Below are 112,155 nucleotides of genomic sequence, written 5' to 3'. Positions count from 1 at the left end.
ACTGTAAGATTTCAGCTGCCTTATTACTGTAATAATTCATCATATAACTAGTGGGTAGGGAAAATGTGCCTTCTTTTTGGGGCACAGCTTTCATTCATTCGTCTCCCTCCCCTTGTGAAACCCACCGAGAGCTGGCTAGCGACTCTACAAATTTGTTACGATCTCAGCTTTCATCTCCTATAAATGTTATATATCTGTGATGAAGACAAAGTTGTTTTGTTTCACATATAAAAATATTGTTTCTTTTAAATCAAATTCGATATAAAACCATTTGTGTTTGTCATAGAACGATAAGACTATTTCCCATCAATGCGGGAGACTCTCAGCTTCCCAATGCTATGCAGCATATGAGGCCACGCCTGTGACGTACCCTTCCACCACAGATTGACGGACAGTCGGACCAGTTAATGAAAGTTTAGGCGGGACTTCCCAGCCTCCAATGGCTGTGGATATGTAACCCGATACCTTGAGTCTTCAGAGGTGAACTCAATTGAAGCTGGGAAGCGGGGCTATCAGCCAAAACTGTCACTGAGCGAATTGGCATTTAGGCTAAGTCCTCAAGGCCTGTTACCTCCTAGGTGGCCCTTCATATACAGTAAATGTGTTCAATTAGCTACCAAAATAAGACTTGAGGAAAAACTGCTACCTCATTCTATAAGTATTATAGTCAAAGTCTATAGAATAGAGTAAGTCACTGAGGAACATAAAGAAACTGCATTAAATATGCACTAAACCATATGTACATGGTGGCATACGAGGAGACACCAGCTGAAAACCAGATCAACTGATTGATATGCAATGAGAACAATATCACTATTTGAAGGCCTAGTTATACAGAAGCAACAATATTGCTATTTATGGCCCTAGCATGTTATAATTTTTTCTGACAGTCTGACAGCTGCTGAATTACATGACCTTAGTGCTAATATTTTTTGGGCATCACAAATTCTAATCATAGGTATTAGGAATCCTGTCAAAGACTATGCCAACTTTACTTCCTGGTGCGAGAGTGACAGAGACCAATAATACATGCTTAAATGAGTGCGCTAACCTGGAAGCCTGCCATCCATCTAAATGTAGCCTGTGGTGCCCTTGTGGGACACCAAGGTTTAGGGTAGCTCTGCCTTGAGCTGATGGAGGTGACTTGTAGTAAGCAGGAATTTCCCTGTGTTCATTCAGGCTGCTTGTATACATCTAGGCCTACATCACTGGAGCCAGGGCAGGCCCTCAGTCAACCTCCACTCCAATGCACAGTTAAACACAACACAATTATGTCTCCATCTAATATTCATCAGGACATCTGAGCAGCGCTCCCGTGTTGCCCCCATTGAGTCGGCACTTGTATAATTTGATCGCTCAGCCTGAGTCCCAGACTTATCGAGCGGACCTGGGTGTTCCTGCCGGAGAGATTACAACTAATCCTGGGGCAGCATTTACACAGATCAATGTGAGGCGCTTCAGAGTCTCATACATAATTTGCCACTGAAGTGATCAAGTGAAGTGATCCGAGACATTATCTGGGTTTTTAAAGTCCCGTCGAATGAAATTTGAAATCGATCCCCTGTATAGGACACACACAAGTAGGTGTGTGGGCGGGTGTGAACGCACACATACACACACACACACACACACACACACACACACACACACACACACACACACACACACACACATCAATACAAATGCATAGAGTTGTGTACACACCCTAACATAGTTTACTTCATGAGGACATAATGGCGTATGAAGTGTTAAATTGCCATCAAATATCAACAGGGAAAGATTAGGCCGATAGGTCAAACATTAAAATGGACATTACCACATGACTCTTACATTAGACGGTCCATTACAACAATGATATTGCATGTATTCCACATACTGTACTGTGCGATAAGCGTAAACAACCAATGCCATCTTTTCCCTCTAAAGCAATCAATAATATTATTGTCTTGCCTTGTGCTCCTTTGTTTTCATTATTCTCAAGTAATGAGACAAGCATATTCTTTGAGACAAGCATATTCTTTGAGACAAGCATATTCTTTGAGACAAGCATATTCTTTGAGACATTACATTTACATTTACATTTTAGTCATTTAGCAGACGCTCTTATCCAGAGCGACTTACAGGAGCAATTAGGGTTAAGTGCCTTGCTCAAGGGCACATTAACGTCATTTAGCAGACGCTCTTAGCCAGAGCGACTCACAAATTGGTGCGTTCACCCCTATAGCCAGTGGGATAACCACTTTACAATTTGGGGGGTTAGAAGGAATACTTTATCCTATCCCAGGTATTCCTTAAAGAGGTGGGGGTTTCAAATGTCTCCGGAAGGTGGTGAGTGACTCGCTGTCCTGGCGTCGTGAGGGAGCTTGTTCCACCATTGGGGTGCCAGAGCAGCGAACAGTTTTGACTGGGCTGAGCGGGAGCTATGCTTCCGCAGAGGAAGGGAGCCAGCAGGCCAGAGGTGGATGAACGCAATGCCCTCGTTTGGGTGTAGGGACTGATCAGAGCCTGAAGATACGGAGTGCCGTTCCCCTCACAGCTCCGTAGGCAAGCACCATGGTCTTGTAGCGGATGCGAGCTTCAACTGGAAGCCAGTGGAGTGTGCGGAGGAGGGGGTGACGTGAGAGAACTTGGGAAGGTTGAACACCAGACGGGCTGCGGCATTCTGGATGAGTTGTAGGGGTTTAATGGCACAGGCAGGGAGGCCAGCCAACAGCGAGTTGCAGTAGTCCAGACGGGAGATGACAAGTGCCTGGACCAGGACCTGCGCCGCTTCCTGTGTAAGGCAGGGTCGCACTCTCCGAATGTTGTAGAGCATGAACCTGCAGGAGCGGGTCACCGCCTTGATGTTGGCGGAGAACGACAGGGGTGTTGTCCAGGGTCACGCCTAGGCTCTTCGCACTCTGGGAGGAGGACACAGCGGAGTTGTCAACCGTGATGGCGAGATCATGGAACGGGCAGTCCTTCCCGGGAGGAAGAGCAGCTCCGTCTTGCCAGGGTTCAGCTTGAGGTGGTGATCCGTCATCCATACTGATATGTCTGCCAGACATGCAGAGATGCGATTCGCCACCTGGTTATCAGAAGGGGGAAAGGAGAAGATTGGTTGTGTATCGTCAGCGTAGCAATGATAGGAAAGGCCATGTGAGGATATGACAGAGCCAAGTGACTTGGTGTATAGGGAGAAAAGGAGAGGGCCTAGAACCGAGCCCTGGGGGACACCAGTGGTGAGAGCACGTAGTGCGGAGACAGCTTCCCGCCACGCCACTTGGTAGGAAGCGACCGGTCAGGTAGGACGCAATCCAGGAGTGAGCCGCGCCGGAGATGCCCAGCTCGGAGAGGGTGGAGAGGAGGATCTGATGGTTCACAGTATCAAAGGCAGCAGACAGGTCTAGAAGGACAAGAGCAGAGGAGAGAGAGTTAGCTTTAGCAGTGCGGAGAGTCTCCGTGACACAGAGAAGAGCAGTCTCAGTTGAATGACCAGTCCTGAAACCTGATTGGTTTGGATCAAGAAGGTCATTCTGAGAGAGATAGCAAGAGAGTTGGCTAAAGGCGTGCACGCTCAATAGTTTTGGAAAGAAAAGAAAGAAGGGATACTGGTCTGTAGTTGTTGACATCAGTGGGGGTCGAGTGTTGGTTTTTTGAGAAGGGAGCAACTCTCGCTCTCTTGAAGACGGAAGGGACATGGCCAGCGGTCAAGGATGAGTTGATCAGCGAGGTGAGGTAGGGGAGAAGGTCACCGGAGATGGTCTGGAGAAGGGAGGAGGGGATGGGGTCAAGCGGGCAGGTTGTTGGGCGGCCTGCAGTCACAAGTCGCAGGATTTTATCTGGAGAGAGAGGGAGAAAGAAGTCAAAGCATAGGGTAGGGCAGTGTGAGCAGGACCAGCAGTGTCATTAGACTTAACAACGAGGATCAGATGTCGTCAACCTTCTTTTCAAAGTGGTTGACGAAGTCATCCACAGAGAGAGAGGAGGGGGGGGGATTCAGGAGGGAGGAAAATGTGGCAAAGAGCTTCCTAGGGTTAGAGGCAGATGCTTGGAATTTAGAGTGGTAGAAGGTGGCCTTAGCAGCAGAAACAGATGAAGAAAATGTAGAGAGGAGGGAGTGAAAAGATGCCAGGTCGGCAGGGAGTTTAGTTTTCTTCCATTTCCGCTCCGCTGCCCGGAGCTCTGTTCTGTGAGCTCGCAATGAGTCATCAAGCCACGGAGCTGGAGGGGAGGACCGAGCCGGCCGGGAGGATAGGGGACACAGAGAGTCAAAGGATGCAGAAAGGGAGGAGAGGAGGGTTGAGGAGGCAGAATCAGGAGATTGGAGGGAGAAGGATTGAGCAGAGGGAAGAGATGATAGGATGGAAGAGGAGAGAGTAGTGGGAGAGAGAGAGCCGAAGGTTGCGGCGGCGCATTACCATCTGTGTAGGGGCAGAGTGAGTAGTGTGGGAGGAGAGTGAGAGAGAAAGGGAAACAAAGTAGTGGTCGGAGACATGGAGGGGAGTTGCAGTGAGATTAGTAGAGGAGCAGCATCTAGTGAAGATGAGGTCAAGCGTATTGCCTGCCTTGTGAGTAGGGGGGACGGTGAGAGGTGAGGTCAAAAGAGGAGAGAAGTGGAAAGAAGGAGGCAGAGAGAAATGAGTCAAATGTGGACATAGGGAGGTTGAAATCCCCCAAAACTGTGAGGGGGTGAGCCATCCTCAGGGAAGGAACTTATCAAGGCGTCAAGCTCATTGATGAACTCTCCAAGGGAACCTGGAGGGCGATAGATGACAAGGATATTAAGCTTAAATGGGCTAGTGACTGTGACAGCATGGAATTCAAATGAGGAGATAGACAGATGGGTTAGGGGAAAAATTGAGAATGTCCACTTGGGAGAGATGAGGATTCCTGTACCACCACCCCCTCTGACCAGATGCTCTCCGGGGTATGCGAGAACACATGGTCAGACGAGGAGAGAGCAGTAGGAGTAGCAGTGTTTTCAGTGGTGATCCATGTTTCCGTCAGCGCCAGGAAGTCGAGGGACTGGAGGTTGGCATAGGCTGGGATGAAGTCAGCTTTGTTGGCAGCAGAACGGCAGTTCCAGAGGCTGCCTGCGACCTGGAACTCCACGTGGGTGGTGCGTGCAGGGACCACCAGGTTAGAGAGGCAGCAGCCACGCGGTGTGGTGCGTTTGTGTAGCCTGTGCAGAGAGGAGAGAACAGGGATAGGCAGAGGCATAGTTGACAGGCTGTAGCAAATGGCTACAAAAATGCAGAGGAGATCGGAATGAAATGGGCTAAGCATCTGGGAGCGGAGAGAGCAGGGCCTCCCTCACCAAAAACTTCTACCTCAGAAACTAAAATTGTTTCACTGAACCACCCGAACAAACCCGAGACAAACATATTCTTTGAGACAAGCATATTCTCCCCTGCACGGCACCAAGAGTACACACCATTAATCAACAACTCAAACCATATGCTTTAATCGTGCGGTTGCCGCCTGGGCTCGTGTGTTACTGTGATAGAGGCTGTCACAATGGAACAATGTGCATGGGTGCCTTTCCATCAACCCAGACCTCAAACCACACAAGGCATGGGGAAGGACCCCCTCCTACTACAGTATCTTCAATCAGCTTGTCGATGTGGTCAATACAGTAGGCTGCTGAGTAACCCACTGACTGAGAGTCACGCATTATGAAGGTAGAACGAGGTCAGCGCTTCCCTGAACTCTGTGAGAATAAAGTGGCGCTTAAAAGTCTTAATTGACTACAGTGCTCTGTGTCTACCCACATGCCCTTGCTTCTGAAGCCGCTGCAGGAAGCCGGTTAGGTTGAGCGCGGCAGGGCCACGGGGGACCCAGTCACAGCTGAATGGTATGCACATGTACAGTATGTTCCCTCCGTTCTTTATTGTCCTTCACGGAGAGTTGCCGTGGCACAATAAAGTGAGACTACATTAATATGCTATTTATTATCCGTCCTCCGACAGGCAACAGAGGAGGGAGAGACACAAACCTGATATTACCATATCGTAATCCAACCGAATGGGCTTAGAGTAATTTAATAACGTATTACATCGTGTGTACGCTGGGTTGACTTGGACGCTTGGAAAAAATCCCTGTAACACTTTGGAAAAATGTCAATGCATTCAATGCGGGCAGATTGGTGACCCATTGGATGCTACTGGATAAGGTGAAATAGGTGAAATAGTTTAATTATTTTATGAACTGCAGTCAAGCGCTATAGAGACAAGATTTCAGTAACTCCTCCTAGATGTTTATTATACATTAAATCAATAAGAGCAAATATTTGCCATTTCCTGACTGTGTGACGTGCCTGGCGTTGTCACTTAACCTTTTTGTGGTCACTTCCTCTTGCATAAGAAATACAGTGCCGTCAATCAAAGAATGTGTTGTATTAAAAGCCTGAAAGTGAAGACCAAAGGATTTTTTATCAGTCCGGGAACATGCTGTCGTTTTCCCATTTTATTCAGCCAAAGCAGCACTATTGATGTAAAACCAGTAACTCTGGGCTGTAATTACTCTGTGCATTCTTATCGCCGGAAACTAGGAGGGAGGAAAGGAAGGGCGAGAATGAGAAAAAAGGCTTTGGCTGAGGAACTTTTCATCTGGCCTGTCAATCAGGTGGACTGATGCTTCCGGAACACTGTAGTAAACACATGCTGGGCTTTACTTCAATTAGATTTTTTTTTACAAGATTAGCTTAAAGAAAAACATATCTCTCTGTTTCTTTTCTCTTTCATGAGTTACAGACATTTGCTATGCATCATCTCTTGTTAAGTTGCTTCTCTTTTTTGTTTGTTTTAAAATCATCTTAATTCCATATTTAAAAGTCTACGTATATATTATTATTATCATTATATATTATTATATACCACCCAGCCACCATCAGAAACAACGTTGGCGGGTTTTGACTAGATGGTATACAGCTTTTGTCAGATTTGACTTATCGTAGCAGGTTAGAACTTATGCAGCAGGTTAGGAGAATTAGGTTAAGGTTAGGAAAAGGGTTAGAATTAGGGAGAATTAGAGGGAGCATACTTAGGTTCACACAGGACACCAGATACGACAGGAGAACTTCACCAGATAGGACAGACTGACCCTAGCCTCCCGGCACAAGTTCTCCTGCAACAAGGTGATCAAATTACGATCCTGCATCTGCAGCCATTTACTCATTCTGAATTTACATCTACAGACCGTCTTGTATGAGGGCAGAGGGGGATATGGAGAGTGAGTAGACAGAGAGGGAGTTCAGATAAGACCTGAGGTTGACTCATCATTTTCTTCACATTCTTATTTTAAGCTACCTGTTGTCTCTCGATCTCGCTCCTGTTACAGATAGACCTGGTGTGAGCCAAACCAAGTATTCCCCAGCCATTACCTAAGCATTCCACGGAAAGAGATCCATAAGAAATGAAGTCTCCAGACTAACTGCGTTAATCAGGTAATTGCTCAGAGACTTAAGGTAGGATAATTGATCAAGTCACAGTTTTTCACCAGATAAGATGTTTATCTTATCAGAGAAGAGCAGGCTGGGTATTCTCTGCTGTAGCTACATCAACTACCCAGAGTCAACGTGAGTGGTGAAAAAACTCTGTGTTCTGTTCAGAGGCCAGAGGGGTATACTACAAAGCAGGATAGCGGAGTTAGCGAGCTAACTTTGGTCAATTCTGAGTTCAACTAGGGATAACCGTTGACACGTAGGTGGCTCTAGTTTTAGCCATGTACAGTCAATTTCTATGGCAATGAATCCTAAACTCTAACCTGCTTCAGGGAAGGCTAACGCCGCTTTATCCTGAATGAAGTGTCTGAGGTGCAAGTTGAGGACCAATGAAATCATATTCACTCCCTCTCGCAAAGACTGAGTCATCATCCCCTTCATTTGATTAAATATTTTATTATTCAAATGTTCTATGTGTTAAAATATAATATTAAAATACCTATCACACTACACACATTTAGTGATGACGGGATACATTTGCAACTTCACACGCAGTAACAATGATTTTATCGATAGGAGTGAAAAAAAAAGGGGATCTCTTTCATTGATAAAGCACACCAAAGCACACCAAAGCACACCAAATACGGCATTAACGATACGTCTAATAAAAAAAAGGCGGCACTTCTAGTAGCATATCTCCCACCATAGCTTGAATTGCAGGATTACTTCTCTTTCATTTATTTCAGCAAAAATGTAAACGTGGCACTGACTTGCCCATGGATAGCTGTTTCAACAGTGTCTCAATGAAGAGTTCGGCTTTTGACTCGTTGGGCTATCCACGTGTGACATGCACGTTCATTTACAAACCTGGCTTGAGTTGGCAGCAGGTGCTGGATCAATATCCACCTTCGTAACATGGATGAAGCCTGAGTAAGAACTGAGACTGGCTAGCTTTAGAAAATCCTGAATAGATCTAGCTAGCGTCGTAGTATACTGAGAGGGTATTTTCCCATAGTAAGCCCATTGACCAACTTGCTCATGACCTTTTAATAACACCCGACACTCAAGTGGGAGTACTGAGGGCTAACTGAAGTGATGTTATTTAAGAGGCTGAATTAAAATGGAAGGCAGCATAATTCAACACACTGTGACTGCTGCCGTGAAATATTGGGCACTCAATGAGTCGGATAGAGAGGGTAAAATATGGAGGTGGGAGGCGCGGCGCAATGAGACATTATTTATTCTAACACAAACAGGGACACACACAATACACACACACACAATTGCACATCCATACACACACGCATGCACACACAGAGTCATGGTGGGCCATTATTTCTAGGGAGAAATGAAATAGTGTAGACTTAACAACAAAGGTGAATATGGAAATCCATTCATATGATTTATGACAATCCCACCTTCTCAAGTCCCATTTTTCATCTTCTTTCTCTGTTTTTCTCTACATCCTTTTACAGCATGATGTATACAGTAGGTTTTTCATAGGAGTCAACAAACAGTGGTCTAAGGTGAAATCTGGGTCTGCAGTATACCACAAAAATACCAATATCTCTTGCACAAACTGGTTGATATTCAGCATTGCATAGGGCAGAAATAGTGACCTAAACTGAAGTGCTTCCAGTATCCAACAATTCACTGCAAAACACAATTTGTCAGACTCAAATTGTAGTTCAAATTGTAGACACTTGAATTGCACCTTCTTCTCACCAAGCATGAAATTGATGGACTCATGATAGTTGTTCAACTTCTCAAAGAATCTCACTTTTTATTATTTTTTTAACTTTAGTTTATTTAGACAATATTTTCTTAACTCTATTTCTTGAATTGCATTGTTGGTTAAGGGCTTGTAAGTAAGCATTTCATGGTAAGGTCTACACCTGTTGTGTTCGGCACATGTGACAAATAACATTTGATTTGATTTGATTTGACATTTCTTTTCCTAAAGTTTTCTATAAAAAACATTTCCTGGAGTAGGTGGGTTTATTCAAGGCTCTGTCTTGTTTTCTGCTCAGGGCCGAGAGAAAGCACAAGCCCAGTATAACGTTTACGGCCATCTTAAACATTGATGTTAGGGGCCTCCTCATGCCAGTGACTGTCACTATACAAGGACAGTACAAGGCACTGTTGCTGTTTGCGTTAGTGATTGTTTTCCTCCATCTATAGCCTGCATCGCTTCCCTACTCCTTTCTCTGTACTGTCGTTTCACACATCTACAAGTTATTCTCAAAGTCCCACAGTGAGGTTATACCGCTGTGCCAATCTGAAGGGATCCCCTTCACTCTCGAGCACTCTGTCTGAATGTCCTGAGTGCTGGCCAAACCAGTGTGGTAGAGAGGATTCCTAAATATGTTGGATGGGGGGGAACAGTGGTGCAGAGCAGTGTTGAGGCTCCATCTGATCCTGATGGAGGTGAGTCTCTCCCTGGTCACTGCAGGACTCCCTCAAGACAGCCCAGAGATCCACCCAACAAGCTGCCACTCTGGGAGTGGCGCCGGAGAAGATGGCTGCCGTTTTACAGCCCTCTATTATGTGTGTTTTTTCGCGTTATTTGCAATTGATTCTGTACATAATGTTTCTGCCATCGTCTCTTATAACCAAAAAAAAGCTTCTGGATATCAGGACAGCAATTACTCACCTCGTATTGGACGAAGATTTTTTCTTCAACGAGTCAGATGCGAAGGATATCCTACAGACACCCGACAAGGCCCAAATCCCCGTCATTCGCAGGAGAAAGAGACGAAGATATCGTGGACGTAGGTCGGGGTGCCTCGTAAGGATCCGATGGCGAGCGAGTAAACTGCCTCTTCCATCAATCCTATTAGCCAATCTTCAATCATTGGAAAATAAATTAGATGACCTAAGAGTACGGTTATCCTACCAACGGGACATTAAAAACTGTAATTTCTTATGTTTCACGAGTCGTGGCTGAATGACGACATGGACAACATACAGCTAGCGGGCTATACGCTACATCGGCAGGATAGAACGGCTGACTCCTGTAAGACAAGGGGTGGTGGTCTGTGTATATTTGTAAACAACAGCTGGTGCACAAAATCAAATACTAAGGAAGTCTCGAGGTTTTGCTCGCCTGAGGTAGAGTATCTTATGATAAGCTGTACACACTATTTACCAAGAGAGTTTTCATCTATATTTTTCATAGCTGTCTATTTACCACCACAAACCAATGCTGGCATTAAGATTGCACTCAATGAGCTGTATAAAGCCATAGCTAAACAGGAAAACGCTCATCCAGAGGCAGCGCTCCTAGTGGCCGGGGACTTTAATGCAGGGAAACTCAAATCCGTTCAACCTAATTTCTACCAGCATGTTAAATGTGCATCCAGAGGAAAAAAACTCTAGACCACCTTTACTCCACAAACAGAGACGCAAACAAAGCTCTCCCTCGCCCTCCATTTTGAAAATCTGACCATAACTCTATCCTCCTGATTCCTGCTTATAAGCAAAAACTAAAGCAGGAAGCACCAGTGACTCAGTTAATAAAAAAGTGGTCAGATGACGCAGATGCTAAGCTACAGGACTGTTTTGCTAGCACAGACTGGAACATGTTCCGGGATTCTTCAGATAGTATTGAGGAGTACACCACATCAGTCACTGGCTTCATCAATAAGTGCATCGATGACGTCGTCCCCACAGTGACCGTACGTACATACCCCAACCAGAAGCCATGGATTACAGGCAACATCCACACTGAGCTAAAGGGTAGAGCTGCCGCTTTCAAGGAGCGGGACTCTAACCCGGACGCTTATAAGAAATCCCGCTATGCCCTCCGACGAACCGTCAAACAGGCAAAGAGTCAATACAGGACTAAGATTGAATCATACTACACCGGCTCTGACACTCGTCGGATGTGGCAGGGCTTGAAAACTATTACAGACTACAAAGGGAAGCACAGCCGCGAGCTGCCCAGTGACACAAGCCTACCAGATGAGCTAAACCACTTCTATGCTCGCTTCGAGGCAAGCAACACTGAAGCATGCATGAGAGCACCAGCTGTTCCGGATGACTATGTGATCACGCTCTCCGTAGCCGATGTGAGTAAGACTTTTAAGCAGGTCAACATTCACAAGGCCGCAGGACCAGACGGATTACCAGGACGTGTACTCCGAGCATATGCTGTCTTCACCGACATTTTCAACATGTCCCTGACTGAGTCTGTAATACCAACATGTTTCAAGCAGACCACCATAGTCCCCGTGCCCAAGGACACTAAGATAACCTGCCTAAATGACTACCGACCCATAGCACTGACGTCTGTAGCCATGAAGTGCTTTGAAAGGCTGGTCATGGCTCACATCAACACCATTATCTCAGAAACCCTAGACCCACTCCAATTTGCATACCGCCCCAACAGATCCACAGATGATGCAATCTCTATTGCACTCCACACTGCCCTTTCCCACCTGGACAAGAGGAACACATATGTGAGAATGCTAGTCATTGACTACAGCTCAGTGTTCAACAACATAGTGCCCTCAAAGCTCATCACTAAGCTAAGGTACTTTCTGCTGCACAAACATACGCTAATTTATACCCAAATGTGGCTGTTCTCTGGCTTTGATTTGGAGAAAACAGACCAGGCACAGATCTAACTGCTCCTAACTGCCAAATCAGATACAGTCCAGACTACAGGAGGCGGTGGCACCTTAATTGGGGAGGAAGGGCTCGTGGTAATGGCTGGAGCGGTATAGGTGGAATGGTATCAAATACATCAAACACATGGTTTGATGCCATTCCATTCGCTCCGTTCCAGCCATTATTATGAGCGGTCCTCCCCTCAGCAGCCTCCGCTGGTCCAGACAGGTAAATACTACTCGGAGCAGCTCAGAGGAGCAGCGCCGATGCCCCAGTCACACTAAATTCACACTAAATAACTGCAATTAGCCACAGCATTCAGGGCCAAGACACTCAGGGGTTTCATATAAAGGAAGATAAATATGTGAGGTTTCTCATTAGATCTCCATTCCTCCTCACCCTTGAGATAGCCTGGCCTAGGGCTTGTCAGGACTGCTACTACCGTACAGCTAGGAAACTCCTCTGTTCTCCAAGAAGAGGAGAATGGACTGTTAACCTCCATGACCGTTAAACCAAGGGGGTAATCAACGGATACGAAGGCCGGAGCTAAAAACCTGCCCATAAATAAAAAATGGCGAGCTCGACCAACTCCCTGATTCCCAATTAATTGTGATGCATAATTTCCCTTTAGATTGTCTCAACGATGCTTAATGTTACCACCACTCACATTTACAGCGTAATTAGTGCACTATAAAAGGGCCTGCCATCTCTCTTCCCTTCTCCAGTGGTTTCTTATGGCCCTCATCACGCCAAGTGATTTAGACTCATGGCCAAGCACCATCTCTTTTACACCTCCACTGTCCATATTGCTAAACTTTAACAATGGCCGTAAAAATTCAACACTCTTCCCTGTGCACGAGCAGTGACGCATATCATAAAAGGAAATCCATTTTTTTTCATTGGTGTTGATGTGGTGGTGACAGAAAAAGCATATTACAACAATTATTTTGTTTTTCCTTAATTGATCATGGAACAATGACAAACCACATCATAAATGGAACACATCACGATATAATTTGTTCTTTCTAAATTGAGAACTGATCTGTATTGAGTTAGTAAGTATAGATTACAGCAATCCATATTGTTTGTGATGGGAAGCCTCTTCCAGTTCTGACAGAGAGAGAGGCTGGTTTTGTATTTCAAGCCATAGAAAGGCTGATAACAATTGGTTCCTCAGGAGATAGTTTTATGGCTCCTGTTCAGTTATGCCTACTGCCGAGGCCAGAGCTGGCTGATGAATGTGTCTCTCCCTGTCTGGGAACGACTTCTACATGCACCGGGAATAATTTTCAATTCCCTTACACCTGTCTTGCTCCACTTGGCACGATCGATTGCTACTTCTCATTTAGTTTGAGACAAAAAGACCCCAGGTTGGGCTGAAACTATTTGATCTATCCCTGCCCGCTTCAGCAATCAAATCAAATTCTATTTGTCACATGCACCGAATACAACAGGTGTGGACTTATATAACGATATATACAAGGAGTTCTGGTACCGAGTCAATGTGCATGGGTACGAGGTAGTCGAGGTAATTGAGGTAATATGTACACTACCAGTCAAAAGTTTGGACACACCTACTCATTCAAGGGTTTTTCTTTATTTTTACTTTTGTTTTACATTGTAGAGTAATAGTGAAGATATCAAAACTATGAAATAACACATACAGAATCATGTAGTAACCAAAAAAGTGTTAAACAAATCAAAATATATGTTATATTTGAGATTCTTTGCCTTGATGACAGCTTTGCACACTCTTGGCATTCTCTCAACCAGCTTCATGGGGTAGTCACCTGGAATGCATTTCAATTAACAGGTGTGCCTTCTTAAAAGTTAATTTGTGGAATTTCTTTCCTTCTTAATGCGTTTGAGCCAGTCAGTTGTGTTGTGACAAGGTAGGGGGGTATACAGAAGATAGCCCTATTTGGTAAAAGACCAAGTCCATATTATGGCAAGAACAACTGAAATAAGCAAAGAGAAACGACAGTCCATCATTACTTTAAGACATTAATGTCAGTCAATACGGAACATTTCAAGAACCTTTCAAGTTTCATCAAGTGCAGTAGCAAAAACCATCAAGCGCTATAATGAAACTGGCTCTCATGAGGAACGCCACAGGAATGGAAGACCCATTCCATGCAGAGGATAAGTTCATTAGAGTTACCAGCCTCAGAAATTGCAGCCCAAATAAATGCTTCAGAGGGGACTGTGTGAATCAGGCCTTCATGGTTGAATTGCTGCAAATAAACCACTACTAAAGGACACCAATAAGAAGAAGAGACCTGCTTGGGCCAAGAAACATGAGCAATGGACATTAGACCGGTGGAAATTTGTCCTTTGGTCTGGAGTCCAAATTGGAGATTTTTGATTCCAACCGCTGTCTTTGTGAGACGCGGTGTGGGTGAACAGATGATCTCCGCATGTGTAGTTCCCACCGTAAAGCATGGAGGAGGAGGTGTGATGATGTGGGGGTGCTTTGCTGGTGACACTGTCTGTGATTTATTTAGAATTCAAGGCACACTTAACCAGCATGGCTACCACAGCATTCTGCAGCGATACGCCATCCCATCTGCTTTGGGCGTAGTGGGACTATCATTTGTTTTCGACAGGACAATAACCCCAACACACCTCCAGGATGTGTAAGGGCTATTTTACCAAGAAGGAGAGTGATGGAGTGCTGCATCAGATGACCTGGCCTCCACAATCCCCCGACCTCAACCCAATTGAGATGGTTTGGGGTGAGTCAGACAGCAGAGTGAATGAAAAGCAGCCAACAAGTGCTCAGCATATGTGGGAACTCCTTCAAAACTGTTGGAAAAGCATTCCAGGTGAAGCTGGTTGAGAGAATGCCAAGAGTGTGCAAAGCTGTCATCAAGGCAAAGTAACATAAATCTTGATTTGTTTAACACTTTTTTGGTTACTACATGATTCCATATGTGTTATTTCATAGTTTTGATGTCTTCACTATTATTCTCCAATGTAGAAAATAGTAAAAATTAAGAAAAACCCTTGAATGAGTAGGTGTGTCCAAACTTTTGACTGGTACTGTACATGTAGGTAGGGGTAAAAGTGACTATCCAATCAGGATAGATAATAAACAGAGTAGCTGCAGTGTATGGGAAGAGTGTGACATTGTGTCTGTGTGTGTGGCGTCAATATGCATATGTGTGTGTGTGTTTTGTGTGTGTGAGCGTATGTAGTGTGTGAGTGTGTGTGTGTGTGTGTGTTGGACTGTCAGTGTAATATGTGTGAGTATGTGGGTAGAGTCTAGTGTGTGCATAGAGCCAGTGCAAGAATGTCAGTGCAAAAAAAAGGGGGTCAATGCAGCCGGTGACTGATATGTTAAATTCTTCAATGCCATTGGACGAATCCCGGAACATATTCCAGTCTGTGCTAGAGAAACAGTCCTGTAGCTTAGCATCCGCTTCATCGGACCACTTCCGTATTGAGCGCGTTACTGGTACTTCCTGGTTGAGTTTTGCTTGTCAATGAGATCTAGAGTTTTTTTGCCTCTAGTTGCACAGGTGACATGCTGGTAGAAATTAGGCAAAACTGATTTCAGTTTTCCTGAATTAAAATCACCGGCCACTAGGAGCGCCACCTCTGGGTGAGCATTTTCTTGTTTGTTTAGGGCCCTATACAGCTTGATGAGTTCTTGGTAAATAGAATGGTCTACAGCTTATCGTAAGGTATTCTAACTCAGGCGAGCAGAACCTTGAGCCTTCCTTAATATTAGAGAGCGCGAAACAGCTGTTGTTATCAAAGAGACACACACCCCCTCCCCTGAGCTTCCCCGACGCTACCATTCTGTCCTGCCGATGTATAGAAAAACCAGCTAGATTTATATTTTCCACGTCCTTGTTCAGCCACGACTGTGAGTAACATAGGATATTACAGTTCTTCAGATCACGTTGATAGGATAGTCTCGAACTGAGCTTGTCCAGTTTATTCTCCAGTGATTGCATGTTCGCCAATAGAACGGAGGGTAGAGGCTGTTTATCCACTCTTCAACGTAGTCTCGTCAAGTATCCCACACGTCGGCCTCTATAGGCCCGCCTCCTCCTTCTCTGAGTGTTGGGGATTTGGCCCTGCTCCGGGATAATCAATGTGTCCTTCACCTCCGACTCATTGAAGTAGAAGTCTTCATCCAAGGTTAGTGAAGCTGTTCTAATGTCCAGAAGCTCTTTTCGGTCATAGGAAACGATGGCGGAATCATTATGGACCAAAAAAAGTTAAGATCAACAACAACAAAAAAGAAATTGCACAATAGCATGTAAAATGGCTGCTATCCCCTCAAGTGCCATTTTTATGCAATCTTCAGCCCTTGTTTGTGGCACACATCTTGCACTCGTATTTAACTGTGACTGTTGGTTGACTTCTCCTTTCTCTCTCGTTCTCCAATCCAAATGATTCATATCAAGTGTGGTTGCCAGGCCTGCCAGAGCTCCCTATAGGTTTGATTACAACAACCTGAACCTTGGTCGTAAATTAAATCTAATTTTCCTAACACTGATCACAATTTGGCTTAATGGGATCGTGCCCATTCCCATTGTCCAAGTGACAATATGAGCGGATGCAGGAAAGCATTTCTCATAAAGGACATTTGCATTTTTATGAGTCAGTTATGTGTGTCTGCCATTTCCTATGAAGTCGGTCTAAGAGAATATCATCACTGAATGATACATAATCTGTAGCGAGAAACACATGTTTATGAATGCACTGTCCTTTTGCTGACAAGTACGATTGGCAGATAGTTGTTAACCCTAGTCCAGTTCTTATATTTAGCCACACAATTATTTTCAGGACAACCAGGGCTACAAGCAGAACACAATTTGACATAAACAGTTGCATTCATGAGTTTTATCTGCCAAAGCAAAAACCTGATAAAAATGAATTTAGATGAATGTTTGCTTAACCAAAATTGTTTGCTTAGTGGGAAATTAACATCCAACTAGTCAGTGACAACTGTGTGGAGTTTGGAGTTTGTGACAGTAACTAGGTGAGCTTATTACAGTATTATATATACTATGTCCTGGGATTTCCTATGATCTTCTATGTAGAAGAACCCCTTACCTTCTAATGACTCTTGTGTAGCTTGTGAGCATCATAGAGCAAAACAGCTTTTTCATAGATAGCTTTTAATAGATTGTAGCTCAAACCATTCTGACTCTACAGACGTTTTTGTAAAAAAAAAAAAGAAGACCTGGTCCCGGGCCCCTTCTGGATCCCCCCTTGTCCCACAAAAACTGCTCTAGCTCAGCCCCTGTTTACCACCCAATGATTGGTGCCAACGGATGCAGAATGAATAGAAAATCCAATGGTACAACCCAGAAGTCTGTAGCGCAAACACACAATGTTTAAAAGTGGTAGACGACCTAAATCATGCTGGCACGACGGTGGGACTCATTGGGTGAAATAAAGTTTATTTTAAAACTTTTTAATAAGGATATGCTGTCTTTGGAGTGCATGACCTACAGATAGGGTTTTGTATCAATGGACACAATTTATTTCAAAGATTTTTATTCAAGTCAGCGTGCCATTACGATTCTCACAGCTATGCAACTATGCCGCAGAGTGTTTTTAAACTCCTGCTCTAAATAGTAATTAGGGCAGTGTCCTTGTCATGGTTAAGTACACCACAAAGAGATATTCTAGAAAAAGGCTCTCTCACCTCCTGAATTATTCACAGATTCTGGGCTTGTAGTAATTTCTGGCCATCTCCGCAGGCTGCAGTGAAATGGCAGAGCCTTTGGTTGCGGTTGATTTTAAAAGTCAAAGTAAAGAAGACAGGAAGTTCTTACTTTTAAATATCCCCCCGTCTGCATGCATGGACACACTTTTCATTGTGCACACAAGATGTTATACCACTGCAGCGAATGTTATATATTGTTCAGATAATAGGTTAGTCTAAGACAGGTAAGCCGCGGCAGATGCATCACTAAGCTCGGAGGGGAGCAAAGGCCAAATTGGCCCGTATGTGCAGTTTATCTCGGCAACTGTCTCGGTAAGTCACCTCTGAGAGTTTACAGATCATACACATAAGGTGTATTTACCAGGCTCAGACTAAATGACCTCAACAATAACACCACGATACAGACTTAAACTTCTCGTCTGTACAGTGCCTTGTAAAAGTATTCATCCCCTTTGGCGCTTTTCGTATATTGTTGCATTACAACCTGTAATTTAAATGGATTTTTATTTGGATTTCATGTAATGGACATACACAAAATAGTCCAAATTGGTGAAGTGAAATGAAAAAAATGACTTGTTTCAAAAAATTTCACAAAATAAATAACGGAAAAGTGGTGCATGCATATGTATTCACCCCCTTTGCTATGAAGCCTCTAAACAAGATCTAGTGCAACTAATTACCTTCAGAAGTCACATAATTAGTTAAATAAAGTCCACCTGTGTGCAATCTAAGTGTCACATGATCTGCCATATGATCTCAGTATATATAGACCTGTTCTGAAAGGCCCTAGAGTCTGCAACACCACTAAGCAAGGGGCACCACCAAGCAAGCGGCACCATGAAGACCAAGGAGCTCTCCAAACAGGTCAGGGACAAAGTTGTGGAGAAGTACAGATCAGGGTTGGGTTATAAAAAAAATATCAGAAACTTTGAACATCCCACGGAGCACCATTAAATCCATTATTAAAAAATTGAAAGAATATGGCACCACAACAAACCTGCCAAGAGGGCCGCCCACCAAAACTCACGGACCAGGCAAGGAGGGCATTAATCAGACAGGCAACAAAGAGACCAAAGATAACCCTGAAGGAGCTGCAAAACTCCACAGCGGATATTGGAGTATCTGTCCATAGGACCACTTTAAGCCGTACACTCCACAGAGCTGGGCTTTACGGAAGAGTGGCCAGAAAAAAGCCATTGCTTAAAGAAAAAAATAAGCAAACACATTTGGTGTTCGCAAAAAGGCATGTGGGGACTCCCCAAACATATGGAAGAAGGTACTCTGGTCAGATGAGACTAAAATTGAGCTTTTTGGCCATCAAGGAAAATGTCTGGCGTAAACCCAACACCTCTCATCACCCCGAGAACACCATGTTTTTCATCGGCAGGGACTGGGAAACTGGTCAGAATTGAAGGAATGATGGATGGCGCTAAATACAGGGAAATTCTTGAGGGAAACCTGTTTCAGTCTTCCAAAGATTTGAGACTGGAACGAAGGTTCACCTTCCAGCAGGACAATGACCCTAAGCATACTGCTAAAGCAACACTAGAGATTTAAGGGGAAACATTTAAATGTCTTGGAATGGCCTAGTCAAAGCCCAGACCTCAATCCAATTGAGAATCTGTGGTATGACTTAAAGATTGCTGTACACCAGCGGAACCCATCCAACTTGAAGGAGCTGGAGCAGTTTTGCCTTGAAGAATGGGCAAAAATCCCAGTGGCTAGATGTGCCAAGCTTATAGAGACATACCCCAAGAGACTTGCAGCTATAATTTCTGAAAAGGTGGCTCTACAAAGTATTGACTTTGGGGGGGTGAATAGTTATGCACGCTCAAGTTTTCAGTTTTTTGTCTTATTTCTTGTTTGTTTCACAATAAAACACATTTTTCATCTTCAAAGTAGTAGGCATGTTGTGTAAATCAAATGATACAAACCCCCCAAAATGTATTTTAATTCCAGGTTGTAAGGCAACAAAATAGGAAAAATGCCAAGGGGGGTGAATACTTTCGCAAGCCACTGTACCGTAGGATGAAAGCTGTAGAAAATATGATGATAAGAATATTTACTGTATTATTACTATACAACAGGGATCATCAACTAGATTCAGCCGCGGGCCAATTTTTTTCTTGAGCGGATGGTCGGGTGGCCAGTAAAGGCAGGGTCGGCATGTAGCCTAGCGGTTTAGAGCTTTTTGCCAGTAATCAAAAGGTCACTGGTTCGAATCCCCATGCCAGCATTTGACCCTGCTGGTCATCTATGAACATTTGAACATCTTGGAGAAAAATCTGGCCTTAATGGCCATGTACTGTTATAATCTCCACCCGGCACAGCCAGAAGGGGACTGGCCACCCCTCAGAGCCTGGTTCCTCTCTAAGTTTCTTCCTAGATTTCTGCCTTTCTGGGGAGGTTTTCCTAGCCACCGTGCTTCTACATCTGCATTGCTTGCTGTTTGGGGTTTTAGGCTTGGTTTTCTGTATAGCACTTTGTGACATCTGCTGATGTAGAAAGGGCTTTATAAATAAATTGGATTAATTGATATATGTGCCCTTGAGCAAGGGCCCTAATTGCTCATGTAATTCGCTCTGGATAAGAGCATTGACTAAAATGTAAACATAATTCAAAATAATTTGTTGACTGCAAGAAGCCCAAACAGATATAATGTTTGACTAAAACATAATCATTTCAAACCTTGCTTACATTTGTATACCTTTGAAAAAAAGGTTGACGATATCTGCTACTCATTCACTCAGCCTATTGAGTCCATTGGTCTCACTCACACAGAACTACCCTACGCCCTGACCTCTTCCTCCCCTCTCTCTCTAGATGACATCCTGCGACTAGTGAGGTCTGGCCGCCCGACAACCTGCCCGCTCGACCCCATCCCCTCCTCCCTTCTCCAGACCATCTCTGGAGACCTTCTCCCATTCCTCACTTCCCTCATCAACTAATCCCTGACCACTGGCTGCATCCCCTCTGACTTCAAAATGGCCCGAGTTGCTCCATCCCTCGACTCCACTGACGTCAAAACTACAGACCTGAATCCCTTCTTTCTTTTCTTTCCAAAACACTTGAGCGTGCTGTCTCTGATCAACTTTCTCATTATCTTTCTCAGAACGATCTTATTGACCCTAACCAGTCAGGCTTCAAGATGGGTTACTCAACCGAGACAGCTCTTCTCTGTGTCACGGAGGCTCTCCGCACTGCCAAAGCTGACTCTCTCTCCTCTGTTCTCATCCTCCTAGATCAGTCCGCTGCCTTTGACAACGTGAACCATCAGATCCTCCTCTCCACCCTCTTAGGGCTGGGCGTCTCAGGCTATGCACACTCTTGGATTGCATCCTACCTGGCAGGCCGCTCCTACCAGGTGACGTGGAGAAGATCTGTGTCTGCACCACATACTCTCACTACTGATGTCCCCAGGGCTCAGTTCTAGTTCCTCTCCTCTTCTCTATATACACCAAGTCACTTGGCTCCGTCATATCCTGACATGGTCTCTCCTATCATTGCTATGTGTATGACACTGAACTACACCCAGGTGGCGACACGCGTCTCTGTGCACCTGGAAGATATCTCAACTTGGATGTCGGCCCACCACCTCAAGCTCAACCTCGACAAGACGGAACTGCTCTTCCTCCCGGGGAAGGCCTACCCGCTCAAAGACCTCTCCATCACGGTTGACAACTCCACAGTGTCGCCCTCCCAGAGTGCAAATAATCTTGGCGTGACCCTGGTCAACACCCTGTTGTTCTCTGCAAACGTCAAAGCAGTGACTCACTCCTGCAGGTTCGTGCTCTACAACATCCGAAGAGTACGACCCTACCTCACACAGCAAGCGGCGCAGGTCCTAATCCAGAAACTTGTCCTCTCCTGTCTGGACTACTGCAACTCGCTGTTGGCTGGGCTCCCCGCTTGTGCCATCATACCCCTGCAACTTATCCAGAAGGCAAAGCCCGCCTGGTTTTCAACCTTCCCGAGTTCTCTCATGTCACCCCACTCCTCCGCACACTCCACTGGCTTCAAGTTGAAGCTTGCATCCACTACAAGACCATGGTGTTTACCTACGGAACAGCAAGTGGAACTGCCCCTCCCTAACTTCATGCTATGCTCAAACCCTACACAACAAACCAAGCACTCCATTCTGCCACCTCAGGTCTCTTGGCCCCCACCTCTACAGTCCAAGCTCTTCTCTGTCCTGGCACCCCAACTGTGGAACCAGCTTCCCCTGAAGCTAGGACAGTAATGAGGGTATGTAATGTGGAGTCCCTGCCCATCTTCCGAAAACATCTGAAACCCTACCTTTTCAAACAGTATCTTAAATAATCCTCCTCCTCACCTCAACCAGCACTTGCACAAAAAGTTAATCCACTTTGGGGCCAAATAAAAACACCCGCAGGCCAAATTTGCTATACAAGACACTATAGGGATGTTATAGTGCTGAAGCTGAGAGCATGTTAATGGGGCCATGGGCCCTGGATGTGGACCCCAGCCATGGGAACACAAAGGCCCACAACTGCTCCTTGCACAGCTCAGACAAACACAGTGCACAGAGTGGCTACCAGGTCACCCGACTCACTCCAAACACACCTATAATGCGCTGATGCTAACGAAACATGACATACACTCATTACTCTAACACACTAGTCAGAAATCTGAGTGAGACTATTAGAGAATGCTAGAACTAAAGAACATTGCACATTATTTCTGAAGAAAGCAATGTTCCTCCATGTTTCAACAGCAATATACGTTCATGCTAATATGTATTGTAATTGCATGATAGTCAGGCCCCATGTGTCAACAAGCGCTGTTCAGCAGAGTGCTTATTAGCTGGCGCGAGACTTCAGAAAATGTGATTGGTCATGCTTCAAGCAGCAAGAGCTGTATAACCAATGGAATTTAGTGAATAATCATCCCCTTCGCATTATGTGATATTTTGCACTTAACAATGTTGTGTTACATGTTTGATTTGGTTATAAACCAAACAAATGTCCTTCCTTTTCACTGATGGGTAAAAGCAATGAATAACCTAACGGAACAAATTGTGTCAGTTGCTTAACCCTGCCTTCCTTGTAAATGTCTTCCACCTGCCTCTTTATTGATTTGTGCATATTTGTGAGATGTAGTGTTTCACTCGCTCTCTCTTTCTCCCTTCGTCCCTCTCGTCGCCAAGGTCCCTGGTGTATTGAGAGCAGCCCAATTTGTCATTGACTTGTCAGGCTTGAATAAGACAGACTGCTCCATGCTCATTTATCTGTTATAACACCATACCCTGAGGATTCTGGGTCAGGGGCTCACATTAACCTCTCACATTACAACGTATTGTTGATGTGAGAGGTTCATGTAAAAATACATGATAGTGCCATAATATAATGTGTACTCCCTAGGATGCACTTCCCAACAGTAGGGTAGTGCTCGTCACCCCTGCTCCCGATGGGCCACAGTGTGTGTAGGGTTTTGTCCCGGCCTAGCACTATAACACCTGCTTTAGCTGGTCAAGGTCCGGATGATCCGTTGAAAAGTAGAAATAGGTATTTTAGCACTAGGCTGGGTCAAATGGCTGCATAAACTGCAGCCCTCCAGGATATGTATTGATGCTGGAGCAATGAAAAGGGAAAACATATGTTACTATCCTTCCCCAAAGGGATACGGGACTGTCACTCTGACTGAACAGCCCAAGGGCATGGTGTCCAGCGGCCCAAAGAGTTCTACCTGACATCCACGTTACAATGCTGTTAAGCAATTGAACTGATCTGTATTGCCTCTCATCTCCTTGAGAGAGCATTGCTTTGGGGTCTCCTGTAAGTGCAACTCCCTCCACTCTCTCTGGGGGCATTTATTGACAGCTACAGATACAGGTTCTTAATTTGATCACTCTTTTGTTGCTGAGAACTTTCCTGCACCACAATGCAGATGAGCTTCCTGATTAACATAAATTAGCTAACACACGATTATATTAACAGTAATGCACTTTTCACTTAGCCTACTTTTGGCCAGCTAATAGCCTAACCGCCGATCAAGCAACATTATAGACTAAAAGTTACAATCCTGTTGCTGCAGGATTATTTTGCTATGACAATTTAGGTCAAATTAAGATCCTACACCTGTACCCCCTGATAGCCCCAGGATTAATGAGTGTCCAGTAATCTCCAACACACTGTGTCAACCAGGGGAGCACTTGAGCATGAGCGTTTGAAGAGGGCCATAATTATATCCTGATGTCAATCATGACACGGCTGCAGACAGGGCTGTAGGGTTCCATTGGGACTCCCCACTGTACTCCACCTTCCCAAGGCCTGCTCTTGGGAGAGAAGAGCATTACTGGGTTATTGCACTGGACTGGATTGATAGAAGAAAGTTTTCACTCACATGTTCCTCTGTTTTTCGTAAAACACCTTGCTTGAGAACGTATGGCTCTGAATACATACATAATCGAAGAACAGCCCATTAATACATCTTTTGGTTCACGTGCGTGTCTTTAACACGTCTTAATTCAATGAAAGACAGTCCATTAACACAATACACTTTCTCTCCATCTGCCCCCTAATTGAGGCCAACCTTTCAGCTGTCCCTAGAGAGCCACTTCAATATGCTGCTCTTGATCATCCTCTTCTCTGTAAATCTGTGCACCTGTTTGTGGAGACACTCTTTAAACACGCGTGTAAGACACTTTGTGTGGAGGGAGCATGCATCTGACTGTGTGTGTGTCACTTTTCTCTGTGTGTGTACTTGTGTGTGTGCACGCGCATGTGTCTGCGTATGTGTGTGTGTAATCGTGTGTGTGTATGTGTGTGTTGCATTAGTAAGGCATGTGTATGCAGTATGCATCAGACTGTTGCCCTATGTTTCCTGGTTCTTGTCAGACTCCATTAATAACACATCTCCCATTAACAAGAGCATTCACACCAGCTTTTCTCTTGTCTTCCTAATTCACAGTGTTGGGAGATGCTTAATGCTGACAGTTGCAATTATGATTAAAATATAAATTGTCACTTCACATCTACAGAAAACAACTGTTTTATCTGGTTCATGTTTCTTTTCCTCACAGACCCCTCTACTTTATGTAAAGTATATTATATGCAGGCATTCCATCCACTTACCGCTAGCCAATTTAATAACCGCTACTTTGCTACGCAGTAAGACAGCGTTCTTATTTAATGCAGGCGTATATTTTGCGAAAGCCAAAGCACCCATTACAGTCAACTGTCTTAATTGACAGCTACAGTTAGAACTTATTCTATCCATACAGTGTCTACTAACCCCTTTCCCAATTTGGCAACTAACAATAGTCTAACAATAATGGCTTAGAATCTGAAAATGGCTTTTCTTGGAGTAATGGCTTTGTCAAGTTGAGGAGAAAGGAGATATCAAAAGAGACACTGGGCTGGTTTTCAAATTCCCTGTTTGTCTGTCAATCTTTTACAGGACTTTAAGACAGTCGATGTCTACATTGTGTCGCTTGCATTAAAATGTCTCCATAGTGTTATGGTATGGTATACTCCTATATACAATGTTCTCTATCATATATAACATAGCTGATGTGGAGATGTTGTGTGTAGGGAGGAGCAAACCCAGCAGGACTCAGAGAGACTTCCCCAGTAGATGTCAGTGTAACATTCCTAGCCCAAATGTTTCAACTCCGCTGTTTGCTTAGGAATGAACCCAGAATAACCCATGCAAAGCCTTGTGAAAGGAGGTGAATGGGAATAATATTAGCATGAACAATATCATGTGGGGAACAAACAGACAAACACACTGAGAGCTTGTGAACGATAACATCTCAGTTATACAAGATCTAATTGTAGAAAGTAATTGTTTTCAGACGTTGCTTAGATCATTGTCTCATAATAAAAAGATCCCATCAGCTTGAATTGGAACAACTATTTTGTTGCATTACAACCTGTAATTTAAATGGATTTTTATTTGGATTTCATGTAATGGACATACACAAAATATTTCAAATTGGTGAAGTGAAATGAAAAAAATAACTTGTTTAATAAAATTCTAAAAAATAAATTACGGAAAAGTGGTGCGTGCAAATGTATTCACCCCCTTTGCTATGAAGTCCCGAAATAAGATCTGGTGCAACTAATTACCTTCAGAAGTCACTTAATTAGTTAAATAAAGTCCAGCTGTGTGCAATCTAAGTGTCACATGATCTGTCACATGATCTCAGTATATATACACCTGTTCTGAAAGGCCCCAGAGTCTGCAACACCACTAAGCAAGGGGCACCACCAAGCAAGCAGCACCATTAAGACCAAGGAGCTCTCCAAACAGGTCAGGGACAAAGTTGTGGAGAAGTACAGAGCAGGGTTGGGTTCTAAAAAAATATCTGAACCTCTTTAAGCCGTACACTCCACAGAGCTGGGCTTTACGGAAGAGTGGTCAGAAAAAAAGCCATTGCTTAAAGAAGAAAATAAGCAAACACGTTTGGTGTTCGCCAAAAGGCATGTGGGAGACTCCCCAAACATATTGAAGAAGGTATTCTGGTCAGATGAGACAAAAATTGAGCTTTTTGGCCATCAAGGAAAACACTATGTCTGGCGCAAACCCAACACCTCTCATCACCCCGAGAACACCATCCCCACAGTGAAGCATGGTGGTGGCAGCATCATACTGTGGGAATGTTTTTCATCGGCAGGGACTGGGAACCTGGTCAGAATTGAAGGAATGATGGATGACGCTAAATACAGGGAAATTCTTGAGGGAAACCTGTTTCAGTCTTTCAGAGAATTGATACTGGAATGGAGGTTCACCTTCCAGTAGGACAATGACCCTAAGCATACTGCTAAAGCAACACTTGAGTGGTTTAAGGGGAAACATTTACATGTCTTGAAATGGCCTAGTCAAAGCCCAGACCTCAATCCAATTGAGAATCTGTGGTATGACTTAAAGATTGCTGTACACCAGCGGAACCCATTAAACTTGAAGGAGCTGGAGCAGTTTTGCCTTGAAGAATGGGCAAAAATCCCAGTGGCTAGATGTGCCAAGCTTATAGAGATTTGCAGCTGTAATTTCTGCAAAAGGTGTCTCTACAAAGTATTGACTTTGGGGGGGTGAATAGTTATGCACGCTCAAGTTTTCAGTTTTTTGTCTTATTTCTTGATGTTTCGCTCTAACACATATTGTTCATCTTCAAAGTTGTAGGCATGTTGTGTAAATCAAATGATACAAACCCCCCAAAAATTCATTTTAACTCCAGGTTGTAAGGCAACAAAATAGGAAAAATGCCAAGGGGGGTGAATACTTTCGCAAGCCACTGTAGGAGATAATAATGTAAAGTCTGTGTCTGTGTGATGGGCTATACATGTAAACAAAGCCTGGCTGCTGCTCAATAGCAGTTAGCAGTCAGGGTTGTTTGTCATGCATCCCAAAAATCTGAGGGGGCACAAAGTACTTGAGGATGGCTGGGAGGTGGTTGGAGAATTTAGCATTTTTCAAACACCTGAAACAGATTTATTTCCTGCAATCTAGAGCCATAATCATGATGCTTAATTCTATGTAAAAAATATGTATATTTGTCTGCATATCTAAGCTTACCTCTTGAGCTGTCTGTATCCTCCTGACTGTTGGTTCTTTTTTTAAAGAAACTAAATATGCTTATCTGCATCTCTGCTAAAATGTGGGTAAAAGATTGAAAGGAATGTGAGTCTTATTCAGTACATTTAGTAATTGCTTGCTTTTCTAAAGTCTACCAACCTTGCCAGAAGGCATGCCAGCAAAGATAGACAGGCTATCTACTCTAACTTGATTGATAGCCTGTAAGCCAACTTCATAAAATTGCTAGGTGGCTAGCAGTATGACAGAGAAACAACAACAAAACAATTAAAATTAAACAGGACAAATCTGAGGGGGCCCCTGTGCTCCCTATGGGCTTGACGCCTCTGTGTGCAGTCAATGCTGCGCGCATTGAGCATGAAGAGGCATTGTTCTGGGGTAGGTTAAGTCGTTTTAACCAGCAGCAAAACAAATGGCATATCACTGAGAGTGCTGTGCAGTTCAGCACGTACGGTCAAATGGCTAAACTCCTTTTAATCCTCCTCTGCAGAGGTGTGTTTTGAAGATGATCAACCGGCAGCTTTACCTTCTTATGGACTTTCTCCCACAGCTTTCTTGCTCAGGCGTCGTGTGTGCTCTCCATGGTGCTGAAAGGCATCCACGCAATCCGCTCAAACAAACAGCCTTGGCTACCCAGACGACATTTCACAAGTAATGCAAATCAATTTTAGGCACATTCAGAGCACAAACAATGCAACCATGATAGGAAATATATAATTTGTGTAGCATACAATATAATTATCACGCAGTTTCCAACTCTGCATACAATCAGTGTTTAACATCACCGTCGGTTTTGTTCGTCAAAAAGTAAGACAGGTATGGAGGGGATTTCACCGGCAACAAATATTCTAAGAAATTATGCACTGTGCACCGCCCCCCTCTAACTCTCTCTCTCTCTCTCTCTCTCTCTCTCTCTCTCTCTCTCTCTCTCTCTCTCTCTCTCTCTCTCTCTCTGTCTCTCGCATACACACTCTCCTCCCTCGCCACTTTCTCCAGCCAAGAAGCTAGCTTTGCCTTCCCAGCTTTACTCTACAAGCATGTCCTCAGACGTGCAGCCGTGTGATGAAGCGGACCAACTAACTACCAGAGAGCTCCGGACGAAGGAAACCCGCGGCACGAGTAGCAGAAAAGTCTGAGAGCAGGTAATTAACTCAACAAAATATGTCGCGCAAAGCTTAATGATGTTTGGTTAGAGAATGGAGAGAATTGCTAAGTTACGCAATATAAAAATTCGTTCAGTCAGTGTACCGGCGCGTAAAACTCCTGTGTAATGTAATCGTGCAATTTTAAAAGTAGCCTATACATTTGGTTGTTTTGATATACATTTACTTGGGATACATGTATAATGTAACAACATCAGTCGTGGCAGGATACTGACAGAACTTTGTGCGCAACAAGCAAGATTTGCCTTGACCTATGGTATATGAGGGTCTTTCTTGGGCATTCACTAACATTATACTGAATCAACCGATGCTATAAAATAGAACATGTCTTATAGATGACATATTTCATATCGGAAGATGTAATAAACGTGTTTATCGGTGACATGGGAGTGGAGATGGTTTGCGCTTTAGCCATAGTCATCTGTACATTGTGCCATCGCATGACGCGGAATGGAATTGTCACATTGCGCAAAGAAATTCAGCTTAGCAAATAAATCCATGATCATAGTGCTATGGAGAGTGCTTTCTATTACCTGCTGTTGTCGTCGATATTGGAATGATTCTCATTTATTTTTTAAAAAGGAAAACATATATATTTCTCATACGATCCATATCTTATTTTCAGTGGATTGTTTCTGCATCCAACATAAATGAAACGATATATACAAGGGTGGTATACAATGTTGCGATAATAATATTTAATTTGTTGTCTTAGTCATTACAATGATAATAAGGGGAATATTACATTTTCCACCATTTGCTTGTCTGTTGACGATCCATCCATGGCACGGTTCCTTTCTCTATGGGAATAGTATTGCGCATCCCCGTGCCAAGCACCTCTCCAGCATAACAGCAAGCATTTCGTGAGAGTTGGCAAGGTGTTTTTCAAAGCAAGTTCAACAGCATCGAATTTTACGCTTGGGCTAGTACAACTTTATTGCGTTAGATGATATTCTATTGTGCGACACGAAGAGGGTAGATCGTTTAAATATGCCATTGAGTTGTATTTTTAATGTGTTTAAATATTTAAAATAATAAAATAGATTAATTGTAGTCATTTTGCAGTGAAGTATGAAGCATCCGGAAGTTGACGCATGATTGGGACTCGATGTCCTTGATTTGGAGACCTTCACACCCCGTGCAAATACGACTCTGTCCATCCAGTCGGGACAGAATGGTATTGCTCTGTCCCCTACCCCACAAAGGAAGAAAGGAAATGGTTTGTCGATTCGTCTTCAGCCTCCATTAATTTATGCACCCCACCATAAAACGATACATTGGCAGCACGCTGCATGAACATAGGTGCTGGAATATTTTAATAGAGGGACTTCAATTCTTTCACCCAATGCACAATGAATTTACTCGTGGTTTTTTTGCAATGGTGGTGAGAGAAAGGGGTCGATTTAGTGACAAACAACAGGGTTTGTTCGACTATGCTGAAGTCGCATGGCTCACTGAATGTGCGCGTAAAAGCGCGCTTGGCACTGCGCGGAACCCCGAAGGATGAGTTTGGAATATGGCTGGTGAATGTTGACACAGATTAGTAGATTGTATGATTGTATAACTGACAGCAGTAACAAGATTGAAATCAGTGAGCGATTCCAGATTTCTCAACAGATCAAATAAGGGGGCTTGCCTCATTCTCTAGGTTGCATGACGTGTTCCGAAAGTGCGTCAAAATCAAGTTTTGAAATGAGCCACTGCTTTTGTGTTTTGAGGTTGCTGGAAGATGGTGCAATTCCTCACAATAACCTCACAGTCCTGTCAAGCCTTTTGAGGTTGGAAAATAAAAATATGCTTTGCATCGATTATCATCCCAATGTGATGTATGTGATCTTCAATCAAACCCTGGTCACACTGCGGGAAAATAAATGTGCCTGGCTATTCATACTGTAAATAGCCCCATAGACTCACATAAGGATAATGATATACATTTATCAGACTGTGTTAAAGACACACTGTCTTGACTGTCCAATCTGTAACCTGTGAAGTATTTTTTGTTGTTGTTGATAGAGTTGATAGATGATTAGAAAAAAATATTATTTATTTTACAGATGAAGAATCTGTGCTTGCATTACTGATTGGTTTCCCAAGTCTAAGTGACATTGGCCATTTAACAGACTAAAGAGGGGGCGAACCCTTTGAAGATGGATGCAAATGTCTTCTTGCTAATGTGTCTGGTGTGTTTGAAAGATTAATTGGTGCACTTGATGCATTTGAGGTCCAGGTGCAGGTTGAAAAACGTGGTCATCATTTATGACATAAAGGCACGGACTCTGCACGCTCTCTTTTACGTGCGTAAGTGCACTGGTAATTATTAGGAACAATGTGACCCTGAATTCACTGTTGAAATTAATGGTTTTTGTGAGAGAAAGACTGGGCAGACTCAACACTAGACCAATTGAATACTGAATAATTGTTGGTTGTGGTTTGGTTCTTGCGCAGTGTATTTGGTACTGGTATAGCTTGGTTGATAGGGTGCATTCAGGTGCTCACAATTAATAGCCTATAACAGAATGGTTATTGGTATTGCCTTTGCGCAATCTCAGCAAAATGACATGCACGAGTAGCCTAGTTGCATTTCCAGAGGGAAATATTCTTGTTTTTTGTGCAGCACTGCCATGTACAGTACAGACCCGGAATACATTTAGTGTATTTCGTTTTTCAATTTGACGTGGTTGCCATCAGCTATGGTGCATATCAGACACACACCATTGCATCAGATTATTTGTATCCTACATTATTATGTGAGCGAGATTTTGAGAGGGTGCGCATTTTCTACCTCGTATTCCCAGTCACAAACATCACATTTCTGAAAAAATACAAAGGCCCTTATATAATTTCTGAAAAGCTTACTCGACTGCTTTTTCCTGATTCCCTCCTCTCCCTTAGGTGGGATGAGTATCAGTAAAATGTTATAATCTTTTACAGTTTAAGATGTATTAGGCTGCATGGTAAAGGGTTCAGGAAGTGCAGTCCTAGCCATTTCTGCGAAAAAGTTGCACAATTCTTTAAACTGTCAGTGAATGCCATACAATGCGTTATCCAGGTTGTTTTAGAAAGGACCCGTTTTTTTGGGCCATTTATGGTAACATTTGCTGGTATTTGCATGTACTGCTTCAGTAAAGATTTACTGAGGTTACACATCGAGGAAACAGTCAGTACAGTCCTGTCAATACATTCCCATCATTATACATTATCGATATCACATTAGAGACTCAACCATTTAAGAGTAAGCATAATTTCCCCATGTGGTTGTGGTTTATGACGATGATTATCGCATACTGTAGTGTATAGGCATATACTAACCCTTAGGGTATAAGATGTATAGGGCTCACACCCTATATTCTATAGACTTGGAGATCTGTATCGATTTGAATTTCTTATGCTGCATATTGGCTGCTGTGCATGACATGCTGGCTTACTAGCCATGTGAGTAAAGAGGAAGAATGGGATTTGAGTTTGTGTGTAGGGATAAGCTATGGATTTATTCATTTTTACCTATAAGGCTGTTTTTTTATCAGTGTTAATGTTTGTTTTCCACTCATTCTCCAACGTATCTACACCAACCATGAGATGTTGAGTTTGTTCAAAGTCATGCCACTAAAGGTGGGACATGTTGACGGGCTATATTGATTTGGCAGAGAGAGTTACCATTCAGTGAGATGCTATTTGTGTGTTTTCTCTATAGGGGCATCCCAAGTTGTTTGACAGTGGAAGTGGCGGTTTACTGTACAGTAGCTCAGGCGGACTTCCTCACCCCTTCATTACATGCAGTGAGCCCATGCCACTAACAGGTATGGTGGACAGTTGTAGTTAAGATGAATGACCTATTGTGATTTTTAAGTTGTTGCTGCTCCAGAACATATTAGGTACTTTTCCTAGATGGATTTAATGTTTTGCATATTAGCTATCTATAGAGTTATGGTCTGCTTAGGAGAGCAGCACATGTCTGCTTGAGATGGGCCACTTGTGAACAGTTCTACAAGTCACACAGGTTCCCTGCCTCACTTGAAAGAGCAGCTGTTTAGGAGCAGAGTAACCTATCGTAGCAGGCGTAAAATAAACACCTGAGTGGGGTCCCAAAATCCAGTTTTCAGGAGGAAAGGAAGCTTGATTGAAGATACTGTATCCCTGAAAACAGGATGTTTCCCCGCTGAGGGTGGGAGCAGAGCAGACGTGATGATTACTCACTTGTTTAATACCATTGCAAAGTTAACACTTAACACATAATGCACTCCTGACTTTGCCTATACATTCCCACCATGCGCACATCATGTATGCTTACTTTTAAATAAACCCAGGCTCTAATGGAAAGTTAGAGAGTCATGCACCAGGGGTGCATTTGATATAGCAGTGAGGAGCAAAGGTGTCTTTTTAAAAGTTTACATTTAGTACGTTATGGCAAATAAAATCCAGCTGATTTGTGCTGTCATAACAGCAGTCATTACACCTGGAGGAGCTGATGGTTTATTTAACTGATGTTGAAGGAGTCATAGCTTATACAGGATGTACCGTAGTAACTCCACAGCACTGAGTGATGCTCCTTCAGATCTTTATCTAGCACTGTGAAGTATGGATGAAATAAAATAGTGTAATTGCATTTCCTACAAAGACTATAGGAGGTCGTTGAACTAAGCGTTACGTCTACCGTTTTTTGCTTCTTCTGTGTGTTGTGTCAGCATATTTCATAAAAAATGCTGAAGAGATGAAGTGACCCTGTAATTGGTTGTAAAATCCAAGCTAGCCGTTTAGTATTTCAGGTCTCTCTAGTCTATACGATGGTGCACCACACTACCTCAGATGAACCCAGTGATGATTGTAGTGTAAAAGCTTGATAGAATACATCAGAAGCCATTACTCTTCAAAATTGGTTCTAGGTAATCTGTTTAGTGTCCCACAGGGGGAGACCTGAATACATTCAATCATGCAGGTTGGCATTTATTGGGATGACTTATGTACTGGAGGAAGCTCTGCAGGGTAGTCACTAGTTGGCACAGCCACAAAGTCATATAATCAGATTTAAAACTTAACCCTAACCCTAACCCTATCCCTAAACCTAACCTTTACTAAACTGTTAACCTTATGCCTAACCCAAACCTGAAATTCAGACCAAAAAGCACGTTTTTGTTTTCATTATTTTTTTTACGTTATATAGCCAATTTTGACTTTGATGCTGGCCCATCTAGTGGAAATCGCTCAGCTTTGCCTCCAGGACAAGATTCATCCCAATAAACGTCAACATGCTTTAATCATGGCCGGAGAAAATTGAAGATCTGTTGATATCATTGTAATGAATCATCCACGCTGTATCTCTCTCTAAGTCCCTTTCCTGGTCTCCTCCCTCTGAAATAGCCAGGCATCTAAAAGGTTGCAGTATCTTTGTGGTGCACAGTGACGCTGTTCCATTCTAATCAAGAGGGTTCACTGCATTACCCTTGGGCTAGCAGCTAGCCTATCAGCTATTGTTGGGACACACCTTAGAGATGGAAGAAAGAGCTTCCCCACTGCTGTCTGTAAACAGTGCCGAATCCTTTGTTGTACCATAACAGAGACCCAAGACTGCTTAGTAATAGTAGTACAAGTAAGTAGTAGTACCATCGATATCACAAGATAATTCTCTGCCTGTGTTCAGTTCTCAGACACAGCTGAGGAAGCCTCAGGTGTTCCTAAGTCCTACCACTCATCCAGTAATGATGCCGGCTGCCATTCCCGGTGCTTAATTGCACTAAGCCTCGGCACCGGATAAATCTGGCACTGTGCTTCTAGCTTCATTATTATTGGCTCCATAAAACATTCAGCATGCCCTGCTCCCGTTGGAACCATGGCGGAGCAGTGACATTGTAATTTTGCAGCCAGATCTAATTCCTCCATGATGTGGGATTGGAAGATTGGAAGACAGAAGACACGAAGAGATGGAGAGATGTTTTTCCCTCCATAGGTAGAGAATGGTACAGCCAGCCTGGCTCATCTGTCTGTTATTGTTACCAACTCTGCCTAGACAGAATTTACTGGACTCTAGAGGGACGTTTTCCACTACAGTGCTACTGCTGCTGCTGCTGACTGTGTGGATGTTTGTGAGGGAGCCTTGTGTCCATTTCTCCTCTTTCGGGTCATGAACACTAACGAGCAATTAGACAGGAAGAGGGACGATGATACGAGCCTGAAAAATGTCTCCCTACAGTCCTGGTGAGTTTGAGCTCTTTCAGACAGTCTGACAGGACTGGGCCTTTAATCATTCACAGCCACTAACAGGACCAGTGAGACTGTCTGAATGGGTTTGTGTGATGTCAGAAAGAAAGATTGCATCTCAAACATTTGACATCTCAAACATTTGACATACACACTCCAGGAAGCACATACAGATACCCACGCACATGCACATGCACATACACTCATGGTCACACAACACACTGGCACACACACACACACAAACACACACACACACACACACACACATACACACTCCTATGCCTGTTCTTTTCTCTTCATTCACCATTCCCTGGATCACCCTCATCATCTCTCTTTCCTGTTTCTCATCTACACTCTTAGAAAAAAGGTGCTATCTAGAACCTAAAACAGTTATTCGGCTGTCCCCATAGGATAACCCTTTGAAGAACCCTTTTTGGTTCCAGGTAGAAACTTTTTGGGTTCCATGTAAAACCTGGAACACAAAAGAGTTCTACCTGGAACCAAAAAGGGTTATCCTATGGGGACAGCCGAAGATCCCTTTTGGAACCCTTTTTTCTAAGAGTGTACCTTACAATTATGACCTCTTTCTCCTGGATACCCGGCTCCCCCCAAAGGCTTACATGTCTACCAAGGTGAAAGGTTCTTTAATGAATTAAGCATTTTGCCTGTCCTAGTGGATCCGTTGTTTTCCCATACTCAGCCATTCACTTTCAAGAACTAAGTGCTTTGAGCCCCTACTTAAAGGACTATCATTTATTTTAAAGGTCATTCTCACACTTTAAATTCAACTGTACTCCTAAAAGGCCTAAACAACTTAATTTCTAATCCTATTATTGTAAACCTCTGTGATTCTATGTCACCTATGCCCTGGTCCTGTCCTCCGACCATTAGGGAACCCTAAATGCCCCCACTCTCGTCAAACTAGAATTCTCTGTTTAGTAGATACAGCCAAAACGTACCATTGAAAGGAATTGGAGCCAAATTACAGCATCAATAAATTTTTCCATTTAGTCCTATTGCGAGTCTCTTGCAACATAAACACTAGAAATGTTTTGATGGAATGTTCAGAACTGCAGAATGTGTCAAGGAAGCATGTCTGTAACTTGCCCATGCAAATTAGAAATTCAATTGTGCTTCTCCCATCCCAGTGTCAGAGGAGAACAAAGTCAATCTGCGAAATTAAACTTAAATTAGAGTAGTGGAGAGACAACTGCTTGACACAAAACCTCAATTTTGTACAGGCCTACACGCTCTCACCAGCTAAACACAGGCCCTTAACTGAAGATAATGACGGAATCATATCAGAGAAAAATGCTCCTGTCCAAGGGAGGAGCAAGACGCTGACTAATTTCAGGAGCAGGAATGGAAAGGGAAGGGATAAGGGGGATACCTAGTCAGCTGTACAACTTAATGCATTCAAATTAAATGTGTGTTCCGCATTTTTTTTTGTCAACTCAGGGATTTGATCCAGCAACCCTTCGGTTGCTGGCCCACGCTCCTACACCAATGGTGGTGTCTCATGTTGAACACGTGTTAAAACTGAGCAATACTAATGCAGGCAATGATCATTTGAAGTTATAGGATTCAGCGGTGCCTCAGTTTAGTCTTGTGCATTTACGAGTGCAGACCTGTTTATACTGTAGGTTCAAGGTATAACTCATCTCACCTTTTGTTTCTTTTTCCACTATGTTGTGCAGTAAAGCCCAGTTATTTTATGTGCTCAGCTGGTTAGATTTACTGCGGCTGTCCATTCTGTCTAACGATACGTAAACGCAAGACAAAGTCCAGATAATGGTTGTAAAAACTGCTGTCTTGTTAGTCCTGGATGGTATTTCGTGGATGATTGTTTTTTTCTTGTTATTTCTCAGAAAGAGCAAAGATGTGTGTCTCGCTGTGCCGGGGGGGCAGCGGAGGGAAACCACTGGAGTATGTAGATATATCCCAAGGAGGAAGAGAGACTGGGACAAAGAGGAAACAGGGTCGTGACATACTTCCACTATCAAAACAAGACCAGGACACTGCAGGCGTATGAGATTTCATAGACATTTCCATAAGCCATAAGCACAACATGACCGAACTATCCAATACCTAGATATCTAACTAACTTTCTCAACCTCAGGCTGTCAGTGAGATAAACTACCAGCCATTTGCCCTATAGACCTGCTGCACACAGATCCATGGCTAGACCTGACATTCATGAAGATACCATTGTGTACAAAACTATTTCCAGGTGGCTGAATTGACATTTGGAATAAATGCCAGGGAGAAAGAGTGTATTTAAGTAATTTGTGTGCATTTTAGGAACTGTGAATGCCTTCCCCCGCTGATTCGATGTGGCATTTATGGTTGAGTTCTGTGGGTTTATGAAAGGATTTATAATTTTTGTTATTATCTTTAGACTCCCCGTTGAGTCAGCTAGCCGTGTCAAAGTGAACGGCCCGTCTGATATGCTGTTACTTGAGTTGACAGAGACAGGGTTGCCGAGGGAGCCCAGAGAATACAGTGTGTCAGTGTAACACAAACACACTCGGGAATGGATTCTCAGTGTGAGGAGTTCCGCACCCCTGCATTCACACCCTCTGATAGACCTCGCCAGAAACCATCCAAGAAAGGAGTCAGTACGCAAAAGAAAAATAACAAGAAGTACAACAAGAGAAAAACTCTCGGCTTGTCAGGCCAGGTGGAACAAAGAAGTGTAGAGAAAAACTCTTGGCTTGTCAGCCAGGTGGAACAAAGAAGTGTAGAGAAAAACTCTTGGCTTGTCAGCCAGGTGGAACAAAGAAGTGTAGAGAAAAAATCTTGGCTTGTCAGCCAGGTGGAACAAAGAAGTGTAGAGAAAAACTCTTGGCTTGTCAGCCAGGTGGAACAAAGAAGTGTAGAGAAAAAATCTTGGCTTGTCAGCCAGGTGGAACAAAGAAGTGTAGAGAAAAACTCTTGGCTTGTCAGCCAGGTGGAACAAAGAAGTGTAGAGAAAAAATCTTGGCTTGTCAGCCAGGTGGAACAAAGAAGTGTAGAGAAAAACGAACAGGCAAGCGAGCGATAAAAAAATTATTCAAGGACAAAATCAAAGCGGCTTCAGCTCAGAGACAAGAGATAATTGGGAGCTGTTAGAATGCAGGAGACAATGGCCGGTAGCCCCTGTATATAGCCTCATTATTGTTATTTTATTGTGTTCTTTAAAAAAAATTATTGTATATTTTTTACTTTAGTTTATTTAGTAAATATTTTCTTAACTCTATTTCCTAAAACTGCATTTTTGGTTAAGGGCTTGTAAGTAAGTATTTCACGGTAAGGTCTACACCTGTTGTATTCGGAGCATGTGACAAATAACATTTGATTTGATTTGGCCAAACTGGCCAAACATACACTACCAGTCAAAAGTTTGGACACACCTACTAATTCAAGGGTTTTTCTTTATTTGTACTATTTTCTACATTTTAGAATAATAGTGAAGACATCAAAACTATGAAATAACACATATGGAATCATGTAGTAACCAAAAAAGTGTTAAACAAATCAAAATATATTTTATATTTGAGATTCTTCAAATAGCCACCCTTTGCCTTGATGACCGCTTTGCACACACTTGGCATTCTCTCAACCAGCTTCATGAGGTAGTCACCTGAAATACATTTCAATTAACAGGTGTGCCTTGTTAAAAGTTAATTTGTAGAATTTGGTTCCTTCTTAATGCGTTTGAGCGAATCAGTTGTAATAATAATAATATGCCATTTAGCAGACGCTTTTATCCAAAGCGACTTACAGTCATGCGTGCATACATTTTTGTGTATGGGTGGTCCCGGGGATCGAACCCACTACCTTGGCGTTACAAGCGCCGTGCTCTACCAGCTGAGCTACAGAGGACCAGTTGTGTTGTGACAAGGTGCGGGGGTATACAGAAGTAACCCTATTTGGTAAAAGACCAAGTCCATATTATGGCAAGAACAACTGAAATAAGCAAAGAGAAACAACAGTCCATCATTACTTTAAGACATGAAGGTCAGTCAATATGGAACATTTCAATAACTTTTCAAGTTTCTTCAAGTGCAGTCGCAAAAACCATCAAGCGCAATGATGAAACTGGATCTCATGAGGACCGCCAAAGGAAAGGAAGACCCAGAGTTACCTCTGCTGCAGAGGATAAGTTCTTTAGAGTTATCAGCCTTAGAAATTGCAGCCCAAATAAATGCTTCACAGAGTTCAAGTAACAGACACATCTCAACATCAACTGTTCAGAGGAGACTGTGTGAATCAGGCTTCCATGGTCGAATTGCTGCAAAGAAACCACTACTAAAAGACACCAATAAGAAGAAGAGACTTGCTTGTGCCAAGAAACATGAGCAATGGACATTAGACCGGTGGAAATCTGTCCTTTGGTCTGGAGTCCAAATTGGAGATTTTTGGTTCCAACCGCCGTCTTTGTGAGATGCGGTGTGGGTGAATGGATGATCTCCGCATGTGTAGTTCCCACCGTAAAGCAAGGAGGAGGAGGTGTTATGGTGTGGGGGTGCTTTGCTGGTGACACTGTCTTTGATTTATTTAGAATTCAAGGCACACTTAACCAGCATGGCTACTACAGCATTCTGCAGCAATACACCATCCCATCTGGTTTAAGCTTAGTGGGACTATCATTTGTTTTTCAACAGGACAATGACCCAACACACCGCCAGGCTGTGTAAGGGCTATTTTACCAAGAAGGACTGTGATAGAGTGCTGCATCAGATGACCTGGCCTCCACAATCCCCCGACCTTAACCCAATTGAGATGGTTTGGGATGAGTCGGACCGCAGAGTGAAGGAAAAGCAGCCAACAAGTGCTCAGCATATGTGGGAACTCCAAGACTATTGGAAAAGCATTCCAGGTGAAGCTGGTTGAGAGAATGCCAAGAGTGTGCAAACTGTCATCAAGGCAAAGCATGGCTATTTGAAGAATCTCAAATATAAAATATATTTTCATTTGTTTAACACTTTTGTGGTTACTACATGATTCCACATGTGTTATTTCATAGTTTTGATGTCTTCACTATTATTCTACAATGTAGAAAATAGTAAAAAATAAAGAAAAACCCTGGAATGAGTAGGTGTGTCCAAACTTTTGACTGGTACTGTATATCGGACCAAATGCCCTGTGATGAGTGTGTCTGTGACGTCTTGGCATACGTACTGAGGTGGCGGTAGGTACTGACAAAATCCAATGTCCTTTTTTTTAAATCATTTTTTGCAGTTCTTAAAAAAAAAAACATTTACTAGTCAATCCCCATCCTTAAATACCCCTGGCTTTCATTAGAGAAAAGCCTGCAGCTCATTTCAACTAGCAAATAGTCCGGGTAGCCATGATTAGCTGTTCAGGAGTCTTATGGCTTGGGGGTTGAAGCTGTTAAGAAGCCTTTTGGACCTAGACGTGGCGCTCCGGTACCGCTTGCTGTGCGGTAGCAAAGACAACAGTCTATGACCAGGGTGGCTGGAGTCTTTGATAATTTTTAGAGCCTTCCTCTGACACCACCTGGTATAGAGGTCCTGGATGGCAGGAAACTTGGCCCCAGTGATGTACTGGGCCGTACGCACTACCCTCTGTAGTGCTATGCGGTCGGAGGCCAAGCAGTTGCCATACCAGGCGGTGATGCAACCAGTCAAGATGCTCTCAATGGTGCAGCTGTATAACTTTTTGAGGATCTGAGGACCCATAACAAATCTTTTCAGTCTCCTGAGGGGGAATAGGCTTTGTCGTGTCCTCTGTCTTGGTGTGTTTGGACCACGATAGTTTGTTGGTGTTGTGGACACCAAGGAACTTGAAGCTCTCAACCTGTTCCACTACAGCCCCGTCGATGAGAATGGGGGCGTCCTCAGTCCTCTTTTTTTTCCTGTAGTCCACAATCCTCTCCTTTGTCTTGATCACGTTGAGGGAGAGGTTGCTATCCTGGCACCACATGGCCAGGTCTCTGACCTCCTCCCTATAGGCTGTCTCATCGTTGTCGGTGAGCAGGCCTACCACTGTTGTGTCGTCTGCAAACTTAATGATGGTGTTGGAGTCGTGCCTGGCCATGCAGTCATGGGTGAACAGGGAGTACAGGGGGGGACTGAGCACGCACCCCTGAGGGGCCCCCGTGTTGAGGATCAGTGTGGCAGATGTGTTGTTACATACCCTTACCACCTGGGGGCGGCCCGTCAGGAAGTCCAGGATCCAGTTGCAGAGGGAGGTGTTTAGTCCCAGGGTCCTTGGCTTTGTGATGAGCTTTGAGGGCACTATGGTGTTGAATGCTGAGCTGTAGTCAATGAATAGCATTCTCACGTAGGTGTTCCTCTTGTCCAGGTGGGAAAGGGCAGTGTGGAGTGCAATAGAGATTGCATCATCTGTGGATCTGTTGGGGCGGTATGGAAATTGGAGTGGGTCTAGGGTTTCTGGGATAATGGTGTTGATGTGAGCCATGACCAGCCTTTCAAAGCACTTCATGGCTACAGATGTGAGTGCTACGGGTCGGTAGTCATTTAGACAGGTTATCTTAGTGTTCTTGGGGACACGGACTATGGTGGTCTGCTTGAAACATGTTGGTATTACAGACTCAGCCAGGGACATGTTGAAAATGTCAGTGAAAACACTTGCCAGTTGGTCAGCGCATGCTCGGAGTACATGTCCTGGTAATCCGTCTGGCCCTGCGGCCTTGTGAATGTTGACCTGCTTAAAAGTCTTACTCACGTCGGCTACGGAGAGCGTGATCACATAGTCATCCGGAACAGCTGATGCTCTCATGCATGCTTCAGTGTTGCTTGCCTCGAAGCGAGCATAGAAGTGATTTAGCTCACCTTGTAGGCTTGTGTCACTGGGCAGCTCGCGGCTGTGCTTCCCTTTGTAGTCTGTAATAGTTTTCAAGCCCTGCCACATCCGACGAGAGTCAGAGCCGGTGTAGTACGATTCAATCTTAGTCCTGTATTGACTCTTTGCCTGTTTGATGGTTCGTCGGAGGGCATAGCGGGATTTCTTATAAGCGTCCGGGTTAGAGACCCACTCCTTGAAAGCGGCAGCTCTACCCTTTAGCTCAGTGCGGATGTTGCCTGTAATCCATGGCTTCTGGTTGGGGTATGTACGTACGGTCACTGTGGGGACGACGTCATCGATGCACTTATTGATGAAGCCAGTGACTGATGTGGTGTACTCCTCAATGCTATCGGAAGAATCCCTGAACATATTCCAGTCTGTGCTAGCAAAACAGTCCTGTAGCTTAGCATCTGCGTCATCTGACCACTTCCTTATTAACCAAGTCACTGGTGCTTCCTGCATTAGTTTATGCTTATATGCAGGAATCAGGAGGATACAGTTATGGTCAGATTTGCCAAATGGAGGGCGAGGGAGAGCTTTGTACACGTCTCTGTGTGTGGCGTAAAGGTGGTCTAGAGTTTTTTTTCCTCTGGTTGCACATTTAACATGCTGGTAGAAATTAGGTAGAATGGATTTAAGTTTCCCAGCATTAAAGTCCCCGGCCACTAGGAGCGCTGCCTCTGGATGAGCGTTTTCCTGTTTACTTATGGCCTTAGACAGCTCATTGAGTGCAATCTTAGTGCCGGCATCAGTTTGTGGTGGTAGATAGACAGCTACGAAAAATATAGATGAAAACTCTCTTGGTAAATAGTGTGGTCTAAAGCTTATCATGAGATACTCTACCTCAGGCGACCAAAACCTCGAGATCTCCTTAGTATTAGATATTATGCACCAGCTGTTGTTTACAAATATACACAGACTGCCACCTCTTGTCTTTCCAGAGTCAGCTGTTCTATCCTGCCGATGTAGCGTATATCCCGCCAGCTGTATGTTATCCATGTTGTCGTTCAGCCACGACTCGGTGAAACATAAGATATTTACAGTTTTTAATGTCCCATTGGAAGGATAACCTTAATCTTAGGTCGTCCAATTTATTTTAAAATGATTGAACATTGGCTAGTAGGATTGATGGAAGAGGCAGTTTACTCACTAGCCGTCGGATCCTTACAAGGCACCTCGACCTAGGTCCACAGGCTGCAATGCTGTCTTTGTAGCAGTTAAACAGCACTACAGGGAAAATAGTCTAACTGCTTTCTTCTGTAAATAAAGAATGTCCTTGGATATATAACAATAGGCTTGTATAAAGACGAATACATGCAGAAAAAAGTTTGATGAGAAATCTGCTCCGCTTTATTCTATCAAGCAAACACTGTGTAGATGTAGTAGGCTAAACGTGCATTCAATGGAATTAAGGTCTTTACTCCACAGACGTTAGTTCTGAGTTGTCTGGTGTTGGCTGAGTGGTGCTGTCAACCCAACTGACTCATTTTGCCTTTAAGGTCACTCAGATCTCATTATTATTTGCATGGTGAGAGAACATTTCTGCGATCCAGTGGTGACTCACCATGGTCTCGCTTACTGACTAAAGTCTGGAGGCGTGTGACAGCTTTCACATTTTTGGGCAGTGGAATGATTAACTGCACTCAAACTCCCTAGCAGCGATAATGTCAGGAGAGAGCATTAAGCCTAGGTGACATGAATGGTGACATTTTCACCTGTGTGAGCAGGATGACAGTGGCTTAAACTTTGAGGATCAAACTCAAACACTTATTGGCTATAATGGAAAGAACTCCAGAGTAGTACCACTACTACTCTGCATCAGCCTTCCTAGTTGATTTATACCTGAGCAATTTGGAATACGTCTCCATAGATCAAAACCAATATGGCCTCTAGTCTCCCAGTGTGTTGACAGTGACTCCCCGGTAGGAGGTATCAACCTGTGAGCAAAATTATGTTAAACAGGCTGGATAGAATCATTATGTCTACCATCACATCAGGCATCACATACCTTGGAATTAATCCAGAGGGAACCGGATTCTTATACCTAGTTAATTGAGAATTGTGGGGTATTCATGGCTCTGGAAAGGGATCCCTAGGGGGCGTCTATCCAATTATCTATTAACTTGTGATTTATTGGTTCAGTTGTTCTCCTTTCCATCCAAACCTGACCTCCTTCATCCTCTGTTTCACTTCACTAGTCTCCCTCTCCTCCATCCTCTCCTCTCCCCCCAGTCACCTCATATTTCCTGTCTGTCTCCATCTCCCTCCCTCCCCTCGTGTGTTCTCTCTAGCTCTGCTTATCGCCTTAGAGCAGTAACTGGCTTTTCCCATCCAGCTGGTTCATAATGGATACCCTGCTCCAGAAAGCTGATGTTAATCTTGACTGGGATCACAGACTCTCCTCCTAGGCACAGAGCAGTGAGAAATGACGCTCTACCTCCATCCGGCCTGGCCCAATAACTTCTCATATATGGATCCAGAGGCCTGAACGGGGGAAAAAGCGTACTGATTGGGTTCAGAGGAAGGGGGAGGGGGAGGGGGGAGGGTGTCTAATGATAGGATGTGTATGGGTGTATACTGATGTCTTAATAAATGAAGGTGGATGATAGCAGGTCATGACATGAAGGATGATGAAGGTGGGTTAGTATGCATTTGGGAGACATCCATGCCTGACAGGACGGTGTGTTAATAAAAAAGAGAAAGTGGGCCTGTTGCTCCCTCAAGTATTGGTTCGTCCGTCTTGCTGTCAACAGCATTGACAGGCAGCCTACTCTGATCCTGCTTTGCCGCGCCAACCTCCCTTAACCTCACAACCCTGTCTGACAGCCCTGGAGATGTGCTCTGTTCTTAGAAAGAGAGGTGTGTGTGTCTCCTGACTATGTGCAGTTAGCCTAATTTACATCAGAGGATTGGTCATGACAGTGACCCTCGCTGACGAACGTAAGCAGACAGAGATCCCCCCGTCTGTTTTCTTCACGTTCTGCCATCAGTCCCTGGCTCAGAGCCTGTAAAGCAGCCATCCATGCTACAGCCTTGGTGACAGCACAGGGAAAATCCCACTTCATCCCTCCACCACAGAGCTACCGTCCCCTCACATTCCCAGGGACGCGTATCCTGCCAGCCTTGCTACGATCTCCACAAACCAGACCAGGCATCCATTTTAGATTGAAAGGGGGTGGGTGCTGGTTCCATCCTGATTGGGTGACGTTCTAGTGTCTGTGTTGTTTGTGGCTGTTGGAAGGCCATGGTGTGCGAGACCCAGATACACATAGCAACTCATTCCCCAGTGCTTAGAGTCAGGAAAGCCCCATCCGTCATGCAAAGATCACCCTTGTCCTGTCTCTTTGAAGTGATGGCTTGGATTTGGTGAGGCAGGACACAGTGCCTCCAGTGTAAATAGGTTCTACTACCATGGTGCGACTCGTTCAAAAACGCATCAACGTTCCATATGTATGTATGAGACCAGGTGTGTAGCCAGGAGCCCTGCCAAGTCAATCCACTTCCAATTAATCTGTGGTTGGGAGTAATCCAGTATGTAAGTGGCTTTTTAATATTTTCTTACGATGTTGTGGTAACCCTTGCTCTCATGTTAACCCACAGGGGAGCAACATTAATCAAAAGAGCACAGAATGGGTTTGATGGATAGGGTTGATGATTTGAATTTCCCCTTAAAAGTTAAGTTTCTATTAATTTAATATATGGTATCAGTGGGACGTCCGTTCCAACGATGCCCAGCCCTCTAAATTGCATGCAGGGCAAAAAAACTGGAGATTTATGGTCATCCTCCACTGGCCTGCATGAATTATTTATTACTCAATGTGTCTCACACAAACCCCAGCAGCTCTTTAATCCACACTGATATTACCCTGCCTGACTGTATATTGGTGGACTGAGAGATGTATAAAAACCTCTCTCTCTCTCTCTCTCTCTCTCTCTCTCTCTCTCTCTCTCTCTCTCTCTCTCTCTCTCTCTCTCTCTCTCTCTCTCTCTCTCTCTCTCTCTCTCTCTCTCTCTCTCTCTCTCTCTCTCTCTCTCTCTCTCTCTCTCTCTCTCTCTCTCTCTCTCTCTCTCTCCCTCCCTCTCTCTCTCCCTCCCTCTCTCTCTCTCTCTCTTTTTGTCTTCAGTTTTTCCTGCAATTTTGGAGAAACTTGGATTACTTTTTATCTCAATGCTTTGCCCAGATTACCAAATGAGGCATTGTGCAGGCGGTGTCTGCCAGAATGATTAGGAACATGGTCTTAGATTGTCCTTTGAATTACCTGTTTGTGTGAGTGCAAGATTGGGAAGGAGAGAGGAGAGAGAGAGTCTCGCAGACTGGGGGGATTAGGAGGGCCTGATTCCCAGAGTAAAGGCTGTCAATTTGTTCACTTTGCGGAGATGTGATTGAGCATGTCTATTGGCTGCTTGGACCACAGCCCCGCATCTCCCCAGTACAGGGATTGATTGAGTCATACCTGCCTAGGGTTCCGTTGGCCCTGCGCCTGTCCACGGGCCTCGTTCCCTCTCTAGGCCCAGTCTGTCAGCCCCTGAAGTTATGACATCATGAGCCCCCTCATAAGGCACCTCCATTGTTTTGAAATGAAGGGACATCAATTTCCCAGGCTCCACTGCCCAGCGGATGATTTGTGAGTGCTATTATCCTCAGAAATCGCTCTGGAAAATGGCTGCGGAATGGAGAGAGTTTGAGAGGGGTGACTTGCTGCATGGAATGGTGTCTAAGCCGCCTGTTTTGTCCAGCTCCAATAGTAGTATTTAATACTTTTGGGGGTGAAAACCCACGTACACATAGGCCTACTCAGATTACAGAGTTCATGATTATGAAGCTACTATTTCAGCCCTGAAAGTGGCATTTGGAGAAAAATATGACTTTGTAGATAGGACTGCCAGCTAAGAGAGTGAGAGATGGAAATAAATAGTGAGATAGAGGCAAAAAATGACCAATCACCTGGATGTCAATGGAGCATTTCCAGATAACTTTCTCTCTTGCCGTTTGTAGAAGCAGTAAGAGCAGACCTGGGTGCCATCGAGCTGACAGCCAAGGTTTTCATGTCGAGGATTGACTAATTCATTATAAAGCCATTTGAGTCCCAGAACGTTCCGTTGTTAGAACCTGAATCTGATAAATAAACTGCTGACTATTCGAAACACGCCTTCCAAACTTGATCACAATGGATAGGTAATGCATTATGCATTCCGATTTCATTATGATTTTTAAGAAATGTACGGAAAGCGTGTGTGAAATTGTTTTTATTTCCTTGAAGTGTACCTAAACATGGCAACAAAATATGAACATTTAAAGATAAAGTCGCATTCATATTTCACATTAATATTTCACGTCTGCCCTAATTCAATCTCATCTATTTCCTTTTCAAAACACTTGTCCGCATTTCAACTCTAAACTGTAATGGAAGTAAGAGTGTGAATCTATTTAGTGTCCTTTCGGGAAAAAGCAACTTACAGTACTTTTGCTTTCAGGAGCCACTCGGCTCGACACAATACGTGGTCAAATGCAGAAAGTTATCAGTGAGGTGCAGGAGCGAAAAAGTCTCTTCACCACTCGCTGAAGAATTCAATTCTCCTGCATGGACCCATCTGACAGCAGAGGGCTATTCTGCACGGGAAAGATAAACATTACAGTGGAAAACAGTGAAATAATACATTCTGAAGGAATATGTTGGATATTTATCTGAAGGGCCTGAAGATAGGGCCGAGGTGGGGAGAGGACTGAGGACAAATTTGTTTTTGCCATTGGCAAATTGTGACCAGACCTTCTGAATACTAAACATACTACTGCCTTTTGTTTTCTAATAATCCATCCCAGTGCATTGTTCACTGTAGATGAACAACACAATGTCCTGGTTTTAGCCCGTGGGAGTGTCAGTGATCTTGGGGATGGGATGTCTTGAGCTCATTAACAAGGGAAAAACATTTACTATGGCCCTTGTTATGGCAAGAAATTAGAAAACAAAAAGCCAATTTTAACATACAGTTGTGTCCATTAAACACAAACCAATTCTCGGCGGAAATGTAACCGAACAACACAAAATACCAATATCTGATAACAGCCAATGAGATGCCATCGGTATTGCAGCAATTGCAATGTCAAACATACAAACTGTACAAGTTCTCACAGTTCAAATCGACAGCATAAACAATGCATTCATTCATACAAAAAAGCTGTATATTCCTATATATTCCTCCCAGGAGATAACAGGAACGCTATGAGAATTGCATCATGTAAACTACAAAGGCAACAGAATAGCCTAAATCTTTGTCACTGTAGTAACCTCTGACAGCAGATAGTGTTATATCAGAGTTGAGTGAGAAGATGTCCTCTCCATCCTGTAACCTTTGTTTAACCCAGATTTCCTCGCCTGCTTTTCCCAGGAATACCCCCTGCTATTCCTCTTGTAGAGGGAAATTTAATTTTAAAAGGACTCCTCCCCGGAAATCTTTCTAGTTGTGAATGTAATTATATTATCTCAGAGAAAACCCCTCCTCCGTTCTTTTCCCATCAGCTACTAAACCTCTGGGAGTGCCACCGTTGATTCACTCAGCTGCCTGGCGATGAGTTTATTCAACGCTACACATGCACCTTTCCTATTTCTCACAGCCTTCAGATGTTTAGGTCTGATTTACATAGATTTAATACTGGTAGGTTTGAAAGGAAAGTCCAGTATTGCCATCAAGATTAGCCTGATCAAAGAGGGGTTGTAATTCAATCAAATCTCATTGTGCTGGATGGTGAAAGACTGTAGTTGGCCATAATGTGTGCGCTAACCTTTATGAAACAGATTGAATGTTCATGCACTTCGTATCAGACCTCACTTCGTATAACCCTCACACCATTCTCTCCCAGGCTCTCCCCTGAACTTTAAGCAGAAATCTTTTTATCCCAGTGTAAAGTCAGAGCTCAGCAGAAAATAATCCTTTCCACTAAAGGATGATGAACACTGTAAAAGCCCACTTTTCAATATCAGGGATTTCTAGGATGATGGGATGAGGTTGAATAAATATGCAGAGGCTGCATGGTTTTGTTTGAGAGCACAGAGTGAACAGAACTGCTTATCAGGTTTGAGATAATATGTGAAAAAATATGAATCCCCTGACCTCCGAATGTCATTATCGGGCCGGTTTACTAGCCTGTAGTATTCACTGCCAGCATCCTTTAGCCATTAAAATGGGGGGTCCATTCTCCAACAGCCTGTTCTAGTAGTCATCCAGCAGTGAGAGGGAGAGCAACAGAACCTCTTTGGTAGTTATCTCACATTGAGCTAATTGTGCAGTTGTTGTGCTGTTTAGGCACAAATTTGAAATTGCCTCATAAACAGATTCCATGGGAAACGTACAAGAGGGAAAGCGTTTGATTGACAAGTCGCAATAAAAGACTGGTTGAGTGGAGGTTTCATGACTGTGTAGAATTATATACGCTAGTTCTGGGAGAAAGGTTTAGAAAGCAATCCCCCCTCTTGTCAATGTCTTCCGCCATTAGCATAAATTCATACTTCAGTCCATTTTGCTAGTTTCTGTATGGATGTCATGCTTGATGATTGCCAATCATCTCTAGTGTTGTGTACAGAGCCAAATTAATTGTTGTTCATTTGATGAGAGAAGAGCCTCTAAATCATATCAAGAATATTAGAAGTCCTCTATAGAACACAGTGCATTTTCCAAACAGCACTATGCAAGACAGCTGTTTCAACATAATCCTCCTCCCACATACTAAATTAATAACACACAAAAAAAGAGTTGATGTAGTCAAGTCAGGAAAACATGGAATACCATTACATTATTCATGGTTTCAGTGTAGGGACTGCTCACTTAGCCAGCTTCAACTGAATCTGTATTAGTCATAGGTATGACAACACTGAGTGACAAGGACAACAAGTGCCAGCCGCGGGCTCTACCTGCGCCAGGGTAAACTACTAGCATGTTTGCATTGGCATTCTCTAAATCACCTCGCCTTCCGCCTCCTCCTTCTCCTTAATTAGCGTAGTTAGCACAAAGCAGGAATATACTGGGACATACAGAGTGGGAGAGAAAAACAGAAAGCAACACTAATAGCTAAGTAAACAAACTAATAACCGGAGCGCTCGGCCCTGGGGTTAAACAACAGACCCCTCCAATCACTCTCTTTGATTCAGTTGCATTGGTATTCATGCGGGGAGCAGCCGAGGAGATGTGTTGTCTGAGACTCATGCCGGTACGTCAGAATAAACAAGCTGCTGCTGACATATTCACCCATGGAGAAAAACACCAAACATGGTATGTGCCTGTAAAATGTGTACGGTATGTGCCTGTAAAATAGCATGCACCACTTTCTTAGACAACTGCAAGCAACTCATCCGTGACTGATGAAAGGCTGCTGAGAGCAATATCTAGGGAAGGCAGTCTGAGAATTACCATTCAAGTAAATACAAAGATATCCATCATTTTAACAAATATACAGAGATATGGAAAAGAGAGCAGTGAGAGCTCTGCATTGTAGAGATGTAGCCTATCGTCACACACCAGCAGAGGCTGGTTGACAAACAGCTTTTCAAAATGGTTTAATCAAGGCTTTATAGAAGGCAGCCAGCAGAGACCAGCACTCCAGCTGGGAGGAAGGCATGAAGTAGACAACAGGGAGAGCTGGTTAAGACTTCAGCTAAGAGGCTATTCTCATTGACGAACATTTAAGAATAGACCCTAAGATCTATAACAGCCCCAGAACCCTGAGAGGCAAGCCTCGTCATAGTCCTGAACTGTGATAGAGCAGCAGCCCATAGTTGGAGCCGGGCCCTGGCAATTGGCGCTGAGGGACACCGAATACTAGAACATTGTATTATGGGCGCTCCCTCCCGAGTATTTCAAAATGGAAACACTGGCAGGCCTGTTTAATGGGTTATGCTTTCTATGAGGTATTTTCAAAGCACTTAACACAGTTCATAGCGGTGCGAACATGTTTTTCTGTAAAAGGAGAATTATACTAGTCTCTAAGGGGGATCAAATGGAACTGCTACAGTCTTCAGATATAAAACAGACATTTCACCAAGGACTGCGTGAGGGGAAATTGCGATGACTAAAAACATAAGATAAATGGGTTCAATCCCCCATAGTTCATGATGCAAACTATGCTACCCAGGGGGTGTCCAAGGGATCTAAACATGAGCGATGAAACCATTTGCATGGTTATACCAAAGACAATCTGAAGTATAACTTAATGTCTCCTATTTGCCGCATATAAACATCTCTCTTGAGTTTACCGTTCTCTGCACAATGTCATAATAAGCTGTTGCGCAACGTTAACTCACAGTAAGCCAATGCATATAGAAACATCCTATTTAGACACCCATGGAGGTCCCCTATACTGTGTGAGCATGCTACGCACCTACCTGCAGTCTGCACCCCTCTTTTCAGGGAGGGCTGAGCTGAGAGATTTCCCAGATAAATGGTGCTGTCACCCAGTCAGGACGCAGTAGAGGCATGTCAGAGAGACAGAGGGCCTCATTAAGACGTCTTATAGCGAGCGCAGCACCGCTGCTCGCCTGGCCCTTCTGGAGCAGTACTGACCCAGGAGGGGTGATGATGGCAGGCATCATCTCAGTACAGAGAGCCCTCTGGGCCTTTCTGCCTCACCACCTGTACTCTGCCCACCGGCAGGGGAGAGAGAGGAGCTGCTGCCATATTTATAAGGGTGATTCTGGGAGAGTAAAGGAGTAGGGTATAGTTTCTCCATTATATGTGCTACTTGAAAGCAGCTTTATTACAAGGTTGAATGGGGTTACTTAAACTTACAGCAGAAATGTACACACTAGATTTCAGGCCTTGATGGCGCAGTGGTCTAAGGCACTGCATCGTAGTGCTAGCTGTGCCACTAGAGATCCTGGTTCGAATCCAGGCTCTGTCGTAGCCGGCCGCAACCGGGAGACCAATGGGGCGGCGCACAATTGGCCCAGAGTTGTCTAGGGTAGGGGAGGGAATGGCCGGCAGGGAGGTAGCTCAGTTGTTAGAGCATGGCGTTTGCAACGCCAGGGTTGTGGGTTCGATTCCCACGGGGGGCCAGTATAAAAAAATATATAAAAAATTTATGCACTAACTGTAAGTCGCTCTGGATAAGAGCGTCTGGTAAATGTAAAATAGCAAATGCTTACTTTTATGTAATATCTTAAATCTGCCTAATCAGAAGTTAATTTCGAAGGCTTCTGTTTACCACTGAAATCACAGGGGGGTAAAGTCTAGATTCTAATTAGTTTCAGATGTTCTGCAGCTAAACCCTAATAGATTCAATTCAATCTTGAGTTTCGTATTCTCAGCTACAAACTGTAATAGAGTATGTACAAGTGATGGCTATAATCTAAACCTTTCCTCAACCACCAGATGACCTCTAACCTACTACAGTAGTTTAGATCATTATGTTCCAGACCCAACACACCAGCTCTGACCTCACAAACCCACTCAGTCACATAATCGTACACACACTTTCATTTTTACACATGACCCTCCTGTACACGCACACACACACACACACACACACACACACACACACACACACACATACACACACACATACACACACACACATACACACACACACACACAGAGCGATGCTCCAGCCAGGCACAGAGTAAATCAGCGATGACAGTCTGTTGGGACAGGCAGGGAGCTTTATTAAATAAAAGCCCCCTCTCCAAAGGGCAGGGTAATTTATGAGGGAAGATTAAGGTGATGGAGCATGGACAAAGACAGAAGCCACAGCCAGACAGGATCCAGGGAGAACCACAGACCACACTTTACAGCCCTGATGGGCATTCTCACTGACACACAGATAACTCTCTAACCAGGACAGATACAGCTTGCTCCACAAACAGAGAGGAAAAAACGTCACTTTATTCAAACTCAGCAGAAGCTGCCTCCTTATGCCTTTTATCACCCATATCTCTACTTTACAAGCTGCCTCACTTGTACGTTTAGTCAGCAAGCAATCTGCATCAGGAACTAACCAGATGTTAAGAAATATAGCTTATGTTCAAAATAGCAAGGATGTGCAAAACACTAATGTAAGACCTTGAATGGTTTCTAATATTACCACCGCCGGTAATGTTATGTGATCTTTCAACATTTCCATTATCGTCACCATGTGACTGTTACTGTCAGGATGGGGTGTTCCCTGAAGAGCCCAAAATACCTTAAACAACAGAATAAGAACTTCTCACAGTGATGATGCAAAATCCTCCAACACGTTCCACATGATCAGCTCACACCAGAGTGTACTTACGTTTATGTGTGTCTGATCGAACTAACGACTTCTCCTATTAGCCTAATGAATGAATTATAGCCCCAGAGACAAAATTCATTAAGCACATTTTCACCAGGGGACAAATCATTTGGACAATGTGAAGTGAAACAATATGAATGTGTCATCTTGTAGCCCACCAGTTCTACATATGGACTCTACATGATCTGCACTAAAGAGAAAATGGCCTCCATCACTCCTGTCGCACCTCAAGGGTGCCATTTCATCTCTGAGGGGCTTTGTGAGTTCTTCACTGCCTTCTTGTTTCAGTGTGATTACTCATAACAGGCAGAGTAGGGTATTTCCCAGCAGAATGCGTCGTAATGCGCACACCTCTGTCCCATAAACAGAACACGATATCATATTTGAATCTGGTCCTGCTCTGGGATGACAGAGTGTACAAAACATGACCGTAGCCACAGGGCTTACGTCTCATCTGATAGCCTGTTGTCTTTTTCCTTCCTTCTTTTAATACCTCATGTTCTTTAGCAGGTTCAGAAGCAGGTGTTACATTTACTTCCCACTTAAGGGAGAGTCCCAGGAGTGATTTTAATAGGCGTGCAGCGGCTGGTAAAGAGCTTTCAAAAGTCTTTTGATTTCTGCAAGGTGCTGTGACACAAAATTAGCATTTGAACATGAAGCTGCCTGTTAACGCCACATAGGGAACTATGGGTAACGGAGTGCTCAGAGAAAATAGTCTCAAAGTGGCATGGCTTTTATAGAGGTGACATGTGAGGTTGAACTTAGACCATGCTCATTTACATGTGAGGCGGCCAAAGCTACTTTTGCATATCATAATTAGCTTACTCTAGTGGAGTGTATGTATTATGTAAATCAGGGTTACAGGTGCTTTAGGGTTGGAGAAGGAGACTGTAATTCAAGCAGTAGGGCTGAGAGAGCAAATCCCATGGCGTTACCATGTGGCCTGTTCCACTCTTGAACAAAGTCACTGGCCTTCATACACAACCTTAATTATCAGTTCTACTCTTGAGAGTATTCAATCAACAAACAACCTCCCTTTCACCTCTCCTTCTCTCTTAAAATATCTTTAAACTCTTCACAACTAATGTTTGGTATGTGAAGGTGGCTCTACTTTTAGTATTGGCTCCTGCTCCATCAATCTCAGAATGTAACGATAAACAGAGTGCTGGATCATGACTGCACTCTAATGGCTCCTCACTCGAAATTGACTTTCACATCTGACCCAAGAAAACCTGTTCCATTTTGTCTTCGAATGAGAAAGACGTTTGGTCAAATATATTGGAAATGGAGCTTCAAAAGTATACATGCTCGCATTTGAAGTTCTTTGTCAAGCAAAGTTACATATTGCCTTTGATACAGTTTTTATTAATCACAAATAGAGAGGATTCTCTGTTTGCCAAAGCTCACACCCTCAAGCTTGGGCCATTAACATCCGTTCTGTATCTGAGCTAAGTAGATATTTAATGCATGAGCTCTGTGTATTTTCATGTGTGTAATTTTGCTGCCTTAGGTCGGCTTAAAATGTGCACAGTCCACGGCCCGTGTGTAAATCTTAACCAATGAGTTACAGCAACATAAGGGAGACCCTAAATCCTAAATCCTTTATTTGGCTACACAGAACCAGTTAACTTCTAACTGACAGTGAAGTATAGAACCTGCTGTGTCGTTATGGATAAAAAATGTACATACCTTAATGTTTATTTGAAAAGTTGTATGTCTGCCCTGGTATTTTGCATGTCGTATGCTTCGATCGCCTTTATGAAGTTCAATCTGAAATAAAATCTTATAGACTTTATATTCGGTAGATCATTATCGTCCTCCTCAGCACGCTGGCACGTTGTATTTCATTATCTGAAGTATGTGTGTGATATATGGGAAATTATTTATTCATGCAAACTCCTGACCTTCTACACATAACCTCCTGGGAACGTAAAGACAACTTGAGGGCAGCTAGAGGTTGGTCCATTTATTTAGAGTACAGAGGTATAGGACTGTCTTATTTTGCTAGATGTTCTTGTAAAATAAATTGCTAATCTCAATGAGACTAACCTGGTAAAATAAAGGTAAAATAAATATGAATCATTCCACATCCAATCTTCTGCCATTCCTCTGTATAATTCCTTGAGATGAATCTGGGGCATGGGCCAGTCAGTCACTGCAGTACAGTTGTGAGGTGTGTGTGACATTCTGAAGGTTGATATGGACATTATCCCTGTTCATCTTGTCACTGCTCATTAGAGTGGTAATGTGGAATTTCAGCAGCTTGTTCAAGCTCTCAGGAGACTGAGAAAAGCATCTCATATGGGGAGAAAACTGACTCGTCGCTGAACTCTATCAATGGCTGTCTAAATGAATTTGTCTAGAAAAGCGTAGTAAAAGTGTCTACCATTTAAACACCTATTTCCCCAGTTCCCACAACATTCCTACACACTGCCTGAAATATAAAAATGTCAACTGATATCTCCTGGTGTGACTTGAATGGATGCTCTCCAATTTTCAGAGAGCAGTTCTAATAACACTGTAGAAATTAACCCTTGAGACAAATGAGTGAATGTGTGAAGCAATTAGTTAGCCTAGTGCTTCACATCAACAACAGCAATGTGTTAGCCTAGTGTCCATATCAACAACAGCAATGTGTTAGCATAGTGCTCCATATCAACAACAGCAATGTGTTAGCATAGTGCTTCATATCAACAACAGCATGTGTTAGCCTAGTGCTTCACATCAACAACAGCATGTGTTAGCCTAGTGCTCCATATCAACAACAGCAATGTGTTAGCATAGTGCTCCATATCAACAACAGCAATGTGTTAGCCTAGTGCTCCATATCAACAACAGCAATGTGTTAGCCTAGTACTCCATATCAACAACAGCAATGTGTTAGCCTAGTGCTCCAAATCAACAACAGCCTCACTGCTAATGCTGAGAAAATGGAGGACACAGTATCAGTCCCCCCAGCCAGCCACACATTCCCTCTTAGTTCAAAGCTCTTCTGCATCTCTGATGGAGATCGAGGGCTGTGTGTGAATGGTGCTACAGTGCTGCAGTGGCAGTGCCTGCCTCTCAACAGTAGTGTTGTAGGTGGAGCTGCAGCATCAAAGCGGTGGTTTGTTTGCCGTGTGAGAGGGAGCACTTCCCAGAGGACTGTCAGGTCAGTGTGGTGCCGTGCTCGTCGGCTCCCTGGCAGGGATTGACAGGAGAGGGCAGCGCCAGTGCTGACTGAGAGCTCAGTGGGAGTGCCCTTCCAATTAGCAACCAGTAACCTTCCAACCCTGCCCTGCTTTCAGCCCAGCTCCAAGGACAGACAGGGATGCAGACATAGACTTGGGCACACACACACACACACACAGATCTATTCACATTGTTGAGGAAAACTCGCTCCAAGGATCAGGCAGAGCTCATTATCCAGTTAAGAGTTAAGAGTTAAGAGTTTATTCAAGCAATTGCAAGGTAGATCACACTCAGGATAAACCGGAGAGGAACTGAAAAGTTACAGAATCACACAGTCATGATATACTTACTATACACAAAGAGCTGCTTGCCTCTCCAAGGGGGAGGCAAGTTTACATGAGAGATAAGGGGGACTTGGCTCCACTTCCTTAAAGCATTGTACAAACAAAAACAGGTTCTAACCAGCTCTCACAGCCTACGTGTCTAAGAGAGAGGAGTGATGAGTTCTGTAAAGCCTATTCAGTTAGAAGAAGAATTTGGCCTTTTGCTGGGCCTCTAGTGCCCTAAGCGATAAGGAGCCAGCAGCATATCACTCCATTGTGCAGTGTGTAAAGAGGGTACTGGACAGTTATGGAAAATTACCAGTTGATACAGTACATATAGCACTATTCAACTCAAGTGTTTACATAGCATTTGGCTGTAACAGAACCATTTTGCCCCAACCACATCCACCTACGCACACTCACACATATCAATGTGGCGGTTCAATGTTCAATGGAATCCTTAAGGCAAACAACTATCAATAATCTGTAGGGTCAAACACCATGCACCTTTACCTCTCCCAACCAACAGGAGGCTAAATTGTTCATGTAGATTAATCTCCATTGCCTGAGGGCTGTGATCAAACACTCACTTCATTCCATCTCAATGGAGTTGAACTCTGCAACCAACTGACAGCTCATTAATCATCACCATGACCACGTGTCATATGACCATTCACCCATTAGGACCCATAAAACAAATTGTTAAAATTCTGTCCCCCCCAAAACAAAACACTGTGATGTCAAAGAAAAAAAATAGGTAGTAGTTTCCCACTCTATATAAAACTGTGTGGCCATTTTGTGTTTTTCTTAAGGCAGTGTTTTGTAGGGTTATGTGAATTATGCAATATGCTGCACTTTTCAGATGGTCACCCTTGTATGTCGTTTCTATGCGCAAAGATAAACTTTTTTTTACACAAAGGCGTTGACAATGAAAAATTCAACCTTTTCAAGACTTGCAAATATGCTATTTATAGTTATTTACTGAATGAATTTCATTACATTCTACTGCTGACGAGGAACCTCTGCGGTGTCCAAAGGCTTGTTGGCAAATGCCAGCATTTTCTTTTTATCAAGCTCAACCTTCATGAAGCATTTAATTCAGCCTGGGCATTCATAGTTGTTGTTTTTGCTGTGATTCTCCCTCAGCAGTCTGTATTGATCGTTATGTTGTATCCAGTGTGAGAGAAGCAGAAGGGGGCTGGTATCCAAATGCATTCAGTTGGAGGGAAAGTCGCATTGATCGCGCTTAAAGTGACAAGATTGAGGAGGCCCATATTGACACGTTATCCTTATTGTCCCTGTAGAAATAGAGTGTTGGACAAAGGGACACAGTGCGGATGGTTCCCCGAATGTGAATGGGTTGAAAGCAATTAATCAATCCTGGTGTGACTTATAATACATCTAGTAATACATCACACCTTCATACTACTGGAGCAGTGTATCGAATGACAGGCAGGCTTGGTGATTTAAAGAGACAAGCAAACACCATGGAAATAAATAAGGCCTGTGCACAGGCAGGGTGAGAGGTCCTCAGTGCTGCCTGTAATAACCTACTGTTGAGCACATGCACTGACTGAAAGGGTATTTCTTCTCAAAGGCAGGTGTTGGAGAGGCTGGGTTTCATGGGATTTGCTCCGCATAATTCAACACTGAGGAATTTGGGTGATTCAGCCTCTTCTCCTCCTATGGTCATCCATCAGGTGAAATTGCTTTCTCCCAACATTAAGCTGTCAGGGAGGAAATAAAAGATGTAGCCTGACAGAGCAACACATGATTACTGGGTAAAAATGCTCTGCAGTGCAGGGGCCTGTGACCTCTTTCAGAGGGGCTCAGTGGAGGGAGAGAGTATTCCAGGAGTAGCCCAGGGTCAAAGGTCATACAGGGATGGCTGTGTGAATGACCAGTTACCTTTGGCCCTGCCACATTGTGCACGGTTATACGGCAATGTCGTCTTTGGATTACTCCTCATAAGTGTGTTTTTAAAATGGATTCCAGTGTCATTTGGCCCTAGTAATCTTAATGGACACACTTTGCTGAAATGAGCAAGCCTACTCAGTGAAGGTCCAAGGCTGTGGGTGCATGATTGAAGCTGCTTGTTGCTGCATAATCCAGGTCTCTGGAATTCTCCTTGAGAGGCATCCAATGCCTTTCCCTCCTAGCTACCCCCTCATGTTCAGCTGATGGCTAGGCTGGCTGTCCATCGCTGGAATCTTAATGACATAGTGAGAACATTCTCGGCTGGCTAATTGTGCTATGATATAAAGGTTGAGTATGGGGTCTGGAATCTGAGACAGAATCAGGATGAGGGGGGCAGATGTGGACACAAGTCGCAAGAGGGATATTTTGAGTTATATGAAATAGACAGATGGAGGGGCAGAATGAAGATGTGAGGTGAGAGAAAGATGGAGAGCTGAGAGTGTTTCGAGGTAGAATAAACAGGGGGGAGGAAAAGAGAGCAGCACACCACCTTTAAATAACTGTCTGCCAGGAGCCGGAGGTCCACGCTTCAGTAATCTCTGTTTAGTTTAAACCCTGCTTTAGCCTTGCATTTACAGTGACCACAGGTTTCTGCTTCTGTCAAGGCGTGCGCCGCATAGCCAATTAGGCATGGAAATGGGAGAATTAAAGCAGGTGCATACTTAAAAGATGATGTGATTAACACATAGTGAGCAGATTTGGCATATTTCAATGTGCAAGGTTAGAATGCTGTGGGATTGTACGCCACTGTACATCTCAGCAGCATGAGATAACAATAGCTGGAATTCATTTTGGATTCCGGACCTGGCAACATCTGTACGTCACCACCAGTTCTGTCAATGGAAAAAAAGGAAGGCTTTCAGAATTGCGGCTTTTCAATATGAGGACAACAGAAGCATGCTAGCTGAGCTCATTTCTGCGAGTGGTTATTGATTAATTTATAGATACAGCCACTTTTGACTTATCTATTGTTTGTCTACTACTTCGTGAAGCATTTCAACTGTATCTTCCTGAAGAAAATGTCTTCATTCAAACCGGCTCCCTTTTCTAAATAGAGATGGTGCAGTAATATATACCGGGAAAATATTATACTGGACCCTGGCTTTTGTTATGCTTGATGTACTGTATATTGAAAATGTCACAACAGCAGTCTCTACATGCGCAAATATGACATGGCGGTGTATCATTAGAGGAGTGTGGGGGCGGCAAACGGAAATGTTTGGTGCTGTCCTCAATCTTCTTCTTTTTTTAGGAGCACTGTACTTCCAGAGAACATTTTAATGAATGGAACACAGGGAAGAAACCGCATTGGCAGTCACTATGGGATGACAAACAATGTTTCTGATGTCATCTTATTTGATAGGTCTTGAATGGAATGCCATAACACACAGCGCTCTGAGAATATTCTGAGAAACAGTGGGTGGGATGCATGTTAGTGTACTAAAGATTAGTTATGTGAACGGTAACAATTTCCTGATTATACTGTAAATCTCTACTCCAGGCCACAGAGCATTAGGACTTGTTTCCATAGTTTATTATTACCTTCTCATATCAATATCAGCTTACAGAGTTCTTTACAGAACACCCTACCATGACAAAATGGAAATCAATATCAAACTATTATTTCTATACAACGAGCTCTGTGTGGCCTTATCAGGTCTGTTGCATAAAGGGCCAGCCACCACTCTGGTGATGGGTTTATGTCCAGTGTAGCCTGCTTGTTTGTGATTGAAACAAGTGGCTGTGAGGCATTCTCTCACAAGATAAATCAGATGTGACAACAGAATCTCTGCGTACCAGTGTGTGTGCCAGTGTGTGTGCCTGTGTGTGTGTCTGTGTGTGCCTGTGTTTGTGTGTGTGTCTGTGGGTGCCTGTGTGTGTCTGTGCGTGCCTGTGTGTGTGTGTGCGTGCGTGCGTGTGTGTCTGTGCGTGCCTGTGTGTGTGTGTCTGTGCGTGCCTGTGTGTGTGTGTGTGTGCGTGTGTGTGTGTGTGTGTGTGTGTGTGTGTGTGTGTGTGTGTGTGTGTGTTTGTGTTTGTGTGTGTGCGTGCGTGTGTGTGACCCTGCTTGGGTCATTTCCCTCCTCTGTTTTAATTAGGTTCTAAATTTCAAGATATTAATCCCTCTACACTGCTGTTGAACCGCTATGTGTGAGCAATTTGCTGTGGCTCAGTCTGCCAAAGATCTGTTGTTCATCTTTGTTTCTGGTCGACCCGGTGGACAATTACAGAGAGATTCTAAATGGATACAAAGGCAAAGAGAGAAGAGAGAGGACGGATGTGTGGGTGGGTGATTGAAAAGCTTCTGCCTTAGGCGGCTTTGCTCTCTGACCCCTATTCCTTCAGTGTACAATACCACCGCTGCAGGATATATGTGCCATTGCAACTACCAATTAAGGTCACATTTCCTACACATGAAGACTATTGAATGGTTTAATTAAAGCTGGGAGAATAATGAGCGAAGTTAAACAGCAATTACAGGAACCAAGTCATTGATTACAGTCAGGTATGTGAATGGCACGATGGGGATTTCTTCACAGGGGAATGTCTCAGAATATCTGCTTGATTGGGCTATGCCGCTAAACACATTTACAGGCTCACACGAATGCTAATTTGTCATGCGGAATTCAGTATCACCATATTAGTGAACATTACCTCCCGAGTGGCGCAGTGGTCTAAGGCACTGCATCGCAGTGCTAGCTGTGCCTCTAGAGATCCTGGTTCGAATCCAGACTCTGTCGTAGCCGGCCGCGACTGGGAGACCCATGGGGCGGCGCACAATTGGCCCAGCGTTGTCCAGGTTAGGGGAGGGAATGGCCGGCAGGGATGTAGCTCAGTTGATAGAGCATGGCGTTTGCAACGCCAGGGTTGTGGGTTTGATTCCCACGTATGAAAAATACAAAAATTATGTATGCACTCACTAACTGTAAGTCGCTCTGGATAAGAGCATATGCTAAATGACTAAAATGTAAATGAACAGTGTATCATATACTGCTATCAACACATAATATTTATATGTAGTATATTAAATGAAATTCTCCCACCTCCATTGGACTGTTATTGAGGCATAGGATTTATGGGAGTTCCTATCCACTCAACATGTGACGAACCAAACATTGCCATCTATTCCCTTTGTGGTGATGAGTCCAGATACGCTCAGTGAATTATGCATGTCCTATGGATTTGGCCTCCCCACGGTGAGGAGGTGAAGCCATGACTGGACCAGTCTCTAACACATTAAGGAGGTTTCCACATGGGTATATAAACAGCCAAACAGCCCAACAGTGACACTTATAAAAGCCCACTTCCATTAATAAAAAAGGTTATTACATCATCAGTGGATTGATCAGGGTCACTGATGGGCAATGAGAGGCTAGTTGCTGTGGAAACAGTGATAGCGGTCCAATAAAAGTTAGATCAGGTATGAGATTGGGTCATCCCAGCAACACCTGAGGTGTACAGTCAGACAGCAGACATCAGGTTCAGAGTGCTCCACAGCACTGGTACAGCGTATCCCAACAGGACTGTCCAAAAAGATGCATCTGTAACCCCCAAAGATAGTGACTGGATGTGCTACGTCTACTCTTCCTCCAGCTATTTCTTATTTAAGTTTAGTGTAGAAAATAAGTTGAAAATCCGCCTTGGAAAAACAGTTTGCGTCAATCGAAATGGGCCCCTAGCTGTACATTAATAAGAAAATGTATTGAATTATCTATCCAGGCTGTTTGTGTTCTGAGACAGGAGTGTGCAGCCATAAAGCGACTTCAACAAGAGTATGTTAGCAAGAGCATTATCAGGGGGACCACGATAAGGACACACACTTGTGAGTCATTACCTTTCATTTACATTTTACATTCATCGCCACTATTATAATTACACTGCCACAGTCATAATGGCCCAAGACCAAATATTGCGTCTGTGTTCAACACCAATTGTATGTATACATAATCTTCCATTACAAATCAAATCAAATCACATTTTATTTGCCACATACAACAGGTGTAGACATTACCGTGAAATGCTTACTTACAGCCCTTAACCAACAATGAATTTATTTCTTAATAAAAAAGTGAAATAAAACAACAACAACAAAAAAGTGTTGAGAAAAAAAGAGCAGAAGTAAAATAAAATAACAGTAGAGAGGCTATATACAGGGGGGTACCGGTACAGAGTCAATGTGCGGGGGCACCGGCTAGTTGAGGTAGTTGAGGTAATATGTACATGTGGGTAGGGAGGTAAAGTGACTATGCATGAATAATTAACAGAGTAGCAGCAGCGTAAAAAGATGGGGTGGGGGTGCAAATAGTCCGGGTAGCCATGATTAGCTGTTCAGGAGTCTTATGGCTTGGGGGTAGAAGCTGTTGAGAAGCCTTTTGGACCTAGACTTGGCGCTCCGGTACCGCTTGCCGTGCGGTAGCAGAGAGAACAGTCTATGACTAGGGTGGCTGAAGTCTTTGACAATTTTGAGGGCCTTCCTCTGACACCGCCTGGTATAGAGGTCCTGGATGGCAGGAAGCTTGGCCCCAGTGATGTACTGGGCCATACGCACTACCCTCTGTAGTGCCTTGTGGTCGGAGGCCGAGCAGTTGCCATACCAGGCGGTGATGCAACCAGTCAGGATGCTCTCGATGGTGCAGCTGTATAACTTTTTGAGGATCTGAGGACTCATGCCAAATCTTTTCAGTCTCCTGAGGGGGAATAGGCTTTGTCGTGCCCTCTTCACGACTGTCTTGGTGTGTTTGGACCATGATAGTTCGTTGGTGATGTGGACACCAAGGAACTTGAAACTCTCAACCTGTTCCACTACAGCCCCGTCGATGAGAATGGGGGCGTCCTCAGTCCTCTTTTTTTTCCTGTAGTCCACAATCATCTCATTTGTCTTGGTCATGTTGAGGGAGAGGTTGTTATCCTGGCACCACACGGCCAGGTCTCTGACCTCCTTCCTAAAGGCTGTCTCATCGTTGTCGGTGATCAGGCCTACCACTGTCGTCGGCAAACTTAATGATGGTGTTGGAGTCGTGCCTGGCCATGCAGTCATGGGTGAACAGGGAGTACAGGAGGGGACTGAGCACGCACCCCTGAGGGGCCCCCGTGTTGAGGATCAGCGTGGCAGATGTGTTGTTACCTACCCTTACCACCTGGGGGCGGCCCGTCAGGAAGTCCAGGATCCAGTTGCAGAGGGAGGTGTTTAGTCCCAGGATCCTTAGCTTAGTGATGAGCTTTGAGGGCACTATGGTGTTGAACGCTGAGCTGTAGTCAATGAATAGCATTCTCACGTAGGTGTTCCTCTTGTCCAGGTGGGAAAGGGCAGTGTGGAGTGCAATAGAGATTGCATCATCTGTGGATCTGTTGGGGCGGTATGCAAATTGGAGTGGGTCTAGGGTTTCTGGGATAATGGTGTTGATGTGAGCCATGACCAGCCTTTCAAAGCACTTCATGGCTACAGACGTCAGTGCTACGGGTCGGTAGTCATTTAGGCAGGTTATCTTAGTGTCCTTGGGCACGGGGACTATGGAGGTCTGCTTGAAACATGTTGGTATTACAGACTCAGTCAGGGACATGTTGAAAATGTCGGTGAAGACACTTGCCAGTTGGTCAGCACATACTCAGAGTACACGTCCTGGTAATCCGTCTGGCCCTGCGGCCTTGTGAATGTTGACCTGCTTAAAAGTCTTACTCACATCGGCTACGGAGAGCGTGATCGCATAGTCATCCGGAACAGCTGGTGCTCTCATGCATGCTTCAGTGTTGCTTGCCTCGAAGCAAGCATAGAAGTGATTTAGCTCACCTGGTAGGCTTGTGTCACTGGGCAGCTCGCGGCTGTGCTTCCCTTTGTAGTCTGTAATAGTTTTCAAGCCCTGCCACATCCAACGAGAGTCAGAGCCGGTGTAGTACGATTCAATCTTAGTCCTGTATTGACTCTTTGCCTGTTTGATGGTTCGTCGGAGGGCATAGCGGGATTTCTTATAAGCGTCCGGGTTAGAGACCCGCTCCTTGAAAGCGGCAGCTCTATCCTTTAGCTCAGTGCGGATGTTGCCTGTAATCCATGGCTTCTGGTTGGGGTATGTACGTATGGTCACTGTGGGGACGACGTCATCGATGCACTTATTGATGAAGCCAGTGACTGATGTGGTGTACTCCTCAATGCTATCTGAAGAATCCTGGAACATGTTCCAGTCTGTGCTAGCAAAACAGTCCTGTAGCTTAGCATCTGCGTCATCTGACCAGCCTTTAGCTTTCCTTCCGAGTGAGTTAAGAAATTTAAAGGAGTCATGCACACTATAATTTGCATGTGACAGCCAGTGAGTGTGTAACTATTAAAAAAGTAATTTTTTGGGTGACTTCCCCGCTCAGAGATGGTGAAGCCGACGCTGATAGACCAGCCAGGATGTCTGATCTAGGAAGAATCTTGGCGAAGTGCAACTCAGACATTTTGGGTTATAGTGAAAATGTACGAGGTGAACCCAAGTGACATGCAGCCTCTGAGGCCCTGCAGCGCTAGAATGGATTCACCCTCTCTGCCACTTCATAATAGAAAGAATTTCAGTTAAACAAATGGGGCATCCAAAACATCTACTCTCTGGCACTGTGGGACAGTCTGACTGCTTTAGAAGAGAGAGAGAGAGAGAGAGAGAGAGAGAGAGAGAGAGAGAGAGAGAGAGAGAGAGAGAGAGAGAGAGAGAGAGAGAGAGCAAACAGAGGAATGTGTGGCAGGGTGGGTCACAGCTGGCTCCCTGCCTTGCATTCCCAGGGAACTCTCCATTTTAAATAATTCACTTCCTCCAGTATTAAAGGGGTCAAAAAAATGTTGAGTCCAAATAACTATCTAAGCCAGATCCTCTTTACGTGTGTGCTTTGCTCATTTCGAAAGAGCTACAAAAAAGTACAACATTGGGTTGATGTTAAATTAATGACAACCTTTCCTGTCATAAACGATCCAGTTAATCATATCAATGGAACAACTGTCGTGGTAATTGATAGATAATAGAAAGTGAGTGATCAGCAGGGAGTCTAAAAATAAGTGACTCTGACATCTCCCCGTTCCACTGCATTCTGAATGAAAGTGGATTATTCCAGGCAGGGTACAGTGCATGCAGCAGTCCTTTAGATGTGCAGGTTGTTACGTTAAAGCAGGCGGAACAACAACAAGCTTTTTTTCCAGCTCATTCATAATCACTGGCAACAACTGGAAATCAAAGAGAAGCTACGCACTTTGGTATTTCAGGAAAACATGGCAGTTTTGGTGACTTCTGGTTTTTACTAATGAATTGGGGATTCGAAATGTTCACCTTCAGTATAGGATTAACACTACAGAGTTCAGTATGAATCACAAGAAACTGAGTGGTGAGTGTACCTCAACTTTCTCTCATCTGATTGAATTCATTTAAACCAAGGTTAGATTAAGATCATCATGTTCTATGTGTTAATGGTGATGAAACATACAAATTGTATTTACATTAATATAAGTAAAACAACAAAGATGTTATATGGCAAAAACGACTGCCAATGCAATTACTAACTACATACAGTGACCTCTCTAGTGACAGAACCCAACTCACAAGACTACATGTCCTTCAACATGCTCCAACATGCTTCAATATGCTTCAACATGCTTCAACATGCTCCAACATGCTCCAACATGCTTCAACATGCTTTGACATGCTTCAACATGTTCAAACGTGCTTCAACATGCTTCAACATACTTCAACATGCTCCAACATGCTCCAACATGCTTCAACATGCTTTGACATGCTTCAACATGTTCCAACATTCTTCAACATTCTTCAACATACTTCAACATGCTCCAACATGCTCCAACATGCTTCAAAATGCTTTGACATGCTTCAACATGTTCCAACATGTTCCAACATGCTTCAACATGCTTCAACATGCTTCAAAATGTTTCAACTTGCTCCAACATGCTCCGACATTCTTCAACATGCTTTGACATGCTTCAACATGTTCCAACATGCTCCAACATGCTTCAACATTCTTTGACATTCTTCGACATGTTCCAACATTCTTCAACATGCTTCATCATTCTTCAACATGCTCCAACATGCTCCAACATGCTTCAACATGCTTCAACATGTTCCAAAATGCTCCAACATTCTTCAACATGCTTTGACATTCTTCAACATGTTCCAACATGCTCCAACATGCTTCAACATGTTTTGACATGCTTCAACATGTTCCAGCATGCTTCAACATACTTCAACATGCTTCAATATGCTTCAACATGCTCCAACATGCTCAAAAATGCTCCAACTTGCATCAACATGCTCCAACATGCTCCAAAATGCACCAACATGCTTCAACAGGCAAGGTCCTCAGATTCATAGGGGTTATAATGGTTGTCAGCCATCTCTGGGGAATGGAGAAAGGGCACCCGTCTAAGTCCTGAATGTGAGGTGTCATCATTTGATTCATGCCTGACATCATTGTGTGTGTTTCGACTTGGGCAGCCTGATAAACTGAGAGAAATCGCTGATGGATGGCCGACTGTTTAAGCGAGAAGCCTAATTTCTCTCCTTAGTATAGGTGATATATAGAAAGACGGGATTCTTCTTCTTTTTTGTAAATCAGAGACCTTGTGGGTGTCACTTTGGACATGATTTCCTGTTACTCCCTTATACTCTCATTGGTTGCCTTCCTTCTCACCCTCCCCCAAGAAATGATTTCGGTAGTGGTTGGATGAGGGTAAAGACGTAGGCTACAGTCACATACAGATAGATATATAATGCATTTCTTGCAGGTAAGCCAAATGACATAGTGCCAGATGACACAGTGGCATAGTCTTCTGAGAGCCGCATTGTGAGCCACTGTCCCTGTGGTGCCATATGTAGACATAAAAATTGAATTTACTCAGATGTACCCGAACATAATATGTGAGAACAATGTGGCCCTGTATACATGCCACATTTTGTGACTGTTAGTCCCCCTGGGATGGGTTTGAGATTGTTGAAATTGACTGTCCTTTATAACCAAACAGATTAGGCCAATAGGATGCAAACAAAATGTTATTTCAACCTCCGACTGATACGTTGTTTGATTTAACACTTTTTCTCTGTTATTGTTATAACTTCCAATGTAAGCAACAAGCATTAAAGCACGCCACCAACACACACTTTCTAACTCAAGACTACTAAGCCATTCACAGCCTCCTCTCACCTCCTCAAACCAAAGAAAACAACTACTATAGCTGCCTGGACATTAACTGAAGCAATGCTACTTCACACAAATTGCAAGCGATGTCTCCCAATTCAAATGAGATGCCAACCACTTGACTGTGTTAAAGGGAGGAAAGAACAAACTAAATGACAAGGTGTTGAATGTTTCTCTACATCTACCAGTCTTGTACGTGCTAAACATACACATGTGCCACATAGACTCCCTTTAGTGTTACGCTAATGGCACCTTAACAGGCAGTCATCAGTGCTTATTTAGAAAGTGATAGTGTATTGATATCCTGCTCAATACTTTAACGGAGGGTTCATGGCAGTTTAGCTGCTGGCCTTATGATAGATTGCTTAGATATGGAGTTCAAATGGTTAAACAATCTCAGAGACAGGCAAGCACTTAATTACTTCTCACGTCCAATCCATTTAGTGGAGAAGCAACTGTCACGCGTGCTGTAGGTGGGTGTAGTGGTGGAATCAAACGCAGGACACCGAAGTATAGTCCAACAGACTTTAGTAACTCTCCAACAAGGAAATAACGAGAACACTTGCCCGAAGGCGAAAATAACGCACGAAGGCGCACAAAACAAATGCGCACTACACAGGTGCGAAAACACTCCACGCAGTGGAGGGAAGCTCAACCGAGCGAAATAGCGAACATCAGCCCTACACACGACAGACAAAAATCAATAACACACAACACCTGACAAACACAACGAGAACTAAATAGGACACTAATGACACTAAATGAAACAATCAGACAAAAGCAAACGAACATGAAACATACAACGGTGGCAGCTAGTATTCCGGAGACAACGAACGCCGAAGCCTGCCCGAACAAGGGAGAGAGGCAGCCTCGGCCGAAACCGTGACAGTACCCCCCTTGACGCTGCGGCTCCAGACGTGCGCCGACTCGGCCTCGGGGACGACCCGGAGGACGCGGGAGCAGGGGTGCGTCGGGTGCCCACGATGGAATTCCGTCAGGAGAGACGGGTCCAAAATGTCTCTCCTCGGCACCCAGCACCGCTCCTCCGGACCGTACCTCCCACTCCACTAGATACTGAGACCCCCATCCGACGTCTCGAATCCAAGATGGACCTCACGGAGTACGCCGGTGCCCCTCGATGTCCAATGGGGGCGGAGGAGTCTCCCTGATCTCACTTTCTTGGAGTGGGCCAGCTACCACCGGCCTGAGAAGGGACACATGGAACGAGGGGTTAATACTTTTATATTCAACAGGTAGCTGTAATTTATAACACACCTCGTTCAACCTTCCCAGGACTTTAAATGGCCCTACAAACCGCCGACCCAGTTTCCGACAGGGCAGGCGGAGGGGCAGGTTCCTGGTAGAGAGCCAGACTCGATCACCAGGTGCGTACACCGGTCCCTCACTGCGGTGGAGATCGGCGCTCGCCTTATGACGTCGGAGGGCCCGCTGCAGGTGGACGTGTGCAGCGTTCCATGTCTCCTCCGAGCGCCTCGCCCACTCATCCACCGCAGGAGCCTCGATCTGGCTCTGCTGCCAGGGTGCCAGAACCGGCTGGTAACCTAACACACATTGGAAAGGGGTTAGGTTAGTGGAGGAATGGCGTAGGGAATTCTGGGCCATTTCGGCCCAGGGAACGTACCCTTGCCCACTCCTCCGGCCGGTCCTGGCAGTATGTTCTAAGAAACCTGCCCACATCCTGGTTTACACGTTCCACCTGCCCATTACTCTCCGGGTGGTAACCCGAGGTGAGGCTCACCGAGACCCCCAACCGCTCCATAAAGGCCCTCCAGACTCTGGAGGTAAATTGGGGACCTCGATCAGACACAATATCCTCGGGTACCCCGTAGTGCCGGAACACATGGGTGAATAGGGCTTCGGCAGTTTGCAGAGGGGTAGGAAGGCCCGGCATGGGGAGCAAACGACAGGCCTTAGAAAACCGGTCCACAACGACCAGTATAGTGGTATTCCCCTGTGAAGGAGGAAGGTCAGTAAGGAAATCCACCGAGAGGTGGGACCATGGTCGTTGTGGCACGGGCAGGGGTAGTAACTTACCCCTAGGCAGATGTCTAGGCGCCTTACACTGGGCGCACACCGAGCAGGAGGAAACATAAACCCTCACATCCCCTTGCCAACGTGGGCCACCAGTACTTGGCACTAAGACAGTGCACTGTCCGGCCGATACCCGGATGTCCAGAGGAGGGTGACGTGTGAGCCCAATAGATCAATCGATCCCGAACCTCGAGCGGAACGTACTTCCGACCCTCCGGGCACTGTGGTGGACTAGGGTCGGTGCGTAACGCCCGCTCGAGCTCAGCATCGACCTCCCACACTACCGGTGCCACCAGACACGACTCCGGCAGTATGGGAGTGGGCTCCACGGACCTCTCCTCCGTGTCATACCGCCGAGACAGCGCATCTGCCTTACCGTTCTGGGACCCAGGGATGTACGTGATCTTAAACGTAAACCGGGTCAAAAACATATTCCATCTAGCCTGCCGAGGGTTTAGCCTCCTCGCTGCCCGGATGTACTCCAGGTTACGGTGGTCCGTCAAAATGAGGAAAGGGTGTTGAGCCCCCTCAAGCCAGTGCCTCCACACCTTTAGGGCCTGTACCACGGCTAACAGCTCCCTGTCCCCTACGTCATAGTTTCGCTCCGCCGGACTGAGCTTCTTGGAATAAAAAGCACAGCGGCAGAGTTTAGGTGGCGCGACTGATCTTTGTGAAAGCACGGCTCCTATACCGGCCTCAGACGCGTCCACCTCTACCTGAAATGGTAAAGAGGGATCCGGATGCGCCAGCACTGGAGCCGAGGTAAACAGGTCCTTCAGCCTCCCAAATGCCCTGTCCGCCTCGGCAGACCACTGCAGACGCACCGGGCCCCCCTTCAAGAGAGACGTGATGGGAGCTGCCACCTGTCCAAAACCCCGGATAAACCTCCGGTAGTAATTCGCAAACCCCAAAAACTGCTGCACCTCCTTCACAGTGGTTGGTGTTTGCCAATTACGCACGGCTGACACCCGTCTACCTCCATCTTCACCCCTGACGCAGACAACTGATACCCCAAAAAGGAGACCGACTCCTGGAAAAACAGACACTTCTCTGCCTTAACATACAGGTCGTGCTCCACCAGCTTCCGCAACACTCTGCGCACCAGGGCCACATGCTCGACACGGGTCGGCGAGTACACGAGAATGTCATCTATGTACACCACGACCCCCTGCCCCTGCATGTCCCTGAAGATCTCATCCACGAATGATTGGAAAACTGACGGAGCGTTCATCAACCCGTATGGCATGACAAGATACTCGTAATGGCCCGAGGTGGTACTAAAGGCTGTCTTCCATTCATCGCCCTCCCTGATGCGCACCAAGTTGTACGCGCTCCTGAGATCTAATTTAGTGAAGAAACGCGCCCCATGCAAGGACTCAGTCATGGTCGCAATCAGCGGCAGCGGATAACTGTACTTCACCGTGATCTGATTGAGACCACAGTAATCGATGCATGGGCGCAAACCACCATCCTTCTTCTTCACAAAAAAGAAACTCGAGGACGCAGGGGAAGTGGAAGGCCGTATGTATCCTTGTCTCAGAGATTCGTCTATGTAAGTCTCCATAGCTTTCTTCTCCTCCTGAGACAGAGGATACACATGGCTCCGTGGGAGCGCAGCTCCTGCCTGGAGGTCTATCGCACAATCTCCCTGCCTATGGGGCGGCAACTGCGTTGCCCTCGACTTACTAAACGCACAGCCAAATCCCCCATACTCAGGGGGAACGTGCAATGCGGGCACCTGGTTTGGACTCTCCACCGAGGTAGCCCCTACGGAAACGCCTAAACATCTACCCACACACTGGGCAGACCACTCCATCAGAGCCCTCTCCTGCCACGAAATAGATGGGTTATGGGTACTCAACCAGGGCATGCCCAGCACCACCGGATACGCAGGAGAGTCAATCAGAAATAGCTGAATCATCTCCTGATGACCCCCTCTGCGCACACATCCTAAGTGGCGCAGTGACCTCCCTGATCAAGCCCGCACCCAACGGACGGCTATCTAGGGCATGAACGGGGAAAGGGACATCAACAGGAAGAAGGGGAATCCCTAAAGCTAAACAAAATTTCTTATCAATAAAATTCCCAGCCGCGCCTGAATCTACCAGCGCCTTATGCTGGGAATGAGGTGCTACCTGTGGAAAACTCACAGGCAAACAGAAATGTGCAATAGAGAGCTCTGGGTGAGTGGGGCGCCTACTCACCTGGAAGGAATCCCCAGTGCGGGACCTGTCGTCCTCTCCCCCTAGGAGGCCATCCCCAGCACCTAGCCGCGGTGTGTCCTCCCCGACCACAGTTGGTGCAGGGGATGGACCCCCTAGTAAGCCGACCCCTCCTCTCTCTAGCGCCCAGCACCCCCGACTCCATGGGACACGGCTCGGAGGCGCTGGAGGGTGAAATGGACGGACCCCCTCGAACGTCCGCGGGTAGCTAGTAGGTTATCCAGCCTGATGGACATGTCGACCAACTGGTCGAACGAGAGGCTGGTGTCCCTACAAGCCAGCTCCCGACGGACGTCCTCGTGAGACTACACCTGTAGTGATCGACGAGAGCCCGATCATTCCACCCCTGCATCTGCCGCTAGAGTACGGAATTCGAGGGCGAACTCTTGCGCACTCCTCCTCCCCTGCCGGAGGGAAGACCAGACGCTCCCCCCGCCGCTCCCTCCGGGGGATGGTCAAACACCGCCCTGAAGCGGCGGGAGAACTCGTCGCACGTGATGGTGTCCGCGTCGATCCTCCTCCACTCCGCGTTGGCCCATTCCAATGCCTTCCCGGAAAGGCAGGAGATCAGGCGGACACGCTCTCATGTCCCGAGGGCGCCGGGTGCACGGTGGCCAGGTACAGCTCCACCTGGAGAAGGAATCCCTGACACCCGGCCGCGGTTCCATCGTAGGACCTCGGGAGCGAGAGTCGGACTCCTCGGGGTTCCGGTGCTGGAATGGGCGGACTGGCCGATGGTGCTGGCAGGGAGGGTGGCGGTGGAGGCATTCCCCAGCCTCGAATGGTGGTGATCACCTCCTGCAGTGCGGTCCCCATCTGCAGGATCTGGTCCCGTTGTTCCCGAACCTGGTCCTCCAGCGTCGTCTGGGCTGCTGCGGCTCCTGCTGATTCCATTTTAAGGTGTGTTATTCTGTCACGCGTGCTGTAGGTGGGTGTAGTGGTGGAATCAAACGCAGGACACCGAAGTATAGTCCAACAGACTTTAGTAACTCTCCAACAAGGAAATAACGAGAACACTTGCCCGAAGGCGAAAATAACGCACGAAGGCGCACAAAACAAATGCGCACTACACAGGTGCGAAAACACTCCACGCAGTGGAGGGAAGCTCAACCGAGCGAAATAGCGAACATCAGCCCTACACACGACAGACAAAAATCAATAACACACAACACCTGACAAACACAACGAGAACTAAATAGGACACTAATGACACTAAATGAAAACAGGTGTGACAACAATCAGACAAAAGCAAACGAACATGAAACATACAACGGTGGCAGCTAGTATTCCGGAGACAACGAACGCCGAAGCCTGCCCGAACAAGGGAGAGAGGCAGCCTCGGCCGAAACCGTGACAGCAACATGATAGCGCTCATATCGCCAAGCAAGTTCAGTCTGCGTAATGGCAAATCAAATGTTCATCCATGTATCATTAAGATGGTCTCAATCTCCCAGAGTTCATTTTCATAAATAAAAGTCAAGACATGTAAACGTATCCACAGGAGGGCCTTCGGTAGCAAAGGAAATGTAAATTCCCAAATGACAGGTGAGAGAATGAATACCATTCCTCATATGAAAGACATCTAGCCAGGGAGTAACAGGCTGAATGGGGTGGTTGACTAACTGCCATGGTTTGTCAAGGCCTAACTCATTGATGATGCAAACCTACTGTCATACTTCCCTTCAGTTAAACTAATCTGGTCATGTCAGATCTGGGTCAAACCAGCTACAGTATAACCTACTATGATTACCATCATCAATCATTTCAGCATTATGTTGAAAAATGTAGACTATCAATGGAAGTTAAACATTCAAGAGCAGCACAGGACACAGTGTGACCTTCACAACAAGAAGAAACGTCTACCTGTCGAGAAGCTCTTTGTTTCTACAAACACACTCTTCCTGAACTTTTAATGAAACTGTTTAGTATACAAGTATTGTGTCCCTGTCGGACACTGCAGTTCGCCTTTCCTAATCTCTGTCAAACACCTTCCTCATCTCACGGCTGTAATTTGGTGGCTCTGTTCACCACGGCTGATTTGGCGGCCCTGGTAATCGCATTAAGTAATCCCTGCCTCTGAATGGATACAACGGGAGGGACATTGTTAGGGAACTTTTCCCCAACACTTAGAGAGTGGAAGAGTGCCAGAGACGACTCTATTCCCCTTCTCTAATCGTCTCTTCTCGTTCTGTTGTTATATTGGATCTGGTTAACCTTCAGCTGACAGGGGTTTGTTATCCTGCATTGGCCATCTTGCTTTGTCCGGTACTTTGCAGTGTGATGAAGTAGTGGTTCCTTCCAGTGGCACAGCCTTTTGAACTACCATAGTACATCAGTAATGGAAAATAGTAGAAAGGATGGATCTTTATATGGTCTTGGTGCCTCCGGGGAGTCTTCAGGGACTGATCATCAATCTGTGTATTTAATTAATAAACCAACCTGTCGTAAACAACAACCAAATAGACAGAATCACCAAATAAATGAATGTGTGGACAGATGAGTGACGTTGAGGTAGAGGGAAACAGAGGCATAGTCTTAATGAGATTAAGACAAGCTGGGTAGCCTCCGAGGCCTCTGTCTATCCAGGGCAGGCAGGCCAGGCAGGCAGTCTATAATGGGGGAGTGGAGAGGCCAACTTAATTGGATGTGATCAACTTTGCACGTGTGGTCATTTCTCAGATGCTCTCTCTTTGACTTAGGCATAATGGAAAATCGCTATCCTCTCACTAGCCATTACCCTGGGCCCCCATTCATCTCAGCCAATCAGTGGGTCTGATGAGAGAAAAACCCACTGTCCGATCAATGCATTAAGAGCAGTGCAATTAAGAATAAAATATATAGGCCTAGCTCAAGGCATATGAAAATTAGTCATCTGGATTTTTTTAAACAATATTGTGGTTGATTTTGTATTTGAATTCTAGGCACATTTGATTTCTCTGAAATGGTTGACGCTATGAAACCATATAAGATTTGAGTTTATCAAAATATATTATAGGCTATATTGAAATGACGATGGGCGAGGCACATCGAGCCATTTAGGGATTCAATATCAGTGGCCAAATGTTCTCTAAGCATATTCAACCCCATTAGCTTTACAACACCTATTCATGTTCAGGCTAATAAACTGTGTTAGTGTTCTGACACAACGTCAACAAGAGGGACAGTATGTATTTTTATCTATCCACATCTACGGCAGTTCAAGAACGACATTCCCTGGTGTCATCCAGTAGGGCTGTCTGAATAGACAAGCAGGCCTTTAAATCTCCTTCTTTGTGTCTTTGGCATAGCTATCTGCTCTGAGTGTCATTCAAAAGACAAGCTTGATGGTCTGAGTAATTGTTCTCTGACCTCACTGGCTGCCCAACAGAAGGCTGTAGGCACCGACTGAATCATAACCTCGTAATCCACCAGATAATTAACACATCGCAGTACGGAACGTGATCTTGTTGATGCCTTTTCTCTGTAAGCAAATAGGTGCCAAAGGAAAAAGGCATTAGACCTAGTTCTTTGGTATTTCATCACTTTAAATGTGTTTTTGACACATTATGTAGAAATGCAACGCGCTTTGGTTAGCGCAGGGAACATTGGGTGCTCATGAATCTGATGTATATTACTGTCATGTCTACTCCCGCTGCCCCGCTCTGGCACTCGACGTCACCGGTTTGCTAACCATCGGTCCTGTCAACCCTCATTACGCACACATAGACTCCATCACTACCCTGATTACTCCCCCTTTATCTAGCACTCCCTAGCATCACTCTTCAGGCAGTATTGGTTCTGTGTTCATGTCCAGACGCTGCTCTTGTTTTGATTCGCTCTATGTTCATTATGATTATTAAAGTCACCACTTGCTTCCTGACTCCCAGCGTCATCGTTACAATTACAGCTGCCTTGTAAGCAAAAGATAAGCTGGAGGCGCTCCTATCTGGTCACCAGCTTTCATTCGTACATGAATTTAAAAAAGAATGTTTGGAAAATCAATCTATCATCTGTATGGCAAGAGATCTGCTGAATGCATCTAGATTCATGTGTGACCTACACATACTGCAATTCCATCGGTCTACGTTAACATAGAACATCGGTAGACAACCTATCTCAGGTATCAATGTTAAACTGGTATCTTATCAGTACGGGGCAGGCCAGTACCAGGAGCCAACTGTCAATCAGATTATATGCAACATCTGCTGAGTACTGAGTCTCCCAATCTACACAAGCATGTAGAACACACTATCATATGTCCACACAGATATTGCAGATGTCAACATTCATGGAATCATGTAAACCACCACCATGCACCTTATTGTTACACACGCATACTCACACTGCGCACACACACACACGTTCACACACACACGTTTCATTCCATTTTCTGATTGCTTGAATTATTAGACTGAGAGATAAGTATTTCAAAGTTATAACCCTAGGGCCTATGCCAGCCATCAATAGGCATTTCTAAAGCTTTTAAAACATTTTATCACCCAACCCAGATAGTATTTCCCAACAAAAAATAAACAAGTTACAATTCAAACCCACCGAATAAGACATATAAATTACCCCGCAACCTGCTCTTCTCAACACTTTTTGTAACTTGACAGATTTTCACTTTGAAACTTTTTGTAATTACTCCAGTGAAAATTGCGGTGAGAGAAAGCTGTTCCCGTGTGAAGGCAGCTTGAGGGGAAAAAAGACTTGAAAAGCACTGTGCTAAGAGCGTGCAGTGACCCATCACTGAATCCTGGCCTCTTTGCCTGTAGTGACCTATCACTGAATCCTGGCCTCTTTGCCTGTAGTGACCCATCACTGAAGCCTGGCCTCCTTGCCTGTTCTCTGAAGCCTCCCCAGTCCTGTCATGCACAAAGCCAGTGCTTTTATTACTGCAGGGGTCACTGATAATGATCCTTTCATGACTGTCTCAGAATAGAGAGGGCTGTCCACAAGCCCTGCTACTCAGCTATACACAGGCAGACATTGCATAGAAGAGAGAGTGAGAGCGAGAGAGAGTGAGAGAGCGAGAGAAAGAGATCGTTTTTACGGTTCATTTTCTGTACACTGCAGATTTGGGCTTGTGACCCGATACAATACTCCAATCTAATTGTAAAACATCCATATTGAAACCTTGGGTAATACGTTTGACCTTTTCCTTTTAGATAACACAACGGTTGCTGCAGAGGGATGATTGTAAAATGCATCACTCCCCTAAGGAGTCTGTGAAACAAAAACGATCATAGTTTCATGTAAAACTTGTATACGTGCTTGATGTCCATTCTTTTTCCCTTTTTTTTTTCCCCTTCTCTCTCCCTCTTTCCCACGCACAGCACCGAGCGCTTAGCACCAGTTTATCAAACCCACCACAGCATGAAAGTGTGACAGCGGGACGCTGGCAGATTAAAATCACACTCCGCTCCATCACTGCCAGAATAAATGCATAACTGAGTATAATAATATATATTATAATAATCATAACACCGGGTCACAGCCAGATGGAATAATCTCATTTCCTTCCCTCGTCCAAACAAACAATATTTCTTCCCCCGACACTGCCTTTCTAAATGTCCTGCATTTCGTCCCTGCCTAGGTGCGCCTAGTGTGTTAAGCCATGATATTATCCATTTGTAACACTAACATTATGCCAGCTCTGAAAGACTGCACTCACCCTGATTACTGACACTTGATAAGTATCTGTATTGGCTGGCTCCTGTAACCAATTTACTATTAAACGTTTCTCATTCCTCTGCCATAAATGCCTGATGAGCCTAAACTCACCTCCCTTCATGGCCAAAACACACCCCACAATTACTGTTTGCTGTCAAGCCAATGCAGTAATTGCTTTCATCCTGAGATAAGGGGGAAAGGTGTTAATCAAAAGCAGCCAAGACGAAACCCCACCTTTAACTTACGTTTTGTTGGCTTTCTCCAGTTAGCCGTCTTCATTTGGAAATAATCAGATCAATAGGACCACCTAAGAGTTGGCTGCTCAGCCCTCCTCATCACACTGGCACTGAGCAGATTCCACACAGTCAGTCTCTACGCTAGGCCCAATACTACAGTTACAGCCTGATGCTAATCTCCTAATGGGGACGAAGGCTCAGAGAGAGCGAGCCCTTATTAGGCTGATTAATCAGACCTCAAATGGGATGTCCTAATCAGATTCTGAGAATGCTACAGCTAGCCTAACTGTGGGAGATGGGACAGCTAAGAGAGAGTGTAGGGTCTTTACCAGGGTTTATCATACATAGATGTTAGAGTTTTTACCAGGGTTTATCATACATAGATGTTAGGGGTTTTACCAGGATTTATCATACATAGATGTCAGGGTTTTTACCAGGATTTATCACACATATGAGAGGTTAGGGTTTTTACCAGGACTTATCATACATAGGAGATCTTAGGGTTTTTACCAGGACTTATTATACATAGGACATGTTTAATTGCTGAGTTGAAGCACTGTGCTCATGCGCAAGAACACTCTGGCTGGAGAGCCTCCTCATATGTACAGTGCATTCTGAAAAATATTCAGACCCCTTGACTTTTTCCACATTTTGTTACGTTACAGCCTTATTCTACAATGGATTCAATTGTTTTTCTCCCTCATCAATCTACACACAATACCCAATAATGACAACGCAAAAACAGGTTTTTAGAAATGTTTGCAAATGGGTATTACGCTACAAGCTTGGCACCCCTGTATTTGGGGAGCTTCTCCCATTCTTCTCTGCAGATCCTCTCAAGCTCTGAGATACCCTCTCGGTACCCTTCCCAAGATCTGTGCCTTGATACAATCCTGTCTCGGAGCTCTACGGACAATTCCTTCAACCTCATGGCTTGTTTTTTGCTCTGACATTCACTGTCAACTGTGGGACCTTATATAGACAGGTGTGTGCCTTTCCAAATCATATCCAATCAATTGAATTTACCACAGGTGGACTCTAATGAAGTTGCAGAAACATCTCAAGGATGATCAATGGAAACAGGATGCACCTTTGCTCAATTTCGAGTCTCATAGCAAAGGGTAAATAAGGTATTTCTGTTTTTATTTTTAATGCATTTGCAAACATTTCTAGAAACCTCTTTTCACTTTGTCATTAAGCGGTATTGTGTGATTTTTAAAAAAATTAATCCATTTTAGAATAAGGCTGTAATGTAACAAAATGTGGAAAAAGTCAAGGGGTCTGAATACGTTCCGAATGCACAAGGGGAAATCAGGTCATTTTTCACAGGCAATGCTGACAGTGCCTGTTATGATTTACCTGGATAAGAACCCAAATGCAGATCAGTACACCAAGCCAGAGAAGTTTTAACAGGTTTATTTACAATGTTCAAAGTCCAGGTTTCCAAATATAGGGGAAGAGCAAGTCCAGGTTACCGGGAGGGTAACAGATCCAGATCAGGGCAGGTGTGGTACCGTAATGTCCTAGTGTCCGTGGTGAGTCCAAAAGAGAGGTCCGGTAATGGAGAGCAGGATGGTGGTGGCAGGAGTGAAGCGGAGGCAGGAGTCAGGTTCCAAATATCTGTGGCACAGGAGAAAAAGTAAATAGAACAAGCCAAAACACAAAGAGCAAAAATAAACAGGTTCAGTCGGCAGCGAGACTAACATGGTCGTCTTGACTATGATCTGACGATGAGTGGTAAGTTTGACCGGGTCTTAAAGGCTGAGGTGATTATGGTGAATGAGCTGCAGCTGGAACCCTGACTCCCGCACACCAGACTTCACTCCTGCAATCAAGGACAGACAGAGGGAGGGAGAGAGCAGAGAGAGAGCTACCTAGCAGCAGTAGGCCTAACAGTACCCCCCTCTACGGACGCCACCTGGCGGCCGACGGGTTTATCGGGATGTAACCTATGAAACTCTCGGACCAGAGCAGGATCCACAATGAAGCTCCTGGGCACCCAGGAACGTTCCTCAGGACCATAACCCTCCCAATCCACCAGGTACTGGAAACCACGACCCCGGCGGCGAACATCCAGAAGTCGCCGGACAGTGTAGACCGGACCCCCACCCACGATCCTGGGCGGAGGAGGGGGACGAGAGAGCGGGCACAGAGGGCTAACCGACACAGGCTTAATCTGGGAAACATGAAAGGTGGAATGAACCCGTAGGGAGGCAGGAAGCTGTAGCTTAACCGCGCAGGGGTTAACAATAGACAGTATCTTGAACGGTCCTATAAAACGAGGCGCCATCTTCTTAGACTCCACCTTCAATGGAAGGTCCCGTGACTTCAGCCATACCTCTTGACCAGGAGAGTAACCGGGAGCCTGGGACCGGTGACGGTTGGCTTGCCTCTGCATGTACGCCGAAGCTCGGGACAGAGCTACCCTGGCCTTCCTCCAGACCTTGAAGCAGCGGCGCATGTGGGACTGCACCGAGGGTACCGCCAGTTCCCTCTCTTGAGAAGGGAACAGGGGAGGTTGATAACCCAGAGCACACAGAAAAGGAGACAAACCAGAGGAAGCGTTAGTCAAGGTGTTATGAGCATATTCCACCCAGGGGAGCATGGAGCTCCATGACCCAGGGTTAGACCCTGTGACACAGCGAAGAGCGGTCTCCATCTCCTGGTTCGCTCTCTCGGCTTGCCCGTTGGTCTGGGGTGATATCCAGAGGACAGGCTGGATGTAATGCCCAAAGCTTTACAGAAAGCTTTCCACACCTGGGAGACAAACTGGGGACCCCTGTCAGAGACAATATCCGTGGGTAGACCATGAGAGCGGAACACATGTTCAACCAAAATATCAGCCGTCTCTCTGGCAGTGGGCAGTTTAGGTAGGGCCAAAAAATGAGCGAACTTAGAAAAACGATCAATCACCGTAAGAATTACAGTCTTTCCAGACGAGGGGGAAGTCCAGTGACAAAATCCATAGCGATATGCGACCAGGGCCGGCTGGGTATAGGTAGAGGTCGTAGATGACCAGCGCTGGCCTGGGTGGAGTTCTTACTTCGTGCACATACCGTACAAGCAGCAATGAAGGCTCGAGTGTCCGCCTCCATCGTGGCCCACCAGAACTTCCGTCGCACAAAGTCAAGGGTCCGCGAAACTCCAGGGTGACAGGTAAGGGGAGACGAGTGAGCCCACTGAAGTACCTGGGAGCGAGCAGACTCAGGGACAAACATCCGGTTAGGAGGACCCCTCCCAGGGTCAGCTTGATGATGTTGAGCCTGTCTAACAATCCCCTCGATGTCAAATGTGACGACCGCAATACTGCAGGTAGGAGGCAAAATGGGTTCAGGGTTACTACCAGTATCAACAGCCGAATGAACACGAGACAGGGCGTCAGGCTTGACGTTGCGTGACCCAGGACGGTAAGACAGAGAAAAATTGAATCTCCCAAAAAATAGTGCCCACCTGGCTTGACGGGGTTGAGCTGCTTCGCTGACTGGAGGTAAGCCAGATTCTTATGATCCGTCCAAACGATGAAGGGTTGTTCCGCCCCCTCCAACCAATGTCGCCACTCCTCGAGAGCCAGCTTAACGGCGAGCAGTTCGCGATTGCCAACATCATAATTCCTCTCTGCCTGAGAAAGTTTCCTTGAGAGAAAAGCACAGGGATGCAGTTTGTTATCTTCAGAAGAACGCTGTGACAACACCGCACCTACCCCAGTGTCGGATGCATCCACCTCCACGACAAACTGGCGGTCGGGGTCCGGCTGCATCAGAATGGGAGCCGAGGCGAGCGATGTTTCAGTTCTTCGAACGCTGATTCGGCCCCTTCATTCCAAGCGAACGGTCGTGAGATGGAGGTGAGAGCGGTGAGTGGCGCCGCAATGCGGCTGTAGTCCTTGATGAACCTCCTATAGAAGTTCGCAAACCCCAGAAATCGTTGAAGTTGTTTGCGGGTAGAGGGGCTGGCCAGTCCGTGACAGCAGAGATCTTAGCTGGGTCCATCCGCAACTCCCCCTGAGCGATGATGTAACCCAAAAAAGAGGTCTCAGACACATGAAATTCACATTTCTCCATCTTCACAAACAGTTTGTTCTCCAACAACCTTTGCAACACCTGGCGCACATGCAGTTCATGTTCCTGGGAGGACTCTGAGAAAATCAAGATATCATCCAGATAGACAAAAACAAACCGATTCAACATGTCCCGAAGGACATCATTGACTAGTGCCTGAAAAACAGCAGGGGCATTAGACAACCCAAAAGGCATAACCAGATACTCAAAATGTCCCAAGGGTGTGTTGAAGGCAGTCTTCCATTCATCACCTTTACGAATGCGCACCAGGTGATACGCATTTCGTAGATCCAGTTTCGTAAAGATGGTAGCACCATGAAGGAGGGGAAAAGCAGAATTAATCAAAGGCAGAGAATACTTGTTCTTAATGGTGATGTTGTTAAGTCCACGGTAATCAATACAGGGTCTGAGGGTCTTATCCTTCTTAGCAACAAAAAAGAATCCCGCTCCTACAGGTGATGAGGAAGGACGCATAATACCTGCCGCCAAGGAGTCCCGAATGTAGTTCTCCATAGCCTCCGTCTCCGGCCGGGAGAGATTGTACAGGCGACTGCTGGGGAGCGGGGCTCCTGGCTGGAGGTCAATGGCGCAGTCGTAAGGCCGGTGAGGAGGAAGAGAAGTAGCTCTGTGTTTGCAGAAAACGGATGCCAGGTCATGATACACGTCAGGAACATTAGAAAGATCCATGGACTCCAGTGGAGGTCGAGGCACAGTACTGGCAGGAGTCAGAGCAGAACACAAACAATTCACATGACAAAATGTGCTCCATGAAACAATTCTACCTGTCACCCAATCAATGTGTGGATTGTGTCTTATGAGCCAGGGGATACCAAGGACCAGAGGGGTCTGTGGGCAGTCGATAATATGGAATTGAATGTTCTCCTGATGATTTCCCGACACTTTAAGACAAACAGGAACAGTCTGATGGGTAATATGGGTCAACAATTGTCCATTCAGACCCTTAGCCTGCAGCGGACAGTCCATAGGAACAGTCTCCAAATCCATTTGTTGAGCCCACTCTCTATCCAAAAAGCTTTCGTCTGCACCAGAGTCAATCAGCGCACTAACAGAGAGATTCTGGAACTGCCACTGGAGGGATGCCTGGAGCAGAATGCGGGGAGAAGAGGAAGAATCCGCTGCTCGGCTCACCAAAACTTCTCCCATTAATGATGAGCCGGCCCTTTTCCCCGGACGAACTGGGCAGGAAGGAACGAAATGACCAGCTTCTCCACAATACAGGCAGACCCGAGCCTGAATGCGACGTGCACGCTCCTCTGAGGACAACCGTGCACGACCCACCTCCATGGCTTCGGGTTCAGTGCTCCTCGTATCGACTCGGGAAGACACGGCTTTCTCCGTAGGGAAGATGCGGGGAGGAGTTTGTTGATGACAGACAGGTTGCTTGGAACTAACACTCCTCTCCCGGCGGCGCTCCCGAATCCGATTATCCAACCTGATGGTGAGTGAAATAAGATTATCCAGCGTAGGCGATTCATCATATGACACCAATTCATCTTTTAAAATCTCAGACAAAGCATTGATGAACACTCCTTGTAATGCCTCGTCATTCCAACCACTCACTGCTGCTAAAGTCCGAAACTCCACTGCCATCTCCGCCACACTGCGAGCCCCTGCCGAAGAGAAAACAACCGTTTCGCAGCCTCCTTGCCTCGTACGGGGTGGTCAAAAACCTTCCTCATCTCAGTGGTGAAGGCAACGTAAGCGTTGCAAATGTCCGACTGACTCTCCCAGACCGCGGATCCCCAGGCACGAGCGGAACCGCTAGTAGAGTTGATAAGGTAGGCAATACGGGCTCTTTCTGAGGCGTAGGTGAGGGGCTGTTGTTCAAACACTAACGAGCATTGAGTCAAAAAATCGCCACAGGTTCCCATGTTCCCGTCATAGCGCTCTGGAGCAGGAACAAAAGGCTCTCTGATCTGGGCTGAAGGGGTAGTAAGGGCAGACACTTGATTGGTGAGTAATTGAACCTGATTAATCAGCACCTGACTGTCCTCAGCAATCGTCTTAAACAGGGTATCATGTTGGCCAAGTAAAATGCCCTGATTGGCTATGGCAGTCCAAATTTGAGTGCACTCTGGGGTGGTATCCGAGCTACTGTCTGCTGGGTTCATGATGGTCAGATCATACTGTTATGATTTACCTGGATAAGAACCCAAATGCAGATCAGTACACCAAGCCAGAGAAGTTTTAACAGGTTTATTTACAATGTTCAAAGTCCAGGTTTCCAAATATAGGGGAAGAGCAAGTCCAGGTTACCGGGAGGGTAACAGATCCAGATCAGGGCAGGTGTGGTACCGTAATGTCCTAGTGTCCGTGGTGAGTCCAAAAGAGAGGTCCGGTAATGGAGAGCAGGATGGTGGTGGCAGGAGTGAAGCGGAGGCAGGAGTCAGGTTCCAAATATCTGTGGCACAGGAGAAAAAGTAAATAGAACAGGCCAAAACACAAAGAGCAAAAATAAACAGGTTGAGTCGGCAGCGAGACTAACATGGTCGTCTTGACTATGATCTGACGATGAGTGGTAAGTTTGACCGGGTCTTAAAGGCTGAGGTGATTATGGTGAATGAGCTGCAGCTGGAACCCTGACTCCCGCACACCAGACTTCACTCCTGCAATCAAGGACAGACAGAGGGGAGGGAGAGAGCAGAGAGAGAGCTACCTAGCAGCAGTAGGCCTAACAGTGCCAGTGTCTAACTAGGCTTAATTCTATTATCAGCATGTTTTTACACCTCACAGTCCCTCAGGGGGCTAGGATGGCTTGGGACCAGACCGGAGTCATACATGTAGATATACATGACTATCAACACCATACACTTTATATGTGCATAGTTAAAATTACCTCATAGCTTCAAATTGAGTATAACACATTACAAGAGAATAGTTTGAGGCCTGACTCCTAAAATGTTGCAACTTCCAAGCATTCATAATGCATAAACAAACAGAAATCCATATTTTCTTCTGCGAGGGGATCTTTATTGAGTAAAACCCAAACTTCCAGGAAGTAGCTGGTGGCAGCCTCCGAGAAAGTAGCTACACTTCATTTGGCACAGCTCAGCGGGGGACAAGGAGAGAGAGACTGATCACGCTGAGACATGATGAGATAATAAACAAACAAATCAAAAGCACTACATCAAACCAACACAACCTAGGAAGCATTTTAAAGAACGCTAAATATCCATTATTCACCTCAAATGAAATATCTATGCTTAGTTAATCTCCTCTTTTTATTGGGGAGATGCTTAATTCTCAAGCACCGGTTGTTGTGGGGGGATAAGTAGGAAAACCTGGAGTGCTGTGGTTGAAACCAGTGAATCGTTGAAGGATTTCAACAGATGCCTTGGTTTAGCCTTTAGGTAAACAGGAAGCAGTGCATCTCATAACTGCCCAGAATAGAGCACAGTGTTTCACCTTTGGCCCATTGAGGTTCTCAGCAGGAGCCATCCCTAGTGTAATGTATGACCTTTAGCTTAAACAATGAACACGCAGAGCATAGAGTATCCCTGCACATTGTTAAAATGGTACTGGAACTGACCCTGTATATAGTATGTTTACTTACTTTATTATGTTCTTCTTATTTCTTATTTTTATATCTCATGTGTGTTTGTTCTACCTTTTTATTTTTAGTATTACATTGTTATTGATTACTGCATTGTTGAGTTTAGAGCTGTGGTCACCAACCTTTTCTGAGTCAAGATCACTTTCTGAGTCAAAATGCAAGCCAAGATCTAACACTCAGATTTTTTAAAAACATGACTTTAAAAAATGTAAGCCTATGCAACATTAACTAATTAAAAACAGTTATGTAGCAATGAGATTTGTGCAGTAGGCTATAGTCCCAATACATTACCACTGCATATTGGCTACAATTGAATTGCCCTGCCAATGTTGTTCTTCCCAGACCATTTTGAAATTATATTTCAAATTTGTAGGTAAATGATCACACTGGTAATATATTATTTGTTTTATTGCTTGTGAGGCACAGCTGAGTGAGCATAACAAATTGCTTCTTTTTTTTACTGGACTGATGGCCTGCATCTGATGGTCAGTCTGAGGGGAGGGAGGGAGAAGCGGTGAGGCTGCCTCTCACGGGACATACCATCCCTCCTTCCTCGATATTAAAAAAGACACAAGCCGCTAAATAATAACAACACAAGCTTATCGAAACACTGATTCATTGCAGCTGCAGTGCTGGTTGTAATGGAAGTAAGGAGAATGCACATTTTATGGCTTATAAAAGTGCTGAACGAAGTGTTGACAGTGCTGAATAACAACTTAAACATGAACTTACTCATAAAAACAACAGCTCTTTGCTGTATTCGTTGAGTCTCTCTCTAGTCATGGTTTTAACAGTTTTGAAGTCTCACATTATCAGCTTTGCTGGCTTCCAGGCTATAGCATGAGGAAACTGTGCAGACACGGTGATCTGAGCTATCTGGTTTGCCAGCGGTAGGCCTATAGGTGCACTTGATTTGCTCAATGGGCCTGCCGGGTAGGCAGAGTTCTACCTTCAGACACATCAAATTGTTCAAAATGGGAACACTTTGCCTTCCAGGTACTAGGGCTGTTGAATCAAGTGCACATTTTGTCAACAGGGCTTTATCGTTGGGTTTTTTACAGAAATGTTTGGCGTTCGACTAGGAATGCCTTGGAGATCGACCAGTCAATTGCAATCGACCGGTTGGTGACCACTGGGTTAGAGCTTGCAAGAAAGGCATTTCACTGTACTTGTTCATGTGACATTAAAACTTGAAACTCATTAACAGAGCTATACAGTGTACAGTGAGGGAAAAAAGTATTTGATCCCCTGCTGATTTTGTACATTTGCCCACTGACAAAGACATGATCAGTCTACAATTTTAATGGTAGGTTTATTTGAACAGTGAGAGACAGAATAACAACAACAAAATCAAGAAAAACGCATGTCAAAAATGTTATAAATTGATTTGCATTTTAATGTGGGAAATAAGTATTTGACCCCTCTGCAAATCATTACTTAGTACTTGGTGGCAAAACCCTTGTTGGCAATCACAGAGGTCAGACATTTCTTGTAGTTGGCCACCAGGTTTGCACACATCTCAGGAGGGATTTTGTCCCACTCCTCTTTGCAGATCTTCTCCAAGTCATTAAGGTTTCGAGGCTGACGTTTGGCAACTCAAACCTTCAGCTCCCTCCACAGATTTTCTATGGGATTAAGGTCTGGAGACTGGCTAGGCCACTCTAGGACCTTTATGTGCTTCTTCTTGAGCCACACCTTTGTTGCCTTGGCCGTGTGTTTTGGGTCATTGTCATGCTGGAAACCCCATCCACGACCCATTTTCAATGCCCTGGCTGAGGGTAGGAGGTTCTCACCCAAGATTTGACGGTACATGGCCCCGTCCATCGTCCCTTTGATGCGGTGAAGTTGTCCTGTCCCCTTAGCAGAAAAACACCCCCAAAGCATAATGTTTCCACCTCCATGTTTGACAATGGAGATGGTGTTCTTGGGGTCATAGGCAGCATTCCTCCTCCTCCAAACACATAGAGTTGAGTTGATGCCAAAGAGTTCCATTTTGGTCTCATCTGACCACAACACTTTCACCCAATTCTCCTCTGAATCATTCAGATGTTCATTGGCAAACTTCAGACGGGCCTGTATATGTGCTTTCTTGAGCAGGGGGACCTTGCGGGCGCTACAGGATTGCAGTCCTTCACAGCGTAGTGTGTTACCAATTGTTTTCTTGGTGACTATGGTCCCAGCTGCCATGAGATCATTGACAAGATCCTCCCGTGTAGTTCTTGGCTGATTCCTCACCGTTCTCATGATCATTGCTCCACGAGGTGAGATCTTGCATAGAGCCCCAGGCCGAGGGAGATTGACAGTTATTTTGTTTTTCTTCCATTTGCGAATAATCGCACCAACTGTTGTCACCTTCTCACCAAGCTGCTTGGCGATGGTCTTATAGCCCATTCCAGCCTTGTGTAGGTCTACAATCTTGTCCCTGACATCCTTGGAGAGCCCTTTGGTCTTGGCCATTGTGGAGAGTTTGGAATCTGATTGATTGATTGCTTCTGTGGACAGGAGTCTTTTATACAGGTAACAAGCTGAGATTAGGAGCACTCCCTTTAAGAGTGTGCTCCTAATCTCAGCTCGTTACCTGTATAAAAGACACCTGGGAGCCAGAAATCTTTCTGATTGAGAGGGGGTCAAATACTTATTTCCTTCATTAAAATGCAAATCAATTTATAACATTTTTGACATGTGTTTTTATGGATTTTTTTGTTGTTATTCTGTCTCTCACTGTTCAAATAAACCTACCATTCAAATTATAGACTGATAATTTCTTTGTCAGTGGGCAAACGTACAAAATCAGCAGGGGAACAAATAATTGTTTCCCTCACTGTACAGTCTATATGCTGCTTCGCCTCAGAACACACAGCTATACCATATCAAATCACTTACACTAAAAGTTTCAACTCATTTACCTGCGCATAGTTCCGGTATTTTTTGCTCCTTCCCTTTTCAAACTAGTCTGACCTGGTGAATGGTGGTGCCCTACAGCAGCATTGCAGAGCTATCTTTAGGTATACCAGCAAACACAGCTACTTCTGTTTGGATGACATTTCAACTTGATAGAAGTGAAAAGGTTACTTACTTGGAAATTAAGGTTGCAGAATTCTTTCAGGCAAATGCATAGTTGGAACATTTTCTTTACTCCGTCGATGGTCTAAGAAAGAGAGAACTATTAGTTGGGATATATTTAAGCACAAAAGCGCAAAATTGTGCTCCAAGAAGTACAGTGAGTAGGCGAGCCCCCTCGAAATGCTTACAAAGCGCCTTTGAATTGCCCAGACAGTCTGACTGAAAAATAATACATGTATTGCATTGCTTTGTTCCTTTTGAAGCTTTCCCGGTAAACACTGGAACATGTTGCATTGCTTTGTTACTTTTGAAGCTTTCCCGGTAAACACTGGAACATCTAACAGCTAGCGTTCCTGGGGAGAGTGCATGTTATTAACATAAAGGAAACAAGATTACAAGAATGACTCATTTTTAAAAGTTTAATTTTCATTTTTTTTTGCGTTTGAAGGAAGTGTTGCTATACTGTAAACACTTATCCCGAAAATACATTACCGAATGTATTGTGCAATAATAGATCATCTACCATCACACTCTGTGAGAAAACTACTAAAATCATGTTTTTTCAAACAGAACTATTAGGGACGTTAGACTATAGATAAATTGGGCTACTGTTAATCCACAGCGTTGCAGTTCAAGGCTCCTCATAGTTCAGCTTGTCAACTTTTCTCTGTGTTTGTCTGATTCACTATCATTACACTGGTGGGTCAGCCTTGCCACCGAGGGCTGAAACAGAAGTGAATTTAATCTCAAGAGACAAGGACTTTTTCATTCTGGTCAATTATCATTTTTCAGTTACCCTCATCTGAATCGCATTACAAAGAGGGGGATCAAAATCACAGTAATTTCTCTGTGAATGATAAAGCCTCGTCTGGCTTTTGCAGAAAGGGCTGCATGCATTTGAATTAATTGGAATCTATCATCTCCCCCACCGGAGTAATAGGTCAATTGTGCTCAAAGCTTAAAAGTTTGTAGAGAAAGAGAATTCTGCCCCTTTCATTTTTCATCACTTGAGTTACCATATTTAAAAGGGGCTACTGGCCTTTGTGAGGCTATGAGGTACTTCCATTGTCACATAAAACAGCTCTTAAAGTCTATCATTTATAGGTCTCTGCCGTTCACATACTGTAGCCGCAGATGGGACTGACTAATACTTCAATGCAGCCTACGTTTTCCTCAGAGCTCAGACAGCTTGGAAAATGTCACATCATTTACACAGCCCCATCTCAGAAAAAAAGATAGGGTACTGATCTGAAGTCTCTCCATCCAGCTCTTCTGGATTGACCACTTCTCTTAATGTCCAGCCTTGTGCTTGCACCGTTTCTTAGAATTTGATCAGTATCAGTTTGTAATGTTTGTTGTTTATCCTATCTTGACTGGATGTCTGCCAATGAACCACCCCCATTTTCTGCTCATCCTATCGCTCTCTCAAAACTCATGCAAAGAGAAATTGGCGGAAGCATTACAGACTAACACTGAAAGATAGGCTACTCCATCTAAAAACCTCTACTCTAAATGTTAATGTAAAAAGCTGCTAGAGGTCCACAATTGGGACCTCACAGCTAATGTAATGGCATTGATATCAATGCCAACACTGTCATGAGAGGAAGCAATTACACTGTGTTCAGATCAGAGTTTCTGAAGTTATAGATTTTTAAACTATTGCTATTAACCAAATGTATCAGAAAATGACCCTTAGCTCTAGTCTTTCTAGTCTTTCAGATGGCTTCCTCAGACACTGTTAGAACCTCTTGACTTTGGCAGCGATTGTGAATAACATCATTGATATGTTTGAGAATGAAATGAGTCAATGATCTCCATTAGTAAAGATATCAGATTTCCCCCGAGCAGTCTGCTGATGTTTGTTTAGATTGTTTGTTTAGCAAGAAAGCTCTTCCAGCAGGCTCTGATACATTTGAGGAACCAATCGTGTAGAAACATGCTTTGTCACAATGAACTTCTGTAGAAGAGAGATATTCAATGCCAGCATTTCCTGAGGCCCCCTAAAACGTAATGTCTGATTGCTGCTCCATGCTCTTGCTTAGTTAATTTGACACACATAAAAGTCCTAGTAGGACTCTAATCAGCTTTCGATTTCTGCTGTTGCAATGTATGCTTTGTTCTGCATAAACTCAAAAAGCAAGACTGGTAATTCACACAGCAGTCATTGGCTCAGAGTAAGCTAAAACATTTTTTTAAACAAATCAATTATCAATGAGTCTGCAATTAGCTTTTTGTAACTGTTAATGAACCATGAATAAAGTTCAGTATCCTGCTTAGCAACAGCTATGTTCTGCATTTGTCATCATCTATTGGGTCAAGTCATCTCTCCACAACCATGTTTAGCACAAACCAATACTCTATACTGTATGTCAACCTGCTAAATGTCAAGCATGTTGACTGGGGATGGAAAGCCCAGAACCATGGAACCGGTAGCTGGTAAATACAGTGGGGAGAACAAGTATTTGATACACTGCCGATTTTGCAGGTTTTCCTACTTACAAAGTATGTAGAGGTCTGTAATTTTTATCATATGTACACTTCAACTGTGAGAGCCAGAAAATCACATTGTATGATTTTTAAGTAATTAATTTGCATTTCATTGCATGACATAAGTATTTGATCACCTACCAACCAGTAAGAATTCATTTTCTCACAGACCAGTTCATTTTTCTTTAAGAAGCCCTCCTGTTCTCCACTCATTACCTGTATTAACTGCACCTGTTTGAATTCGTTACCTGTATAAAAGACACCTGTCCACACACTCAATCAAACAGACTCCAACCTCTCCACAATGGCCAAGACCAGAGAGCTGTGTAAGGACATCAGGGATAAAATTGTAGACCTGCACAAGGCTGGGATGGGCTACAGGACAATAGGCAAGCAGCTTGGTGAGAAGGCAACAACTGTTGGCGCAATTATTAGAAAATGGAAGAAGTTCAAGATGACGGTCAATCACCCTAGGTCTGGGGCTCCATGCAAGATCTCACCTCATGGGGCATCAATGATCATAAGGAAGGTGAGGGATAATCCCAGAACTACACGGCAGGACCTGGTCAATGACCTGAAGAGAGCTGGGACCACAGTCTCAAAGAAAACCATTAGTAACACACTACGCCGTCATGGATTAAAATCCTGCAGCGCACGCAAGGTCCCCCTGCTCAAGCCAGCGCATGTCCAGGCCCGTCTGAAGTTTGCCAATGACCATCTGGATGATCCAGAGGAGGAATGGGAGAAGGTCATGTGGTCTGATGAGACAAAAATAGAGCTTTTTGGTCTAAACTCCACACGCCGTGTTTGGAGGAAGAAGAAGGATGAGTACAACCCCAAGAACACCATCCCAACCGTGAAGCATGGAGGTGGAAACATCATTCTTTGGGGATGCTTTTCTGCAAAGGGGACAGGACGACTGCACCGTATTGAGGGGAGGATGGATGGGGCCATGTATCGCGAGATCTTGGCCAACAACCTCCTTCCCTCAGTAAGAGCATTGAAGATGGGTCGTGGCTGGGTCTTCCAGCATGACAACGACCGAAACACACAGCCAGGGCAACTAAGGAGTGGTTCCGTAAGAAGCATCTCTCAAGGTCCTGGAGTGGCCTAGCCAGTCTCCAGACCTGAACCCAATAGAAAATCTTTGGAGGGAGCTGAAAGTCCATATTGCCCAGCGACAGCCCCAAAACCTGAAGGATCTGGAGAAGGTCTGTATGGAGGAGTGGGCCAAAATCCCTGCTGCAGTGTGTGCAAACCTGGTCAAGACCTACAGGAAATGTATGATCTCTGTAATTGCAAACAAAGGTTTCTGTACCAAATATTAAGTTCTGCTTTTCTGATGTATCAAATACTTATGTCATGCAATAAAATGTAAATTAATTACTTAAAAATCATACAATGTGATTTTCTGGATTTTTGTTTTAGATTCCGTCTCTCACAGTTGAAGTGTACCTATGATAAAAAAATTACAGACCTCTACATGCTTTGTAAGTAGGAAAACCTGCAAAATTGGCAGTATATCAAATACTTGTTCTCCCCACTGTACATCTACACATGAATGAATGTGGACAGGTTGACATGATGTGTAGCGACAAGACTTGTGTTTCCTCACTGAAGTGTCACCTGTATGTCTTAGCTTCCTGTCTCTAACCCTCATGGTGAAACCGCAGGCTGTTGGCATAGTAGGTAGTGAAAGGATCACACGTGAATTGTCATGGAGATTACATGCCATGCCTGCTGTACACACGCAAGACTGTCAGGGCATTCAGGAAAGGGGCTGCTAGTACACCCCAGAGCAAGATGCAAACCAGGACGAAGTTCGTACGAATCAACTGAAGTAGAGCAAACAGCTAAGAGCTGAATATGTCTGTTCAAAAGGAGAAACAGTAAAGTGTAGCTAATTTTGGTTCTGTTGAATAACTCACTAGGTTTGCAAGCAGCAATCCTGTTGCCTGCTGTGTGCAAATTGGAAGTTAGATGTGCTCTTTCAGAGCTGGGTTCTTCTCTATTCTGAAGAAATGGTGTCGATGAAACAGGGTTGCAGTTAGAAGTGCAGAACTATCCAGATCAAAGAACTAGCCTTTTCAAGGCATTTCTGACCAGAGGCCACATTAGCTCAGAACTGACATCACCAATTAACAAAATCTGATTTGGCAGCAAGTTTCCTTCAGGCCGAGTCCCCTGACAATGTCAGCACGTTGACAAACAAAAATAACCTTAATCAGAGTGCTGTAATGAATGCTTTAGCTGCTGGGCCTTGATTTTTGATTGGCTCTGGGCTAGAGTTTTGACGAGATGCTGTGTTGGGCGCACTGTCTTGGCTCCTACCAATTCGCAAGCCCAATTAGCCGTGTCTCGAGGGGCATGAGAGTGGGGTTTTATGTGCCAAAGTCCAGCAGCCTGGTGTCCCTCGAGATTCTGAGTTGTGCTGTCCATCAGAACACTGGGGCATGCAATTCTGCAGGCGAGGAGAGAGAGAGCGAGAGAGCTGAGGGGGGCTAATTGTGCAGCTGAGACCTTGTGTCTTCAAATTGCCATAGCGCTGCATCATAAGTTCTTGTTGCATCCACATTCCTAATTAATAAGGCTGATTTTGTTCTGGCTTTAGGGCTTATTGGTTTGTCCGTCCCTGTTGAAGAACTGTTTGCTTGTGGTCCCATGAAAATCTAAGACAAGACTATATCGACTTCATGAATACTGAGGCTGAGCTTCCTCAGTGGAAAGCCCCTTGATCGTACTGCTTACCTGGCTCAATTATAGAATTTGCTCATATGTCTCTGTTGCACTTCTTCCCCTGTGGCCGTTCATGTTTGAAAAGTAAACTCTGTGATCATTGTCTAACAAATCAGTCACTATTAGTAAACTATGTGAACATCATTTAACGAAGCAGTAACCGTTTTGGACAGCTATTCCTGCCGGGACAGCCCCTCGCAGTAATGCAAATCAGTTAAGAGAAAAGTGGGAAGCTGAAGTGTTTAATATACAGCATGTTTAATTAATGACAGTGCCTGTGAAATATATAGCGGGGCTTTCGAGACTGAGAGCTAATTGGAGGAGTTTGTTTTTATGCCATTTTAAGAGGGCTTGTTCTGACAATGTCAATGGGTAGAGTATTAGGACATTCATAAGCATCTTTTTGAGAAGACTTGATCAAGACTACCTGGTATTGGTGAAAATATGTAACCGTTGTCTAAAGGGTCATAATGTTGGGTCCAACACAGCAAAAGTAATAAACAGTAAGCGATGTTGATGGACTGATGGAAGCTGATTAAACACACTATGTAAGCGTGCTTAAGGTCAGGAGAGCAGACAATGTGAGAAATCCCATTAACGGGCCCTGAGGTACTGTGTGAATTCCATCTTCTTTTTGACTATGTGCTAATAGCAGCATGCATGATCAGGTTATATACAACCTGTCATGTATTAATCTATACTGAGGCTTTTACATTAGTAGGAGAATGAGAGGTAATGACAGTAAAATGAAGCAGAGATAAGACCTACCTAAGTGGTTTCTGTCACGATCACCCTCTCTGCTCCAACCTGGCCTGACATGACATCGCCTCTCAAAGTCTTAGTGTCTGTGATTGCTGTGCTTTGTTAATCTGATGCTTGGATCAAGGTTGTATTCCATGGATTAGCATCCGTCAGCCTGTTTCATTTCCAGTCACACATCACACCCCACAGGGCTTTGGGCTGGAGATTACTGCCAGGGAATGTTGTCGCCCACTTGTCTGGCATGTGGCACATTTCGTTCTTCCCTTATCTGACACAGTTGAAGTTGTCTCTTTACAAGTGTTAGACAGATTCTACTGCAGGTGAATGACCACAGAGAACCTCCATACATCAATGATTCCCACAACCCACTGTGAGGAAGCTAGACAGGTTGCAAGCGTGTCGTTGATTGTACCTGGTGGTAAGAAAATGAGTCACGCTACACTTCAAAAGGTGCGGTTCAGAGACAGCTTGACCCTGTTGAAAAACTGCCAAGTAATGTGAAGAGGGTAGTTTGGTTTTAGGTATTTCCTTTCACTATAGAAAATTGTTCCTAAAACCTATTCCTATGTGTTATACATCTATTCTATCTGACCTGTGAAAACACAGCAGCCAGGAAAGCAAGCAAGAACGTACAGGTGAATGGAACAACCTGCTCAAGGACGATGTAGCCTGGCTTTGTCGTCAAGCTCTGTGTTAAAGGGGAAAGGGAGAGGAAGAGGCTGAAAATACCAAAACAATGAAGTAGAACAATTCCAACAGGCACATGTTTTATCTCCTTCCTTTTCTTCTGCCGTTCCTTCCATTCCTGCTATCTTTCTCCATCTTAATGAGCTGCAGAGCTTTCCATCTACGGAGAGTGCAGGAGCAATACATCACAAGAAGGACACAGAGGGGGGACGGGGGGAGGACAGGAGCGTGGTGACGGCGATGCTGGCAGAACACTATACAGGGCAATTAAGATTGAGTAGACAGCCACGCTGACTCACAGAGAGGGAGAGAGAGAAACATCATGGCAAAGAGTATGACACAGGCGTCCTGTGTCCTCTTTAAAGAGGCAGTCTATATTTATTGTATCTATGGTGTGAATTTAAATGATTGTTGTTACTCTATTCAGTTTAAGGTTAAGATTCCATTTGTGATTGAAGTAGGATAAACTCCATTATACTGATTATGTATGTGTGGACTGAGAGGACGCAGCGTGTGCTGTATGACAGTTAAAGCATAGTACCTACCAGCAAGTGAACATCTAATAACATTCTAGGAATGATTGTCCCCTGAGTACCATGCTGAATCCGGTGTGCAATTAACTGTGCATTCTCAAATAACACTTGACAAATCCAATCACCGAGATCTCCTGGCTGTTCATATTGGCATAAAACCTAAAGTACTCCATGAGTCATGACTTTGATACTTTGGTGCTGAGAGTAAAACCACTCAGACGAGGCGTTTCGAATGGCCTTAATCTATTAAAGAAAACATTCTATCTTGACCTGAATGCATATCTCTTGTCCTTGTCTCTCCCATAAAGTGGGTAGTGCATTGAATCTCATCCCACACATTATGAGACTGAACCATGCACTGTACAACATCTGACTGCACTCGTACAATAAGGGCTCATTGCCCAAAGTTGATTGATGTCCTCAATGTAACACATTCAGACAGAGAGAAAAAGAGATGGTCTCTTTTAATGCAGTGAAAAGACAATGCATAGAATTATATACATTTTAGTCATTTAGCAGACGCTCTTATCCAGAGCAATTAGGTTTAAGTGCCTTGCTCAAGGGAACATCGACTGATTTTTCACCTAGTCGGCTCAGGGATTAGAACCAGCAACCTTTCGGTTACTGGCACAATGCTCTTAACCACTAAGCTACCTGTTGCCCTCAAAACCACCATACTAACGATATCATACCAGTATTATCAACAATCAGCAAGCAATATAAATAAAATGTTTGTTCACACTTCCATTTCGCCAAATTATCACATTCCAAAGTTCTTACATACACTACATGACCAAAAGTATGTGGACACCTGCTCGTCGAACATCTCATTCCAAAATCATGGGCATTAATATGTAGTTGGTCCCCCCTTTGCTGCTATAACAGCCTCCACTCTTCTGGGAAGGCTTTCCACTAGATGTTAGAACATTGCTGCAGGGACTTGCTTTCATTCAGCCACAAGAGCATTAGTGAGGTCGGGCACTGATGTTGGGCGATTAGACCTGGCTCACAGTCAGCATTCCAATTCATCCCAAAGGTGTTCGATGGGGTTGAGGTCAGTCAAGTTCTTCCACACCAATCTCGAAAACCATTTCTTTATGGACCTCGCTTTATGCACAGGGGGACATTTTCATGCTGAAACAAGAAAGGGCCTTCCCCAAACTGTTGCCACAAAGTTGGAAGTACAGAATCATCTAGAATGCCATTGTATGCTGTAGCGTTAAGATTTCCTTTCACTGGAACAGGGCAGAAATTTGACGAACTGACTTGTTGGAAAGGTGGCATCTTATGACGGTGCCACGTTGAAAGTTACTGAGCTCTTCAGTATGGGCCATTCTACTGCCAATGTTTGTCTATGGAGATTACTCGATTTTATACACCTGTCAGCAACGGGTGTGGCTGAAATAGCCGAATCCCCTAATTTGAAGGGGTGTCCACATGCTTTTGTATATATAGTGTACTGTAGATTGCTCTATTCATAAGCACTGAAGCCTTTGTTCATCAGATTGGAGGACGTGCTCCTTCACACCAGGTGTGCTTCATTTCCATTATCGAATTACTGGACCCAATTATTTCCGTTCATTCCCTAATTCCATGTTGCTCCAAGTTTGTTCCCAGCTTCTGTAAAAGATCCAGACACCTGTTCCTCTCCCTGTACCCGTGAGACAGCTCGTTCTGAACCTTCACAATAGAACGGGGCGTAATGCAACCAAGCTTTAGAGAGGAGGCCTCAGCGCAGGGCAGGGCCAATAGGTTCTTTCTGCAACGTGATAATACTACTGAGCCACAAACACCTGTGAGACAGAGAGTGGAGCGGCGGTGCGGCACCGTGTGAAAACCACAATGAGCCAGCGGCAGGCCTGCTTATTGCCATGCACAGTATGGAGGGCTGTGGACAGCAGGAGAGTCCCCCAGCAGTATAAAAAAGGAAACAGGATATATTGTCATTCTCTATGGGAGCGCATTACCTGGGAGATACGCTCAGCTGATGACAGTGGCCATGTAGAGCGTCACATTACCAAGTGTAATGGGTTTCATGACCGTAGCCTCAGCCAAGCACAACACTGTAGTGATTCTATTTTCCAGGATACCTCGGTCTTCTCTGATGATGCTGAACCCAGCGTTGTATCTTACTACATGCCGCAGCAGGATTTGCTTATCTTTCGATTCAAAAACTCATATTTGTATATTTGCCAGTCATTAGGACTGCCGGGACGAATACTGCAAATATCGTGACAAGGTTACAGCTGATGGGAATCTGAATAACTGAAGGGGAAGTGTCTGTTTTTAGAGTGTTAGCCCATCAAGGTGTACCAGTGACAGTTACCATTGTGCACATTCTTTCTGTGCCATTACCCCCTCCCAAACATGATGCCTGTCCTGGCAGTTGTCGCCTACGGCACTCAGCCAGAGAGATGATCTAGCTGCCAGATGTTGGTGTTAATATGTCTGCCTGTCGATAATGGGCTATTTTAGGGGTGCCGCTATTGTCCTTGTAGCCCAGTGGAAAACATGGCACATCCGTCTGCCATCAATGACACCTGGGACACTTCCCACAGAGGATGAGCCAAAACAAGAATTAACTAGAGATAATTACTCTTACTTTCTGCCGTGTCAGTCTTGTTGTGTTACAAAGTCTAAAGATAGGCCTAATTTTACTTAAGTATCCCTGTTTGTACAGGAGGTCTGCATTCTTTCAGTGCACAAACAATGGTTGTCCTATCTCCAACAACCTGGTATCTAGTTTAGATTTTATATGATCCCAAGAGTACTGAAAATGCACCGAACTTCACCAATAAACAGAGAATGGAAAGACTGCTAATTGCCGCTCATCTGACACAGGAAACATATTTCCAGTATTTTTCAGTCGCAGGTAAATTATGAACGCAGTATTGTGTAGTGAAAGGCAATATTGGTAGCATTTGGGTAAGCAGCGTGACTGTGTTTGTCAAGTGGTGGCAGCCACGCTGGGACACTCAATGTGACAGGAGGAAATTGACTCGTCTGCTTGAGGACTTTTTTGTCATTATAATTTGGGCTGTGTGCATCTTGGTTTTCCATAGCAATTTTGCCAAATCACTGTGCAATATCTGACCTGCCCATATGGCTCAGAAACTGTTACCAAGTGAAAGTAGGCTAAGGGAATTGGTTATATTTCCCTTGCTCTTCATCTGACAAAAACTACTTAGCATATTCATACTGTCATACAGTGGTGATTTGCATAACTGGGTTAGGAAGGACTACTTTTTTTTTTAGAAACTTGGTAGAGAGCACAACAGTTAGTCCTATAGTTGTCTAATGCTTCATGTTTAGGAATGATCTATGAATTGAACCTTTGCATTACATTGTCTAAGGTCTATTTTGTGGCATTTGCTAAGTTGTTCCTGTATAAACAGCTCTTCCTCTAGTGCTGTGTCAGCACAGCCCTATTGGTGGTGTGGTCTGACAGGACGCCAGAGGTCGTACATGACGCTGTCATTTTTCACAGATGGCGTTGGAGACTGCTGTAGAAAACTAACCAGAATATCAATAGGCGCATCTCAGAGAGCAGTGCAGAGAGGGGAGAGGAATAGACGGCACCTTAAACTGACAGACCTGGTATAAGGGAAGTATAATTTGTGCTAAATCAATGATGAATGTAATTTCTAGGAAGTGGCATGTAAAGGTTAGAAGAGGAGAGTTGTGGGCTCTTCGTCTTCTAAGGAGTAGAGTGGGTTCATCTAAAGCAGGGGAATCAAACTCAATCCATGGGGAGCCTAGTGTCCGCTGGTTAGGGTTAGGGTTAGGGTTAGGGTTAGGGTTAGGGTTAGGGTCCATCAATCAAGTACAAGGGAGGAGCGAAAACCCGCAGACACTCGGCCCTCTGTGGAATGAGTCTGACACCTGATCTAAAGCAATGGAAGCAATAGAGGGAAGCAGAGGTGTTTTTATGATTTTGTTAACCCTCAAAGTGGGGACTGACCCAAGCTGATGGGGAGGTGTCACACACTATCTGAGAGGATCAAGGTTACTGTGCTCTTCATCATGCACAACACACACACACAAACACAGACACAGACACACACGAGCACACACACACACACACACACACACACACACACACACACAGACAAACACACACACACTTTTCCATCTTCTTCTACACGCGTACGTTGCCACATGGCCCATCAGCGTTCTCTGGGGAGGACAGCAGACAGTGTTTGCACACCCCAGAGTGTTTTTCCACAGGCATGAATGTCATTTACTGCTTGTCAACTCTCCATTAACCCCTCTCGCTTTGTGTCCACTCTGCCACTTCAGCAGCACATTTGAACTGTATGCTTTGTCACACCTGCTCAGACATTTCCGTGCTGAGGAAACGTGACTGCTTGCCTGCCTCCCAAGCTGTTTGCCATATCAGAGAGACATCTTTCTATAGGAGGTATTTAAAGGTCAAAACATCCCATGAGAAGCGGATCACGCTCTGGGTTCAAATCTATATGGGGGGCGTGGTAGGGGGCGTGACCAATGGTGATGTCTCTGACCTACATTTTTTTAGGCTGTCCTCTTGGCCGCAGAGACATGTTTTAAAGCTTATTTCCTGCAACTCAACACATTTTGCCACGGGGCTGATAGAACAAAATTGCATTTTTAAAGCTAATTTCCTGCAATTCTACACATTTTGCCATGGCTTATGCCATGTTCTTATGCTGTCTGAGTGACTCAAACATTATAACAAAATCAATGGGGGGGCATGCCATTACATTTTTTGAATTTTAGATTCTTCCTGACTTTTATTTAGGAGATTGTTAGTTCTAATTATCTGTTTTTCGACATACTTTATATCTGGTTTTAGTCGTTTAAGCGTACACTGAAAACGTTTTACTATTATTTTCCGCTGTGGTGCAGAGATGAAGGCTTGTGTATTCCAGAAACGCCTAGCCACAAACAGCACAGTAAACAAAGGCCTTAACCCTGTGCGTTCCCATAAAAATGCATCTAATCGTCTGAAACAGGGGGTAACTGCCCTGGGCTTTACCTTGGATCAGTGCTCGGAGATGGGAAAGAGAATCTGTACCCTGGGGAGTCAGCGTAATGCACCACTTTAAGTGCAGCTAAATAACCCATTCCCCTGTAATCACATTCCCTTTCATGTTTTGTAGAGGACCAAGATGAAATTATGTATGTGTATCTCACAGGACATACAGTACCAGTCAAAAGTTTGGACACACCTACTCATTCAAGGGTTTTTCTTTATTTTTACTATTTTCTACATTGTACAATAATAGTGAAGACATCAAAACTATGAAATAACACATATGGAATCATGTAGTAACCAAAAAAGTGTTAAACAAATCAAAATATATGTTACATTTGAGATTCTTCAAATAGCCACGCTTTGCCTTGATGACAGCTTTGCACACTCTTGGCATTCTCTCAACCAGCTTCATGAGGTAGTCACCTGGAATGTATTTCAATTAACAGGTGTGCCTTCTTAAAAGTTAATTTGTGGAATTTATTTCCTTCTTAATGTGTTTGAGCCAATCAGTTGTGTTGTGACAAGGTAGGGGGGGTATACAGAAGATATCCCTATTTGGTAAAAGACCAAGTCCATATTATGGCAAGAACAGCTCAAATAAGAAACGACAGTCCATCATTACTTTAAGACATGAAGGTCAGTCAATACGGTAAATGTCAAGAACTTTGAAAGTTTCTTCAAGTGCAGTCGCAAAAACCATCAAGCGCTATGATGAAACTGCCTCTCATGAGGACCGCCACAGGAATGGAAGACCCAGAGTTACCTCTGCTGCAGAGGATAAGTTCATTAGAGTTACCAGCCTCAGAAATTGCAGCCCAAATAAATGCTTCACACAGTTCAAGTAACAGACACATCTCAACATCAACTGTTCAGAGGAGACCATGTGAATCAGGCCTTCATTGTCAAATTTCTGCAAAGAAACCACTACTAAAGGACACCAATAAGTAGAAAAGACCTGCTTGGGCCAAGAAACACGGGCAATGGACATTAGACCGGTGGAAATCTGTCCTTTGGTCTGATTAGTCCAAATTTGAGATTTTTGGTTCCAACCGCCTTGTCTTTGTGAGACGCAGAGTAGGTGAACGGATGATCTCTGCATGTGTGGTTCCCACCATAAAGCATGGAGGAGGAGGTGTGATGGTGTGGGGATGCTTTGCTGGTGACACTGTAAGTGATTTATTTAGAATTCAAGGCACTCTTAACCTGCATGGCTACCACAGCATTCTGCAGCGATAAGCCATCCCATCTGGTTTGCGCTTAGTGGGACTATCATTTGTTTTTCGACAGGACAATAACCCCAACACACCTCCAGGATGTGTAAGGGCTATTTGACCAAGAAGGAGAGTGTTGGAGTGCTGCATCAGATGACCTGGCCTCCACAATCACTCGACCTCAACCCAATTGAGATGGTGTGGGATGAGTTGGACCGCAGAGTGAAGGAAAAGCAGCCAACAAGTGCTCAGCATATGTGGGAACTCCTTCAAGACTGTTGGAAAAGCATTCCAGGTGAAGCTGGTTGAGAGAATTCCAAGAGTGTGCAAAGCTGTCATCAAGGCAAATGGTGGCTACTTTGAAGAATATCAAATATCAAATATATTTTGATTTGTTTAACACTTTTTTTGGTTACTACATGATTCCATGTGTTATTTCATGGTTTTGATGTCTTCACTATTATTCTACAATGTAGAAAATAGTAAAAAATAAAGAAAAACCCTTGAATTAGTAGGTGTGTCCAAACTTTTTACTGGTAGTGTAGGTGAAGTCAGAATATCGCTTGTGAATCTAACAAATGTGACCTGGAAAGTATACCTAAAATGTCACAGGCAAACATTTTGGTCAAAACTATCAGTTTGATTTATTGGATTTCGGAAGAAAACCTTTCTCTACGTTTTGCATACTGCCGATCTGACTTGTCTGGCGTTGGACGGTAAAGAGGAAGTGAAGGATACCCACACAAATGCAGAAAAGGGAGAAGTTGGCCCTACCTGCCTCCCAAAGGGCACAGGCAATTTTCAGCTCTAGTGATCCATCTCCAGAAGCAGCTAAGTCCAATTGTGGAACAATACTCAACTCATTTATTCACATCCACCCCACAGCAGCAACTGACTCTCCTTGGCGTTATTTTTAAGCATACTAAATGGGGGGAAATGGGACAGTGGAAGTCAATGACATTGGAGATGGGACCACACCACAAATCACAGGATGACAATACAAATGTAGATATATTCATAAAATAATATAACATTAAAAAAAATCTGTTTTAGCCAAGGAGAAAACAGTGTACATGACAGGGCAATAGCAAACAAAGATTTTTAAAAAATCCCCATCTTTAAGAGCCTGAGATGTGTACTTTTGTGTATGAGTGCAGTCTATGGTGTATATTAGCCAGGTGCACTGGAGCTCAGTGATGACTGATGTCTGATGAGAGGCAACCTCAATGATTGATGGCCATGCTTGAGCCTCCAGGCCTTGCCTCAGGTGATGTGAACTGTACACACGCACAGCGGGCTGCTGTACAGCTGGAAGCCTACACCTGGAAGTCAACGACTGCAGGGGAGATGTCATTATTCACCACACAGGCTGTAATGGCACCATTATCTCCCTGTCACATTTTGTGTCTCAGCACCAATCACTGGGGGATATAGAGTGAGTTCAGAAATGATTGACACCGTTGATAAAGATGAGCAATAATGACTGTATAAAATAAAGAATTAAAATATTGAGCTATATTGTATGCTGAAAACAATGGGGAAATTATATTATTTCATACTAATACAAATGCTGAGAGAAAGAGATTTTGTTTAACAGGTAACTTTTTTGTGGTAGCATCCATGTAGCATCCAGGTAGCATACATGATGATACTACCATGATTATGGATAATCCTGAATGAATTGTGAATAATGATGAGTGAGAAAGTTACACAAGGTCAAAGATCATACCCCCAAGACATACTAACTTCCCCTGTTATTGGTAATGGTGAGAGGTGAGCATGTGTCGTGACCCGGAAGTTGGATGTAACGCTCACTCCGCTGAGCTCCAGCTAATTCTGGGTCGGAGGGAGCAGGAAGCCATAAAGGCGGGAATTCGTCGTGAAAATAAGAAAAAGCGTAATCAGAGGGCCAAGCAGCTCCGCCCGCGGTCAGCATCGGATTGCAGCATCAGCAGGATTACTTCCATCGTCAGCACATTCAACTTCACCCAAATGTAGAGCCGGGGGAATTACCAGAATGGGAGGGATGTGCGGTGAAACTTGAACTTCCACTAACCCACTTCTTTGACATCCTTCTGGAAGATGTCAATAACAGCGAGGACTGGGGGCTTGGGGAGTCCATTATGGACCAGATGTAACCAGTTTTAAGGGAGTGATTGAATGAGGGGAAATTACAGTATTGTATGAATCTGATGTAACCGGTTTGTGGGGAGGAGTGTGTAAGGGAGGTTTGACAGTTTATAAAGCTTGCAGGTTAGAAGGGGTCTACTTTTTCTGTTTCAGAGAGCCTATTATTTGGACCTCTCTCTTTTTGAGGATTTATTTTCTATATTATTTACTGTTGTTTTTTTTGTTCCACTTTTCATAACACTGTTGTTGATGCTTTTTTCTGAATTCTTCAAAGACATCAGTTAGAGGTAAGCCTCCATTCTTTTACATTTACATTGACATTTTAGTCATTTAGCAGACGCTCTTATCCAGAGCGACTTACAGTTTTTAGGATGTTAGACTAAGGCATGACACGGTGACTACCTTTTCGTCTCGTGGGACACTAGGTCCCATTACGGTGAGTAACTCCAGGTCCACAGGCAAAGGGTTTGTGATGCGCACAAGTGGGTGTAAAACTATATATGTATTTAATAATAACAGTTGCAGAGCGGAGAAAGTCACCACTCTAGTTCCCCTGGTCTTATAGTTCCCCTGGTCTTATAGTTCCCCTGGTCTTATAGTTCCCCTGGTCTTATAGTTCCCCTGGTCTTATAGTTCCCCTAGTCTTATAGCTCAACTGGTAGAGCACAGCGCTTGTAACGCCAAGGTAGTGGGTTCGATCCCCGGGACCACCCATACACAAAAATTTATGCACGCATGACTGTAAGTCGCTTTGGATAAAAGCGTCTGCTAAATGGCATATTATTATTATTATTAGTTCCCCTGGTCTTATAGTTCCCCTGGTCTTATAGTCCTGGGAGAGCCTGATGAACTACGGGTCGCCCTACCCCTGAGCTGGACACCCCGCTGAGTGGTTTTTAATAAAAAGGTTTCTTCCACTCCAGCTGTCGGCCGCCGATCTCTACACTGGTGGTATCAGCGGGTTGCTGGGATCGGGACTGGGCTGGAAGGGAAACACCAGTGGGTAATAGTCCTGAAGCAGGGATAACTTCGGCCAGCTCATTAAGCTCAAGGGGGAGGCGTGAGTTGGGCAAGACACATGTCTTAGGGGTATGATCTTTGACCCTCTGTAACTTTCTCACTCATCATTATTCACGATTCATTCAGGATTATCCGTAATCATGGTAGCATCCACATTCATGTAGAAGTGACTATGAAAGTGACTCCAAAAAGACACAATACATTATTTACCAATCATTTCTATTGGGCACAAAATCATCTGAAACACAACCAAAACAAACAGCAAATGCATCCAACAACGTTGTAGTCACAAGCTTCATGTAGTCATTGTGTGCTATGAATATGGGAACAAATACTTAACTTTTGACTACTTTATTTATAAGAATCTTTAGGGGTGTCAATAATTTTGACAACTACCATTTTGAGAAAAATATATTTTACTTGTTGAACACCATATCGATCACACTTTATTTGGATAGTCCAGATGCTTTACAGATGGTCATACTATCAACAAATTATCTGTTGATAAGCAACTGCTTGCTAAGGTTAGTGTTAGGGTTAGATTTAGAATAAGGGTTAGGGAAAGGCTTAAGTTTAGGGTTAGGATAAGGTTTAAGGTTAGGGTTAGGGCTAGGGTTAGGGTTAGTTGAAATGTTACTGATAGCCTGTAGAGCATCTACAGATGGACTATCCAAATAAAGTGTTACCCATTTAGTCAAATGAGCAGCCGGACTGCAGCCCCGGGCCAGCATGAGGCATCTGTTTCCCATCCTCTCAAGGGAAATGTCAAACACTGACTGGCTGGGCTCCCTAGAGTGTGAATGAAATGTCTTCAGCAGGGTGATGTCACCATGACAAGGTGAGGAGACATGTAGAATAATACTTTCTCTAGATGCCCTTAAGCAACATTTATGTGCCATGGTTCTACAGAGAGGGGATTTGTGACTGTCTCTGTTTGATTCCGGAAGGGCAAAGATTTGACTGTTACAGCAGAGATTTCAGTTGTGGGACGAGGCTTATGTTAGCTGGAGGTGGACAAAGATGTGCCGAGGGACTTACTGCCTCCCCCCATCCTCAGTCCATCCTCACTGAATCATCCATTTCCTTTCTTTAATCCACTTCTCTATAGTGAGCCACAAGTGTGTCCTGTTTGTATTGTTGGATGTTTTAACATATACATTGGTGGACTAAAACATTTGATGGGGATTAGTCCAGCTTAGCTCTGTGCCTAATGCAATGATTAGGGATTTCTGGCAGAGAAGATAAGTAAATTACTGCATCTCTAGTTATTCAGAGGCTGTGATCAACTGTTAAGGGGCATAAGCCTAAAAGCAGGACCTAAGAAAGAAGGAGCTGTTCAGTGTCAGTTAGTGAGCTGTCAGCCAATATCTCCTCATTTAGGCCCATTCAGATCAATCAATTGTGCATGGTGACAGTCAAACAGGTCGCTGAACGATCCAGTATCACAAAACAACTACTCAAAGTGACAAATTACACAGAGACAATCTGTGTTACTCAGTCAGATGCTGTACACCAAATGAGATCTCCCTGCCCATCAGTTGAACCATTATTAAACTGTCAGAGATGTAGCAACATGCAGAGCCTCCCTCTGAGAGCACGTTCCCTCCAAACACTTTACTGTGAGACTACATGCCAGGAAACAAGGTAAAATACTAGGGGGCTGGAAACACATGGATCAATTTGTATTTTCTTTGAGCTGCAGAGCCCATCCCCAAACACAGCTAGATATAATCCTACCAGCTCTCACCTGCCAGAAACACACACAGCTCATCAGGTGCAGGGTGAAAACATCAAGTGAAATGGTGGAAGGAAGAACATAGTAAGAGAGTGTATTGCTACTGTAGATGATGGGAGCTCCTGTTAGGCCTACACTGAATCATAGCCTACCAGTGATAGATGTCGTTGCACACCACAAGAGAAAAATGTCTTGGTCTGTCAATTCAATTGCTTTTTTGTAAACAATAGGAGGTAATACATCTCACTTGCGGTGTTGTTTTCTTTTGTTGAGACAAAAAGGGTCTTATCTTGTAACTGTTGTCAGTATGTGGCTTGTTGTCCTTTTGAAAGTATCTCCTCCCATGTAGGATACAATAGTTTTTGTTTACCAGGCCTGTTTTGAGCAGCAATACACCACCAGTAAGTTGACAAATGTCATGTTTTAACTTGAAAATCTCATTAGTCCTTGTCGTTGTTTGTAAATACGTTTGTTTTTCGTAGCACATCTCCGCTAGTCACCTTGTCACACACAGTAATTATTATTAAATAATGATACATGTTCATGATATTATATGTGTGGAAGTATCCCTAGTTTGCAGTAGTTTCCCCGAATTAGAATGATGATGCATGCATGTAGGCTACTTAATTATCTAATCCATTGTTTTCCTCTGTTTCCCTCCATAGTTGCAAAGGTGATTCAAAGCTTAAATTCCAACTGAATAGAAGAACATCCCCAAGACCAGATGCAATGGAGATGTTCAATTTCACCAACTTCACCTACTGGAATGCCTCTGAAGGCAATGACGCAGGGCCTGTCATTGAACCCGAAAGCCCATACAAGACTGTGGAGGTGGTGTTCATTGTATTGGTGGCTGGGTCCCTCAGCCTGGTCACCGTTATTGGAAATATCCTGGTCATGCTTTCCATTAAGGTTAATAGGAACCTACAGACTGTCAACAACTACTTTTTATTCAGCCTTGCATGTGCTGACCTAATCATCGGGCTGTGTTCCATGAACTTGTACACAGTTTACATAGTGATTGGCTACTGGCCCTTAGGGCCTGTGGTGTGTGATCTGTGGTTAGCCTTGGACTATGTGGTGAGTAACGCATCTGTCATGAACCTACTCATCATCAGTTTTGACAGATACTTCTGCGTCACAAAGCCCCTCAGCTACCCTGTCAAAAGGACCACCAAGATGGCAGGGATGATGATTGCTGCTGCCTGGGTCCTCTCCTTCATTCTGTGGGCCCCGGCCATCCTTTTCTGGCAGTTCATCGTGGGCGGGCGGACAGTGCCTGAGAGGGAGTGTTACATTCAGTTCTTCTCTAATGCAGCAGTCACCTTCGGCACGGCCATCGCAGCCTTCTACCTGCCTGTTATCATCATGGTCATTCTCTACATACAGATCTCTATAGCCAGTAAAAGCCGGGTGAAGAAGGAGACCAGGAAGCCGTCAGGGCCCAACCCAGAGGCCCTGTCCACCGAGCAGGCAAGGGGCAGTAATACTGCCAAGCCCATCAACAACAACATGACAGCAGAGGACACAGAGCAGGGCAGGACCCAGGCCACAGATGACGTGGCCAACCAGCACGACGGAAAACTGCAGAACGGCAAGGGCCCGTCCACCACGGGTGGAGAGGGGGAGATGGAGGGAGAGGATGGGGGCAGGGAGAACTGTGCCCACGGAGAGGAGAAAGAGAGCTCCAACGACTCGACATCTGGCAGTGCAGCTGCGTCCAACCACAAAGACGAGGAAGTGGTGCCATCCAGAGCAAACTGCAACGCCGAGCTCGTTCAGCAGCCAACCCGCCACCGGGCCAAGGCAGGCGGCTCCAAACTCACCTGCATCAAGATTAAGACCAATTCTCCCAAGGGGGACTGTTACACGCCCTCCAACGCCACGGTGGAGATCGTCCCTGCCACGGAGAAGCAGAACCACGTGGCACGGAAAATAGTGAAGATGACCAAGCAGCCGCCCAAAAAGAAGAAAGCGCCACCGTCTCGGGAGAAGAAGGTGACCCGTACCATCATGGCCATCCTAGTGGCCTTCGTGGCCACCTGGACCCCTTACAATGTCATGGTGCTCATCAACACCTTCTGCTCCAGCTGCATCCCCAGCACGGTCTGGACTATCGGCTACTGGCTGTGCTATATCAACAGCACCATCAACCCCGCCTGCTATGCCCTCTGCAATGTCACTTTCAAAAAGACATTCAAACATCTCCTCCTCTGCCAATACAAAAACATTAGGTCAGCTAGATGAATATGGCTGCGAGTGTATGTGTGTATGTGCATGCGTGCACGTGTGCGTGTGTGTGTGAGAGAGGTTTATGATGCGGTTCCTTTTCTTTGTTTCAACTCTACGGCTCATAAGACAACACGTATCCTGCAGCCATGTTGGGTTTGACTCTGATGTATGAGATTTGTGATGCAACTGTTGAGACATAAGACTTACAAAGAAGCACACAGCCAGAAGAACAAATAGACAGAACATGAAAAGGATAGAGAGCTCTGCACTGCACAATGCCAATGCTAAGGGAAAATAGGGCTGACTGAATGCACAAACCTCCCGTTTGAAATTCAGTGTAAAAAAAAAAAGAAACCTGTACATATCAATGTATACGCAAAATGTAAATGTGTGTTAGTGTGTGTGTGTGTGTGTGTGTGTGCGCATCTGTCTGAGCGTGACAGAATGATCCATCACACAGTTTCAGTGGAGATGTCCGCCAGAAACGACAGCACAAGGACATACAGTACATCCTACAAGCTGTTTCTGTATTCCAGTGGCACTCTGTGTTGGAGACATATGAAGCGGAGCAGCTTGTCTAAATTGCCTCTCTGGCATGTTCATATACGATTGAGTAACATGGCTGGGAGCCCTCCTATCTCCAGCGATGGACCATAAGAGGCCCCTGAAGGGCATAGCAGGACAGAGACCAGGGCTGACCAGGGTCACCACCCACCACAATGTAGGACGGAGGTTAGGGTGCTTGCTGTGAAAAAGTATATTCTTTCCACCGAAGAAAAAGGTGAAAAAAGGTCATAACTAAACAAATAAATAGATAATGTAAAAATACATCCAAAAAGGCATTGTTCAAGTACGTTATTTTGCTTGTCATTTGTTTTCCACATCATTTTAGATGATAGCGATTTTATCGCTTACATTTCATGACGAGTTTTATGTTTATTTGATCGTATATTAAGATATTTTTTCTGTCAGATTGTCTACACTCTTAGAAAAAAAGGTGCTATCTAGAACCAAAAAGGGTTATTCGGTTGTCCCCATAGGAGAACCCTTTGAAGAACCCCTTTTGCGTTCCATGTAGAACACTTTCCACAGAGAGTTCTACCTATAACCAAAAAGGGTTTTGCCTGGAACTAAAAAGGGTTCTTCTATAGGGACAACCGCAGAACCCTTTTGGAACCCTTTTTTCTAAAAGTGTATTGATGCTTGGAGCTTGTAAATTAATTCAGAGGGTGGCAGTTGGCAGGGGCTTGGAGCCAAACGCCTATTAGATTCTACAGGAAGGGATCTTGTGCTTTTCCAGGGATGAGTTGGGACATTCCTCTGAGATTGGTTTCTGTGACACAGGCATGGGGATACTCAACATAATTTGATCCCGCTATGTTGCAGATGTTACAGCAAGAGCCACCCACCTGTTGTATGTCAGTCCTGACCGATAATGAAGCGAAAGATTGAAGAGGATTGTATTTTTGTCTTGCTGTCGTCAGAGGTGGTTTGTATTCGTTTGGTAGGGGTTACCAAGGTTGTAGAGTGATTGATAGAGTGTCATATCGTGGAGATTTAGAGGTTATTTCAGTGTGTTTCTGTTGTTAAACACTAATAATCACAGGCCATGGCCTTGTGAATTATAAGGGCTACTTGATGTTAGATATAGTAATTCATCTACGTGTGTGTGTGTGTGTGTGTGTGTGTGTGTGTGTGTGTGTGTGTGTGTGTGTGTGCATGTGTGTGTATTTCATCACATGAATATAGATTAAGTTGTATGTATTGTTTATGTATGTTAGTTTTACTGTGATCACAGTCTAATGACTTTAGAAATAATGCGATACTAGAATTCCCATGTTTTTGTGCCATACTGTTCGTTTCCATGCATTTCGTCCACACCGAATGCTAATCTCCAACACAGTCCATTTATCTGTAACATGCTAATGAATTCCAATTTAATTAATGATTATAAAGCAGCCATGGGATGGTCGCCAAGTTGGTTGCTAGGGGGGCTTAACAGACATTACACCCGCATTGAGCAGCCCTTTAAGGCAGTCTCCTAAAAGAGAGATATGGGACAGGCCTATAATGGAAACTCACCATGAGCCTGATCAGATTATAAAATGATGTGGAACACCTACTGGAGATTAAAGATTGGCCATTACACGCTGGGTTTACACAGCCCCTCCCCTCCCGTACCACTTAGTGTCCCACTCGCTCCTGATCCCGTTATGTGTGACTGTGACGTCCCCTATATCAGGACATTGTTTAAAGGCATTTACTATCCCTATCTCCCTCCCCTCCCTCACCCTCTCTCTCTCTCTCTCTCTCTCTCTCTTTCTCTCTCTCTCTCTCTCCCCCTCTTTCTCTCTCTCTCTCGTTCTTTCTCTCTCTCTCTCCCCCTCTTTCTCTCTCTCTCGCTCTTTTTCTCTCTCTCTCCCCCTCTCTCTCTCTCTCTTCTTTCTCTCTCCTCACTCTCTCTCTCTCCCCCCCTCTCTCTCTCTCTCTCTCTCGGTCTCTCTCTCTCTCTCTGACATTGTCCCCCAGTGTCTCCTCCCCCTTAATGACACTGTTATGAATAACATCGCCCGCAATATTATAAAGATAAAAGACAACGCAACCTACTGCAAATTCACTAGAGGCATCAAAATAACACAAAATTGAGGTCATGAGTAATTATTAATAAATTCTGCTTTTAATGGAAATAGTGATGGCAAAGGAAGTGCAAGAGGATGAACATCATCTGAATCCTTGCAATCTTCCTTATTTAAATGCAGGTTATCCTCTGGAAGCCTGGCACGTATAATTCAGTCAATCTGTTTGACTGCACGAGCCCAGCAGTGTGCGCGAGGCATCCATCCAAGTTCACAATCCAGCCATCCGTCAGGTTGATAAGTGGACCCATGTCTGGGTGTCATCTGTCACACGTCTCAGTGGTTGGTGTTGCTAAGAGCCTCCTAGCTTCCCAGAACGGAATGTCTGATTCATCTCAGGCTAAACTGTTGTTTGAGTGATACCAGCAAGAAAGTAAGTGCTCTCCAACACAACTGGTGGTCTGGGTCTTTTTTGAGAACAGTTATCAGGGTGTATGATGGGAAGTGACAGCCATTTATCACCTATGGATGGATGGGGTTCACCGCCCCCAGACAAGATGGCTGTCACTCACTGCGTCTCAGCGGAATGTTCTTTCAGCTGCTTTCAGACACAGTGGAAAGCTCACACCCCTTTAGCACTCCTCACCCGTCAACAGCATATTGTTTGACTAATAGGACAAAATAAATCCTGCGGTGTCCACTTTGTACGGCCCGATAAGCCCGCCTTTGTAGTCACAGTTGCAGAAAGGCGGCCTGTCGTCCACAGGATACACAACACGCTCTCACATCTTAGGTACCATGTTTAGATACTGTCAGCCATTTCAGACAGGGTCAGC

The 112,155-nt window shown here is 44.5% G+C and overlaps 1 protein-coding gene across 3 annotated transcripts; it reads left to right on the top strand.

Annotated features, from left to right (window-relative positions):
* Positions 1–28,256: 28,256 nt before the first annotated feature.
* Positions 28,257–109,771, top strand: LOC121549094 (muscarinic acetylcholine receptor M2-like). 3 transcript variants are annotated; one of them, XM_041860931.2, is made up of 3 exons: positions 28,257–28,420; positions 32,133–32,238; positions 107,177–109,771. In XM_041860931.2, exon 3 carries the CDS (start codon positions 107,241–107,243, stop codon positions 108,756–108,758), a length of 1,518 nt encoding a protein of 505 aa, XP_041716865.1. In that variant the 5' UTR covers positions 28,257–28,420; positions 32,133–32,238; positions 107,177–107,240; the 3' UTR covers positions 108,759–109,771. The 3 variants fall into 3 exon arrangements, with proteins under 3 accessions (XP_041716865.1, XP_041716873.1, XP_041716879.1); XM_041860939.2 differs by lacking the exon at positions 32,133–32,238; XM_041860945.2 differs by lacking the exons at positions 28,257–28,420; positions 32,133–32,238 and adding an exon at positions 103,962–104,043.
* The last annotated feature ends 2,384 nt before the right edge of the window (positions 109,772–112,155 follow it).

Source organism: Coregonus clupeaformis, chromosome 4 (assembly GCF_020615455.1).
Source record: "Coregonus clupeaformis isolate EN_2021a chromosome 4, ASM2061545v1, whole genome shotgun sequence".
Lineage (NCBI taxonomy): Eukaryota > Metazoa > Chordata > Actinopteri > Salmoniformes > Salmonidae > Coregonus > Coregonus clupeaformis.
The sequence above is the reverse complement of the archived record's forward strand: the minus strand, read 5'-3'. Positions and strand labels throughout refer to the sequence as shown.

Coding starts and splice junctions, on each gene's coding strand:
- LOC121549094 (XM_041860939.2), top strand. CDS start 107,241: ATGGAGATGTTCAATTTCACCAACTTCACCTACTGGAATGCCTCTGAA.